Consider the following 111,523-nt stretch of genomic DNA (forward strand, 5'->3'; position numbering starts at 1 on the left):
TATTAGGGGATTTTTGTACCATGTACCAAGCAAGAAACATTACACCTTAATTTTTTCACACGAAGTCTTAGTACAGTTCGGGAAAGGGGAGACAACATAATGTAATTGCGATACATTTGAAATAGTGGTTCGATGTGGATTTTACAAAGATTATGGGTATGGGTTTATTCGTATACTATGGATAACACTAACAGAAGAAATAGGGAGTGATGTTTATACCGGACAATTGGAATAAGTTAAACCATGTAGAGTACCACTGTAATGATTACAGTATCTTAGCGTAGACGCTTTCACGTTACTAATCACTTGAAATGGAATAATCCGGCAACTATATCTGATACATATCCTAATAGAACAATGACCATCGCGCTGTTACATGGCTAGACACTATATGGTAATCTTTTACATCCGTCTTTATTACGTGTGTATTATGTTTCACATATTGGGTGCCCTTTAATTATGCGTTAGAAAAATTTGGAACTAAGAAAACATTACAGGTAAGAGAGATGTCTTACCCTTTTCACAATGGAAATTCTATCTAGTAACGAAAAAAATATAACGATTTATCCACTCCAACTTATTACACGAATACCTTGAATTCAGCGTATAAAATCTATTCTAAATTCGCCGGATTTTCCGAAAGATTCCTTGTAAAACCGGAAAGATTTTTAGATTCCAGAATTTTTTTTTGGATTATGGCATATTAGATTTCCGGGAAATTTATTAGTACCGGAGTATATTCAGTGAATATCCTTTTTTAAGCAAATCCGGAATTTTCAATTTATTTCGGATTTTTTCCGGTATTTTCTTAGAAATTTTTTACACGCTGCCTTGAAAATCTCGACACAGAGTGTGAAAAACTAGGTATAGGACTTTCATCACAGTCTTGTTTACCAACGGATTAAATTGGTCTTTATGAATAGTTTATAGCTCTATTTGTATAACGATATTTACAAATAAAAAAGAAATTATATAACCGGCTGATATTTAAAATATTCGATATCTGCAAATTCTGCATAAGTTATGTGTGATCAACTTGATAATGTATTAATACTGCACGTTATCAGTAATTTCTCACAGTATTGTGATCATCATAACAGATTTACTTGTTTTTTGTTTGTATATTTTTTTTTTTATACTTTCTATTTCCCCCTAACACGAGCTATATTTATTTATTTACTTATTTATATATATATATACATATTTTTTTTTGTTTACATAATTTTTTATAAAAAAAAAAATTACGTTGTCTTCAACTACTTTTACTTTTGGTTCGAAAGTTTTTTTTCATGTCTGTACATTCACAAACAACCAAGAAACGTCATTCTTCTAAAAAAAAAGTAGAAGATTCATCATTTAACACGTCAAATAGTTCTAATTATAGTTATATTTCACAACGTTCAAACGAATATGAATTTCAAGATACTACCGAGAAATTATCAATACATTCATCAGGAAAAGAAGGTTTAGAAGATTATGTTTTAAATAAATTTAAAACTTTAAATACACATTATAATGATAATCCTGAAATACTAAATATGGTCACGTTGTTAAAGAGAGGTAGACGTAAAGAGAGATTAAATCAACTTGATAATTTAACAAGAGAACGACGTGTAAAACAAAAACAACAACAACAGCAACAACAGCAACAATCATCTCACGATCCACATCATTTAGGAAATATTGATGATTTATTGTTTAAATCTCAAGAAAGATCAAGAGTTAAACATAATGATCATGGTTCAAAGAATGTTAGAATACAAAGTTATCAGGAAAGTGATGATGATCAAAGAAATGATATAATTCAGGAGAATTTTACTCAGATGAATGATTTTACGGTAAATCAAAAGGATATTAATAACAATAAACAACCTTTAGCAAAATCTTTATCACAACCATTATTACCAACAGAACCACCTCCTCCTAATACTGTTAATACTGGTATTCGTAATTTAGTGCGCCCACAAGCTAATAAAGGGTTCGCACCAAAATCAAAAAAATACGATTCAGAAAATATTCATTCGTATATGAATTACAAAGCAAAACTTCAAGAAAAAGCTAAGCGTAAGAAAGAATATGACCTAATGAGGAAACAAGTAATTAAAGAGGAGACGAATAAAAGATTAAAACAATTAGAGGAATTTAGACGAAAACAAAGGAAAGAAAAATTGGCTCAGCTACAGGAAGCTAAGAATCGAGAATTAAAACTTAATGAAAATATTATAGATGATGAATATCAAGAGATCAGGAAACAACAAAGAAGAGAAAGAATGGCAGAGATTGCAAGAGAATCAAGGGATTCTTCAATTAATTATTCTCTAGATGAGGATAATGAAAATATAGAATATTGGGAAAATTTAACTCCTAGTAATATTGGATGGAAAGAATTTCTTTCAGTATCACAAAAAAAAGAAAATGATAATTCACAATTTTATAACTGGACTTTAAATACCGACCAACCTGATAAATATGAAGAGAATATTTTAAAGGCTTTAGCACCAGATCAATCGTTTAAACAGATCCTTAAAGAAAGATATGTATTACAACCTGTGATCGGTAAAGGTGAACAACAAATCATAGAGGAAAAAGACGAAATGACAAGCTTATCACATCCTAGAGAGAATCAATTTGAGCCAACTAAACCTGTTGGCGTGCAGATCCAAAAATCTTTGGATAATAAAAAATTAAAGAAAGGTTCCCAATTAGCACCACAAATATCTAATCAACCCCAATCAAAGCAAAAAATACAGAAAGAAACCCCAATTTCAAAGCCTCCACTAAAATCAATTCAGCGTTCACATTCAGAGGGGAGACCAAAAGAAAATATTCGAACGATTGCAAAAGTTCAGGGCTGGCTGAATCATTTTGAAAAGTTTGATGAACCCGAAAAAATCGAAAATAACTCAAAAGTTCCATCACCAAGTAATATTGTAGAGGATTGTTTAAGCTCGGATTCCTCGACTGATAATGAAACGTCAACAATGGGAGATTCAAAGCCATTACTAGATCTATTATCAAAAATTAGATCGACAAAAACGAAATTAAATGCTCGGGATAAGGCTGCTTTAGAACTTCATCAAAAGACTTTGGAAACTATGCAAAAAATAGTTACAGATTTGATTGAAAAACACGATGAAATCGCAGAGCGTGATCAGAAAATAAAGGATGGTAAAAAACATGTTAGAGAACTTTTAAATACTATAACAGGAAAAGATACGAGAGATATTATTGATGCTTTAAGGTTTTTATTAATTAATAATATATATATGTATATTTTTTCCTTAGATTTATTCATTACTAAAATTTAACTTATCTTGATTAGTATATCTCTCGATCAACCGCCCGAAAACTTTGGTTCAACAAGTAATTCTCTAGACGCTCTTCTGAAACAACTTCAAAAAGCTACTGATGGACTAAAAAATGTTGAAGGGCAGTTAAATAGGAAAGAAAAGAGATTAAAAACTGCGCTAGAAATTGCTCAAGATTTAGTTGACAAGAGATTAAATTTAATTAACTGGGAACGTAAATTACAGAAGCATGAACAACGTGTTAATAAGATTTCAAGTCATATTGGTGAATCAAAGGATTCAAGTATAATTAATCAACGAAATGATGGATCAAGATATATTGGAAGTGTTCTAGGATCGTTTATCGAAAAAAAGGAGAGCGAAAACAATAAGAATTTGGAACAGGATCAAGAAAATAACGCGATTAGGCCTAGTACTAATTCGGGTCCTTCTAGATCACAAAAAGAAGTTTGTACAGAAGATGGTTGGGAGAAAATAGTATTTCGTTCAGTACCAGAAAATGATCTCGCCAGTAACAATTCTTTATCTACGAATAACGATAGATTTTGTGGACAAATCGACAAAAATAATGGAAAACCCCCATCTGCAGAAATAAATGAACAAAAATATGATGAAAATTTGAATGGTTGGTTTATTATTTATACGTATGTGTTTTTTCATGATATGCTTTTTTATATTTATTTAACATTAAAATAATATACAATTCCAGATATGAGTCACTCGACAATTAAATCATCTGAAACAAATCAAATGACGGTCATTTCTCAAATGGATGAATATTTGTTATTATTAGAAAAACATAAAATAATGAAAGAATATTTAGGAAAGATTGGTGATAATCAACAAAGTATTAAAGACTACTTATCAAAAGCTGATAATAACCGTGATGTTAATTGTTCTGCTATTAATAGTGAATACTTTAGACCAAATGTAACTTTTGAAGAAACAGCGATAACAGAAGTCATAGGTGATACCCCTATAGAAAAAAAGGTTGATAAAGGAAATGGAAAACAAATTAATAATTTTACACCAACATTACCAGCATTGCCGACATTTGATCAACTTACAAATGAAAATTTATTAGAAACCGAACCAAATATTGAAGATTCAGATTCAGATTGGCAAGAATTAACATCAAGATTTAATGGACTCAGCTCTGCAAGGAATAAAATAGGTTCACATTCTTAAAATATTGTATTTGCGATATGAAAAATTTCGACCTATGTTATATAATCTTATTATTCTACTAATTAATAGCGAAGCAAAAATCCTCTAAACGTGTTAGCAAGCCTACTCCTCTGAATAAATTTTCGAAGAAAGTTCTCACCACAGGTAGCTTAGCTCGTAATGGTGATTGGGAAAATGTAGTGTTGAAAATACAAAATAAAAGTCACCTCCAAAAAACTCCAAACTTCCTCAGTAGTAAGAAAGGTATGGTATTTTTCAATTAATTCGTCGTTCATTTAATTAATTAATGGTTTAAAACTTATTTAATATTTTTTTTTTATTTAAGATGATCATAATAACAATAACAATATATCTAACAGCAATTTCTTCGTTAATACTGAAGGAAAACTTGGAGGAATTTTTGCAAATGCATCTCAAACTAGTTCAACGGGAACCGTAAAGAATTTCAACAAGGGTGTGATCGACGCCAAAAATAATGCTGGACCTCTAACAACAAATCAAAAAGGTACTTTAACATCAGAAAGATCTATTTCACTTAATTTAGGAGATTATGTTAGTAGATCGTTTCCAGCTTCACAAAAAATTCTCGAAAAAGAAAAAAAGGAAGACATTTGTGAACAAACAAATTCTATGATATCTCAAGAAATTCCAAAATATAATTTTGAAGGAAAACAAGAACATAATACTAATATCAATATTAAAGACAATAATGATGCAATAGAAAATAGCGATGATAATAATAACAATGATAGCGAAAATATGCAGTCGGAGAGTGGATTGGATTTTTCAGAGGTTGTTAATAGCTTGCCGGGATGGAAATCTTTTGTTCGTTGGTTACAAGAAGCGTAGATAAGGCAAAGTAAAAACTTTAAATTTAGATGTAAACAAATTAAAGTTAATATAAAAAGGTTGAGGGCGTTGAAGTGCGGCCATTTATATAATAAATAAATCATGTCGTATAACGACAAACTTTGCGCATATGCATATATTAAAATTATAGATGATAATTAATTAATTAAATATGAGATCAACAAAGAATTTTCTCGTTTTTATACATATTAAAAAAAAAAATTTGATAGATTATCAAACCTTTATTATATACGGCTTTATTATAAACTTTATTACAAAAATGCGAAAATAAAGATGATGAGATGATTCTATATTCTATTAAAAAAAACTTTATACTGTATCACTACTGAATGATTATTTAATCTATCTTGTATTAAAACAAAATTAATTATTCATTTAAATAAATAAATAAAATAAAATAAAAAAAATAAATTACAATACTATCCCACCAAATTACTCCATCAAACTACTGCACTGTAACATTTAATCTGAAACAAACAAGCAAAAAAATCATTAAACAAAAATATTTACCTATAAGACTCCAAACCCTATCACAACTTGATTGGAATTTGTCGCATCAATAGCATTTTCTTTTAAACTTTTTGTTTCCTCTGGACTTAATTGTAATATTGTTGATATTACGGGAACCAAAGGCTCACGGCCGGATGGTTCTGTCTCAAAAAACTTGAGAACAACATTTTTTAAATATTCTACACTCAAATTTTGCCGTTTCTCTAATCTATCTAATTTACGAATCTCTTCTTTCAATATCTAGATTATAAGGTTTTAGATATGTTAATAGAGATAATAATCTAGTTAAAAATAACTATATAATCATTACCTTCTCTTGATCTAATAACTTTTGAACTTGTGCCTCACTTTCATTCAACATTTCAGCCATATGTTGTAATTTAAATGTATTATCCTTATCTTTATCAGACACATTAGATGTACGTTCTTCCATATCTGCTAGAAGGTCGGATAATGTATCTTGAAAAAAAAAATATATTTTTAATTTATATCAAATAGTTGTAATAATAAAATAATATAGAAGAAAATAAAATAAAAATTGATTTAAATTACTTACTACTATTACGACTTGTAAAAGATAATGGGGACGAAGAACGACTACTATCATTTTTAATAACGTTCTTTACAGCTGATATTGATGCTACTTGCGTTTTACCAGAAATTTGTTTTTTAAGTTCCTCTATTTGTTCATTACGTTGTGATAATTCTAATCTTACTTGTGATAATTCCTCACCAAGTTGCTATAGAGATAATAAATTATTCAATAAATCAATATTTACTTGAATCAAATAATTATTTAACGTTCTTTAATATATCACCTCTGAAATTTTTTGTAAAGCTTCATTCTCCTCTTGCTTTTGCTTAAGATTTTTCTCTTTTGCTTCTATTGCATTCTTAAGTCTATCTTCAAAATCTTCAACATTAGCTAAGTAACGAGCTTCAGTTTCTTTGAGTGCTAAAATTTCATATTAAATTAGAATAAAACACATTACTAAATTAATAATAAGATAAGAATAATAACCTGCTTTTAAATGTTCATTATCTTCTGTTAAATTATCTAATTGTTTTTGAATTGATTTTACGGTATCGGAGTTTTCCTTTGCTGCTCTTTGTGCTTTTTCAAAATCATTTTCAAGTTGTGTATTGAGTTCATATGCACGCTTAAGATCTCTTTCAGCAACTTTAAGTTTGTCCTGAGCATACTTTAATTCAGAAGACTTGAAACTAATTAAAGAAAAAAAATTGTGAGTGATTCTTATAATAGTTGTAAAGTATATATGTTATTTAATTCTAACGAACATTAGCTCAGATTCTAATTTTTTATTTGCAGCTACTAATTCTAAAATTTCTGTATCGTTTTCTCCCCTTGAATTTTTTTGTTCTAGTAATGCGTGAGCTCTTGTCTTGTATTGTTGGAACTCTTCTTTTACTTGGACAATTTGTTGATTTGACTGCCTAAGTTTTGATTCCTAATAAAAAAATTCAAAAAAAAATTTTAGTATACGTATAATAATATATTAAATATTAAATTTTAACATATTTTGAAATTCAACTAATTACCAACTGTTCTATTTGTGCATTATATGTAGCTGACTGACTATGCATTTCCGTTGTCAATTTTTCTGTTGACTCTAGAAGAAACAAAAATTATGTAAATTTCTAGGTAAAAAATTATACGATCAAATATTCACTAAAAAATAATTTACAAACTTTTGCTTTCGTCTACAATATTCTTTGCTTCCTCATATTTCTCTTTCATACTTTCTATAGTTGCTTTAAGCTCTTCAATCTCTGAATCTTTTGACGCAACAGTTTGTCTTAATTCCATCAAAGTTTTATTAGCACCATTAAAGATCCCTATAAATGTATAAATGATTTATTTTTTTTTTTTAAAAAAAAAATAAATAAATAAAATAAAATAAAATAATTAATTAATTAAATTAAATTAAATTTTAAACGAACTAAAGAGTAGTTTAATTAAATCTTATTTGCCTCTCATTTTTTTCATTTTTTCATCAAATTCATTTTTTGTCTTATCTAACTCAGCTAAAAAAATTTTAAAGAAAAAAAAAATATTCGTTAAAATCAAATAAATAAATAAATAAAAAAGAAAAGCTATAAAAATAAATATATATAATATAAAATTTACCAGTTCTCTTGTTAAGCAATTCCTGAATTTTATTAATATCATTTTGTTTTCCACCTAATTGAATTCTTAAATCTTTAACCTAATAAAAAAGAATATATATGTATATTATATGCATTTAACTAATAAACCTAATAAAAATTTAAAATAATATCCTTAATAAATCCAAATAATAATATAATAAATTATTTATTATTTATTATTTATTACCTCTTCTTGAAGTGTAAAATTTCTACTTTCAAGATCATCATTCTTTCCACGCGAGTTTGGTGTTGGACTCTATTTAGAAATAAAAGGAAATAATTTAACATTATTTACCATTATTCGGAACTTTTAATAGATCAAAGATAAACACATGAAATCATACATACTCCAGTCCTTATATTTCTCGCTATATTTGCAAACTTTCGATCATGTTGTTCCCCGACTTGTTCATCCATATTTTTAAAAAAAAGAATTTCGTTACTATAAAGAAAGAATAATAAAGGATTATAAAATCATTGTGAAAGTCTGTTGTGATGTACCTTTATTTAGAAAGATGAGCAAAGTCAAATATATTTGTCTTACCAAAAAATTTATAATTAATGTAAATCCTCTCTGAACTTAAAAATAACTTAGATCCTAGATAAATAAAAAATAACAATGTATAATAATTTAAACGTATAATATTATTTTTACACAATGAACAAATTATTGTGTCAATTTTTTTATTACTGCATGAAAATAATAATAATAAAAAAAAAAAAAAATTTAAAAAATAAAATAATAGAACGAATTTAATAAAAAAGAAACTAAATCACTGAAAACATATTAACCATAAAGAGACTCTGAGACCTGTCAAACAAATCAAAATGACTTGGTTAACCTCCAAAAATCGAATAGTTTACCCAAAGATCTTTGAAAAACAAAGAAAATATGTCAAATCTACGCAATAACAATACTAGATCTAACAGAAAGACTTTTAATAAATCTAACTCACTTTAGTAAATAAAAAAGTAAACTGCGATAACGCCCAACAACTCGGGCTGTGCAGCATGCAGAGATCTTTTTTATGCGTATTCTTTGAACCTTTTCGAGAATGAATATCAAAAATCAATAAAACAAAGTCTTCCACTTGAATTTATAGAAATTCGATCGTTGTGTTACAAATCTGCGCATAGAAAATTCGGAAAAATCTGTTATTTTATGTGTGATACCCGTGGTGATACCATAATTTTTTTTTATCTACGGTAACGAGTCGAAATTTAATACTAAATATCTATTTTTGACATTTTGAGGGACATTTTGACAGCTGACAGTTTCTTTGAATTATAGAGGTTATTCGGTCTGAACTTTGTTTTACATCATTAATACTTTATAGTAAAATATCTACGTTATACAGTTTTAAGGAAAGTAATATTTAACACAGAATAAAAACATTTGTGGAAGTTATACATAAAGTTAGCAATTTACATTAAAAAGTCAATTAATTGAATGCAAAAGGCAATGAAAAAACATCTGAAAATGGATCAAATTATGCAGTTGTTGTACATAAATTTCCGGGGGGAGTAAAAAGTTGAAGTTTTGGAGGCGGGTTTACAATAAAATTGGAAGCGATTTAAGCCAATTTAGCCATTTATCAAACTTAAATGCATTTTTAAGAAAGTGTAGATGGTAAATCAATACATGGGCTCCACTATGATGAAAAGTAGATATGTCAAATGAAGAAACTAATTAAAGTTTTCACTTATTGTGATAATATGTGGGCGTGAGAATAGAAATGATTGTGTCATATACATGTTGCAGGTTTCACTCTTTTTCATATTTAGTTCATTATTAAAACAAAGGTGTCAAATTATTTTACTGTGCCACGTGCATTTTATTCTTTACCTTTGTTCAGCTTTCGATTGTTGTTGGTTTGTGTATCCAAACTAATTGTCCTACCCAAATGTCAATACATTCACCAATCAATCTATTCCGATATTTGGGGCTGAGGGTTAATAAAAATTCACCGATGACACCAATTGGTGGTCGATCATCTCATATACCCCCCTTGTTTCTCCAACTTTTTGCTAAATTGTTCAATTTTCATTATTCTTCCCTACTAAAACAATTCCTTACAATTTTTTTATCATTTTTTTCATTTATTCCCCCTTCCAACTAAAAAGCTTTCTTATTTTGAAACTTTTTTGAAACCAAAATAATTGTTTTAATAGCATTATAACCATTAACAATAGATAATTTTTTTTTTCCACCTATAAATTCGCTTGTAAATTTGATATTCGTCTGTGTTCAAAAAAAAAATGACGGCGAAAGTTGAAGATTTTTTTGTTTCAAGTCAACCCAAATCTTTTGACGACCAAGAAGACGAAGATATAAGTGTTGATGTTGACTTGACGGATGATGATTGGCAATGGGAAGAAAGACTTCGTCTTATCAACGAATTTGAAAATTGGACGAGTGAAAATGAAGTCTTAGACAAATTTATACAACAAACCCAGTTGGAGACACCGTACGTTCAAATATATCCATTCTTTTAAAAATTTTACATAATTTTCCTAAACGAAATGCTTTTCTGAGTAATTTGCTCGGAGGAATTTTTTCTTCAGCCTACTAATCGTTTTTAATGGCTAATTTTAAAATATTTTTTTTTTTTAAAAAAAAACAGAGATCCTCGCCACCATATGCAATGGATACCTTTTGAAAATTTCAGCGACGTTAAATTCGTATTAAAAGGAGGCTACAGTTCAGTTTTTTCTGCTACCTGGGCAAATAAGAAGGAAAAAGTATGGGATGGAGCAAAACAAACTTTTGTAGAAAAACCGCTTATGGTTGCACTAAAATCACTTAAGAATTCGCAGAACGTTAGTGACGAATTCTTGGACGAGGTTAGTAATTTAACCGATTATAGAATTGATCTACTCATATGACTATCTGATCTTTTTAGATTTTTTTTTAATTATTTTTAAAAAAACCCTTTTTTTTCTTTTATAGATTAAGCGTCACGGTAGTCTCAAATTGGATGGATGTGGATATATTGTACATTGTCATGGTGTTACAAAACATCCAGAAACGGGTGAATTTATGATGGTTATGAATTACGCGGAAGATGGGGATTTGCGTCATTATGTACAACGAAATATGGGTACATTACGTTGGAAAGATGCTGTAGAAATGTTATGTAACATAGCGATGGGGCTCCTAAACATACACAAGAATGGCACATACCATAAAAATCTTCATAGTGGAAATGTATTAAAATTTTATAGTTGTAATATTGCTGATTTTGGTTTATGTGGACCTTCAAATCCATCAGAACCACGAGGAGTTTATGGATCTTTACCCTTTGTGGCACCTGAAGTTTTAGCCGGTGGATCATTTACTGCTAAAGCTGACATATATAGTTTTGCGTTTATTATGTGGGAAATTACATCAGGGAAACCTCCATTTTCTGATAGACCTCATGATCATTCATTAGCTTTAGAAATTTGTCACGGTTTTCGAGAATCAATTGTACCTGGTACTCCACTATTTTATGAAGAATTAATGAAGAAATGCTGGGATGCAGATCCTTCAAAAAGACCTGATGCAGAAGAAATAATAGATATTTTATTATCTCCTTACGCATATCAACGACGACTTCTCCGTCTAGACGAATACTCATTTAACACAGCAGATGAAATTGATGATCTTGATGCATTTGAGCAAATACTTTCATCACGAATCTCAGATACGCGATATCCAGTTGCTCCAGATGTTCATCCATTCGCTTTTTATACTAGTCGTTTCTTATTATACCCGAATTTACCCACACCCACAAATTGTACATATGTAGCGGAACCTTCGCAAACATCATATTTCGATTGTAAGTACTGCAAAAAAAAATATTAATTGTGTGATTTATCATAAATGAGACTTTTTATACTTACAATTCCCATTTTTCTGTTTAATGATAGTAAATAAATCTGTGGATCTAGGCGAAGAAATAACATTCGAAGAGTACGATACTCATTGTCCACCAGAAGAAGACCTTTCCGAAACGGAAAGTGATTACGAAATCGAAGAGGAGCAATACATTCCTCCACCACCACCAAGCATGATGCATCGAAGAAGATCTATTGCACCCCCACCAATGATTCCAACTTCATGATATACATATATATTTTAATTTCATTTCATTTCTTTCTTCTTTCTTAATTACATTTTGGGTGGGCGTGAGATAGATTACATTATTATAAAAAAACGTATTTATTTATTTTTCATCTCCCTCTCTATTTTCCTTGTTATATACATTAGAACACACACATACTCTATAGATTAAAACACATTAAAAAATATGCAAAAAAAATAAGTATAATTTTCACATTTTATTAAGAATCATTATTTGAAATAATTCCTTCCGTTATTTCATAAATGATTTCGTAAGAATGGCGAATACTGTATAGATAAAGATTATTTCTCATCATTATTATTTTAACTCTGTACAATTATTTATTTCATAATCCCTTACATAATAATATTTTTTTTTTTTGCTTATCCTCCCTTTTATTATAATTATATATACTTATAAGTTTTAAGAAAAAAAAACCTATTTATTAACTCTAAAAAGAAAAAAAAACCATGTATAAACTCTTAAATTTTTTTTAAAAAAAAAAATATGGAAAAAAAAGAAAAAAAGACAAACAAAAAAGTTAAAAAAAGTTAAAATAAAAATTATAATAAAAAAAACTTCAATACTTAATAATATAATATAATCGAGTATATTTTCAATGAAAGAAAGAAATGATATTAACCCCCATAAAAATGAATTTGAACACTGAAAGTTTCCGCATTGTATTTAACTTTACCTGATTATCAACCTTCCGTATATAATTACGCGAAGGAACGTTTTAAAGATCTTATATTGCCAAATTCAAAAAAACTGCTTGCATGTTCCTTGATTTCCTTCTTCATTGTATCTATTGTTATTCCTTTTTCATTCTCTCTTGATTTTTCTTTGTTTTACTCAAAATTTACAAACAAAAAAATTTTTGGGCTAAACCATAAATTCATAGAAGAGAATCATGGATTTTCCGAAGCATTGTACGAGAAAAATAATTGGAAAAGATCTACAATTTTTTTACATAAAAAGGAATTCTTTTTGTTGAATCCTCTTTATATGGATCACAAGATTTTTAAATTATGGAAATTATATTCCGGATCTGAAACGTTCTTTTTTAATAAATGGCAATCTTCTATATCTTCTATGGCTATGCCGAGTCGGAGTATTAATTTTATTTGTAAATTGTGTAAATTGACGATCTTAAACAAGAATTATTATAAAGTTTTACCTGTTGTGACCATTGAAAATTATTTATAAAAAAAAAAATACAAATTCTTATTATTTGTCTTTTTTTAACCTTCTGAAATTTATTATTATTTATTATTATTTATTATTTATCATTATTTTATTTTTGTTTTTTTTTTTAAAAAAAAAAGAAAGAAAATCATGTTCGAATTAGTCTTGGGAAAGTGTAATATTTGTGAAGAACAATTATTTAATAAATATTGGTGTAAAGGATGTAGAACAAAATATTTTTTAGAAAGATTTTCAACATGGACGAGTGAAAATGATGAATTGGATAATTTTATACAAGAGAGTCAATTAAATGCGAGGGAAGAACATGGATATTTTCGTTGGTTTAATTATGATATTTTTGAAAATTTACAATTAATTGGTAGTAATAAAGGATATAGTGAAGTTTATTATGCTATGATAAAACAAGATGAATTGATTATGATGAGTTATGATAGGTTTGTTGTTTCAAATTACTTGGATGCTCCCAATTCTCATATTCCGAGGGCTGTTGCATTGAAAAGAATCATTAATTCCGGTCGTACGGTTAAGGAATTTATAAATTCGGTAGGTTTCTAATCATAATTATCATAATTTTATCTTAAAATTTATTTATTTATTTATTTATTTTGGCGTAGATTAAGAATTATTTTGTTTGTATGGATGAGACAATAACAAAATGTTATGGAATCACAAAAGATCCTTCAACACAAGATTATATGTTAATCCTACAGTACGCCAACGTGAAATCTTTAAATGATTCAACAACACTTAAAAACTTTTCATCATCATTATCTTGGACGGAAAAGAAGGAATTATTTAAAACAATTGTACAAGCCATCAAATTACTTCACGAATCAAATTTAATTCATAAAAATTTACATCTTGGCAACATCCTTTTGAATAGGACATCTGGACCACATTCAATTCAAAATGTTTGTGTAAGTGATATTGAAATGTGTAATTCAATTAATGAACAAAAACATCAATCAAAATTATTTGGTGTAATGCCATTTACCGCCCCGGAAGTTCTTAAAGGAGAGCGTCAATCAAAATCTTCAAATATTTATAGTCTTGGAATGATCTTTTGGTGTATTATATCAGGTCAATTACCTTATTCAAAATTTTCTCATGATTCTTTTCTTGCTTATGAATTATGTAAAGGAAAAAGACCTATGATTCCTAATGGTACACCACAAGATCTTGTTGAAATTTTAAATCAATGTTGGGAATCTGATCCTTCTAAAAGACCATCAATTCATTCTATCGCATTTTCTTTAAATTGGAGTGTTGTTTCTGATGGGGGATCTATTGATTATAATTCTAATGATCTTTATAAGAATCCTAATGCTTTTTATTCTAGAAGATTGATTGATTTTAATTTTAAATCATTTGATAAAGTCGAATCTTATTTATAAAAAAAAACATTATTACTACTATGGTTATTATTATTAAGTGACATTTGAACAATTTCATTTACAACACTTATTATTATTATTATATGACATTTTGAACAATTTACATTTAGTATTATTAGTATATGAACATTTGGACAATTGACATTTAGTAACACGTATGTCAAAATTTTATTATTATATCATTTAAACAACGAACAATTTTCAGTTGTAACACATATATCAAACATAATAAAATTAAATTCACATGTATTTTGATTTTTTTTTTTTAATAACCAAGAAATTAATGTTTATTACTTTGATCCTGACCCGATTATAGTATTAGTCGAATAATAATTCGCGGATAATTCTCGTTATTATAAATACAGTCAAATGATATGTCAAAAATATTATTATATCAAAATTATACCGTTCTCTCATATAGTAGGAAAGTAAATTTTTTAATATAGATCGGTATATCGAATATCGGCATATCGAAATCGGAATATCAGCATATCGAAATCGGTATATCGAGGTCTGCGTTTGTGCAATTTAACACTTTTTAGCATTTAAAACCAAATAATCACTCATAGGATGTTAAATCAATAAATAACGATTAGCACTAATTATTAAAAATTAGTTATTAAATTAACCCTATTTTTATTATTTTTTTTTCTTTTCTAATTTTTTTTTAAAAAAAAATTGTCCGTGAAATTCTATAGAAATTTATGATCGTACATCTGATATGCCGAATATGTAATTAATATATACAATTATTTTAATTATTTTATTTTTTCTAAATTAATTTTTTACAAAAATAATGTTCATCCACCATTTTATAATATCTAAGTAATGTCTTTTAAAAAATCGTAAAAATCTAATGTAGGATTATATTGTTGTAAATAAGTTTTAATTGTTTCAACATGTCTTTCACGAATTCGTCTCGACCAACCAGAAATATAAAAAGTAAAAAGTCGAGTATTTAAATTTGTTAAAAATTGTTGTAAATTATTCATTATAACCCAATTCAAATCTAAGCTAAGATGATGTAAAGAACTTGGTAATAATTTTGCTAATACAGGTAAAAATTCTACAAAAGCTCTTTCATGACCGTAAGGTCCAATTAATTTAAGACTTTGAAGTTGATTGGAAAAGGATAAAAGGGTTATTAATTGAGGTGTTTGACAATTTCTAAAGGGAATTGTGAGAGAGATTAAAGATGTCGTTGAATAAGTTACAATTGTTTCTAATATTAAATGATTAAATTGTCGAGATACTTCATCAGAATAATGAAGTTCCCTTAATGAAATAGAATTTTTTTTAATTAATTCGACAAAAATTTCTGACGCATTACTTTGTAAACTTTTAAATCTAATTTTACGTAAATGTGGAAATTGAGTTTGAATTAAAGGTCGAAGAATATCTTGATTTTCAAAATAACAATATTCTATAATTAAAGTTTTTAAATTATGACAATTTGATAATGATATAAAAGCATTATTGTCAGATGGAAATTTTGCATATATTAATTCAAAATGAATTAATGAATTTGTTTGAAAATCTAAAGCTTTCATTGGTATCACAGGACAAATACCATATGCAAATAATTTACAATTTTGTAAATTTTTTTGATTTTTTATGAGCATATATATGGATTTGTGTCTATGCTCTGGAAGATTGTCAAAACAATAATCCAATATTTCTAATTTTACGAGATTTTTGGAATGTTTTTCCATGTCTAAGAATATATCACGTGTATTGACTTTATAAATTGAAAGTTCACTCAATTCATTCAAAAATTTCGATGCACTTCGTTGATAAGGGAAGATCGGATATCTTTTCCATCCTCCGACATAATTCCAATTTAAGTGTAGCGTTTGAATATTTTCACACTTTGTCGTAAAAAGTCTGCATAAAGCACGACATATTAAATCTGTGTGCCGACTATTAAAAAGTGAAGAAATTATGATTAGTACTTACTACTTTTAAACCATTTAATCTAAAAGTCTACATATTTTGTATACTTTACTTTTCGACGATCTTATTAACTCTGTTTCGAGCCTCAACGGCTGCATAGAAATTTTTCATGTCTAAGTGACGTAAAAAGTTAGCATAATGAAAAGTTGCAGGTTTCGTAATGTTTGTAAGATCCACTCCATTTTTAATAAGATTTTTTTTTTCATGTAATGTGAGACATGATAAATATACATCTATGATAATTGGTGAACTTTTATTTAAAAATGGTTGTTTCCAAATTAATCGAACTGTACTAATACACCAATTTTTGTCAACTAAAAGACAAGAATGTAATGTTCTTAAATCATCCTGAAAATATTTAAATATTTCAAGTAAACAATCGGTTGGTAATATTAGATTTTTCTCTTTCTCATCTTGTACAATTTTTTGATTTTTCGAATCGTTTTTTTTTCTTCTCCCCAATAAAAATAATCGTTTCCATTTTGGTTTTGTTTTATTTTGCGGTATTGTATTTTGTGCTCTTTGTGTACTTTGATTTTTTTTCTTTAATCCGACACAAAAAATTTTTTTGATATTGTGTGCCATTTTTTTTTTTTTCTTTAAATTATCTCAGAAAATTTTTTTCAATAAAATAAATCAGGTAATCATATATTATATATATAAATATCACAAAAAAAAAAAAATTTATTTCAAACCTGGTGTTACTTTTTATTAATTTATACATACATTCATACATATATAAATAAATAAATATATATATATATATACCATTTATTCATTTATTTATTTATTATTTATGTGAAATAATGTAAAAAAAAAAAAATTATCCGATTCTTGTAATGTGACGGAGCTACAACTCCTATAAATAAGCCACCTAAAATTATAATTATAATAACGAATAATTTGATGGATTATTATGTTGCCGACTCGATTCGGAATTAATGTAATATAAAACGGGTGAAAATTTATAATATTAAAATAGATTTTATTTATATAGCATATGTAATGCAATATGTAATCTATAATATTGAATGACGAAAATTAGACCATATGAGTTCGAAAGGAAATCGGCGGAATCTTATAGAAAATTCCGAAATAATTTATATGCACGACATATATATAAATATATACATATATATATATATAATGTAATTTTTTTTATCATTTTTTTTTTGTTGAAAATCTATCTTATTGTTCTTTCTGGGAAATAAGAGTGATCGTCATCTCAATCGGGAAAGTGAAGTTTTAGCACTTTTTCATACTAAATCATTTAAAAAAATAAATTCGGAATTCGTTTACCATATTTTTTTCGAGTGAGGAATTCCCCCTTCCCAAAAAAAAAATATCCCCTGACAACAATAAAATATATAAGAATGCATAAAAAAAAAAGCCAAGCAATTATTAGGGAGCACCGAACGCACCGTGTTTTAAAAAAAAAATTAACTCGTTTCAATTTTTTATTTTGTTTTTTCTTTTTTTTTTCAATGCATGTTTTAAAAAAGAATACTTTGTATGAAATTCTTATATATTTATATATTGTACCTATATAATTATCACAAATTTGTAAGTACTGGTATAATTAATTGTGTTTCAAAATAACAATGAATAAAGATTATTTACTAAAAAGAAATATTATTTTGAGCTCAGGAATATACATGTAAACAATTGGAAATAAATTATAAATAATGAACCCGTTTATAGTATATTGTGTAATTTATGACGATGGTCACAAGGCTCATGTAATTTCGGCCTAACTTTTGATCATCGGCCGAGATTAAAAATAAATTAGTCATTTTAATTTTGCCGTAAGATTGCAAAAAATATCAAAAATTTCTTTTTTATTATCGATTCCCGATTAATAAAGTTTGTAGATCGACTCAAAGTCATCTATATAATTAGGAAGGCCGAGATTATCAGTTATACAGCAACTACGTCATGACGCAGCAATATTTGATAACCTTAAACTTTTAATACTTTTAATATTAAACTAAATGTAATGATTGGTGATTCGTCCATCGTAAATAATGCAGGCAGAATTGTGGCACGGATTCAAAAAAAAGAACAACTAATCTCTTTTGAATAATAACGCATGCATACATACAAAGAAAATCCAAACATTATTCAAAAGAAAAAATTTGAAAGTGGAGGCGAAATGCCTGGACATATAGTGCAAAAGTTTTTCCTTTGAACGAGTAAAATCAAGTTTATAATAATACTGTGTAGCGCTACACCGTCCTGTACCGAACTACTAATTTAGAAATCAGGAGTACTTGGCTTTACTGGTTGAATAACCGGTTAAACTTTTATCTTTTGCGGTACATGATTGCGATTAATATTATAAATTGTGATTGTTGAGAATTTAACGAAAATTTAGTGTATTACAATTATTTCATAGTGTTTCATAAATAATGCGATTTTCTTACTAAAAATAGGCTCAATATGGTAAGAACTTTCCAATTTGCATTCATTCAATGAATTATTTTAAAAGGTAACGTCTAAATTATCTCATTCTGATCATTTAAAATTGAAGATATTGGTAAAAAGTGTAATTTTTATAGTCCTGTATAGTGTCTGGTAACATGTTACCGAGCACCGTAACCAGCCCTAGATAGTATTGTTCTAATTGAATACAATTTTGACTAAGTTGAAAATGCTCGCTCTCGTGTGACTCTAGCCTGAGACTCTCGAGTGCACGTGATATGTAATGTTGGCCAAAATTATAGTAATGCGGTCTGCTCTAAATCGGGAAAAATTAGGAACAATTTTACTGTGTTCGATAATATCATGTGATTAAGCAGTGAAATCATTCCAATTTGTTGTATCGAAAAATTTTATAAATATTTTATGTGAATTGATCATTCAAGATTGATGTAATAATTTATTATTGGAAACTTTCTATTTCGCAAAGGTTGAAAAACTCGCATGTATGATTTACAAAGGTAATAGGTGTTATCCAAGTATTATATATTTATTAGATTATATATATTACATAATAACACAGTTATTAGGTAGGGGGGTTAAAATATCATCCGAACTGCTTCGCAGTTCGGTGATATTTCAACCCCCCCTACCCAATAACTATTATATATGACGTAATGCGTCAAAAATATCAAAGATATTTACGCAATAATAAAAAATATCAGTAATTCAGTATGTTAAAAACATCATGATCCTATTTGGCTGCATAATAATAATTGGATATTGAGCAATTAGACAATCGAGAATTTAATCAAACATTATCCAATCAAGTTAATTGTGGCTAATGTTTAATTAATTAAAAAAAAAATTTTTTTATTGATTGATAATTTATTTTTCAGGGGCCTGTATCATCTTTTGGCCGGAATTAAATATAATTCTATAATGCGGGCCAAAAATGTCTACGCATATATTTTTTATTATAATGATAACAAATTTTGACTTTTTATACGATAATTACTTTAGCTAATAAATTTTCAGGGTTTTTATTCAATGCAAAAATAAAATCATTTTACTTTTTAATCAAAAATTTTCAAATTTTACAATAAAGATTATTTTAGTATTTAGTTAAGATCCACCTAAAATTTTGTGCCGCCGGGATCATCGAAAGCGTTGCATCACGAAAATGTTTAAAAATATTTTTTTGTAAAATTACTGAGAAACGATTAATCGATTCCTAAATTGATTCTTGGGTTTCGATTTACGATTTAATCGATTCCAATCCCTAGTATCGCGTATTTGTCTATGAATTCTATATCTCTTCGTAGATTTGTCAAATTGAGTGATATTAAACATCTTCACTTTGTATTGCTTGATTCTAACTTTCTTGTTCATATTACCGCGCATCTCATGTTCATCCTAATTTCAAGAACATGGGAGATACTATAAAATAAAAAAGATCTTAGTATTGATTTAATAAAAAAAATACTAATTATTCTATGATAGGAGCCAGGTGCATAGGCTAACCCTCCTCCAGGAAAGCCAGTTTCTCCTTAATGACTCCATAATTCCTCCGTTCGTTCCCTTGGTAAGCTAATCTATTCTATTCTTAGATTTTTGTTCATAAAATAGTAAAAAGTAACAAAAATATATCAAAATATCTATATATATATATACATATATCGAAAAAAAATAAAAATAAGCAATGAAGATGAATAAAAGAAACAAAAATGAGAAAATTAACAAAAAAAAAAAAACAACAAATAAAAAAATAATGAAAATAAGAATGAAATAAGAAAAGAAAAAAAAAATGAAAATTAATAAAAAATTAGGAAAATTATGAGAAATTAATGAAATTATAAAAAGATAGTAAATATTTTTCGAATTTATATATGTTCAACTACCTATCCGGGCAACCACAGTACGCAGGCGGACCGACGTATCTGGGCTTACATGGACAAGCCGGACAAAAAGGAAACTCCATCCGTTATTTCCTCCTACGTACGGCATGATGGAACTATAGAAAGACAATTATCATAGATATGTAAGCTGTTAGGAACAACTTACCAAAAGAAATTCTTTCGCAGTTTGTAACATTCAAATAAAATATATCCTAAAGGGCCACTCCCGAATCAAAAATTGTTGCGTACGATCCAATCTCTTTGCTGCTACTCGTTTGCCAAAAGAGGAAGGAGGAATCTCCTAGAGGAGACATGAAAAGAAAACAAAAAAAAGGAATTGATGTAATACTACACGCAACATAATATCCAAATTTGTAATTCGCAACTTTTTTTGTATAAGTATTTTGTTGTTTATGAGTAATTTAATATACAACATTACACATTGGAATAATCACTGCCTAACACGTGATTTGCAGAGTATCCTTGTTTTTAAATTTTATTTAATCAGAAGAACAAGATGGATTAGCGAACGCGGGATCATATATCAAAGATCCTATTCATAATTAACCACCGTTTCTTTCATCATATTAGTCTAGGACTCATCAAATGGAACAACATATACGTTATTGATCGTAACGTTAGAAAATGGTCAAACAACGTCATTAACCCTCAAATCTTTAATTCTTTGATTAATAATTCCTCTTTGTCACCTATCAAAGAACAAATCATCAACGGAGACATTGATTGGACCTTCATTCATGAATGGATCAACTCTAATCCCTTAGACTCTCCAGACGCTAAATTGTCCAGGATACAAGGCTCTAAATCAAGAAATGTAACTTTATATATCCCACTGCGGATATCCAACAAAGAAATTATCCGCGCTTATATCCCTCAGGAAATATTCCATGCATTAATTGCAACATCGAAAAAGATACTAATGAACACGTCGGCCTATGTATAACTCATAAAGAAAACATCATAGATATACTGACACACCACGAGATCACTTTAATTAATATCATTGAAGACGCGGTAGGCGTCAATATTAAGGATTAGTGGATACTATCCGCAGTTCAAGATTTTTTAACAAAGATTTTGGAGAAATTTTACCAAAAAATCATCCTTTTTACCTTATAATTCACCATTTGATCCCTGCTGATCTCACAATCATTTTTGATAATTATATTCCTAAGAAGAAACAACGCTAAGAATTCATGAATCATGGACGATGTTAATTCTAGTATTTGGAATCAACGTAGTAAACTCTTTAAAGAATGGGAAAATCTTTAAACATTACAAAGGTTAAAAAGAAGTTTTACAAACGACGACAAACCACTCATTGCGCTTTGAATGAAGTTACTCGTCAAAAACACACGTGTGCTACACAGAGTCATACTCCTTTAATCCCCTATGGCCGCATTGGTGGTTTATACGACGATACGGCTCATATTAAGTGGACATCAAACAATTTTTTACATTCGGGTTCTTGGGAATCTCATAGAGATAATATTTGGTTTGATAATATAGATGTTTGTCATACTTTACATTATAATTTTATAGGAAATAGTTACTTTATTGGATAATATTTTATGTAACAGTGTGAATAATTTATCCCCTTGGCGGGTGAGTCCCGGGAGTGATCTTGGATCCCTCTCGTTTCTCGCTCTTCTTTAAGGTCAGGGATCATCGTCTCCTTAGGGTCGCAATTTGGTTGTTAGTGTTAGAATTATTCTCGGCTTAATGTATATTTTGTCCTTATAATTTGTACTGCAACTTTGTATCTTCTGCGTCATAAAAATAAAAATTATTTAATCAGAGGAATTCCTTGAAATTTCTGGGCGAAGATTTTTGGGCCAAGATTCTTCAATGGCAATAAATCAATGCTTCTATAATCAATATACTAACGAAATATTGATCAGTTGAAAATAATGTGAAATTTCTCAAAGTATTAGAATTATTTCAACATGAGTAATTATGAAAATGAAACGACAATTTTTCAAAATACGAAGTACTGTTTGTAATAAACAATAAATTATAGCACAATGGTTGTACTAATTAATACAGTAATTCATATTTAAAAGGTATGAAACATAATTAATAATATAATTAATTAAATTAATTCTAAAGATATAGTAATCCATCTTTAAAGGTATTAAACATAATTAATTAAATTATATTCTAAAGAAACCAAGGAAATATTATAAAAGGTGATGAAAAAAAAGTTTATGTTCGCCGCCTAATGAGAATCTAGGCACCCACATGTGATTGTGACGTTAGCTGATTTCTATTGAAAAAATTTTTTCATAATTGTAACTCACAGCTCGTAGTTAATTATTCAACAACCATTTATGAAATATATATATACATTACATATAATCAAATTCCCTACCCGCTAGGTTTAATGTTGTATCCAAAATGTTTTATCTGCATTATTACTTTTTTTGAACTTTGTTTCTAACTTTCGATTTTCACGTTCATGATCGGCTGTTTTATTTTTTAGGTAGCGGTTGCGTCTATATCGTACAGTATATATTTAATGTATACCTATTACACTAAACATTTCTGAAAACATTTATCCAATCAACATTAATCTGTAATCACGCATCTGAGTCATAGTTTCAAATTTTCTTAACGATGTCTAGGTTTTTCTTTGATAAGGTTACTAAAAGCCCATATAAAAAATATTTATCCTGTATAAAAGATAACTATTTAAATTTAAATAAATTGTATATGTTTAATACACATTTCATAGCATCCGTTAACCATTTATATATAATCGCACATGAAATTCCTTAAAATGTTACGCGACCGATGACAAGAGATAAATTGATCGGTAACTATGATATCAAAGGCGCAGTGCTGTAGTGCTGTAATGAGTCATTGTATATACAAAATATACTATCGCATAAATAAATATATACCAGATTTTGTTGGACGAATTTAGATAAATGTTGATAAGCCGATAAGCCACAATTAGAGATCTAAATTTTTACCGATCTCATGATTATAAGTAGATAGAATCATAAAAACTGATATTTTATCAGTTGTTTTTGAATTGGTCTCTATGAATACGCCGAGAGAGGCAGTACTTTTAAAACCTTTTAATTTACCAAGATAAGAAACATGTAATGACTAATTGCGTTTTCCATATTATTCCAAATACTATAATCAAAAAGAATTTTTTTATTTTAAATTAATCATCTTCAGAAATCACTACTGGTTTGATAAGTGTTATAGTACAGTAAATTCCAATAAGGGAATAAATCATATTGACTATGCATTATAATCCACAATTATACATTATTAGTCATCATTAAGCTTAGTTTAGGTTAAATAACTATAAATTAATTGATATAATAGATGTGACTCATATATGATCTAAATTTTTTTTTTAATAAGTTACTATTAGTCACTATGTATTCAAAAGATTTTTAAAAATATATATATACCCTTAAATTTTTCCTTGAGAAAATTCAAAATCTTTTTCAAATTTTATCTTTTTCAAATATTATCAAATTTTCTTTTCAAATTATTACAAAATCAAATTTTCAAATTTTTCAAATTAAATTTTTTATAATTCAAAATGTCATACCAAATGTGCCCAAATTTCAATACTCCCTTTAACAATATTCCAATTGACAAATGCTATCATTATTATCTCCAATCTGGGTCATCTAACTTCCAATACTTGTCATTATTCATAACTTACCTATACATTCTTTTTGCTATTTTATTGATATCTACAAATCTACTTAACTATACACTCATTTTAATCCTTGTTTTGATAAAATCTGTCATTAAAATATTCTTTTTCCTTTCCTTGAATCTCTCTCTCTCAAATCTCTCTCTTCTCCTCCAACCATTTCATCCATCAAATCTACTATCAAATCTCTCTCTTTTTAAACATTTTCTTATTTCAAAACTTTCATTATTATTACAATATTCTCCTGTTATATCAATTCTTCTTTTATTTCTTGATTCTCTTATTTATTTTCTTGATTTTCTTTATGAGTTGACTCATTCTATAGTATTATTTCTTTTATCTTCACTTTCTTTTTACAAACGTAAAATTGATTTGATAGTTGATTTAAAAAATACCCTTAATAATTCCCAATAATTTAGACATTATTTAATTAAATAATTTTATATTACGTAGCTAGGTCCATTGCTTACCAAATATAGCATGGAGACGTAATCTTTACCCTTTGGTCAACTCGGGAATACTTGGCCATTCTTAGATAGATAATTTTTACAAGGGGATCGTTTGCATCGCCCATGAAGCATTGCACTGTGCTGATTGGTGTCAGAGAGATCCTTTGTCTTGTAAAAATTTACCCTTTTTTGATCATTTGATTATTCTTAGATAGATAAATTTTACAAGGGGATCGTTTGCATCGCCCTTGAAGCATTGCACTATGCTAATTGGTGTCAGAGAGATCCTTTGTCTTGTAAAATTTACCTTTCTTGATCATTTGATCTATCTCATGTGATTTCCTTCTTCACATGTGATATCCTTTATTTCATTCCTTTGTTGAGTTCTTTCCTTAATAACTTATCAACTCAACAATAATCCATCACCGTTGGTTCCACAATATCTGTGTCCAAGTTCAATTCTTGGAGGTGATTTTCTTACTAATTAGTTTTGTATCTTCTTTTTTTCAGTTTTCCATAGTGTCTTCCTGTTTGTACCATTGTAGTGATCATCTGTTTTGTAATAATCAGGAGAAATAAATTACTAGAATTTTTCACATATAGTCTATTTTTTATTCAATAGGGATAATGTACTCCGGTGTCTCCAATGTGTTCTGGACCTGAAATCTAAAAGAAAGTATATAGAAACATTAGCAAACGTTTATAATAAAAATTTTTTTTGTTTCTTAACGGCATATTAACGTTTATAATAAAATTTTTTTTTGTTTCTTAACGGCATATTACAGAATTTACGTTTCCAGTGTAATCTAAAAAAAAATGGGAAACGTTTAATAGTGAACATTTCTAATTAATAAAAATAAAGAAAGTTTCACATAGATATTGTGAAACTTACCGTCTCCTAATTCACTCAAAGTCCAAAACTACAAAAAGATACAAAAGGAAAGAAACATTAGTTTATGTTTCTTTAAATAAAAGTTAGAAAAAAAGTTTCAAAGTTACAAAACTTACCAGCACTTACAATTCCGTATGAAATTGGAAGAAACCTACAAAAAAAATAAAGAAATGTTGGTCAGTCAACGCTTCCTTTAAAAAAAAATAAAAATAAAAAGTTTCGAGATTTTACTCGCTTTTTTTAACTTTTTTTCCCGCATTTTGTAGTAAAGTTAATAACGTATACGACATAGCAATGAATTTACAAGGTAGAAATTTCACAAGACAACAGTTTCCCATTACAGCAACATTGACATTTTCGATTCGAAACTTCATGCATAAAAAAGTTTCAAAAAATCGAAACTTTATATATATAAAAAATTTAAAAAAATAAGTTGAATTTTTGAACTAAAATATTCCCCTGTAATATACAGTGAGCTCTACAGAAATTTCACGCAATAGATGAGCATGAATATTTATCTTGCTTTCAATCGAAAAATACTCTTAAGGAAATTAAACCACCTTTATTAGAATTTATGGTGTAGCAAATAATAGGTATTATTTAATAGGTTACGTTATGTTCTTGTTTATTTCTTACAGTATTGTGCCTTATTGTTTTTTAGATATGAAACTTTAACTGGTATGCTTTCTCCATTTGTACTTGTTTCTCTGGATGTATATATTATATAATACAACTAAACTTACAGGTACTGTACGGTACGAAGTCACCTAATAAAATATAATACCTATAATATTTTTTTTTTTTAATTTAATTTTTAAGACTTACCATTAAAAAGTTAAGGGAAATTATTCATTTTGTCAGCATTTTCATTGGTAAGTACTATAGTGGACATGATTAATTATACCCAAAGGTTATTCATGTGATTTTGGTACGCTTGGTATCGTACCCATCGTACCTGTACATAATTAATAATACCTTACTTATTATATCATATCGTACCATATACTTTATATATTACTCGCAAACAATGTGATAATCAACGTAGTAAAATCAAGCAGTCTAATTTCTATAGCAGGAATGGAGTACCGAGTTAAGTGATAGTGCTTATATATGAAATGAATTGAAGATATTAAAGCTATAGAGATAGAGGCAATTATTTATTATTTTAGTTAAAGTGATGAGGCTTGCTCATGCAACATATAATTTATACATTTATTTTTATTTTTAAAATGTAGACAATGATGGGAGCATACAAGTTTGTGGGCTGAGTCCTTACAAAAGGAAACTACTACCCTAACACTGTACCTATATAAACCCAACCCCCTCTAAGAAGGGATCGTACTGCCTATTATTGAAACCTACAACACTAGGCATTACTAGCATTGTACGCGAACTGAAGAGAAAAAGAAAAAGAGTAAAGAAAAAAAAGAACTATTATTGTCTATAAAATCTAAATAGAGGTCCATCCTCCAGAATGTAAATAGTTAGACGTTATCAAAATCAATCACATAGGAATAGGCATATCAGTATTTGGACTAGTAGTGTGTGGATCCGGGTAGAATGGGTGAAAGTGTTGACATGGAGTAGACAAGAAGCGAGGGCGATCAGTAACGTGGCCTAGCGTGGAGTCCATTGGATCGCGAGCGTCACGATTAGTTCTGATTTGATTCGTATGTTTGTAATTACGTTTCTTTTTTTTTGGTGATATGGTGAGATTTCTCACATTTGTGCAAACATTCGTTGTGTTTTTGCCAGATGGTTGATATAAATTTTGTTGAAGTGACGTGAAAAAGTCAAAAATGACATGTCGCGTAAGCGAGTTTTGTTAGTGTAGGATTGAACAAGGTCCACTAAAGTTTGAGGAACTAGTAACTAGTTAATGTAGTATTAAATGAGTGTCATGAGCTTCGTCCAACACAGGTGTGAAAAGCTGTAGTCGTTTAACACTGTCAGGTATGAATTTGTGACCTTGGAAAATAATAGGCGGCGCGTTATCTGTATAACAATCTGATATTTCCGCCCACGCGAATCCCATTTGAGTATTGGTGTCTTTACTAAATTTTCTGACGAAAAAACCATCTGTATAAAAAGAAAAGGATCCTTTGTTAATAAAAGTATTTTTTGCTATACGTAAAAGTGAATTGATAAGATCAGTGTTGCCTATAAAAATATTACAAATATAAAAATGTGAAGAAGATAATTAATGTTAACTATAGGATCAAAATCAGACATGTTATATTATTATCATCTATATCTATATCTAAGGAAAGTGTTGAGGGATTATTAAAAGGAATAAAAAGGTTGTGTTTAAAGCATTAAAAGCTAAAGTTCGTAACGTGATTAAAGGTTGTGTAGGATAAATTATTTTATGGATCACGTGTTTCGGTAAGAATTTCTATGAGTGAACCAAAAATTTAATAAGATCATGGGTTGGTGACACAATAACACATTTGGGTCGGAGGTCCCTATAATATGATGTATGCTTTAAGCACCCTGAACATTGGTTATTTCTTCTTTGGAGTAAGGTGTGTCCGTGAATCTGCTGATTGCATAAGGTACATAATGCGATCGGTAAGTTAAACTGATCGAATTCGGTTCATTAAGCTGTTCAATAGTTTCCCATATATTTTGACATTATTAATCGGGTCCCATCATTCATTGATAGGACGGTGAATTTCTGATTGCTGTATTCGTGGAGTAATAAAAGAAAAGCGCATAATCGGTTGTTTTTCTAATGAATAAAGTAGGCTTCTGATAATATACCCTTATTTTCAAGTTTAGTAAACCGTCCAGGAGATTTTCCTTTGAAGTTGTTCCCAGGAGTGGATTTAATTTCGTTCCAAGATTTTAAGAAATTGCCGTCAATGGAGCAAATCTGGTCCATGAAGATAATTCGTTTCTTTCTCAAAGATGTCATGTCCGCGTTTGTAAGGTCATTTCCTACAATAGGGTTGGATCCTCCTCTAATTTGAGTATCAGTATGTAGTATGAACGATAATTTATACATTTAGCTACTGAATCAAATAATTTTAATCTAAATGTACACCAAAAAATGTAATGTGCACTAACATTGTCTAACGCATTATCAATATTACATCAGAAGTTTTAATATATCTTAATAAAAATTTTCGTATGTTAGACGATTAAATATTACATATGTAAAATGTTAAACTTTAAATACCAATCAGGTTTTCAATATTATGTTTATTAATTTATTCATATTTTTAATTTAAAAATAGGGAAACCATATTAAAATTATTAGATCAATTTAGCCAAAGATTGATCTCACAGTCCGATGAGATATGAATCTGGAAAAAAAATTCCAAGTTAATAGAATAAATATTCTTAATATATATAATTTGATTTTGCATTCTTCATATACGTTATACGATACTAAAGTTTATTAAGAGATTGGATAATAATAAATTGAGTCCATATACCAAAACATAGTTATTAGGTAGCACGTATAATTACAAATATCTGTTGTTCAATATTATAGTAAAAAATGTCATGAAATGGCTGGCATTACGTACGTAATTTGACTGAAATTAAGTATGACGCACATGTGCGTGACTTTGCATATAAAACGGATGGGAGTGATGAAATAAGACACGTGATTATACCTTTTGAAGAATTAATGGATGTACATTTGGAAATAAAGATCTTAATTGTCTACTTGTAAAAATAGCATTTGGATGCGAGGTTTCACTAAACTCGGGACCAAGTTTCTTTTTATTTCGGCTTTTTTAAATTCTTATTTCCATAATACCATTTATAGAAAATCTTACGAATTTCTGTTATAGGAAGTCTTTTTTCTGGATCAACATTCCAACATCTTTTCATTTCATTAAATTAGCGTAACATTCTGATGTATCTTCCGTAATTTCAAGTCGCTCTCGTATCATATTCAACATTAGCAAAAGGTTTACAACCTGTCGTAACTTTCCACATAATCATGCCTGCACAATATAAACATCAGATTCTTTGGAAAATGTAGATCCTTTATATATTTCTGGTGCAATATAAGAAATCACTCTATGTATTTCATTATTTACAGGCTGAAGATAATCCTAAGTTTCCAATTTGCTATTGATGTGCTTTATCACATGACAAATTAATTAACAATGAAAATCTCGATGTATAAATTTTGTATTATGTATAGTTTCGAGCCTAATAAACATAATAATATACATATAATTATAAAATACTTTTTTTTTTGTTTACTCTACCCTATGAAAAAAAATCATCCAATTTTTGTACAATATTTGTTCAAGTCCGTGTGGAAATTGTACAATTATTGCAGATTTTTGGATAAAAATAGTTATGAAGTTTTTCAAAGCATATTAAAAGTATGCAATTTTTGTACAACTTAAATTTAGAATATAGAAAATGTTCAATTTTTGTGTGATTTTTATACAACTTAAATTTAGGATACAGAAAACATTCAATTTTTGTACAATAAAAATTGTGATTATTGTACACTTGAAAATAGACTTAAATTTAGGATACAGAAAGCAATTTTTGGGTAATCTTATTATACTACTTTCCATTTTACCTGTATGGTTACATTTGACCACTTTTAGGGTCGAATAGACCACTTTTAACCATTATAAATAGATTTTCCTAAGTAAAGTGATTTATGCAGTAAAGTTACACAAAATTCAACCGCATATTTGCTTATAAACGGGCATCTTCCGGACCCATTGGTGAAATTTTTGTATCATCTTGTAACTAAAAAAAAGTCAAAAACTTTTTATTAGGTTACACAATTAGTTCTGACCGGAATTATAATTTGGCCAGAATTATGCGGTAAAAATCAAATCTTAAAATTATATATGTTGGTCACGTGATCTGATCGTCAAAATAAATATGATGACGCGCAATGTTTTTGTTTATGTTTTTTTAACCTTTTAACTTTTCTTCAACTTTCTTTTAAAATATCAGGTAAGAAAAACTTGTGTTCTTTATCTTTTTATTTTCCTAACTTTTTACATTTTAATGTTACTAACTTGCTTTCTTCACTAACTTCATACTTTTTTTTATTACTAATACTAATAATTTACTTTTTAACACTACTAATTTGCTTTCTTCACTAACTTCATACTTTTTTATTTAATACTAATAATTTACTTACACTAATAATTTACTTTTTTCTTTGATGATACTACTAGCTAATTTACTTTCATGTTATTAACATACTTTATTTTATTTTATTTTCTTACAAATTTTTATATTTATAATTATATCAAATTTAGTATTTTATTTATGAAATATTGTGTATATTTTTTATATTTTAAGTCAATAAAAAAAATTCATAATTTCACTTTATAAATTGCCTGTTATTACTGTAAAATTTAACCTATAATTCCTAAAATATGGCCTAAAATTTGGCTCAAAAATCACACAATAATTGTATAAATTCATGTCAAAAATAGGATAATTATTGAATAAATTACCATGCAATAATTGTGTGATTTATTGCAATTTTTAGCACAATTATTGTATGGTCAAATATACAGAAATCGTAGTGAATTTAATTGAATGATTTTTCAACAAAAATCACACAGACTTTTTTCATAGGGCTATGTAATTTCTGTAAATTTCTCTCGTAAAAAATTATGTAAATTTCCTCCTGATGCATATCAAAAAATCTTGAGAATCGTTTAAAATTTTTTAATATGATAATTTCATTATTTCTTCTCTCTTAATTTTGTATAATGGGTTTATTAATATTTATTGAACCATCAGACCAAGTCGCTTTGATATATGATACCAAATCCTCCCTTTGCTATTCCAGAATATGGTATCCATTCCATCAAAATTTCTGCTCTATTATTATTAAACATACTATAAATAGAATTAAATAATGTATTTGGGCAAAACTATTTGTCAATATTTTTTATCTTGTCAGTAAATCAATTTCAAGTAGGCGTATCAGTATATGTATCACCACAACGAAAACATTCTTATCGTACTCGTTAAATGAAACAAACGAAATTGGCACGGGACTAAATCTTAACTTTGGTGTCGGATCAAAAGGATCAAGCTTCATTTATTATTTTATGTAAAAATACTAAAAATAATTGTAAAATTTAAAGCATATTGTATTCCTAAGATTTTTTTACTTCATATTCATTTATTTACTAAATGTAATAACTCTAATAATCTTGTGCATAATTTGTTTTGGTGCAACTATTTAAATAACTAATTAAATAAAAATTACTTATATTTGTACAATTCCGTTTTATTAAAAGACAGGAACATGTATTAACGTCATGCCAAATCAGTAACATGCATTTTTTTCGTTTATTATTAAATTTAATTTATATTTTATATTATAATCTTATATATATTCAAATTTTATAAAATTCCACTTGTCTAATTTTAACTATCTTTTTGTATGGATTGATTACTAAATTAGGTTTATTAATAATAATTTTTTTTTTACTCCATAATAAAACATTACGTTTAAGATAATGTGAATAATTGAATTAGTAATAAATAATTAGAAATAAGAAATACAGTATGTACTGCATGATTAAATAATATTATCGTACGGCCCTATAGCCTATAGGATGCCATCGATAGTTAATCATCGTACAATATTGAATATCAATATTTTATTTGTGTACAATATTGAAATGATAATAGATGCAAAATTCGTTGTAAAGAATCAAATCAACTAAATCAATTAAATTACTAGTATTCTTAGTAATTCTAGGGCAGTAATTTTGAAATTAATTTTATTAAAAGAAAGAAAAAGTCTATTAATAAATAAATACAATAGCTCTAATGTAAAGCATGATCTGCATTAGCTGTACGAACGTTACTTCGTGACGTTATAACACCGTAAAAAATGATGTCATATTGAAATACAAAAGGATATTTATTGTATTAAAGAGCGATATAATTCATAATTTTGTTCAGTTTATATACTTATTTAATTAGTTTATTAAAAATAATTCATCAAGATAAAAAATAATAATAATTTTACGTAAGAATACCAGTATACTACTTAATTGTTGGCAAATTATATAATAATTTCTCTTGGATTATCTAAGGATACGATCAGAATACATCGATCACGTTCTTGCTATACAAGCACAATTAATAACATTTGTAAATTTTATTAATTTAATATATAAACCTTTACAAACTGAGTTTAAGTTTCTCAGTTTGCATGAAAAAACTGAGCAGTGTGATTCCTAGTTGTAATGTCTTGTCTTAATAATTTATTAAAAAAATAGAGAATATTTTTGCAGATTTTAAAATTTAAATAATATTAAAAATAAAAGTCAACAATATAAATTAAATACAATCAGCCATTGAAATGAGTATACTTATATTATTATTTTGATAATTTATATTTAATAATTGGAAAAGTTAATTAAAAAGATTTATTTAAATTACAAACTAAGAAATTTGTAAAATATTTACTACTCTAGCCTTAGTGTTTAAATAATTCTGAAAAAAAGAGAATACATACACATATATGGATAAAATATAATAAGGAATTATTTAAATTACAAACTAAGAATCTTGTAAAATATTTTACTATACTCTAGCCTTAGTGTTTAAATAAATCTAACAACAATTTCTGTTAAATGTATGACATCAAATACCACTTAAAAAAACTATAAATTCTTATAAAAACACAAATAATTAGTTATTTTTTATCTGTTTTAATATCTAAATAATTAAATAAATAAAATTAATTTCGTATAAATCTAAATAATTAAATAAATAAAATTAATTTCATATAAATCTAAATAATTAGATAAATGAAATTAATTTCATATAAATCTAAATAATTAAATAAATAAAATTAATTTCATATAAATAATTTACAAAATTAATTCTTTTTATATACTGTATTACATACCTAATGATTTTATATCTTCAATTATACAATCATTCAAATCTTCACTTACTAGTGTTTCATTCACTTTTACACTAGCTTGTGAATCTTCATTTTTAAGAATTTCATTCACTTTTCCACTAGTAGATTGACTTTGTAAATCTCTACTTTCAAGAATTTTATTCAATTGTTTACTAGTAAAATCAAATAAGCGACTTGTATAATATGCCTGTGAATGAGATCTGGCAGCAAGATTATTGTTATGCCCAATTGGTGCATTTATAAATTCCATAATATTGTATTTTAATTCTTTATTAATTTTACATGGAGTATCAATCCATTTATCAATAATATTTAACACTTCTTTAGAAGATGGCCTTTTTAATGGGTTTTCATCCCAACACTTTTTCATCAATTCTACATAACATTGTGGAGTATTTTCAATAATTTCAGGACGTTCACCTTCACAAATACTTAAACAAAGTTGAATATCATGTGATCTATTATTAAATGGTGGTATCCCAGATGTAAATTCCCACATAATCATAGAAAAACTATATATATCGCTAGCTGGAGTATAAGAATTGCCCCTTAAAACTTCAGGGGCCATAAATGGCATAACACCATGCATAAATATCATATTTTTTCAAAAATGATTTTGCAGGTTTACATAATCCTAAATCATTAATATATATTTTACTCATATTACCACATAAAATATTACCATCATGAAAATCACAATGAATAAGCTCTTGTTTATGCATATCTTTAAGTCCAGAAATAATTTCAAATAACATATACAGTCAGCCCCCTTTATAGTCACACCCCTTGGGACCGAAAAAAAAGGGTGTGATTATAAAAAAAGTCATATGTTGTGACTATAGAGGAGGTTTTTCTAATATATTTATTAGTACATTGGGCCAAAATATGGTGTGCTTATAAAGGGGAATTTTATATGTTGTGATTATACAGGGGGTGACTATATAGGGGGTCGACTGTATAATTTTTGTTTCCAATCACTTTTGATTATTCTTATTAAGTTTTCTCTTAAATTACCATTGTTTGCATAATTCATTACCACCATATATTTCAAAGTATCTGGATCTTTTGTAAACCCATAAAAATGAATAATATCATATGAATTTCTTGGACAACTTTCATGATATTTCCACTATAAAATAATAATAATATATTAATGTAAATAAATTATAATTTAAATTAAAAAAATAAATAACATTTTATCATACTTCATTTAGAAATTCATTTAAATTTTCATTTAAATTATTATGAAGTTTAAGAATTACTTCATCATCTTTATTATTATAAAACCAAATAGCCTTGTATATATAGTACCAAATCCTCCTTTATCAAGATATTCAACATTTTTAAATTTATTATAAGGAAACCATTTTAATTTTTTTTCAAAAATAAAATTATCCATAATTGTATTTCCACTTTTTCCAAATCTATAATTTAAATAATTAAAATTATTAAAAAATTTTATAATAAAAATTACACTATAATTTAAGATTGAAATCAACACTTACTCTAAAATTTAAATAGAAATTTAATATAATATATATCTTAGTTTTTGTATAAATATACAATAATAATTTATAATTTACAACTTACCAACTAAATTAAAAGAAATTTTATATGATGAATTCAATTAACAAATAAATATTTATAAAAATATATAACAATAGAACAAGAGGGAGAATTCTTGAATTATCTCCGCCAACAGATACATGGATTGTATATAGCTGACAAAATATCACTGGAACCATTTCAAACATCCTATCCATCATCCAAAATGGAGCTTAAGACAAATGTTGAATACTTCCCTGTGTAGTAAATAGCAAAATTCGATCTTCACTAACTACAAAATCTCTCACTAAAATTGAATCTCCATTATTTTGAAGTAAACTGAAGAAAATCTGGAATATTAATTTTTTCAAGAGTTTGGGCATCTCTGATCTTCTAACACATTTAATCTTTGAACGAAGAAAATTAAGAGATGGGATAGTATATCCTAATTATAATATCTTGAATAATTCATGCAGGTTTATCTCTCGTTGTATGAGCCTTCTGCTTGATTTGGATAATAATTTTTGCAACTTTTGCGTTACTAGCCTGAAGTGAGTGATGATGTTAAGTAGTATTATTACTTAACCTCTACAATTTTCTAGATCTCTTTTCTCACAACACCGATAAATAACCACGAAAGTTTATCTTATTATTTTCTTTTTGTGATGGTACAATTTCACATATTTCGTTCATTTTAAATTGTTTTAGTAGCTAATAGAGAAATGATCTTTCGTGATTAAAAGTGAGTAAACATTTGTATCAAAGGTGTAGTTAAAAGCGTAATATTTAAAGCATCATTTATTAATTGTAATTTATACAAAGATATAACTTTCAAACAAATAAATATACAAACAGATATGGGTAATATTCATTTTTGTGCTTCAACCCTATAAAAAAAGAAAATTCGGAATTTGTCCTGAAAAGTATGGAAAATGTCCGGAAATTTTCCGTGCGTCCGGAAAACATTCGGAAACGGTCATGTTTTGGAACATTTTCCGGACGCTCGATTCTGGACAAATTCTGGACAAATTCTGGAGTGTCAAGAAAATGTCTGGAATTTGTGTGTCCGGAAAGTGTTCCAAAACATGACCGTTTCCGAATGTTTTCCGGACGCACGGAAAATTTCCGGACATTTTCCATACTTTTCAGGACAAATTCCGAATTTTCTTTTTTTATAGGGCAAACGTTTCACTTTAATAAGTATTAAATAAATATAATTAATAGTGACTTTTTCCATCATAAGATACTCGTTATTGGTCTTGTAGGACATCTTACAATAGCCAGTATAACATTAATTGTAATATTAATTTATTAACATGTATATTTAATATTAATTATAACAAATTATTGTAAAATATATTGTAAGTTTAATTGTAAAATTTATTTGTGAAGTGGGAAATTTAGATTGCATTGCTATGTAATAATGAAGTTAGTCTATAATAAATGGAAATTTAGATTGCATTGTTATGTAATAATGAAGTTAGTCTATAATAAATGGGAAATTTAGATTGCAATGCTATGTAATAATGAAGTTAGTCTATAATAAATGGGAAATTTCTTTGTTGTATATTTATATAAAATAAATATTATATTTATAATAATTAATAAACAAATAAAATAAAATAATTTAATTAAACGAATTAATTGATTTCATTATCCATACCATCATTGATTGGCAGCTATTCCCATAATAGCGGATTCCCTTTGCTTCTTCTTAGTATCCCACCAATAATAAAAGAAATACCAAGATATTAATGCGATAAATAAGAAACCATAACTAAGAAATATTGGTGATAATTGCAAAGCATCGTCGACAATAAAAGAGAATGTTAATATAAGCACTCCTCCTAGAATAAAAATTCCTACTACTGGTAATGGCACTTTAAAAAATTTTTTTTCGTTATTTTCACTTCTCCTTCGAATCAACTAAAAAAAGAATATACATATATATAAATTATTCGGTTTAATAAAAATAAATAAATAATTATTTATACGCACCAACAAACCTATACCAGTAGCAAGATAAAATATCCAATAACTGTAACTGGCAAGATTTGAAAATAATTTAAAATTTGAAATTGAAAAACTACCACCAACGAATATCATAAGAAATGAACACCAAACGAATTGTGCTAATAAAGCATTGATAGGTGTATTAAAACGTTCATTCCAGTTTTTTAATTTTTGTGAATATTTTGGGAAAAAATCTGAATTTGCCGCTGCGACAATAACTCTCGATCCACTCCATACTTCTACTGCAGCGGTACCCATTATAGAAAGTAAAACCAGGAAAGTAAAAATTCTAGTAAATTGATTTCCGAATAATTGATTAAAAAATTCTGCAGCTATGGTTTCATGATTATCTATCTTATCTTTGCTTGCTAATTTTTCTTTTGGTACGACCGAGATAAATGCAACATTTACAAGGAAATCTATATATATATAAAAAAACATACACATAATTTAGGTTGCCGATATTGATATTATCCCTTAGATGGTCTAGCAACGCCATTTAAGGGATAGTTGGTAAGCTTTTCATAAAAGCAAATATTTTATGTCAAAAGTTCATCAAAATTCACATTTTACGTACACATTACTGTAACAATTGCGACACTAATACTATTGCTGAGAATCAGTTTCTTTTCCGGGTTCCTGAACTCATCCAAAGAATCTATAAAGCAGAAAAAATCAGATTAAATTATCTGTTAATATATATATATATATAATAATACTATTAATCTTTAAATGAAAAAAAAAGTTTTATATTTATAAACATGACATACAATTCAAGTTATTCCATCCATTATATGTGAACATAATCTGTTAAAAAAATTGATAGCAATGAGGAAAAGATTTTTTAAAAATTGCTTTTTTGAGAACGTAGCGAAGACATGTAGAAAATAATAATAATCGTGTAGCACTGTTTACAATATTCCTTTTATAATATTTTCACATCATAAGACACGGATATGTTGAAAGTATTATATAAGACACAATTCTCTAATATTCGACATTTAATGAATATTCAAAGTATCTTACAAATACTTCGTTAGTGTATTATAAGCAGCGTTATACGGTTTATCTTATAATAATTACCAATAAAATAGTTGATGAATATTCTGCAATGTCTGTATTTCCATTTAACTGCGTTTTCCAATTATCACTACTAATTTCTTTATTTTTGCATAATCCATAAAATCCAGCTATAGCGATTATTGAATACGTAGTCAATTTTATAATAGCAAGACCCTGATTTATAATTGCTGCCCATTTGTTACTAAGCATATGATAAACTGTTATGACAAATAACAGTAGGATTGCCAAAAATGTTACGAGCCTAGAAAAATAAATTTTTAAATTTTAATTGCTGTCATCATTTAAGATGAATAATTATTATACGTGTCCTTATCCTTAATTAATCAAGCAACACGTTAATAATAAAAATTTTTCTTACCAAAATGGAGAAAAAGGAAGATTCCATCCAATTGAATGTAGTTCAGGTATATCATCATCAGATAATGTTTTATTTGATTCACGTACATATGTTTGTATATATGTTTCTCCTGTTATAGTATACCAAAAATACTGCGCACCAATTTGTAAAATGGCGCATAAAAGCCCTGGTTTAATTACACTAAAAAAAAGAGAAGAATTTAATTTATGAAAGATTCTTAACCAGACTTTGAGAAAGGAATTTTCATATTTACAGGACAAACATAAAACTGAAAAGATAACTCATTAAAAGTTTTGGGTTTGGATAAGCTGTTTGTAAATATTTCGTTTCACCTCCGCTTATTTTATGAATGGCTCCAAGTTCAACATATGTTAGTGAACCTGCCATACTTATTATTCCACCGATTAACCATAATGATAATACTATTCCAGGGGATTTTACCGCATTCCAAACAGTTCCTGGTGTAGAAACGATACCCGCTCCAATCATATTATTTACATTCATTCCAATACCATAAAATACACCTAATAACGAATTATTTCGTGGTGTTATGGAAGGTTCTGAACTTATTGACGAAATCGATCTTATAACTTCTTGACTATCGCCACTGTTTTCATAAATACTAATATTATCATTTATGTCGGCCATCTTAATCAGTAAAAATGAACGATACTTTTTTTTTAAAAGAAAAAATAATTTACAAAAATGAAAAAATTCGAGATTTTAAACCTTTTTTCAATCACGTGGATTTTAACGTTACACTTGAATGTCAGGTGTTTATATTAAAACCAAAATGGACATAATTTATTTGTCTACCTATATAAACTATAGTCAATTTGATAAAGATCGTAGGATTCAAATCATATCATTCCTAAAAAGGAATATTTTTGTTTGTGCATACAAGTGTTTCAAATTAAAAGGTCGATTAATATTATTTTTTATTCTTTTTGTCGATTCAAAAAAGAAAAAATGATTTCTTTTTTGTCAATTAAGAAAAAAAAAATTCTTTTTTGTTGATTAAAAAAAGAAGCTTGTATATAAATAGAATTCATCTAAACTTATTATTACTTCCGCGTATGTTCCTACAAAATGAATTCTGTTTTCCGAAATTAGCGGAATTTTGTCTCCGAAAAACGTCCAATGCCCAAGAATCATCCCTTTTCAATACCTTAAAAAAAAGGAAAAATAATTAGTAGTAATATTCCAGTAATGTTTCATCTTCGGAAACGCTTAATTAAGACCTTTTCCCATCTGTATATGTTTTACTAAATTTTTTTCAAATGTAATAAAATAATTAAATAAGGGTAGTGGCATATATTAGCTAGTATTATTTTATTATAAGCGATATGTATACATATTATAAAATCTTAGTACGATTTTGTAATCGTGTGCAACCAATCATTTCTTTACAATTGTGTAATCGAAGATTTTTGCGTATTTCCACCCTAAAATATTAGCTAATTTATGTCACTGTCCTAGCAAGGATGGATTGTTTATAATATGCCTTAATGTATGTCAAGTAATTTTCTGTAACACGACGTGAATTATAAAAGTTATTAAACATTCACCGGGATAAAGGTTATGGATGGACCATATTAAGGTAATCATTAAAAGAAAAATTCTTGCTTATGTACTATATTCATAAATCCACCGTTTTCCACTTTTCTCTTTTAGATGCGGTCGATAAAATAATACAAAAGTAACATTCCAACAATTAAAGCTATGAAAGTGATAAGTGTGAAGAATATATAATGAAAACATGAAACGATTGGTCGTGGGATAAAGAAAAATACTAAAACGATCCATTCCAAATCCCGAAAATATAAATGAATCGTAAGCGATAATTTAGGGTTATAACCTTATCTTTTTCGAAAAACCTAAAAATAGTTATACCAATAATCCAATACCCTGTAACAATGTAAAATTTTCAAGAACTAAACATCGCTATAGAAGCCCTATAAGAAATATGTATACGGAAAGGATACGTTTTGTATACATTTTATGTACGTTTCTATAGATTCCGTATATAAATTCCGTATATTTAATAAGCAATTCATTTTTGAACATTTTTTAAAAAAACTAATGTATACGAAATGTATACGAAAAAAATTAATCATGCGGAATGTTTAAATTATACAGAAATATTGTAAATAAGTAATAATAGAATTAAATAAATAACTTATAACATACAATCTATTTAAAAATAAAGAATTTAGTTAGTTTAAATTATGTGTAAATATCATATAAATAAGTAATAATAGAATTAAATAAATAACTTACTCTCTATATTATTAAATAATTTTTAAGTGAAAATTTAGTTAGTTTAAATTATATGTAAATATATTATTATAACAATAAGTAATAATAAAATAATTAAATAAGTAACTTACTCCCTATATTATTAAATAATTTATATTACTATATCTGATATGAAAAGAAAATTAAAAGCTAAAAAAAATATTAAAAAAAAAATCGTGTCAAAAAAAAAACTGAAATAAAAATAAATTTGAAAAAATATTTCAGTTCTAAAAAAACAAGCCAAAATAAAAAAAAAAGATTAAAATCAACATTCTTCCAAATGAAATATGATTAAGAAACTAAATTTTTTTTGTCAGTATTATTAAAAAAATCCGATTTAGGAATTATTTTAACTATAATAAACATGGAATAAATCAGGCGCAGACATATCAAGCATTTCCATGTTACACAATTCAAATTATTTGTAAAGAGTATTAAGCTCGATATAATAAATGTACTTTATTTTATCTGAAAAGTCTTAATTTAGAAAATATTAGAAAATATTATTAGACGATTATAGACCCTTATCATGACCTATTTTAAGCCTATATTTGTAATTTATATAACAGCTTTTTTTATTATGCTTTTTAATAGACTATTATATTATTAGTTTTTAATAAATCTAGAATATTAAAATGCTAATACAAAAATTAGGAATTTTTGCAAAGCATACTCTATTAATGACTCTAATAATAATGGAATTCTCAGGATATACGGGATATCCCAAAATCCAGATTTATTGTACTTGAATATGCAAATAGTGGAAATATTAATAATTACAATAATAATATTATTATGAATTATCATTGGATTGAAAAATTGGAATTACTAAGTGAAATTGTTAATGGTCTTAGAGAATTCATGAAATAAAGTAGTTCATTGTGATTCTCATACAGGAAATATATTGATATCAATTAATGGTGTTTATTATTATAGTGACTCTGGAAATTCTACAAGTAATGTATATATTCAGATATCGTGGTTCAAAATTTGTGTTCTCACAAATCTCCTTCAGTTATTTGGGTTTTTCTTGTATAATGCTTATAATGCTTCTTCAATAAATCTCCATTTATGGATTTCTTCAATATCCTTCCATATACTGTAATTATATACCCTTCTATATTCTTTTTCTGATTAATAAGTCTTATAATACAATTTTATATTGAAAAGGAAAAATTTCAAAATTTTGTACTTATAATTTTATAAAGACAGCATAAAAAGTAGTAGGAAATATGTGAGCATTTTTATTTCATTCTTTGTGCTCAATCATTGACTCAAACCCGATCAATGATCAAACATGATAAATCTATTATTTTTTTTTTATATTATTGTAGGGAAATCGGCTCCGAAGTTGGATGCCGAATCCCACAGATAAGTTATAGCAACAGGATTAATGAGTTTAATTATATTTAGAAAATTAGTTATTACATAATATTAATTTAGTGTAGATTATAATGAGTGAAAAATAAAAACTATTAATTATACTAATTATATGAAAAAATTATTAATTCTATTAAAAAGAAAATATTACTAAAAAAATAACTAAGAAAAGAATTATTAAAAAAATCGAGTTATAAAGGGAAAAAAATTAAAACCCGAAAAAAAAAATAAAAAAAAATCTGGATAAAGAAAAGAAAATCAGTTTTTTTAGTTTTTTTTTTAAAAAAATCGGTTTAAAGGAAAAAAAATCAGTTTAAAAAAAAAATTTCGGGTTTTAAAAAAAAAATATATTAAAAAAAATATTGTTTAAAATGAAATCTTTTTAAAATTTTCATCCCAAGAGGAGGATAGGCATTAATATTATCCGAATATGGATCATAAGGATCATTTGAATGAATTTATTATTTTTTTTTTTTTAAAAAAAAAATACACTGGGAAAATATTAAGTATTGTATGGGCTTTCTGCGTAAATTGCTGCGTCAAGTCATATAAAATCCACGTGATTTTCTTATCTAATAATGCCTTAAGATTGTACTGATCTCCTAATTTAGGCCGATGGTAAGGTTTGGGACATGGTTTGATTTGGTCGCTAACAGATTTATATATTATATAATAAATAAATTTAATAACGCAACAATTGTTAAAAAAATATTATTTTTCTTTTTGAACTTCGGGACAATATATTTTTTTTAGCAAATTTATTTATAATTCAATCTTGTATGACTTTAAAAATTGTACACAAATTTGAAGTTTGTAATCAGTTCTTTGTTACGCTATAACTTGTAATTTAATAAAAAAAAACGAATAAAACTTTGGTTAAATTTCATTAATACCATTGCAATTTTCAAATTTTAAGGCGAAATTCATCCATGATTGACTTGCAAAATCTTGAACATCATGTGTAGTTAATCTAAATAAAGACAGAATGTGAGTACTGTACCACTGTGTCATCATATTCATCAAGCTCAGATTTGAGTACAATGCCGCAATTACTTTTTTAACATTTGTTATCCATCATTGACTACTAATATCCAAATGATGAAGAAAATTAGGAATTTGGATGATAAGAAACAAGTAATTCACGAGTTATTATGATTAAAGTATATAATAAATTAAACTTTTTAAAGAACAACATTAAAAGAAAAAAAGAGAGAGAACCCTTTCCCATAAATTTTTGGAACAAAATTTTTCGTGGTCGTTGGACGTTTATTTAACAATAAAAACATATCGTACCATTTGAAAGAGTTTTCTAACATAGACAACAGTTTACTATTAAAATTTAACACCTTCGATTATAGTATATTTTTATTCTGTCTTTAGTTTGGAATAACTAACTTGCGGCCTATACATCCTAGTACCTACCGGAGAAATATTTAGGCTACATCACGAACCACCATGATGGATGGAATCACGATCGTAAAACTTTAAAGAATTGGGCGCGTTGTTAAAAGAAAAACAGAAAGAAATTATCTCGCTACCATTACCGCCTTGGTACCAAAGGTAACCTTAGTTACTATTATCACGATTTTCACAATATAGATCTCTGGTACTCTAATATGTCAATGCTACGATTGTAGCCAAATACCCAATTTTTACGTTGGTATCATCATTTAATGTGAAATGTAATTTTGAAGGAAAGTAAAATCAAGAGGAGTAAATGAAGAATAGCTTTCTCTAAAAAATTAGTTTTTTTTTTAGAAAACAATTTAAAGGTGGAATATTACTGGATTGTAAGTATTAAAGGGGATTACAGCATTTCTTTAAGAAATATTTTTAACGGAATTTTTTATTTTTATTGTACATTAATGGAATATAAGTATTATGAGGTATGATGTATTGATAAGCAGTCAATGTAAAATTCTAACAAAAACAATAATTTTTAAGCCAATATATTAAGTAGAACAAATAAAAAAAAATGTGTAATTTCATTTTTATTTACTAAAGAATATCTAATAAATTAAAAATTATATTTATGCATTATTTATAAATAAGTTCAAATATATTATATTGACAAATTTTGATATTAGAGGAGAGTATTTTATATAGAGAGCAAATACTCAATTACAATTACAAGAAATTTTCTAAGTTTATTGAGAAAATTTTAAATAAAAATAAAAATATACTCAGATGTAAAACTTTTAATTAAGTATATGAGAAATAGATGGTTAAACTTAATTTTTTTGATCAGAGTTACTGAGTTAGTTATACTTAGATAGAATTTTTTTTTTTCTGATTAATAGAATTAAATATTAATAAATACAACATAATAACTAATTTTATTTTGAAAATCACAAAAGTTAAATTAAAATTCATTTATCTTGATATTTGTTTCATATATTATATTTTGTGTATTTGTCCATGTTTCCAAATTATTATTGGAATGACGATTAATGAGTTCCATAAATTATATTTAATTTAAGACCTGACATTTTAAAATAATGTGAAGCCATGAATTTTGCCAGCATTATGACAATAAAAATATAAATGTAGCATTAGATAACAAACTATATTATAATTGACCATATTTTTTTTCGATCACATTATGAATAATGCTTTATGGATATTGTACGGTGTCGTATTTATATTGGTTAACGTCACTTCGTGACGTTAACCAGTATAAATACCACCGTACAATATTTTAAGATACTGTACAGTATGGATCCAATTTGATGATCATCTGTTTTTGTATATCTCCTGATGAAATTTATACTGTTTCGAAACTAAATTTAAAATTTTAGTAAAATTATATGAAATAGTATTATTCATGTTTCAATATGAGAAATCTGTATTAGCTACTTCATCAAATTATTAATTAATACTAATAATGATTTCAAAATACAAGTCTTTTCATATGTTTCAATAGTAAATTTTAATATAAAGTAACGGATACATTTGATCAGGTGCTGCACGTTCTAGAATATCACATGGACTAATTACTATGGTCAAGATTTTATCAATAAAATTATTAGATAGAATTTAATAGCCTTAAAGAAAATAAATCAACGAAGTGAGATTAGTGGCAATTATATGAAGACTAACCATAATAAAGCAGTAACTAGTAGAATTGATGAAACTTAGAGTAAAAAAGCACCAAAATAAAATTATACGTATGAAAATATTGAAGATAGTGAGCATAAATTTTATATATTGCCATATAACATAATGTCTTGTTATTATATCATAATATCAATATGCATAAAGAAAAATTGGAGGTGTCAGATTTATATACAAAGTGAATACATTAACGTAAATTAAATCATTTATTGTAGTAATGGGAAATTTATGATGTTTGAAACATGTATAAGCTTTAAAATATTCTAAACCTTGTAATAATTATTTGCGATCATAACTTGCATGTCAAAGCACGTCATATATACTTATGAGAAACTTATAAAATTAAGACTTAATAGTGAGTCATAATTGGTCACATCATGTAATTGGCAATTATATATATATACACGAGTATGGATAAAAAAGAAAAAAATATTCACAAAATATACCAATAAGATGTCTTTAACTTCTTTTATTACTATCCATGAAGAAATTTCCCGCCTCCACTCATTGAAATTAATAACAACTAATGAATATGTTAGATTAACGGCTTATTCTATCCATTTCTCCGACCAGATACCTAACATAGAAGAATCATTAAAATATGGCCCTGATAGTGTTAAAATTGAACATCTTAAAAGATTTTTAGACGATGGTATATTTCACATAATTGAATATATTAATTCTATGTTCTGTCATGATTCATCAATAATATGAAATACTCACTAATCATATTTTTTTTCTTTTTTACATTCACATTTTTGTAGAAGAACAAATATGTCTTGGTAGGTAGATCAGTTACATTCATTCTCTTTTTTAAATTTATCAATACAATAAGTACTGCTATTTAGCTAATTATTTTTATTATATGCAGGAAAACGTTCACATTCATTCTCATTTCCTGAGCCAGGTAATTTTTTTCAATATTCCTGTTATTACTAAACAATTTCCTAATTTCTAATATCTTTTGTCTTTAGAAACACAAAATTCAAAGAGAAATAAAATTTCTTTTGATTCCTTGCTGAAGCTTAGAAAACACATTTCAGCTGACAAACCACCTGTTTTATTCATTTCCTTTGTCCCTCATCCTGACATACAAAAGCAAATTTGTGATCAGATTTGCTCAAATATCTTCCTTGTATATGGAACAAACCGAACTCAAGATTATCAGGGTATTAATCTTTCTGGTGGTAGTGGTGTTGGAAAGACTCGTATAGGATTTGAAATCAAGAACTTTATTACTAAAGATGAACGGATTCAAACATATGTGAAAAAGTTGAAAGTAACCTTCAAACATATTTTTATTAGCATGAAAGAGATTTTAAATTTTCTTGGAGAAGAACGAGAACGGGATCCTGAAACTAAAATATATCCTCAAATTCCTGAAGATTTCAACAAAGCAGAAAATGTTCTTATCATGTTAATTGCAATATATTTTTTTGCAAAAGTGTGGACTAGATCAAGTATTGAGAAGTGTAAAGAATTAATATCTGAAACTATGAACTATAAGGAAATTATTAAATTAATTCGTAAAGAAATGAAACTGGATGAAGATGCCCATTTAGTCTTAATTTTGCAAATTGATGATTTTCAGTTCTCACCTTATTGGACAGTCGTATTACTTCGCATCATATCTTACATTGTGGAAACTAATAAGACATTAATATTTTCAGTATGTACTGGCACTGAACCATCTAAAATTTCAAATTTGTATGGGTTCTTTGCATCACAATATAGAACTAACAATATTAATTTACCACCTATAAACTTCACTCAGTTCATTAAGTATTATGAAGAGAATTATAATGTTTATCAATTGGAAAAATATTCTCCTCCTGATGGACCTTTGACGAAAAGTCATCATTTTGTCTTAGAAAAAAAAATAGAATAAAACTATTTTATTAATTACTTTTACAATAAACTAATATTAGTAAAACTATTTTTATTATTTCTTAAATAATATAGATTAAAACTACTATTTTATTACTTTTATAATGAAACTATAATTCATTTACATTTTATTAAATTTAATAAACAAATAATAACAAGACCAATTACTTAATAAAATTTAATAAACAAATAACAAGACATTCAATTACTTAGAAGCGAAATAATTAATAAGAGCCTGTTTAAAAATTTTTTATTGTTTAAAAATTGTGAAATTGTCTTTTTTTTTGTTAACAACCAGTTCAAATAATTGTCACGTGACACATGATTATCAAATTTTTTTCTAATTAAAAATAATTATAATTTATATTTATAGAATACTGAATATTCAAAATGACCTATTTTTTCACAAACTTCATAATCCACGTAAGTAATGATTTATCATTTGATTTTTGAAGTTTTTATTAAATCTGATTTATTGGGCGAAATTTCAGTTAACCATTAAAAATATGTGTAAAGTTCTTAACTCATTAAGCCAAATGAGCAGTTCAAAGCTAAGCATTTGTTCAACCCCTATCTCATTAATAAAACATACCTTCCAATTAATACCAGAAATAGTTTACAAAAGAATTAATATTTGGAAATTAGTATAAAAATAACTAAATTTATAATTACCGAATACAGCATTATCATAAAAAATTTAAAAATATTTAATTCTATTAAAAATGGAAAAATGGATTAAATCCATCCAAAACGTGGTTTTGCAATGGGTAATGATGGTTGGACTGGTTGTATAAAAATTAACTCATGAATTTTTCTTATATTATTACTCATTATCTATTTTCTCCATCTTTGTCTAACATTATCTGGTGATTATATTCACTTTTTAGCTGCAAATCTCTTATTTTTTTTTTATATTTTATAAATCTGTATTATTTTCTCTATAACTATGTTGATGAATAATTATTGAAGCTTAAGACATTACACAATTATAGTATGAATAATATGAATGATCTTTTGTTTTGCAATGGGTAATGATGGTTGGACTGGTTGTATAAAAATTAACTCATGAATTTTTCTTATATTATTACTCATTATCTATTTTCTCCATCTTTGTCTAACATTATCTGGTGATTATATTCACTTTTGAGCTGCAAATCTCTTATTTTTTTTTTATATTTTATAAATCTGTATTATTTTCTCTATAACTATGTTGATGAATAATTATTGAAGCTTAAGACATTACACAATTATAGTATGAATAATATGAATGATCTTTTTGAGAAAATAAAAAAATGATTTCAGAGCCTAAAAAAACTAATGTTCAATTTGACATTCAGGATTCTTGTAGCATTAAAGTACAAGATAAATTTTTGCAGGATTTTACAATGGTTAGTGTTGATTTATTTCCTGACACTATATATCTTGTATTAATATATCAGATGACAGTTTTGTTTTTATTCCATCCAGTATATTGATATTTAATCACAAGAATGACTCACTTAAAAAAAATCCATAAAAAGACACCCTGATTATTAATTGAGAAACTTATTATAAATTGCAACTTATACAATGTTGCAATTTATAATAAGTACAGTTAACTCTCCACACATATTATCACCACTGTTAAAAGAGCTACTCTCAGAGATAATGGTGTAGTTAGCCGAAAAATTCAGCCAAAGGCGCAGTAAATTTCATCTAACAGCCAAAATATCCAAATAGCAGTCATTGCTCATGTAACCTCCTAATTCACTTTTATTATGGTCAATAGTACCCTCTTCAAATATATAAACATTTGTAAAGTTTAAAATCAATCTAAACTTGTTTAATTGGCTAAATTAATGATTTTTGAATCCATAATTCTGGCCAAAATTTTCTTAATTCTGGCCTAAAATTGATTAAGTTGAAAATTTCAGGTAAAATTATTTATACAAAATAATCTCAGTCTCTAAGTGTTTATTGAAATATTTTTTCAAATGCTTTTTGTTTTTTGAGTTGGATCTTAGCTAAAAATTAGTATATTTAAAATAAATATAATGCAAAAACTTGAAATTTGTCAAAGATAGTGAATAATATAAGACTTTAAATTAAAACAAAAAATATTTTTCGCCATTGTATAATAAAAAGAAATGTATGTATATTTTCAAATAATTAAAAAAAATTCTCTTTTTTATTTCATTTGTATAATTGTATTATTATAGTTTTAATGGTAAAATAAAACTATTCATTAATTTAAAGAACAATTAAATATTAAAAAAATTTCTTTTTTACAATTAAATTACTAAAAATCTAATATTGAAGTATGATTGGACAGAAATAAATAAGTTAAAAATAACAAATATTTTGTAGTTTTATTTAATTAAAAATAATGCACTATTCAAAAATAAGATAGTAAATAGTAATGTTATGTACTTCTTGTTTTCTATAATAAATGAAATTTTGTCATTATTTCATATTGACTGCTATTTGGATATTTCGGCTAACTACACTATTATTTAAAAAAAGTGTATTTAGCCGAAAATATTCAGCCAAAAATAGTTAGATGTTGAACCAATAAAATATTCAAAGATTAATATGAATTTTTTTCGGCTGGGTGTTGTTAGCCGAAAATTTACTGCGCCTTCAGCTGAATTTTTCAGCTAACTACACCATTATCTAATTTCAAGCCAATGAGCCTGTTTGGTATAAATTTATACAAAAACTATTTACTGGGATATTGGAAATATAATTATTTGTAACATATATCACCTAAAAATAATTGCTGTATCAAGAATTTTTTTATAATTACTTTAGATTACATAAATAAAAACTTTTTATACAACTAGATTAAAGTTAACTGAAATTTTATTTAAAGTTGTTTTTTGAAATTTATTTTATTTAATTATAGCAGAAGTTAAACTAAAGCTTTTTTTTTTGAATTTAATAAATTGTCAACTGTAATATAATAATTTCAAAAAATAAAATAACAATTATATAATATGATATATATTTTTAATAAAAGGAGAACAAAAAAAGGGAGATGAAAGAAAAAAAGTTATAAAAATTGTACATTGGTTGCAATGTTTCCAGTGAGAATTGCATAAGGACTAATAAAGTCAAGTAAATCCTCCCCAGCTACAACAGCACAATTCTCTGGGATCTCTGTTCTGTTACCTATGAAAGTTTTTGGAGAAATAAGGATAAATCGTTCACATCCTCTTAAAGTTTTTTTTGCTTCATTCTTAAGAATATTTATGTCAATTTCTCCTGTTGAATTTGTATGGATTGGATGCCCAGACTCTAAAGCTAAACTATACTTATATTGCTCATCACCATGTGGTGTTAATGCATCAACTGAATGAGTTCTTCGTGCAATCAGAACTAGATACTTACCTAAAGTAATGTCAATTTCTTTATACCCTAGAGGACCTGAACATACTACTGGAATATTTTTTCTATCTTTTAGTCCAGGTTTAAAAAATTCATCATATTTACCTTCTTCCTTAGGTATCAATCCTGAATGTTCATAGTACTCAATTTCTTTAACTTGAATCTCTTTATTTCTGAAATTATTTGAGCAAATACCATTCCCACCATAAATTTCTGTAAAAGTAATTGTGGAAATACCAAGAAGATTTGCTAAGCCATATGTGGCTTGATGCATACGAAGCATAAATTTTGGAAATGATTCTTCATTTAATAAAGTAAAAGGACTTAAAAGTAATTTATCAAAAATGTTATTTAAATTTAAGTAATCCACTAATATGGATATTATAATCAATGGAGCTCTTGGAATGTAATTATCATAATCAAACTCTTCAAGATAAATAAGACCACCTATCTCAAATTCTTCGATTGTATATTTAGAGCCAAAGATTTTGTCTTTCTTGGTAATGATAGATTGAGTATGTATAAAATATAATAATAAAATAACATTATTTTCATCACCTAAGCACTCCAACCATAGTCCTTTGGAATATTTAATCTTTACATGATTACACAATAAATCCCAAAATTGTTTTGCCACATCATAACTTTCAAATACATTTGATTTTTTATCTAAAATTACTCTTGTTGCGATTTCAAGTATCATTGGTATTCCCCTTATGGCATTCACTATACTAATATAAATATTATTTTCTACAAGTGAATCTGCATCATAGTTATTATCAAAATACCTAATAAACTTATTAAAAGTTTGTGAAGATTCACTTAAATTCATTGGTGGTAAATTTAATTTTGCAGTACGATACTGTGATGCACAAATTATATCCAAAGAAGATATTTGGGATGGTGCAGTACCAGTACATACAGTAATTATTAGCGTATTATCGGTCTCTACAATATCAGCTATAATACGAAGAAATGTAGTTGTCCAATATGATGAGAATTGAAATTCATCAATTTGCAAAATTACGACTAAAAGGGCATCTTCATCCAGTTTCATTTCTTTACGAATTAATTTAATAATTTCCTCATAGTTCATAATTTCAGATATCAATTCTTTACACTTCTCAATACTTGATCTAGTCCACACTTTTGCAAAAAAATATATTGCAATACACATATTAAGAATATTTACTGCCTTTTCAATGTCCTTGGGAATTCGAGGATATGTATTTGTTTCAGGATTCTGTTTTTGTTGTTCTCCTAATAAATTTAAAATCTCTTTCATATTAATAAATATATGTTTGAAGTTTACTTTGAAAGTTTTTACACATCTTTGAATCCGGTCATCTTCAGCAATAAAGTTCTCAATTTCAAATCCTATACGAGTCTTTCCAACACCATTTCCACCATAAATTATAATACCCTGATAATCTTGCTTACGATTTGTACCATATACAAGAAAAATGTTAGTATATATATGGTTACAAATGCTTTCTTGTATATTAAGGCGTGGGATAAAGGGAACAAATATGACAGGTTCTTCATCAGCTGAAAAATGGTCTCCAAGCTCCAATAATGATTCAAAAGAGATTTTATTTATCTTGTTAGATTCTAAGGATAACATCACAAATTAGAAATGAAGAAATTGTTTTGTAATAACAGTAATATTAGGAAAAATATAACCTGTTGGCTCATAAAGAGAAAGTGGACGTAAACGTTTTCCTGCATAAAATGAAAATGTTTAAGAAAATGAAGTAAAGCAATGGGAAAGCCAAGTCACATTCATTGTGTTGACTAATTTTTTATGACTTACTTACCAGTTACAGTTTGTTCTATGAAATGGAAGTGTGATGGTAAGGAGCAGGAAAAAAATGAGATTATTATTGGTAAATATGACAGTGTACAGAAAATAAAATAAAACAATAGATAAGTCAAGCCACATTTACTGCATTGACTAATTTACTTACCAGTAGCAATTTGTTGTCCTATAAAAATGTGAATGTGATGATAAGAAACAGGAAAGAAAAAAAAATGAGATTGGCAAGTACTCAGTATTATTAGTAAATATAACAGTACATAGAAAATGAAATGAAACAATGGTTAAGTCAAGCCACTTTTACTGTGTTGACTAATTTATTATGACTCACTTACCAGTAGCAAGTTGTTGTTCTATAAAAATGTGAATGTAATGAAAGAAGCAGGAAAGAAAAAAATGAGATTAGTGAGTATTTAGTATTATTGGTGAATATTTCAAAGCACAGAAATAATGAAGCCAAACATAATATCAATTATGTAAAATATACCATATGCTAATAATTTTTTGAGACATTTGACTTTTGCTTCATCATCTACTGCATTTTGCAGAACACTCTCTGATCTAAACACCTCATCTGGGCACTTGATATAATAAGCTTGTAATCTAATATATTCATCTCTTGTTATTAAATTTGACTTTAACAAGTGGTTAAGTTCTTGAAAGAATATATTTGGAGGTGTAAAAGCTGAAGTTGAAGCTGAAGAAGAAGACATATTTTCTTTTTGTGTAATATAGAGTTTTACAACTTGAAAGATTTTTTTGAAATTTTTTATGGACTAATATATTTATATTTGTTAAAAATATTTTACTGTTCTATTATTGTATTAAATCATAATTTAAATGATGATGTTCCATTGTTTGATCAATAATGGTGAACAACGTGATCACAAAATTATTTATTATATATTATCCCCTGATCGGCACCATTTACACGATTAGTCATACCTACTGGGTAGCAAATTTTATATGTTTTATTTATCCGTTTCTAGGAAATTTTGCGGTAAAAATTAACTATTGATTATACTATAATGGACTGATTTGAAAATTTGAGTAATTCGGAAAGATTTGCATTTTCAAAATGAGAAAAACTTTCTTTTAATTTATTTGTAATCTCAATATTATTTTAAGTGTAATAGTAATAGTTCCGAAGCTTTTAAAATTTACTCACGATATACTATAAAACACTTACTATTGTGTAAATGGCAGGGGATAAATAATACTTATTTTGAAACTTTTTAATGTGAGAGAATTCTATTTCAGTTATTAAATTCTTGACTAGCAACTGCAAAATAAAATAATAGAATCTTGCAAGAAAATATATAATTTTTATCATTATTTTTATTATCTTAATGTACTGTTCTTATATTAACATTATTTTTCAAATTAAAAAGTTCGTAATCGAATCATAATTTAAATAATACTATATTAAGACAATTATGGCGCTAAAAATCTCTTTGAGAAAGCAAAGACATTAATGGTACATATGGTACATTTACAAAAATCAGATCATATTATTCGTACACCAAAATAGATGAAAGTACTGAAATATCATGACCAGTCTCTCATCGTCAATATTTTTGATTGAAATTTATTTATTCTATAACAAAATGAGAGTTGCTGATGGCTAAATATATTTTATGATACATAAAATTTGTGTAGCCAATTGCCACAGTAAACTAAATAAAAAATTAACTGTCATCAGAAAAAATTATTAAAATTTAAATTATTCACTGATTTAATTCGGTATCCAGTAAAGAAATTGTTCAAACACGTACGGAACCGGTTTGTATCACTATAATAGATAATAAATTATTTAATTTGTATTACTTATTTTATTTTTATTTTTTAATATTTAGAATGAACACAGAATGTACTACATAGAAACTATGCAAGAATCGAAAGTAATACAAATAAGAAAACTAAAAACTATGCCGCCCTCAGATGACTTCACTGGTCATTGGAAATAAAAAAGAAAAAGATAGTTAAAGAAATCCTTTGGAAATCAATAGCTAACACCAAAAATAAAATCTATCCTGCAAGAAAAAAAACACATTTTTTGCGTATTTGTTTTCGTTAAAAATTAGTGCTACTATCAATACTGTAAGAGGTAGAATAACGTGGTGCAAATTTTAAAAAAGGAAATATGTAAAGAATTCCAAACAAAAATAAAAATATAACAAACTAAAAATAAAATAATATATATAGGAAAAATCTATTCAAACGAAACAGGCGTAACTTTTGCCTTCTTGCTTTGAATTCAGATGTTGAGTTCATTGGAAAGAACATCATTAATTTGATAAAAAACGTTGGGAGGATGCGATGAGGAATATCGCGTTGCCAACAACCTAGAACCCTTATGTTTGCAACGATCTTTCGGAAAGTTTCTCGTTGGTCGAGGTCAAGTACTCAAGTTGTTTGATACGTGAACGATATTCAACGTCACGTGAATTTTCTTCAAGTTGTCTGACAAACTCCCCTATAAAAAAAGAATTCCAGACATACTTGAGTCCTCCTAGGCATTTTCCGGAAATTTTCCGGAAATTCAAAACGTCTTGGCATCTGGAATATTGTAATTTTTCAGACATTTTCCGGACACCTGAACATTTTCCAGACACTTTCAGTTAAGGATGGTCATCGGTCCTACCGGTCCTACTCGGTCCTGGACCGGTCGGTCCCAGGACTTGTAGGACCGGACCGCGGTCTTGCATTTTTTTGTGGCGCAGTAGGACCGGTCCTGAGGACCGACCAGTCCTCATACCGGTCTTCATATAATAAATGAGTTTTATATTGAATAAACCTATTAATCTGACAAAGGTCTTCATAAAATAATATAAAGACCGGCCATTTCCAAACCAATAAATAATGACAATCACTCTTCCCACTTGTAGAGTTGCTTGTCAAAACGCTGAAACTCCGAAACTCCAAAAAAAGCGTTTAAGCGGAATATCTCATCATCCAGTGATCATAAAAGGATGAAACCACCACCATTCGAATCATCTCAGCGAGACGCGTCGAATGGTGACTAAATCATGTTTCTAGGATCGATAGATAGTCGGTAATTATTGAATTTATTATCAAATAGTTTTGCTGACGTAATTTTTTTTTATCAATTCTAAAATCATGATTTTTATACCATTCGACGCGCCGCAGCGAGACGATTCGAATGGTGGTAAAATCATCCTTTTATAATCACTGGATAGCGAGATATTGCGTTTTGAAGTATTTTTTCTCAAAGCTTTAAATTTTGCATGACGTTGTGATTAAGGTTGCTTGCCGAAACCTGTTTGGCCTAATGCCGAAAGGTGAAACCTCTTATATAGTGCTGAAACGCCGAAACGCCGAAACTGCGAAACCTGTCAAAATTGCGAAACTGCCGAAACATGCCGAAACCTCTATAATAGGTTTCTCCGTAGTTTCGGCATAGTTGATCATAAGATTTGCATATAGTTACGCCAAGTTACACCAATTAATAATATAATTTAGATGATCAAATAATCTACAGATAAAAGATTAAACTTCAATATTTTACCGTCGTCTTAGTTCTTTTAAGCTTTATCTAGTGTTAGAATTTTCATTTCTAACTCCCATATTAATATTATGATATTACACGTTTTTACAGTTTTTTTTTAAGGGGCTTATATTCATTAAAGGAAAATGCGTAACATGCATTTAATAAACCCAATTCCGTCATCTCCTTTAACACTGAACTAAAGTTTCTTTTACTTTCTTCCGTTTTCTTAATAATAATATTAATAATAAACTGTTTCAAATGACTGATCACATAGAAGATTCACCCATTAAAATGAAAAATAGAGGAGGTCGGCCACCTAATAGCATTTGGGAAGATATTAATAAAGGAGAAGCTGTTGGTTCTGGCAAATTTGCCGCCTCCTGCAAGTACTGTAAGAATACATGGTCACGCGGTGAAGTTTCAAAGCTCGAAGAGCATCTTTCAAACCATTGTCCAGATGCGCCAGCAGCAGTTGTTAGAAGGTATATGACTAAAGTAATGGAACGGCAAGATAAGTCCAAGTCATCCAAAAAAAGAAAATACTCTGAAGGTCAAAGTAACATGGATGATTACCATGATTCAACAGAGCTTAACGAACAAAGATGTACACGAATTAATCGTGCATTAGTTAAATTTTTTATTGCGTGCAGAATTGCGTTTAGAGTAGTGGAACATCCCTTTTTCATCAATTTTATAAAAGAGCTTAATGCCGGGTACAATACACCAACAAGGGAAGTATTAGTAAATCAACTACTTGAACGTGAATTAGCTCAAGTGAACTTCAAAGTTAATTCTGAGCTTGAAAAGAAAACGAATTTAACGTTAGGTTTGTTAAATTAAATAGGCTATCATACGTCATTTTTATTTAATCTTACTTACTATATAATATTAATTTATAATTTAGCCTTTGATGGTTGGATGTCTGGTACACATCGTTCAATTTGGAACTTCATTGTAATGACTCCGTCGCGTAAAGAATATCTTTATCAACTTTCTGATTTGTCTGAAAATTCGCACACTGCAGAATATCTAGTTACGGTAATTGAAAAGGTTATAGAAGGTATTGGAGAAGATCGAATATGTGCTGTAGTTTCCGATAATGTGGCCAATGTTCGTAATGCACGAAAAATTATACATGAGAATCATCCAAAGATTGAGAATGTGCGATGCGTTGCACATTCTATCAATTTAATTGCATGCGACATCGTCAAGGAGAAGTTTGGGGAACGTTTATTAAAACGTGTTAATATTTTGACAACCTTTTTTAGAAGTTCTCATCAGGCTAATGCAAAACTTGCTCAAATAATTAAAGAAAAAGGAATTAGTGGAGGAGGATTAAAATTATATTGCAAGACACGCTGGACTACTGCTAGTGAATCCGTAAATTCAGTAATAAATTTGGAATCAGCACTAGAAGAAATGGCCAGCGATCACGATAAAGTGCTAACAAATAATAAAATAAAACCGATTATTCAATCGAGAAATTTTTTTTCAAATTTACGAGTTCTTGGGTTTGTTCTGGATCCTCTAAGAAAAGCGGTACTTTCATTAGAATCGAGAAGAGCTACACTTGCAGATTGTTTCCTGAGCTTGGCAAGACTTGCAGCTACATTAAAAAAGTTACCCAAATCATTAAATTCTGCATTCCAAAGTCATTGTATCAAAGTAATAAATGAAAGATTTGATGAATTCGATGATAATAAGTATATTACTTGTTTTTTTATGGATCCCAGATTTAGAAACGCGCCACTTAAAAAATGCGCCCTCATGAGAATTATCAAATGTGCAGCTTCAATCGGGAAAAATTTAGGTTTCGACTGTTACGAAGCTGAAACTTTATGTGATCAAATACAGAAATATATTAATGAGCAAGAGCCATTTGACCTAGATATCGGTTTTGCTAAAGATAATCCCGTGAATTGGTGGAAATATATTAATACCGAACCAGAACCAGATGTCCTGCCAAGAATTGCAAGTTATCTATTTGCAATATGTCCTAACTCAGCAACTTGCGAACGTGGATTTTCGACTTTAGGATGGCTATTTCATAAACGTCGCTTAAATCTTAATGTGGATAAACTAGAATCCATGTGCAAATTAATTTTGTATTGGAAATCCAATTCAAAAACTGAACTTGGATTTTATGGAATTGATCAAAAAAAGAATACTCGTCTTAGTGATGATGAGATCAATATACGTATTGCAGAAGCTTTTGCAGAAGATGACGATGAGGAATATAATGAGGAGCAAGCTTCTACTCAGAGATTAACTACAAGTGGCGAAACAATACCTGAAGACAATTGCCGTGTAGTAATCGAAAGTCTATGGATTGATCAATTTGTTAATTTATCGCATGATTCAATTACTAGTGAAATCGGCGATATTCCAAGAGATATATTGGATGATTCAGATGAAAATAATGCGGAAGATGATGAAGTTGATGATAGTGGTAATAACAAGAGACCCGGAGAAGGTGACTATGATTATGATATAGATGATGTATTAGGTATGGATGACGGTGATAATAATGATGATAATTATGATAATAATGAGGAATAATAATAATGAGAAATAATTACAATAGTTAATCCAATGAGAATTAATTCTAATATCATGTGATTTAAATAATGATACTATTTAGGAAATAAATGATGTAATTATGCAGGGCAAAATATTCGCGATCAAAGTCCAGTTAACATATAATTATGCAGGCAATGCAGGCAATTGTAATTTTATATTATATTTTAAAACATTGCAATTTAATTAAGGAATAAGGATAAGCATATTATATTTTAAAAATAGTGCAATTTAATTAAGGAATAAGGATAAGCATATTATATTTTAAAAATAGTGCAATTTAATTAAGGAATAAGAATAAGCATATTATATTAGAATCAATAAGTTTTAAGGACTTCGTTAATTAAATTTATTACATTAGATCAATAAATTTTAAGAACTGCGTTACAAAAAAAAATTTAGAACTGCGTTAATTAAATTTATTACATTAGAATCAAAACTGTGTTTATTTTGTTACAAATACTTTAATTATGTAGAATGTTATTATGTTCATCAGTTCATGTTTTAAACATTATAACGAATTTTAAAATTATTATAAATATTATGAAATTTGAATTTTTTTTTCGCAATTCAAAACCAAATTGTATTTTAATTTTCAAATTGTATTTAATTTTCAAATTTCAAGTTACGAAAAAATCATAAAAATAAAAAATGGCAGCATTAGTACCTTTTGTCCCACCGCCACCACCAGTATTCCAATAGACGATTAACGCAGCTAGGCAATTAATCGCGGAGCGGAGAAACTTACATCAGCAATTCGAAAGAATTGCAAACCGTCATCATGTAAATGCATGGACAATAATAGCAAATAGGGTGTTCGTTGCAACGGGATTTGCAGCGACACCCAGGCAATGCCAAACAAAATGGAATGCCCTCAAACGAGGTTATGAAAACCTCAGTAGGATAATAAATAATAATGATGACGACATTCCTATTATAAGCCCAAATAGTTTCGATAGAGCGTGTTTTGCTGATATGAACGATGAATTCTGGTTACAAACTGGTAATTATTATTAATTATTATTTTAAATTAATTTTATTTAGGCAATTCATTCAATTCATTAATATTTTTATTGGATTTTAGATCTGTTTAGACGAGAGTATCGACGGCAGCATGCTGCGCATGATCGACGTCGATATGAATATAGATTGCGAAGGGAAAGAAGAAGGTCACGATCTAGGTCTCGATCAAGAAGTAGATCAAGAAGTAGAGATAGAAGACGAGATAGAAGTAGAGATAGAAGACAAGATAGAAGTAGAGATAGAAGACGGGACAGAAGTAGAGATAGAAGAAGAGGTAGAAGCAGGTCCCCACATAGAAGATAAAGATATTATTAAATTTTAATTTTTATTATATTTTTAATCGTGTATTTTATTAGTTTAATATTAAATATTATAAAATAAATATTTACATATAAAAAATTATATTGTCTTTAATCTTTATTCTTATAAATTGTTTAAATGCCGAAACTCTAATTAAATCATATAGAAAGTATTGCCGAAACGCCGAAACAGTTTCGGCAAGTTACGGCAGTTTCGCGATTTTGATAGGTTTCGCAGTTTCGGCATTTCTTGATGATTTCGTGAAACTAGTTTCGGCAGTTTCGCATACGCCATTCTGCCGAAACCCTCTAGTTTCGGCAAGCAACCTTAGTTGTGATGATATCCAGGTGATTTGTAAAAAAAAAAATTTATATTAAAAATCATCCCAATTAGTGTTCATTTATAAAACAAGGCTATTTCTAATAAAGTTAGGGAAGAAAATCTTTTTTTATTTGTAAAAAAAGAAAAAAGACTGATCGGTCTTAAAAAGACTGCGGTTCTTAAAAAGACCGACGGTCTTATTATATGTGATACAGGACCGAAAGACCGCGGTCCTATACTAAGACGGACCGGTCTGTCTTTTTATGGTGTAGGACCGTAGGACCGCGGTCTTCTAGGACCGATGACCATCTTTACTTTCGGTGACAATTTCCGGACATTCTCTTTTTATATTCTTTTGTTCCAAACGCTTTTCTTTGCTTTCTTCTTAGTAGCTTTATTTTGTTTGCGAATTTCTTCTTCAAAAAGTCATGTCGTTCTAAGCCACGTTTAAGATTACGGCAACACCTATTTTTACGGCGTTTTTTTCTTTCGATAAAGGCGGATAAAGTGGGCAAAGCTTCCTATACGGAATATGGTAATTTTAATAATAATTCGTTTGCTGACTAAACAGTCGGTAGACGTTGAGCATGAGGGAATCGCAGGATCAAGTGTGGTATAAAATTCACTATTGGACATTTAGTCATATGAACCCGAGATATCGCGCAGTTTGTTGTTGAGAGCGAACTACATCGAAGCTAATGTTTTTGTATTCTTTGAAAAAACAAGACCAAACCTAGAAAATGATCATTTATCAGAGTTTTTTCCAGAATTTTTTTTATAGGGTTTCGGTTTAATCTTCTGGGTGTTGGTATAGGCATATTCAGCGGTTTTACTCAGCTCATAGCGTCGTATAATAATCGTACATGTCAAGCCCAAACGGTTACTGCGAACTTCTTTTGGTCGATCAAGTTGTTGTAAAACTTGATTGTAGTAGGCTGTGGCGATAGGATTGACCCTTGCTGGGTTTCGATACATCGTTAAGACGTCTTAAAATGATGGTTACAACGCCATCGGTATTTTGATAACACTGCTTGACCGCTGCTATGTTTATAATCACATGGAATAAAAATCCTAAATAAATGACGTAATTTTTGTGAAAAAACTTGATGAAACATTTGGTGAAACGATTTCTGTCATCCTTTTTTTTCCTTAGTGCGACAATTTTGTCCAATACAAGTTTACGAAATCGGTTGAAATACTTGTGTATACGCTTTTCTAGAATTGAGAGAAAACGTAGATGAGGAAATTTCTAAGTGCGAATTTAATTTAAAGTTCGGACGTTTGGAGCTTGAGTAATACTCTTTAAGTGTGGTGAGACCTTCGTTATTTGTGATCACCAAAAAATGAGAATTATTCGAATCAAAAATCTTGGGTTAAACTGTAAAAGGTAATAACGAGCAATTTTTTTTGTACATAGTGAAGTCCACGTGTGTCACAAGTACATGACGTGGACGTCGTAGAGCCAGGATTATAGAGGAGGAGACGGGCCTTACTCGGCTGAGTATCTTGCGTGTTAGAGTTCATAGTTCGTACATATATATATTAAGGTTGAAAAAGACCAGGATAAAGCAAATTTCACATGATGGTTATAGAGGTTGGAACCGGTTAAGCTTAACCGGTTAATTAACCGGTTAAAACGGTTAACCGGTTAAAACATTTGTTAACCGGTTAAAAAACAATTTTTAACCGGTTAAATTAACCGGTCAAAATGCTGAAAATATTTGTAATTCTGGCCAAATTCACAGTGCCGGCCAGAATTATAAATCACGGGACTTCGGATAAAAGTTTGGCCACCAGTTAAAATACCAACGGACCAGGTGGTGGAATTTTTTGTTATATAAAATTCATATGCGGGCCGAAATTCATAGTGCCGGCCAGACAATTTTGGCCTGAATTTCGTCTTTCAGCTAGAGTTTCGTTTCGATAGTTAGAGTTTTGGTCTGGCCTAATTTTGGCCGGGATTAAAAATATATTTGATGCTAATCCTGGCCGAATTTTAATGCTGACTAGGATTGAGTTTTAACCGGTTAATTAACCGGTTAAAGGTTTGGTTAACCGGTTATTAACCGGTTAAGACTTTTTGGACCGGTTCCAACCTCTAGATGGTTATAGGTATCTTGTTGCAATTGAGTCAAATTTATCAAGAGAAAAAGCAATATCTGAACAAAAAACCTTAATTAACAAATCAATGGAACAAGATATTAGAATTGGTATTGTTGATTACAAAAACTGTAATGGTAGATCTTGATAAGATACTACATATTATAGATGAAGATGTTGTAGAAACAGTAATTAATTCAGTTGGTGAAGCAGGAATTTGAAGTATTAAAGAAATTTTATTATTTCTTAATCAAATTTAATTTTAAAAACTATTTTAGACCCAACATAACCTCCTATTTCAATAAGAATTCTTGGGATAGTAGAGATGTTGGCACAAAGTTAGTTAACATATGCAATTCTCAACTGTAAAGAATTCCTTTTTTTTCCTGAATACCATTATACTCTTAGTTATTCTTTACCCAGTTTTATGAATATAATACTTTAGATATAACAACTAGATCATTAAGAAATGAATTGTGACAACTTAAACATTAAGGACTTATGATTAATATAATACATTGGAGGTTTGAATTTTTTTTTTTCCTCTGGCTGGAAATTTTAGTTATTTGTTTAGGATTTAATTCTCCAATAAGTAATTATTTTTGCTCTTGGTGTTTAATCAAATAAAAAAGATCAGCATAATGATTAAACGTTAATTGGACAATTTCAAAAAATATGAATAATTTAAAAAATAATTCTACTTGTTATCCAGGTCATAAAAAAACCATTATTTGATATGATTGATATGGAAAATTATCTAATTGATGAATTGCATGTTATACTAAGAATTACTGATAGATTATGGAGTTTATTAATACATGAAATAATTGCATCTGGATATTTTGACATAGCACGTGAAATTATTATTGAAGAGATGCATCGAATTGGTATCCACTTTCAATTTTGGCAAGAGAGATTCTAATAAATGGTTATATACTTTACTTATAGGCCAAGACAAGCTTAAAGTATTATGTTATTTTAATTTGGAAACAATTTTAGAACCTACTTGAGTAAAAATGATATGAAAGTTATGGATAATCTTTATACTGCATTGAAGAATGAATATACTGATCCTACAGAATTTCATGCTGCTAGCTAAAGCTGTAATGCATGGCTTAAATATTTTCTTATTCCTTCAATTGGAAATCCTAAAGATGCTGGTTTTATTAGAGGCCTTTACTAACATGCTAACATTACACTATACATGCATGTATTAGTATGGCTATGTAAAAGAATTTATGAAAAAAACATCATAAATGGGGTAGAGCTCCGCACAGGTCAGGTCAGGTCGGGTTACCTGGTTAACCCTAACCAAAATTTTTTTTCAGGTCAGGTCGGGTCAGGTAAACCATTCTGACCTGACCCGACCCATTTGACCCAAAAGTATTCATGTCACTTTGGGTAACTCAGGTTACCCAAAGTTTTATTATTAAATATTGTAAAAAAACGTTTTGTAACATTTTTTACTTTTTGTTTTATATAAAATGCTGAAACTGATAGTTTCGGCATTTTTTTTTTCGATTTTACATGTAAAAACGCCGGAATCATTAGTTCTGGCATTTTTCCTTTTGAATTTACATGTAAAAACGCTGAAACTGATAGTTTTGGCATTTTTTTCGATTTTACATGTAAAAGCGCCAGAATAATTAGTTCTGGCATTTTTCTTTTTGATTTTACATGTAAAAACACTGAAACTATCAGTTTCGGCATTTTTTTTCCGATTTTACATGTAAAAATGCCGGAATCATTAGTTCCAGCGTTTTTCTTTTTGATTTTACATGTAAAAACGCCAAAACTGATAGTTTTGGCGTTTTTTAATTTATTTGACCCAAATATATGTCAGGTCAATGGGTCTGGTCGGGTACTGACCAGCACGAATTTGATGACCTGACCTGAATATTTTGGGTCAACCCGTCTGGTCACCTGATCTGTTGGGTCAGGTTGCAGAGCTCTAAAATGGGGCATTAAATCTTTTTCCTGCTCTCCAGTTGAAAAGAAAAATCATATGCATGTGTCATTTTTTTTCATAAAACTATGAAAGATGAAGGTAAAGTTATTAATCCTAAAGCTGCAATAGTTGAATTATCTTACAATATTCCTTCTACTTATGATAAACCTAAAAAAATTTGAATTATTAATAAAGAAAATTAGATTTAATAGAGTTTAATTGTAATTTTTGTGACATGATCAAATTGGTATATAATCAATATAATTTTTCTAATAAAACTAAACTTCATTTTATTATTCTAATAAAACAATATTTACATTTTCTAAATCTCTAAATAAATTTGTGATATATAGAAGTGTATAGCTATTTGGCCAGCATAACAAAATTATTGTTAATTTCATGTTCTTTTTTTTCCTTCCATTCTATTATAACTTCACCCTTTTTGTATTGAGAACATTGTTTTTTAATATTTTCCTTGCATGTTATTCTTTTGTTAGCAAATGCAGTTGCTAAAGGAATTAATCTCATTCTTTTTTACTTCTTATTTGACAATAAATCCTTTGGTTAATCTAATAAAACTATATATGTTTTTTGTCCTTGATCATAATGTTTAGTTGACCATTGCTCATCATTCAATATATAGTTTAATTCTTTTTTACCTCAACTTTCTTGAATAAAACATTTATAAATACCTATTTTAGCCTGAAAATGATGAATAAACCCATGAAAAATTGAAAATATTGACTTTTGGTACAAAGAAGAGAAACAATTTTACATCCAGCCTGAGTATAATTTTTACCTAAGATGATATATGAGAATCTGCTTATTTTTGTTATTTAATGTTTGTATATTTGAAGGAATTCTCTGCTTTGATTAGGCTCAGTTCTTCAGTTCCAGATGATATGCTTTTTTAATGATCCTGGTATTCTGTATTTTTGCACATATCGAGTTTTTTTTTGATGATCGAGTTACATACCAGATCTTTTCTGCCGGAGATCCTGGTGTTTCACTGATGTGCAATGCAATGATTGAATAATATAAATAACTTCAAATGTATAAGAGAATCTGTATTTGAAAAACTCTCTAAATAGATATAATTAAAAGTGAATTACTATAGAAAAAATTTTCCTTATTTTAAATTTATGTTAAAGAGAATTATAATGCTAGCTAGCACTATAAATTTGACCCAAATTACTTAGGATAGAAATTTAATTCAAGTATATTATATAACAAATTCACTATACTTTATCATTTTTAACAATTAATATATCAAAATGAAGGATATAATCAATCAATGTCCAACTGCAAAATGACTATCCAGTTTTGGACATCTGTCATCCATAAAATCTATAAAGATAGCATGGTTTAATCTATTTATTTATCAGAGCTAACCAATTTTTTAGATAATAGAATAAATATCCTTTGATGTATGAATATCTGATAATGATGGATAAAGACAACAATTTACTTCTTCTTGAGATCTTATACAAATAGGTTTGACAAAATTCATGTCAAGTATAGTAATTTAAACTCTGATAATATCATAATAGTGATAAATCAGTTATTCACCAAAGTCAGACTTACAAAGATTATAGAGATGACAGAAATGACTAAATCATCACATCTTCTTTCTATTACTTTTTCTATATTTTTATTATCTATTTTTTTTTCAACTTAGCTTCTTGTAAAAGTAATAATGTGTATAATTGATTATAATTTAAATCTGAAACATTGGTTATATTGCATAACAAGATAATATTCTGTCATTTAAAAATAGTTTTCTTTGACAATAATAAGAGTTATTCCTATTTTTTCCTAAAAATATTAAAATTTTTAACCTATACTAAAGGAATATATACTAGAAAAGCATATGCTGAAGAGAATATATTATGTTAAAGGAGAATATCAAATGTTGAAGGAAAATATGCTGAAGGAGCATGCCAACAAAAGAATATATGCTGAAGAAGCTACAGTAGTCTACACAGTCATAGTATTTTAGTCTTTTAAAAGTATTTTCTCAAAGGTAATAAATAAATCAACCAAATTTACAAAATGAACCAAATTTTGTGTGAATTAAATGGGAATCAATGGAATAATATACTATCCCCAATTTTGCTTGATTATATAGGAAGTTGTCATGTATAGACATCTACCTATGTATGTAGTGTATAATAATATACCAAATCATCTTTTTTTTTATCTATTTGAACTTCAGGTGGTGGTTTTAGACATATTAATGCAATATGTGCAATCATATCTGAACTTTTTCCACAAGCCTACTGTTGTTTACACTAATTGCATTTAGCACCAGGTTTTTTTTTCATTTAATAATAAATCATTAAATTTCAATTTATACCAGTATTATTTAATGATTTCCTTACATTATCTGATCAGAATAATGTTGTTTTATAATGTTGCAGGATATTATCACAAAATGTTTGGATTGAATAATTTCTTTTTACTTTTCAATACCCTCATTCCTTGAAAAATATCCCACGTCTCCAACTTATCTAGTTATTCAATCATTCTCTTTCTGCAACTAAAGGAGCTAATATTAAAGATACCAATATTGATAATAATGGCAACTATATTGTTATTAACTTATCTAAACCTAAACTGTATTGTCCTCTAAATATATGAAGATAGTTCTATAAACTTTGATTGCACCTTTTACTAAATCTACCCATAATCTTTCTATTCTTTGATTATGTACTGATTTTCCTGCAATAAAGCTATTTCTTTCTTCTCCTCAATATTCATTCATATACTGTTTGAACAATATATTCTGATATTTATTGCGGATGTATTAATCAAAAACATTAAAATAAACGGGTTAATTCCTTCTAATCATATATCTAATCATATATTAAAATATTATGATAATTACAATTGCCACATAAATAAAATTATAAAATTAAATTTTAATGTAATATCAAATAATAAATAAATAATTTTTACCAGTCACCATTACCATCTGCTTTGACATGGTAAACAAACTCATTTTTGCCTTCAATAAAATATCATAGAACCATTTGTGATTTATTATTATTACTACAATGTACTGAAAATATTTACTTGATTCAATTTTTTTTCCAAGATTATTAAGTTTAAACTAATATAAAGACAGTCAAACCAGTCTCTCTGAAATGATTTTTTTTGGAGTATAGAAAACTTGTGCCAGAAACTTTATTTATCATCGAGGTGTAATACTTGAAATTTTGTCAATGGAGAAATATAACCATTCTTGAAAATTTATCTATACCTCCATGTATTACATTTGATTAACTTACAACACCATAGATGGTGATAGAGATTAATGTAATTTATAATCACTACTTTCCATTGTATTTTTACTAATATCCTTTTTATAAAGGATGAATCCTTATCAGTCTATTAATATTAATGTAAGATTATATTTATTTCTTATATACTATATAAGCAATGGTATAAAAATAAAAATTAAAAAAAAAAAATTTATTTACCTTGAATTGTTGATCGCTTTAATGCTAATTTCTCTTCATGATCTTGATGAGGAGATGACTGTTGATGATGTTGATGATGAGGACGATGAGACTATTAATTTTATTAATTTTTGATTTTTTCATGTCAATTCTGTTGAGTGATATCAATTGAAAATAATTAATGGTGCTTGATCTATTTAATATTTCTTTTAGAAAATGAACAAATTTTAAAGTGTATTTGTCTTAGAAAATTTTTTTTTCTTTATTGCCAAATTGATTTTATTTTTATAAAAAAGCTGGCAATAGCTCTCTAATAACTTAAGCTTTTCCATGCCTCTCTTTGAGCTTGTGCCCATGATGAAAGATATTCTACATCTTTTTTTTTGAAGAAGCTCCTCTTGCATATTTGGTTGTTGTTCAACAGTTGGTGTTGTTTCTGAAACTGGCCATACTGAAGGATGCCAAATTCAGTCAATGCTGCAACTTCTTGTCAAATTACGATATTCTCCCGGTGAAGTAAGATGTTTAAATAGCTCAATTCAACTTTTTTTGTAATAAATTGTCAAATTGTCTCAAAAAATAAAAGGACATTATTTTTTAACTAAAAATGAGAAACTTATAAAAAAAAGTATTATATTTATAATAATTTGAATTATATATACTAATTAAAGTTTACTAACAATAATGTTGACATTGTTTTTTGTAATTGAGATGTATTTTTCTTAATACACTATAATCATAATCCTGGGTATGTTTTTTATTTCAGTTTATTATAAAAAAACGTAAATGACTATTTTTTTTGGCCTTTCTGGCGTTCTTTTTATTGTTCTTATGAATCTATTATAAAGAATCTTGAATAATATATTATATTTAAAAAATTATACTTAAAAATATTTAGTGAGCAATACTTTCATCATAAGGGATGATTGGACAATTAGGATATGTATCTTTAAGCTGATAACCTAAATCATGCAGCCTGAGGATAGAACATTTTCCAACTATCTTATATAAAGATATAATAATATAAATATAAAATTGTAATTTGACTTTGACAATTCAATTTTTCTAATAAAATTAACGTTTCAAGAAAGATAATGAATTGATATAAAATTATTTGATATAAAAATTCGTCTATAATGAAGAGAAAATTTTATATCAAGATTAAGATTTAAACTGAATGATATCAAGATCTCTTTTAGCATTTGACTTGAATGAGAAGTTCAGAAATATTGAGTATGATTGTAATAAACATTAAGACAGCCTGAGGATAGAACGTCGGACTCGCTTCCAGTTAAAAAACAAAATAACCGGTGGGGGAAATTACCGAGATTACCTAATCTTTCATTTTGTGAAACCATCCTTAACTACTAAAAAATTAACCCTGCTAAAATCCGCGTCTTATATAAAGATATAAAGATTTAAATATTAAAATCTTCTTCAGCATTTGACTGAAAAATATTGAGTATAAGAAAATTCTTGTTAAAAGAATTTAATGATTTGTAGTGGAAGTTTTTGAATATATTTGGTGAAATCATATAATTTGCCAAACCATTGACAAATCCCCATCTGGTCCTTTTGATTTGATTTGACATAACACAGTGACTGCTGATGGCATTTTTATTTCTTTTACTTTCATGATTTTTATAATGAATAGAATGCTTTCCTTCAACTCTAAATTTCTAAATTATTTTCAGATAATCTCTCTTCTTTGATATTAATGTGTTTTCTACCAAGACTATAAAACTCTAGTGTATTAAAACTTTGGAAGATGTTCAACGGGAAGAGCTTATAAAATAGATCGTATTATTCTATTTAAAAAAAAAAAGACGATGTAAAATCTATTTTATACTAGGAAATAATGATAAACGGAAACAAAGAAGTAATGATTAATTATATATCTGTTAACACAGTGTGCAATACATCGTACATTAATTAAAAGAATACTTCTGGTAAGATAATTTCCTATACAATGTATACTATAATTATAAACTAATTCATTGAAAAAGCAATATCGTTTAATTGCTTTGGATTTTCAGATCATCACGTGTTGTGATAAACAGGTTTTATGAAAGTGAATGTCATTGTTTATGAAGTCATCTGATTTTTTTACTTTTTTTATTTATTTTTATTTTTATTTCAGTTGAAAGTATTGACTTATCACTTGAAGATTCACTCTTTAAAGTTTGGAATCAAAGACATCTTGAAAAACTATGAAAACTTTGACGATAAACGTGTAAATACCCAGGATATGATGGTAAATCTTGAATTTCCCATTTATTATTCTTATTATAATGCTATTATAAAGCAAATTACATTCTCAATTTTTAATCTATTTGATATTTTTAGTTCTTATCTCCTATTTAAATGAACATGAAGAGGAAAAAGATCGAACAAATAAAACATTTAAAATATTTATCAAATCAATAAATTAATATTTGTACGGAAAGAAAAAAAAATGGAAAGAAAAAAAAAGAAAGGGAAATAAATCGTTGGTCTCAATAAAATATACTAAAGATATTTATACTTAAAATATTTGGGCTGTGCTTTAATCACATGTTAAGATATCTTTATTTTTTGAAAGTTATTCACATTTAGCCACCACCACAACCACCACAGCCATAAAATTTGAATTCGGCTGGGTAGTAAATTCAATCATCAAGACCAATCATCAAGTTCGTTATAATTAAAGATTTTTGATAAGTATACAAGTATATCATTTTTATTTTCCAAGCCAAAAAATTTTTAATAAATACCAATTTTATACTATAAAGAAATAGAAGATAACCAATTATTTAATTTGGTATTATTTATTTATGACAAAGTAAACGAACGAACCTTTTTGTTTATCAACTAATAAATCATCTAAGCAAAATATTCAAAACTATCAAAAGAAAACGGGTAATAATAACAAGAGGTTTATTAAACTGTTATTACCGTATATCAATTCTCTAAAATCCGCTTCTTGTTTGTAACACATTTCTTTATTTGGTACGATTTGAAGTCACGGGTTTTCTGGCCTCACGTGATTTTCACCTCCGATTTATTGATCTATATCAAATAAACTTCCAATTTACTAAATAAAGCTCAGGATTTACAATGGTTCTCATTTCCTAGTTTGTAATGTACAACCATATATATTAAAAGCGCTTCTTTTCGGAGAATTCTTCGTTAACGCTTCTAAATAATCAACAAATGTCGATATGAAGATCAAAAATTTTGGTTACGTAATGATTTGTACTTATTAGTAAATCTGATTACGTAATTCTTAAATGTTATGCTGAACTAATCTTTATATTTTTTTTAACTGATCATCACTAATCTATTACATACTTCAAACTTTATTATAATAAAGTACGGACCGATCTTTTATAAATTTTATAAATACTTGCTTATACAATCTTTTTTTTTATTTATTTTTTTTTTCACAAAGAAAAAATAAATACTGTAATGTTTTATTAGATTTACAGGAATCAAGGTAGATCCGACGAAAATCTGTGAAATTTTTGGTAACAAAATTACGGATAATACTTTTTCCGGTTTCAAATTTCTGTACATCAAAATTCTTTATTAATTTTAGGCTAGATTTTAACAAATAAATATTTATAATTCTGGCAATAATGCCGATCTCAAGTAATGTCGGCCAGAGGCAGAAATGAACGAATAACGAATCCGATTTTTAAAAACTTTTCTTTTACAAGTCATACTTCTGATACTTCTGATCAAAGATTTCAATATAATAAAAATTTTTTGTGATCATTATTTAGAAAAAAAAATAATTATTATTTTATTAAAACATTTGATTAAAGTTTCAAGAATATTTATTATCTTGTAAAAGAAAAAGGAGGTAACGTTACATTATTGTATGGCTGAAATGTTTTTTTTTTTACGCGTGAAATTTTAAATGTGTTTCATTTCTTTTTTTTTCTATAAGATAAATATTTATTTGTAATATATTTTAAAGACGCAGTATTCTTTTTTGTAATGTTATCGTTAGATTTCCTAATTACAATTAGTCATATCGAAACTTTTTTAGCAAAATATTGACGGAGATTTATTTGATTAACTGAAAAAAAAAAATAGGGGAACTTTTTATTTACAATAAGATGCAAATTATTAAATAAAATTTGATCATGTTCTTTCACAAAAAATAAATACTTCGTTTTTGTGAAACCAAACAATTCCTTTTTTATAACGACAGTAAAAACCAATCAATGCTTAATACGAAGAAATGAAACCTAAAACTACGATCTTCTTAACCTAGAAATTATAAACTAAAACAATAAATTTTATTTACAATTTTTTTAAAAAGATATTCTTTTAAAAAATAAGGTTATTAAAATATATATATATATATGTATATATGCATAAGAACAATTATTAAAATAAGCGCCCAAAAGGTTTGACCGGAAATGTCCGTTGAATGAAAATGCGACAAACCATACGGCCGAATAACTGTAATTACCGAAATGTTCTGTAGCTATACGGAAAATTATCGGGAATTTTTTTTTCACCAGGTAATACGTCGGTAATACACCAGTAATACACCAGTAATACACCGTAATACACCGGTAATACTCCGGTAATACTCCGGTATACGCCCATAGGCCAGGCCATAGGTCATAGGTAATACACACCCATAGAACATAGAGGTCGCGTGTTTAAGACATTTTTTTTTTAAATTTAATTAATTTAATTTAAATTTTTGATTCAAAGAAGAACCACCTGTCAAAATTCTTATTTGTTAATATTAATGTAAAAAATAATTTAGTGATGCATTGACACGTTTCTTTATTTGTACCTAATTTTTTAGTAATGATAATCCTATTTATTAATTTGAAACTTGAAAGAAATTAAAAGATCATCCAACAATTATTCATTTTTTCTTATTAAAGTAATTTTAATTTCAGAAATGAAACAAATTTTGTAATATTACAGGTTAAAAATTAATGCATTTTTTTATTATTCGAAATTATTTTTTCATGAAATAAATTTATTAAAATTTTTTTTTCTTTTTTAAAAAAAAAAAATATATACAGTATATGATGACGATGCTCCTCATTTTTTGTACCATTATTTGTGTGTCGCGTGGAATTATTACGTAATTTTATTAGTTTCATATATGTATACTGTATAAGATATTTGGCAATCATTAACCAAATTCGTTTAATTCATTGGTATCCTTAAAATAGGTACACAACTTTTTTCATTATTCCTTTTCATCGTAAAAGAAAAAAAAGGTCAAAGCCTCCCGAATTACATATTTCTTTTTTTAAATAATATATTATTTTTCTCACTATTCATCCCATATTCGGAAAAAGTGATAATATTAATAATATTAATAGTAAAAACAGTGTTCCAAGGGTTAAATTAGTTGTCAACCCATTTCCGGATTATTATTTTATTTATTTTTTAAAGTAATAAATTACTAAAATTAATCCACAATTAAAAAATCCTAACCCTTTAAAATAATATTCACCTTAAAGATTCCATATATCGGCAATGATGTCCCGGTTAATTTTAGTACTTCCACTAAAGTACGTGATAATCCATTGAACTTTGTATTTTTGGTAAAAAAAGATGTTCAGTACCTTTTCCTATTAAGGGTACCCTATGTTTCATCTTTTTTTTTTTTTTTGAATGAATGTTTTTTTTTTACTGTGTGACGATCATTTTAGGGATCGGTGATTTTTATATAAACACTTTTTTTTTCTTTAAAAAAAAAATTTTTTTTTATAATAAATAGCTGGACTTCTTCCCCTTTTTCCCTTTTTCCATAAAAAAAAATAAAAATAAAAATAAAATAATATAAAATAAAAAAAAATATACATTTTTCTTTAAAAAAAAATATGGGTACTTGTGCTTCTAAAGCGGTAAAATGTAATGACCATTGGATGGACGGGATTCCTATTGATGAAGAATTAACCCCATCACATAGAATTATTAATGGTAGAAGATTTCATACTGATGAAACTGTAAAATATATTTTTCCTAATGATGATGAAGAGATTGAAAAGTTAGAATTACAATATTATTTGTTTAAAGAATATTGGAGAACATGTTATACTTCTCCCATAACTCCGATGTTAACCGCAGGTGGTGGTCGTGTCCTTGATATTGGGTAAGTTTTTTAAAAAATTTTTAAAAATATATTAATTAATACAATTTATGTATTTTATATATATATATATACTGTATATATATATAATTATTATATACATATTTTTTCTTTATTTTTTTACTGCGCAATTTATTGACGTTCTTTTTTTTATTGTTCAATAAGATGTGGTCCAGGAACGTGGATAATGGATTTGGCATCTAAATATAAATCAACAACATTTATTGGTATTGATATATCCCCCATGTTTCCACAACATGTCAAACCAAGAAATGCATCATTTGTTCAATATAATATTCTAAATAAAATACCATTTCCTAATGATACATTTGATTATGTACATCAATCACTCTTATCTTCAGCATTCACGACTTCACAATGGAAAGAAGTGATAAAAGAAATAGTTCGAGTGACGAAACCAGGAGGATGGATAGAATTTCTTGAATATGATTATTTTGTACATAATGAAGGACCGATCTCACAACGAATAAATGCCAGTACGATTTCATTTTTCTTATCACAAGGATTGATTCCTAATATTAGTAAACATCTTCCGGAAATTTTACAATCAACCGAACAATTAATGGATATTCATTGTGAAATAAAATCGGTACCAATTGGAAATTGGGGTGGAACCTTAGGTTCTGTGGTATGTTATGATTTACTTTGTTGAATATTTTACGTTTAATTTTATATTACTTGAAATTTAATTTACTAAAAATATTTTACATTTAACCAAAAATATTTTACATTTAACCAAAAATATTTTACATTTAACTAAAAATATTTTACATTTATTTAATTATAGGCTCTTGAAGTTATTGGTATAGAAATATCAGCACTTCGAAATAATTTACAACCTTTGATGGGATTAAGCGATCAACATTACGAAGCATTAATTGAAGGTTTTGTTTCCGAGGTTAATAAATATAAATCATATATTAACACTTTTAGGTTTTATGCCCAAAAAGTGATGTAAAATATTTTTTATGAGTATATAATTTTAGACATAATTTTCATTATTTTTTTCGTAGTCATAAAAGAAAAAGTGCATAACATGTGTAAATCATCATTTTATTTGTATATTTTTTTCCCTTTTTCTTTCCCTTCCCTTCCTCTCTTTACTCATTTTATTCTATTATTATTTTATTTCTTAATCAAGAATTTGTACAAGATTACAAAAAAAAAATTGTATTTTTTTTTATACGAATCAGATAGCAGATAACAAATAGCATTGACGTTACAATTATTCAAAAACCCCATTCCCCCAACCCCCAATATTATAAAAACAGTAAATACACCAATGTAATAATAATAAATAGATCTAATGTAAAATAATAATAAAATACTGCGTAAATAATCAAGTTGCACAAAAATATTAAAAATATTTAAATCTAAGAAACCTTCTTATTAGAAAAAAAAACCTGTTTGAAAAAAAACCTGTTTAGAAAAAAACCAGTTTTTTTTTTTAAAAAAAAAAAGAAAAAAAAAAATAATAAATAAATAAATAAATAAATAAATAAATAAGCAAATAAATAAATATAGAATATGTACTGCTACGTCTTTTTAGAAGTAAAAAAAATTTGTAATTATTTTATTAATATTTAAATCACATGGTCAAAGTAATGCAAAATATGTACGGTAACTACGGTATGTACGGTTATTGACTTATTGATGTAATTTATTACAAAGAATTAAGTTTTTTTTTTTTGAATCGGAGTAGTAAAGGAGTAGTAAAGGAGTAGTAAAGGAGTAGTAAATGAGTAGTAAATGAGTAGTAAATGAGTAGTAACTGAGTAGTAACTGAGTAGTAAATGAGTAGTAAATGAGTAGTAAATATTCCATTAAAAAACCACGAATCAGCATGAATCATAATAAAAACCTTTTTAGTACAATTAATTATCATATAAAAATTGTTCTCCTTACATTTTTTTTCCCTGATTTGAATATCTGATCCATTTTTATTTTTTTTTATAATTCCGAAATTAGTTAATTTAAAATTAATTATAGGAAAGAAAAAATCGTGGTGAAACAATTAATTACATGTAAACTGTATATATATTATATATATATATATATATATAAAAGGTAAATGAAACTTGAAATGTTTCATGTTAAGGGATTTTTTTATGGATCTACAGTATATCATAAGTACCGTGCTTGTAATTTTATTATTATCGTGCTGTAAATTATTATCGTGTTTGTTTAAATTATAAATTATTACAAATTTTTTTTTTTTTCAAGAAATTCAATAAATTTCAATTAAACCACGTTGTTTATTTGAAATTTTAAAGTTTTTTGGTTTAATCCATTAATAATTATCTTTTTGTTTTTTTTCCTTTTTATTGTATAAGAAAATAAATTTAGGTTAGAAGAATTTTTTTTTTTTCACATACACAAATTATTGAATCTAACGTATTATTATAGAGTATTGAATCTAACGCATTATAATAAAGTATTGAATCTAACGCTTATTATAAAAGTATTGAATCTAACGCTTATTATAAAAGTATTGAATCTAACGCATTATTATAAAAGTATTGAATCTAACGTATTATTTAAAAATACACAATCTATCGCAAATTATTGAATCTAACGCTTATTATAAAGTATTGAATCTAACGTATTATTAAAAATACACAAATTATTGAATCTATCGCAAATTATTGAATCTATCGCAAATTATTGAATCTATCGCAAATTATTGAATCTAACGCATTAAAAATACACAATTATTGAATCTAACACATTATTATTAAAAATTAAGGTTAGGTTTATTATAATGATTTTTTACGCACGTATAATACGTACAATAGTTTTGTAGGTTTTAATATGATACATTTGTTACATTATTATACAATGTAAAGGAACAATAAAAAAATACAATGAAAAAAAAATAAAATCGTCCAAAAAAAAAAAGAAAAAAAAATATACAAAAGAAATATTTAAAGAAAATTTTGAAATATAAACTATGACTAACGCCCATCGTTAAAATTTCACGTCTATATTACCACGATTTGATTTAATATTTATCTTACCAATTAATATCAAATCATTAAAATTACCTATATTATCACTTTTTTGATTAAGAATATCAAGACCTTTTTCAATTTTAACATTTCCATTCGAAGAATTTATATCGTATTGTCCATTAAATGTACCATTCTAAAAAATGAAAAAAAACTATATATCAGATATGTAACACGTTATATGTAATTATTAATATATAAAAATAACTTACAAATTTGATCGAGACGTTAGAACTATCAGAATTTATATCAATATTGGGACTTTTGATTCCTTCTTGAATATTTATACCAAGATTAATAATTTCTCCTTTTGGTGCTTTAATTTTAATATTATTATTAGATTGTCTATTAATATCATTCAATAAATTATTATCATTTAAAGTTAAATTTAATTTAACGGAACCAGTATCGGTAATAATATTTAATCCATTTCTCGTATTTAAATTTCCATCAATATTTCCATTATTAGTCGTTATTGATAATTGATTCGTAAATAAAGTATTATTAAAAATAATATCACCTTTAGAAGTTATTAATTGAATTGGAGAATTTAAATCTTGATTTAATTTTATGTTAAATGTTTTTGAATCAATTTTTAAAATTGAATTTGTATTTGGTGTATTTTGTGTATTTGGTAATGATAATTCTAATCGAGCTGATATACATTTTGGTGGTATCGTCAAATACCCCAGCCATGATAATGTATTTGAATTTGGAAATGATTTTCGTAACTGTATGCAGGATTTGAATTAATAATGTTTCGAAAAGAAAGAAAAGAAAGAAAGAAAAAAAAAAGGAACTTACTATTTGTAAATTAAAATTAGAATCTCGGAATTCTGATTTTGTAAAAGAATCAGAATTTTTTATTGTCGCAAGTCGAACGGTTAATGTAGCATTACCGTTATTACTATTATTATTATTATTATTGTTATTGTTATTGGACACGTTATTTTGTGAAACTATAATTTCCCCTTCCTGCAAAAATAATAAATTTAATTTACCTTTTAATTATTATTATTATTATTTTATTTTATTTTATTTTATTTTATTTTTTTATTTTTTTTTTGTCTTATTTATTATTTCTTTACCTGAACGTTATTAAAATCTTCAATTATAAAATTGTTATAAATATTTGGATCAAAAGAAATTGTTTCCGATGGCATTAAATCAAATTTTTCGGTTAAATGATAACAATTTTGGTAAGTAACTATAACGGCAACCTAAAAAAAAAATTCATTCAGAAATTTGAATTGTTTTAAATAAGGAAAAAAATATTTTTATATAAAAATTAGTTTTAACTTACTGCATAAATCAATCCTAATATTAATAAAGTGGCTGTAACCCATATCCATATTAATAACCCTCTTGTATTACAATAAGAACAACAAAATTTCTTACGCCTTTCTATATTCGAAAAAGAAGAAAAACAAAATCTTGTTTTAAAATAAATCAAAAAAAGTTAAAACAAACCAAAAAAATAAAATCATATATTGAAAAAAAAAAAATTAATTAATTTAATACTTTTGTTTATACTTTTGTTTGATTTACTTGAAATTGTATCATCATCATCATTCAACCAATAATCTCCATCCAAATTACGTTCATGCGTTCTATTATTATTAATATTACTATTACTTAAAGAACTCATATTACTAAAATTTAGACTAACTTCACTTATATTACTAATATTACTAATGATACTTGTATTATTAACATGACTAATTTTACTTAATCTACTGAATTCTTCTTCTCTCATCATTGCACTCGCTTCCACAAATTCTAATGTTCTTCGTTGTTGAAATTTTTTATTACTTTTATTTTCTTCTATTGCTTCTAATGTGTTTGTATTTGACATTTTTAATAAAATTTGTTTAAAATTTGGGAAGGATTATTTTTGACGGATTTTTTGAATGATTGCAAATCTTTTTTTTTATGTAAAAAAAAAAAAAAGTATTATGTCAAGGTAAAAAAAAAAAAGAAAGAAAAAAAGAAAGAAATTGATTTTTGTTACGTTTTTATATAAACTTTTTTTTTTTTTTTTTTTTTACAGTTTTTTTTACAGTTTATATATTATTTATTATTTCTTATATACACAAAAACTCTTTTTTATCCTTGAAAAAAAAAAAAAGAAAAAAAGAAAAAAAAGAAATTTCTATTTAAAAAATTTCTATTAAAAAATTTTTTAATATTATGCAATCAATGCAATATGGAAAAATATAGAAAAAAATTATTTTAAATAATAATTCTATATTTGAAAAATATTTTTAATAAATTTTTTTTTTTTTTTTTTTTTTGTTCTTTTTTTTATTGTACAAAATTTAATTTTATTTGACTTATTTAAATAATATTTGTGGAAAATCTATACTACTAAAGTAATTTATTTTAAACCGGAATCAATTTTTTAAAACGTTACAGAACATTTTAATTCAAGTAATAACAAATAACAAATATGCAAGAGATCATCTATTGCACATGTAACGTAACGTAACCATTAATGTAATTATTTTGAAAATTGTTTCGAGTTGTTTGAAAAGTGAAAACTAAGTTCATACATTCATTGACTGAAAGTACGAAGTATGAAATAATAGATAAGGAGAATAAGATTTGTTTCTTAATCACAAGGGAAAACTTTACCACAAGGGAAAAAACTTAATCACAAGGAAAAAATGTAAGCAAAAAGTAACATTTAATAATTTTAATAATAAAGACAATAAAACCCAAAAAAAAAATATATTATAATTTCAAACTTTAATGATTAAAATAAAAATGGAAATAATTCATTTGATTATTTGTTTTTTTATAATCTAATTATATATCTTTTTTTATCTTACGCAGTTTCTGTAATTCACTAACAATGGTAATTCATTTGGTGATTGATCTTTTTTTATCAAAACAAAGGGAAAATCCGACGATTACACAAACGACTGAAAAAATTAGTCAGGGGAACTTGGGCTTAAATACATCCTATTAAAGCCCAATGTTTTTTATCATGGTACCATTATTCATGTTAAAAAAAAAAACGGATAAAATTTAAATAATTTAAGAATATTTTTGTTTTCTTGAATGCCTTCTAAAAAAAATAAAAAAATAATTTAATAATAATAATAACAACAATAATAAAGCTAAAAAGCCAATTCTACAAATCAAGAATGTAAATCTTTCAACTTGAATTTGATTCGTTCCTTTTTCATGATGATGGTAAATTGTAATTTTCAATTTTGGGAAAAAAAAAATATTTTTTTTTTGGCGATCATTCTTATGTCGGTTTAATGTATGATGTCATAACGGAGTGCGTTTTTATGGTATTGTTTGCTGTGACATTATTCACAATTTATTTATTAAATAAATAACTAAAACGTGTGTGTTCCCGCGTTCTTTTTGATTGCATCTTTATAATATCATTGTTTATTTTATTTACTATAATCCAAATCCGTATTCTTATTTATCATATACATATTTATAATAATAATAATAAAAATAAAATAAAAAAAATTCACCAATAGTACATAAAAAAAATTGTACATATTATACATATTATATATATATATATATTATATAACAATTAACTAAATTCAACGTTAACATCACCGCTCGTAGCTCCAATGTTGAGGAAACCTTGCGAGTTTATTGAACCAATTCTACCTTGTCGGTTATGATTTTTATCATTTCCAATTCCAATATTAACATCACCAGAAGTAGTCGTAATTTGATATTGTCCTTCGAATGTATTATGCTACATAAATATAAATAAATGGAATTTTTTTTTAGGAAAAATTGAATTATAAAAAAAAATTATAAAAAAAACTATAAAAAAAACTATAAAAAAAACTATAAAAAAAACTATAAAAAACTTTACCAATTTTAAATCAATATCTCCGCTAGTTGCTTTAATTGTAATTTGACTATCGGTAATCCCATCAGCAAGCTTTATATCCGTATTAATATCCCCACTTGTGGCTGAAACATCAACAATGGGTTTAACAACAGGATTTGAAACATTTAATTCCAAATCAATATCCCCACTAGTACTTTTCAACCCAACTTTTGGGCTTAATCCTAATATGGTGGTTGCATTAACTTTAACGTTTATATCACCGCTTGTTGATCCAATATTTATTTCATCCCGTAATGACGAGATTGAACCTTTTATATCCCCACTAGTAGCTTGGATTGTCGTTTTCGTAAATAAAATATTTTCGATATAAATATCAGAACTCGTGGTCTTTAGATTTATTGGGTAAGGGTACTGAACGGAGTTTTGTTTGAATTTAACGTCAAATCTTTTTGAATTTATGTTTACGGGTGATAATGTTGTGGTTGCAACTTGTTGTGGTAAAATTACTTCAACCCTGCTCACAATACATTTTGTTGTCCATAACGCCAAGAAGCGGTCAATAGCATCACCTTTTGGCTAATTATAATAATTATGATAATAATAATAGTAATTTAATAATTAATTAATAAATAATATTTATATAAAATATATTATAATACTTACGATATTTATATTATAGGTAAAAGGCGCAATTGTTGATACATATTGACTATCGGTATTCCTTGTTGCAATACGAATTTGAATAGTTGTATTGGTGACTGAAGTATCATTTGTTTGAGAGATCCAAAGTTCATCATATCTCTTTTTTTTTTTATTTTAAAAATAAATTTTTCGTTATTTTACTTATTTACATTATTTTTTTATAAAGTTAATTTACTTACATTAAAATATTTGGAAGTTTCAACATTCAATGTTGGAATTATAGTTTGATCATAAGATAATGTTGAAGGAGTTACTGAATCCATGTTTACATAAAGGTCACGACATCCAAAAAACATCAATAATTGAGAAACCTAAAAAAAAAAAAGAAAGTTGCATTAATTTATATATTATTGTTTTTTTATTATTTTATTATTTTATTATTTTTTAAATTTTTACCGCGTGAATAATTCCCACTACAAGATAAATTATAGAAATAATCATTAGCACTTTTGGCGTGCAACAAAACAAACACCGGTTTCGATCACGTCGTCCTAAAATAAATTATATTTATTCATGTTAGCATGTATAATAAAATGAAATATATATATATATATATATATATATTTTTACAATTTTTTAAATAAGGTTATCTTATCGTACCTTCATTTTTTACAACTCTATTACCATAATTAGGAGTTATTTGATTAGTTTCTTGTTGATTATATGGAAAATTTCCATCCGTATATAATGATTGCTTAGTAGAAGATTTCATATTTTTAGGGGATGTTGAACCCATTTTTTTTTTCCTCTTAAAATAAATAAAGAAATAAACGAATTTAACGTACAAAAAAAATTTTTTTTAGTAAATATTCCGGTTTATATTATATATTTTTTAAATTTTTTTTTTTAAAAAAAAAAGGGGCCCACTTTTTTTTTGAAATATTTCCTGTTCTTTTTTATATTTTCATGTTACCGCCAAGTTATTCATTATTTGAACACTATTATTAATTATTTATTATGAATATTATGAAAGAACATAGCCAAGATAAGAAGCATAAATTCTGTGATACTTTGGCCAAGAGTTTATCATAACCATATAAAGAATTTTGTAATACATCAATTTTTGATTCTAAATTGATTTTGGATGAATTAAAATTTAAATTTAAACAAATGTTTTCTAGACATTTCTGTATCGAAAATTCTTTTTATTTTTTTCTCATTGACTAAATCGCGTTATGGCGCAGTAATTATCATATTATTATCATATTATTTATATTATTTATAGTTTCATAGTTTCATAAAGCATATGAACGTTTCAGAATTTATTTATTTTTTCATTGTTTAATGAACAAAGTTGCGACATGAAATGCATGTATATTAATGTATTATATCGTTTAAAGTCGTTAGCCGTTTTTACGACTATATATTCTATATATTTCAGGTCCAATGATTTTTTACATGCAAAATTCGCTTCTGCATGTCCATAAACGCAAAATCTTTTTTTTTTTTTGGTATTTAGAAGTAAAGAATATATTTCGATGCGTGAGAATCTAAGGTACAGTAAGTATCTATTATCTATATCGGTCACAAGACCCAATAACTGGGTCACGTAATGACCATTTTCACCAATCAATGAAAGTCCCTGTGACTGATATAGCTGTCATTCTAACGCTTTTGATCATGCTATTTCTTAATTACTCCACTTTTCCACTTTATAAACCTTATATGAACTTTTCCTATAAATTTTACACTTTCTTTTTTTTCTTATATATTCTACTAAAAATAGTACATTTTCCTTTTTTTTATATACTATACTAAAAATAGTTATATCAACTATGTCAAAACTGAAATTTAATATAACTATCGAAGAAGTGCATCCAAGGAGAAAACAATAAGAAAAAATTATTCAAACATTACAATAGGAGTAATTCCATTACGCTCAAATTAATTCTCATCTAGATTTCTATTACTTACAGGCAGTGATGTGCTCTTGGAAGATTGGAAGCACTATTGAAAGCACCTTTGGAAAGATTGGAAGCATAATTTTCTAATAAAACCATTTGGTTTGGAAACTTCTAACCAAATTTTTATACTATTGGAAGTACAAATGAACATCACTGCTTACAGGAAATGAATGTATAATCTTTTTTTAAGTTTGAAAAAATAATATCGCGACCTTATTCCTTAATTACCGTTACGGCGTAAAGCCGTAAACAGTCATATTATATTTGACTCTACAGGAAAATCGTAGATGACAGTTTAAAATTAGTAATTGAAGAAATAGATATGGCGCTTATTCACTGCACATTATGAGGATGATTCTTTTGTGATGCACTTCTGCAATTTGGTAGTATTTTGGTGGTATTTATTTCTTGAAATTTCATGTAATAAAATTGTTCATATAATAAATAAATAAAGATTTTACTTGTTCTTATACCAATTATGGTTTACCGAATTTTTCGTCGAGTCCCGCCGCAATTGTTCGTTTTCATTTGCTAGAAGGAAGCTGTTCTGCCGTGATAGTTTTGGATATCGAGAGTAGACACGTTCAAATTCTTAATGTTTCGGGAGAAACTGTTTTGCGGCTAGCGAGATGTTTCGCTCATTTAGGCTTTGGTTTCGGCCATTCCGAAACTGGCGAAACTAGCAAAACTAAAATGTCACGTGCACACTCTTTAATCGGTAATTAAAATTATGAAATTCTGTGGATACTTTCGTTTTTTGGTTGTTTGTTCAAAACTAATTATATTTCTTTAGCTTTTACAGCAAGATGTTTAAGTGTATTAATTGAAACTTTTGGAGGACAATTATTAGCAAAATGTGCCTAATCTTGTAAGCCTTTTTCCAAAAAGCAATCATAATTAATATACACAGGTGGCTTCATAATGACCGTTTGATAATTTTGCTTCTTGTGTATGAGTTCTCCACACCAATGACTTAGGTCACCACCATTCTTTCTTTTCTTTTTCCACCTGTGGGTTACATGAATGGAACTGTATCAATTGGTAAAGGATTTAGAAAAGGTAAGTTCTGGACATTCAGGTGTTAGTCATAATACTCTTCAGGTTTACTCTGCAAAATGATGAATGGACGATGGTTTCAGGAATCTTGAAACTTTTTCTGCGAATTTTACGTATATTATATTTACTATTATTTTACTCGTATTTATAATGAAAAATGTTATTTACAATAAAAAAAATTTCGGTAAAAAGTTGCAAACCGCGTTATATTATTACGTTATATTATTAATATGTCTGCGAAATCATAACAATCACTGCGCATGTAATAAAATTTAAGGGCAAATTTTTCTTATTATGATAGCCATATTAAAAATTATGGTGCCGTATAGTTATTAATTATATAATTTATGTATGTAGATCAAAATCGGCTAAAATAAATTTTATTGGTTAAAATTGATGATTTTCGAATCCATAATTCTGGCCAAATTTTGCTTAATTCCGGCCAATTTTATAATGCCGGCCTAAATTTTATAAAAATTGAAAAATGCAGTTCAAATGTAACATCACATTTATATAAAATAACTTTCAAACTAAATATAGAAAATAATACTTCTTGACAACATCTAAGAGTGTGTTGAAAATTTTTTTCAAATACTTTTTGTTTTTTAAGGTGGATCTTAACTAGAAGTTGGTACATTTTATTTGCTAAAAATAAGGAATAATGAGAAAAACTTGAAATTTGTCAAATATAGTAAATAATTTAAAACTCCAAATTAAGACAGAAAGTATTTTATATAATTTTATAACAAAAAAAAAGCTTAAAAAAATATTAACTCTAATAAATTTTCAAATAAACCCAGAATCTATAAAGAAAAATTTCCCTTTTTTTCATTATATTTGTATAATAGTATTATAAATTCTTTATTATTTCAATGGTTTTAATTACAAAACAAACTATTTTCTAATTTAAAAAACAATTTGAATATTAAAATAAAAAAATTTCGTGATGAAATAAATAGGAATCTAATATTAAAACATGATTGGACAAAAGTGGATTTACTAAAAATAATGAAAATTTTGTAGTTTTTTTTTAATTTAAAAAAAAATATATTATTCAAAAATAAATCTAATAATACTCTTCCCTTCCTTTTTCCTATAATAAATAAAATTTTATCATTATTTCATATTAAAAAATAGAGAAAATTTGATAAATTCAATAATAAACAAAAATCTTATTGGGTGACCGACCTTATTAACTTAATAAAAGCTGTTTCTTTTGAAAAGTTACACCTAAAAATAAAATATTTATTATTAGTTAAAGGATTCTCATTAAAATTTATTGAAGTAAAAATTCTTTTTTTTATTAAAAAATCAATTTTTTTGTGTTTATACAAAAACTACCCGAATAACTACCATTAAACCCTTAGAAAATCTTTTTTTCTCTTGCAAAATTACATATATTTTTGCTATTAAAACTATATATTTATCCAAACTTTTAAAAGGATCTCAAAAAAAGTTCATTTTTTAACGTAAACTTCTTGTATATGCGAAGAGAAAAAAAAATTTCAAAAATGGAAAATTAACTTCAGAGACTAGTAAAGCACATGATGTTCTATCAAATTACTTAATTTGTATGGGAGTTACATATTAAAATTGACGGTTTATCATAAAATGAAGTGACTCAAATATGGTTACACGAATTTTTTTTAATATGAAAATGATTTGCATATTACATGCACGGTGATTGATAAGTAGATGCAAAAATTGTGACCAATCAAAAATATCGCAGATTTCCGAAGTATCAATTTGATATCATGGCGAAACTATTAGTTTTCACCAGGTTTTGGAATTTTTTTCGAAAAATTATCCGAAAATTTAGTTTCGACTTCGCCCGAAACACTGCAAGCTACTGTATATTAAACTAAAGAATTTTCTTTTGTGTGTATAGGTATAAATAATGACCTTGTTCTTTTTTTCATATACCGATTTATTAATAAATTATTATATATACCTCAAAGCAAGTTTGTATGATTTTAGCCTGAACTCAGTTCAACGATTTTTACATGAATATTTGACATTCCTATCATTCATATTTAAATGTATGATTTAGTTACCAATTTGATAATTTTAAAACATAACATTTATAAAAAAAAACTAATTAAATATCAATATACTAGTGATATAGTTTATCCGTCACATTAGATGTTTCTGTAATTTACAATAAATGGTTGAAACAAAAAACTTTAGATAGATATATACATATATATATAAGCATTCTTTAAAAATTAATAGTTTATCTTCGCTATACACAAATTATACTTCGGATACTTGCATACTACTTTGGATTCTAAATCCATTACTACAACATTACGAAAATAAATAATGATCATTGGCTCCCGCAGAAGCACGTTCGTTCCCGCGTGATTTTACACACGTGATCAGATGATGTACTTTTAAATCTTTAAATTCTTATAAAATAAAGCTAATTATTAATAAATAAATATAACCTCTTTAGGCCATTGTCATTTTAAGACTTTAACATATTAAAAAATGCAAGAGAAGAAAGACGATTAATTTCAATGATTTTTTTAATGCAAATTTATTTTATTTTAAACAATTTAAAATTACTATTTAATTTCAGTGATTCGATTTATAATTATTTAAATTATACTATTTATCTTATTCATCAAACATTAAATATTATTTCTAGCAAAACTATCACAATTGTTAATTAACACGATCGTTAAATGTAATTATGTAACACTACTAAAATAAATTGAAATTCTCTTCGGAAAAATTAGAGCCGTGACGCTTCAGACCTTCTACCGGTCTCCATCACTTCTCCATCACTAATAAAAAATGATTTTATGGGTTACAATACCATTTAGTAGACAAGTAAATATTCTGTCCTTTGCGATGAGTGCAAAATCCCATGCTGTATAAATCTTCGTTTTATCAAATGTAATTCTCTTAAAGAACGAGAATCTTCATTTGAATAAAAAAAATATATGCTGTATATACAGTATCACATTATATTTTATTGGTAAAATGATATTTCGGTAAAATATCCCTTTGGTAAAATGGATTTCGACAAAATACCCTTCGGTAAAATGGATTTGGCAAGTGACTTTCGGTAATACAAAAAATTTCAGTCAAGTGATTTACAATACTGATGGACTTCGCAGCGAAGACTTTAGACTAGTATTAAGACAGATTTTTTTCCTTTAATTTGTAGGCCTATTACTTTTCCCCCAGACTTTTGGTTATCTTAGGGATTTTTTTGGGTTGGCTTCATTAAGTTTGTGACGGTAATAATATGATAACTGGGGTTTTACATTATGTGGCCCCGAAGTTTTACGAGGAAAAAATTATACAGACAAATTGACGTCTACTCGTTCGGAATAATTTGTTATGAAATTATCATGTCCTTAGGCCGGGCAAAAAAAATTTTTAGATTCTCGTGACATAAAATTTTAAAAATGACCCGGCCGGCCGGCATTTATTTTTATATTTGTAAAATTTTTTCATATGTAAAATTTTTTTACGCCACATTGGCCAATAACTTAAAACACGTGATAAAAATTTTTTGCTATAAAAAAAAAATTTCCATTTTTCGAAAAACTGACCCGGCCGGGTCACGAGAATCTAAATTTTTTTTTTGCCCGGCCTTATCACGGTATAACACCACAATGTAATAATTATAACGTGATCTTAACTAGGATTTAATTACATGCATTTAATTGGCAAGTAATATATTTCAGTCTCTTATTTCTCTTGCAACAAAGAAATTGATAAAAATTATGGATGGAAGTTCAAATCAAGTATTATTATAATTACGAGTATCACAATCATCAAGTCATCAACTGAAATATTTTTAATTCAGCTATTTACGACATTATTTATATAATTTATAGAACGGAAGTTTATTCAACAATATTGCTTCTAGTAATTAATAACTTTGTTTCATATAAAGCGGTTTTGCACGAAAATATGTTTAACAATTGCACCTTTCTCAATTAGAAAAGGATGAATTTATTACACCAGATGAAAAAAGCAGAACTTATTAGCAGATGTATTAAAAAAATACTTTTGTGAATTAGAAGAAATCCCAACTAAAGAATTTTTAGATGATGGCGATATTATAAAATTAGTTCAATATGAAGAAGAGCAAATAAAAATGTCTTTTGGTGATGCATTTATATAAATCTATGTAAAACTTGGGTAAATTTTTTTTTTTGAACAAAAAACAGATGAATTTAATAAGGAAGATATGTGTATCTTTAAAAAGTATCTTAAAATTATACAGCTACTTGAAATCGCAAGCTAAAAAGCAAGTTCCAATAACTCAATATTTCTAAAATAATTAAATTGTTTGGTCTAAAAATATAATTTACTAGGAAAAGGAATTGCTAAATTTTAATTTATTTGATCAGCAGTAATCGGTGTTATATCATGGTCAAAACATTTAAAACCCACAAAACTGTGCGTAACTATTATAAAATTTTTCTGGAATGTCTGAGACCCAAGACCCCAATCTTAAGATTTTTTTAATTTTAAATTTTTAATTTTTTTTTATTTTATTTTTATAATGTGTAATAAAATACCTAAAATACCGTAGTGATTAAGTAGAGGTTTACTCTGTATAGTCACCGCTTAGATGTAACATGGTGAATATATAGAGGTCTGACTGTACATCGTCCTTGTAGAATTGATTTTAACGAAAAAATCAAAAAATATTCAAAATTACCTTTGTTACTCAAAGTAAACTTACAAAGTAGCGCAATAAACCTACTTTAAGTATTCCATGCACCTCTATTCTCCGACAGCATCATTTGGTGTATGATACAGTACCGCAATAATTACTACACCAATTTTTTGCGCAAAGATAATGATTTTTATATTATGTATTAAGAATATTTTCCGTTTTGTGATTTTACTGCGAAACAATGATTGACACATTCTAGATGGCAACTCTCTTTTTGTGTGCCATTCTACCGTCTGTGTCGATAGTTTCCAAAAATGGATTTCGTGAAAGAAAAATTTTGTTAAATGAGTCAATAATAATATTTAAATCGCCTCTGTAGCTCTAAGTAAGACTTGAGAGCAGCCAAAATTACATCTATCTAGTAATTTTTTAAGTTATATGTTGTTAAAATAAAATTTCTCTTTATGATTTTCGTTGCACCATAATTTGCTGGCTGCGCCACGAACCTGGCACACATGCTTCTACAGATAATTAGTAGTACAGACACGATGATGTGGTTACTGTAACCAATTAAATGTGATACACATAATGAATTTTGCATAAATATTATTACCGTAAATACCATACTAAAAGGAACTTAACATAGTAAAATACATTAATTTTTCCAGGTAGGGAGAATTTTTGGTATAATTATACAGTAATGGGCTAATGGTTCTCAGTAATGATAAAGGTAAAAATCATACATATAGCATGGAAAAAGTTTCAAGTGACACCAAGGAACTTGAAGGTAAATATAATATATTAAACAAGCTGAAATGTTAAAATTAATAAATACTATCTATTATTATACCTTATATACATATAATTTAAACTAACTAACTATATTATATAAATTATATTAAATAACTTAGCTCGTAAGTTAATAGGTTATCTTATAATTGAATAATAATAAAGTTACTTATTTTTTGTTATATACCATATAACTAAAGATTCATTTAATAATCAATAATATTATAGTTCGTAAGTTATCAGTATTTAAATATTTAGTTCTTTATTTTAAAATATCTAAATTTTTTGTTTAAATAACTATTTAATAATTATTACAGATGGTAAGTTACAACATTTAATAATTATATTTATTTGTTTAATATTTTATATAACTCAACTAATTAGATTCTTTACTTAAATAACAAGACTGTGAGTAATATATTTAGTTTACATACTTTGGTATTATATTTACATCTAACTAATTAACAATTAAATAATACTACAGGGTGTAAGTTATATGTTATGTTTCTATTATTTATATAATTTAAGCTAACAAAACTCTATTTACAAAATTATTTTGTAATTTCTTTTAGTTAGTAAGTTATAAGTTATTTATTTAATTCTAATGTTATATTTATATTATAATATTTAATTTAATTTAAACTAACTAAATTCTTTATTTAAAAAATTATTTGTAATTTCTTTTAGAGCGTAAGTTACCTATTATTACACATTTATATAATATTTACGCATAATCCAAACTAATAATTCTTTATTTAAAAAATTATTTATTATATAGCGTGTAAGATATTTATTTAATTTTATCATTACATATTTATATAATACTTACATATAATTTAGAATAACTAAATTTTTTATTTAAAAAATTATTTAATAATATAGCGCGTAAGTTATTTATTTAATTCTATTATTGCATATTTATATAATATTTACATATAATTTAAACTAACTAAATTTTTTATTTAAAAAATTATTTATATTAGGGAGTAAGTTATTTATTTAATTCTATTATTACATATTTATATAAATATTTACATATAATTTAATTTTTTATTTAAAAAATTATTTATATTAGAGAGTAAGTTATTTATTTAATTCTATTATTACATATTTATTTAATATTTATATATAATTTAAACTAACTAAATTCTTTATTATTTTATTATTTGTAGAGTGTAAGTTATAAGTTATTTATTTAATTCTATTATTATATATTTATATATTTAAACTAACTAAATTCTTTCTTTAATATAGGGAGTAAGTTATTTTTTAATATAAAATTTACATATAACTTAAACTAACTAAATTCTTTATTTAATATAGGGAGTAAGTTATTTATTCAATTCTACTATTACATATTTATATAATATTTACATATAATTTAAACTAATTAAATTCTTTATTTAATATAGGGAGTAAGTTATTTTTTAATTTTATTATTACATATTTATATAATATTTACATATAATTTAAACTAATTAAGTTCTTTACTTAAAAAATTATTTTGTAATTTCTTTTAGTTGGTAAATTCTAAGTTATTTATTTAATCTATTATTACACATTTATAATATTTTAAACTAAGTAAATTTTTTATTTAAAAAATTATTTATTAGGGAGTAAGTTATTTATTTAATTCTATTATTACATATTTATTATTAACTAAAATCTTTATTTAAAAAATTGTTTAATATAGCATGTAAGTTATTTATTTAATTCTATTATTATATATTTAAATAATATTTACGTTAACTAAATTCTTTATTTAAAAAATTATTAAAATTATTTAATAATATAGCATGTAAGCTATTTATTTAATTCTGTTATTACATATTTATATAGTAATTACATATAATTTAAACTAACTAAATTTTTTATTTAAAAAAATATTTGTAATTTCTTTTAGATTGTAAGTTATAAGTTATCTATTATTACATATTTATATAATATTTATACATAATTTAAACTAACTAAATTCTTTATTTAAAAATTATTTTATAATTTCTTTTAGATGGTAAGTTATAAGTTATTTATTTAACATATAATTAAAACTAAATTAATTCTTTCTATTAGAGAGTAAATTACTTAATTTAAACTAACTAAATTCTTTATTTAATCATTTTGTAACTTCTTTTAGAGTGTAAGTTATAAGTTATTTATTTGATTCTATTATCACATTTTTATATAATATTTGCATGTAATTTAAACTAACTTTAATAAAAAAATTATTTAATAATATAGTGGGTAAGTTATTTGTTTAATTCTATTATTTACATATTTATATAATATTTACATGTAATTTAAATTATCCAAGCATTTTAACAACAACATTGACTAAAGGACCACTTTCATAGAATGCGGTCGCACATAAGTCAATATTGATCATCATTTTACCTAATTAATGAAAATAATCTAAATTTTTTATTAAAAAAATTATTTTGTAATTTCTTTTAGATGGTAAGTTATAAATTAATTTATTAGATTCTATTATACATATTTAAATAATATTTATATGATTTAAACTAACTAAATTTTTTATTTAATTAGAACGTAAGTTATAAGTTATTTGTTTAATTCTATTACTACATATTTAAATAATATTTACATATAATTTAAACTAACTAAATTCTTTATTTAATATAGGGAGTAAATTATTTGTTTAATTCTATTATCACATATTTATATAATATTTACATATAATTTAAACTAACTAAATTCTTTTATTTGACTAGAATGTAAGTTATAAGTTATACATATTTGTATAATATTTACATATAATTTAAACTAACTAAATTTTTTATTTAAAAATTATTTGTAATTTCTTTTAGACGGTAAGTTATAAGTTATTTATTAGATTCTATTATTACATATTTATATAATATTTATAATTTAAACTAACTAAATTCTTTATTTAATTAGGACGTAAGTGATAAGTTATTTATAATTCTATTATTACATATTTATATAATATTTTTAATATTTACATATATTCTTTTAGATGGTAAATTATATGTTATATTTATTTAATTCTATTATCGTATATTTATATAATATTTACGTATAAATTAAACTAACTAAATTCTTTATCTAAAAAATTATTTATTAGGGGGTAAGTTATTTATTTAATTCTATTATTACATATTTATATATAATTTAAATTAACTAAATTCTTTGATTAAAAATTATTTAATAATATACTAGTTTGTAAGTTATCTATTATTGCATATTTATATAATATTACATACATAATTTAACTAACTAAATTTTTTATTTAAAAACTATTTAATATTATAGGGAGTAAGTTATTTATTAAATTCTATAATTACAATAATATTTACATATAATCTAAACTAACTAAATTCTTTATTTAATTAGAACGTAAGTTATAATTTATTTATTTAATTCTATTATTACACTATTTATATAACAATATTTATATAATATTTACATATAATTTAAACTAACTAAATTTCTTATTTAATTAGAGCGTAAGTTATAAGTTATTTATTTAATTCTAATATTACAATATTTATATAACAATATCTATATAATATTTACATAAAATTTAAACTAACTAAATTCTTTATTTAAAAATTATTTTGTAATCCTTTAGGGCGTAAGTTATCTATTATTACATATTTGTATAATATTTACATATAATTTAAACTAACTAAATTCTTTATTTAAAAATTATTTTGTAATTTCTTTTAGGTGGTAAGTTATAAGTTTATTTAATTCTATTACATATAATTTAAATTAACTAAATTCTTTTATTTAAAAAATTGTTTTATAATTTCTTTTAGGGCGTAAGTTATTTACTATTACATATTTATATAATATTTACATATCAGATATAATTTAAACTAACTAAATTCTTTATTTAAAAATTATTTTGTAATTCCTTTTAGGGCGTAATTTATCTATTATTACATATTTGTATAATATTTACATATAATTTAGACTAACTAAATTCTTTATTTAAAAAATTATTTAATATTATAGCATGTAAGTTATTTATTTAATTTTATTATTACATATTTATAACATTTACATAAATTTAAACTAACTAAATTTTTTATTTAAAAAATTATTTACTAGGGGGTAAGTTATTTATTTAATTATATTATATATAATTTAAACTAACTAAATTCTTTATTTAAAAAATTATTTATTTATATAGGGAGTAAGTTATTTATTCAATTCTATTATTACATATTTATATAATATTTACATTTAATTTAAACTAACTAAATTCTTCATTTAAAAAATTATTTAATAATAGCATGTAAGTTATTATTATTTCTATTGTTTAATATATATTTTATATAATATTTATGAATTTCATTTATTTAAATAATATTTATTACTTTAGTTGGTAAGTTGTAAATTATAGGTTATTATTGTATATTTATACAAATATTAAGATTTATATTATATTAAATTCTTTATTCCTATTTAAATTTTATAGAGTAAGTGTTAATTTTAATTTTAAATTTTGGTGTAAATTTTAATATAAACTTTAATATAATTTAAACTTTAATTATTAGATTTGGAAAAAGTGGAAATGCAATTGTAGATAAATTTATTTTTGAAAAAAAATTTAAATGGATTCCTTATAATCAATTTGAAAATGTTGAATATCTTGATAAAGGAGGATTTGGTACTATATACAAAGCTATTTGGTTAAAAGATAATGAAAATAAAGAAGTAATTCTTAAATGTAATAATAATTTAAATGAAAATTTAAATGAATTTTTAAATGAAGTATGATAATATAATATTTACTTTTTAATTTGAATTATAATTTATTTATGCTAAAATATTTTTATTTTTTTTGTAGTGGAAATATCATGAAAGTTGTTTAAATTCACATTTTATTATTTATTTTTATGGATTTACAAAAGATCCAGATACATTAAAATATATGGTAGTAATGGATTATGCAAACAAAGGTAATTTAAGAGGAAATTTAACAAGAATAATCAAAAATAATTGGAAACAAAAATTATATATGTTACATGAAATTATTTCTGGACTTGATGAGATACATAAACAAAATCTCATTCATTGTGATTTTCATGATGGTAATATTTTAAATCATAATAACAAGATTAGAGATAAAATTTATATTAGTGATTTAGGATTATGTCAACCTGTAAAATTATTTTTGAAAAAGTATGATATTTATGGTGTTATACCATTTATGGCACCTGAAATTTTAAGAGGCAAATCTTATACTCCAGCTAGTGATATATATGGTTTTGCTATGATTATGTGGGAATTTACATCTGGGGTACCACCATTTAATAATATAGCACATGATATTCAACTTAGTTTAAGTATTTGTAAAGGTGAACGGCCTGAAATTATTGAAAATACTCCACAATGTTATGTAGATTTGATGAAAAAATGTTGGGATGAAGTTCCATCAAAAAGACCATCTTCTGAAAATGTATCAAATATTATTAGAGAATGGATTTTTCTTCCAAGTGAAGTAAAACTTGAAGATATTAATGAAAAATTAAAATGCGATATTATGGAACTTATAAATGCACCAATTGGACATACCAATCTTGCTACTGAATCTCACCCACAATCATGTTATATAAGTCGCTTGCTTGATTTTACTAGTAAAGAATTGAATGAAATTCTTGAAAGTGAATATTCACAAGCTAATGTAAAAGTGAATAATGAAATGCCAGTAAGTGAAGATTTGAATGATTGTATAATTGAAGATATAAAATCATTAGGTATGTAATATAGTATATAAAAAGAATAATTTTTGCAAATTATTTATATGAAATTAATTTTATCTATTTAATTATTTAGATATTAAAACGATGAATATTAAGTTATTAACTAATCATTTGTATTTTTAAAAGAAATTTTTGGTTTTTTTGAGTGATATTTGATATCATGCATTCAAGAGAAATTGTTCTTTGTTTTATTCGTTTTAGATTTATTTAAACACTAAATAGTAGATATATTACAATTTACAAGATTCTTAGTTTGTAATTTAAATAATTCCCTTTTTTTATATTTTATCCAAATATTAAATATATGTATTCTCCTTTTTTAGAATTATTTAAACACTAAGACTAGTGTAGTAAATATCTACTAATTTCTTGGTATGTAATTTAAATAAAAATAAATCATTTTTTTTTATCTTTTTCAATTATTAACTATAATTATCAAATAATATAAATGTATAAAATCATTCCCAATATGTAAAATTAAGTTAAATAATGTAAATTTTTATATTTATTTCAAGAGCTAATAATATTAATGTATCAAGGTTGGCACAAAGACTGACCCAATCGATTTCAATTTCCTGTTTATCCAATCTTGTCATAATCCCTTGATCCAATTTTGGTTCTAAATCCGGCTGAACATCTGGTTGAAGTAGAATTTTTAGAAAAAAGAATTAAATATTATAAAATTTTACGTATTAGTTTAAAGTAATTTAATAAGTTCATAAATAATACAGATATATGGGTTGATTTTTATAAATGCAGATCACTGTTTACTGCCAAAAAATTGGCTGAAATGTATTTCTACATATATTTTCTATATAGAATTTTCTAAAAAATTCATAAAATTTTTAATGACTCTAATGTCTCTAAAAATCAAGAGAATTTTATTTTATTATTATTATATTTTATAAATACAAATTGTATTACATTTAGGGATGGCAAAAAACATGTTTTAAAACAATCTTGGCATTTTAAAACATGTTTTAAACATGTTTTAAAACTTTACTACATAATACATATTTGCAATAAAAATTTAAGCACTTTATTATATAATATATATTTAGAGTATAGCCGGACCGACCTTGTTGGGAATTTATTTTGTAATAGCTTAGTGATACTGCTAGTGATCCTCTACTATTCGTTAAACAAAATGTGCATTAACTCTTAAAATATATATATATATATATTAATTTTAAAACTTCTAATCGATCAATTAAATCAATAACTAATGTCATTTCCACAATAATTACACACTTTTGACGAGGTGTTGTTTCGTAACTTTTCAAATGCTTACGGACGTCTTCTGATGATGGTCTTTCACGAGAATAATTTTAAAAAAAGATTGCTTAAAAATACAAAAAAGTCATTAAAATAATTACGCAATAATCATGCCAATGTTTTAAAACAAAAAAAAAGTTTTAAAACAATAAAAAACTGATTTAAATTGTTTTAAAACATCTTGTTTTAAATCACGTGCCATCCCTAATTACATTATTCAATAATACAACATTATGAACACAACTCACACAAGTAACATTAAGATTAAAATTTAGTCCTATACCTCCTATACCTGATTTATTTAGATATTGAACAAAATATTTCATAATTGTTTGTTTGATATAACTAGGGAGGCATTAGGGTTAGAAGTCCTTCATCACCACCCATAATAGTTTATTTTATAGGGACTAAAATTTGCGATTTTATTGGGTGTTGGTCACGTGGCGGACAGAGAAATTCACGTGATATTTTTTTTTCATAGTGCGTAGATATATATTGTCCTTCGCTTCGCTCCGGACAATCACCTGAGTTGTTTTTCTATGAATTTCAGCAAATTTTGGTAAAGAATTATAAATTCTATCACGAAGATCTTTACTTAGACTCACTTTTGTAAAACAAATCTATTCTAAAGCTGCAACATATGTATGTAAATGTAACTCCAGCCTAGCTACACTTTGTTCATCATAATAACCATACGACTATGGATCTACTAAAGCAACCAAAGAACCTTGAAGAACTTTAGGTCCAAATTTTATTAAGTGGATTTTTAAAAAGTAAGTGAAGTACATATAAATATTTTGATTCAGGTAAATGTTTTAAAAGTTCTCCTACTTTTTCATTTGATGTAGTAAATTCATCCTCCTCTAATTTGAGAAGATATGCATATTTTTCATATGATTTAAATTACCAGGAGCAGTAATGCTAGAACTTCCGCTTTATATTATGATAAAGTTAAAATAATTTTATATAGTACTGTATGATTATGCTGTTTATAATTATAATTTACCCAGTTTGAACTCCCATACCATATTTTATAATTAGTCTTATTTATTGCAAGAGAAATCCAAATACAATTAAAAGACGTGTAACATAAGTAATGTTGAAATATAATCATGTGATTAAAGAATTTGGAAAAAATGAACATGTGATTATATTAATTCCGGTAAGAATCACCGGCTTGAAGTTTTAATTCTGGCCAAAATTAAAATCAATCAAAATTTTTGGTTAAATCGGTTAAATCGAAAGAAATTTTTACTTTAAATCGAAAAAATTTTACGGGTCCCTGATTGTAAGATCTAAAGAGATCATGCGTACGATTAATACAAAACAAAAATGGTGGCAGTAATCAAACAATTGGAATAGACTTATAGTGTATATTAAAAAGGATATTAAGTAATTTCTATAAAAGGTGATTGAAATATATTTGGTATGTTACAATAGGAAACACGACAAGATATCAGTATGTAGTTCTTAATCGAATAAGAAAATAATCGCTTTATTATTGCTCATCACTTTACTTACTTCCCCGTTATCTTTTGTTATAAATCAAACAAAAGTTCAATTTTTATTTGCAATCTTGATTAACAAAGTAAGTAAAAAATAAAGTCACTCGTTACTCCTCTTAATATACAAAGTACGGAACGTAAAGCAAACTCACTTTCGGATCTAGTGTATAATGAATTTGATTCAAATCAAAACATTTTAAAAGGAAGGATTTGGATTTTGAACCATTATACCGTATACCCACCATCATGTGTGCGACAAAATAAGCGAATCACACAAGTTTTGTACGCACTTACGTGACTGCTGACATTAATTTTCTGACCATTCACATGATTTATGGGTAGATTATAGAGTTTCTGGTTATTTTTTTTCGGCAATTAAGAAAAAAGGATTCATTGAACATTAATCGATTCAGATACTAATGTGAATTTAGCTAGCCAAAACATTATTGAGTCAGGCTTCACATTAAAATCGCCTTCTCAATAAATGCACTCGAAGCCAGAGTATTATTCTCTAAACAATCTGAGGAAAAATGTGAACACATAATTAAAAAAAACTGTAATATAATACTAATAAAACAAAAAAAAAAGAAACGTATAAATGTTCTCTTAGAGCCGAGTACCATGGTTAACATTTTTTATCCAATAAAGATAGAGTGATTCATATTTATTATATAAATCTCGTAAGATAAATTATTTGGGTCATCTGATAAACCGATATTCATAATTATCATACTTTTTACATTTAGAAAAAATACGTAGCTCTGTACTTACTTCTCCTTGAAAGAATTGTAAATGACACAACATACATATTTGTCAGAAATCTTCTCGCATCGCGCAAGCGGATTTCTTAATAAAAGTCCAAGTGCAGGATTGTATTTATAATCAACTTTTGTGTTGTCTACTGTGGAGTATACACCCCTTCCATCCTTGCAAAGTATTTTATACAATCCAAATTTTCGTACCATTGGTGGATTATAGCTAAGAGCGGTGATCATCAGAGAAAATGCGTAATGATGCAATATCATGCGATAGCCTGTGCGACAGAGGGTTTCTCATATAACGTACTTTTCAGCATGTAAAAGTTCTTTTCATTATCCTCCCTTCAAACCATAGTTACGTAATTTTTCTTCGTCACATCGAGAAAGCGAGACCGGTAATTGCGAACAAGTTTATCCTTGAGCTGTAAGTTCTGCTCTTTCAAAAATCGATAGGAGCTTCTGTGACTCAGTTTCGAGTAAGTCAGCATGTTCGCCTGTGAACTGGACATAATTGTTGTTTGTGGAGGAGTTGGACCAGCAACACTTCTCGCAAAAGATGCTAAGACTCTCAAAGACTAACCGAAACGTTCATTTCTCCTCGTACCGCATTTTTAAAGAGGTGTTGACGAAACACGGAATCGACGGAAATGGTTAGGACAAATTCGTCAGTTTCTATCAGGTAAGGGCTTTTAACATTTACATACAGTCTTGTTTATTTCACTCGTTGTCATTAACTGTTTCCCGTCCCGCCTTTAAGAAACTCGAAGTTGATAAAGAGGAGTTACAACAATACATGAAAGAGATAAAAGCGAATGATGGTGAATATGGGAGTATTCTTTTACTCGTTCTATTATCTTACCTTGGATCTTCAGCTTGAAGAAGTTGGCGAGGAAAACACTGGACAATGTAGATAGACTACGCAATCAAGGCCCTCGGGGAACTTATTTGCATAACAGAAGGATAGTCGCTCAGCATAGTCATTGGTTTCAGATCTGATACAATTGCGAAATGCGTCACAAATAAACAAGAAAAAACGTAAGGCAGATACTGCACTTCGATTATATCTACAAAATCGCCACTATAAGTCTCGTCAACATTTAGAGTTATATGATTTTTGTTAAGTGAGGATCGTACTAAATACTGCTTTCTCAATTGTTATTGTGTGCCTCAAATAGAATTTCTTAAAAGTATATCCACTCAGATTTACTGAATCTGTTTTGAAAGAAGGTTAAGCGTTTGCGTAAAAATGTGAGGTGGGTAATAGAGGTAATGTCGTATTGAAGGATAGAGTTGATGTTGAGGAGAGCCGACGATGAAAACGACGGGTTCAAGGCTAACTCGAAAAACATAGACCACGAACGCTAGTATAGAAATTCATGTACCGCGGGCTATTCCCAACTTGTAATTTATTTATGCACAATAAAAATAAATGTCACTGTCCACTCATTATTTCCTGGCAAAATCAATTACCAGTGCCATAATTTTTCTCCTTTTCATGTGCATATGAAAAAAATGTGCATGTGAAGAAAAAGGTTTTGGATGTATCACCAGTCGCTTATAAGTTATAACAGGTTGGTCGTGAGAAAGAAATTTGAATATAAATACTTGGTGATTATTGATCAATGATCATGAGCAATTTTATAGATACATAAAGGGAAATTTATTAGCGGCTATTGGAATGGTAAGAAACTTTCGAAGATATGATATGATCATGTTGTTGTCGATTCGCTATTGGTGAGAACAACCCGACAAATGGCAGATTTGGCAACTAATCGAGGTAAATTTAGTTAATCTTAGAAATGTGTATTTTATCAAGACATATTATAATTTTAACACGGAATATTAATTAATTATGGACCTCCTTATGCACAAATAAATGACCAAAATCACTCTTTACGGCGTTGTCTGAAGTCTAGGTGCTTGTGAGCTTTTTTTCGAGATAGAAATAAACAAAAAACAAAAAAAATAGTCTCGCTCCTAATGTGATTACTCTGAAAAATAATAATAATAATAAAAGTCCTATTCGGATATTGATTTCTACGACATTAAGTTATAGAAGTGGTGTAAATCAAGCAACTTTTGATGATCTCATGAATAATAAAGAGCCTAGTGCCGTTAGGATATCGCTAAATGATGAGGAGATATATAGATCAGAAGATGTCGAGGTTACGTTTGGAAACTTACCTGAAAATTCTGTCATTTAAGGTATTCGTGATCATTAAAGCCATGGCTTTTATTGTATATAAAAGACAATATCACTATATCCATAATAGCATTTATTTATTTTTTTTGATCAATAACAATTTAGGTTGATGCTACAAATGTTACAAATGTAGGGGAAACTTTCATCATTTAAATCACATCAATTCTGATACTCATAAATACAATGAGAATGCAGATGAAATGAACCTGAATACGAAAACGAAGGCAAGAATATTCTCCACAAACTGAATCTGACTTTGTGTGGTTTAAGATATGTAGATATTGTATTAATAATGAGATTGGCAAATATTTAAACAAATAATTAAAATTATTTGCATTTGTATTTTATTTTGCGTGATAGCTCACGCTATGCCTTATATTATAATAAAAAAAACTTTTCATCGCTAAAAGAAGTTGGTCTAATAATTTTTCGTGTGGTGATAATTGATCTTTGGTGTGGGCGGGCGCATTTAGTTTAAAATCACATGATTTTATGGAATAAAAAATATTTGCGACGCAAGCCCAATAAAGAAGTTTTCTGCATATGTAACACCCGAAATATATGCATTACTAGTAATCACGTCACAATATCTATTTTTAAAAGCAGAGTCGTAATATGATGTGTGCTTTTTGCTTGAAAGTTTTGGCATATATTTTCGTTAAGCAACTTTGAATTATTGATAAAAACAAATCATCTTTGGTTTACATGTGAATACATCACAGATCGCAGCGTTGGAAATGGAAATTAGACGATTTAATCTGTTTAACAGATCGTCTAGGATTTATTACATCATTACATGTATACGTTAATGACATTATTCCGTTTTTGGGTATTTTGAAAAGAAATTTTTTCGTTGACCGATTTGTATAAATCATGAATAGGAATTAACGGCCAAGAATAAAAGCAATAAATAATCCGCGCAATTGATTTTCTACTGTTTGCAAATATTGACATTGACGATATTGATTCAAAGATCAGTCATCTTTTAGTAATTAGATGGATGGTCAGAGGCAACGTAATTTTATCAACATTTTTGCGCTAAATCGTTTTTATGCGTAGTACAATATTTTATCAACATTTTTGCGCTAAATCGTTTTTATGCGTAGTACAATCAAGCAAAGTTCAAAGCGTTGAATAACCGGTGAGACGAATACCAGTGGTGTAGGGTCGACCACATGTGTGGTGTATGGTGATATTGAGCAGTGTGTAACAGTTTGAATAACTATTACTATAAACGAAATATCTTTACATTCTTTACATTCACAGTATAATGATCCCAGGACCCCGGCTAAAGGTAATATGTAAAAAAAGTACAAATCTGCATGTAAAAAAGGAATGGTCACAAGTGAGTTTTATTATAAAAGTATATATTTTAGCTTCGGTAAATGTTCAAAATCTTAAAATGATTAATATGAATTTACAAGCTTCAAATATTTTATATTAGGTCATGTAATAAAAAGTGTATATTTTTAAAGGTTATATAATTAAAATATATAATAAAATTTTTTAGTTTTCACTGGTACAGTGGACGTGACCTCTATTATAATCACCGAATTCCTATAATCCTACAGAATAAGATAAAGTATGTTAGCATAATACTCGGCTAGTCATATCTGATATTCCAACTCGTATCTCATTAGCCGTAGCTTTTCTGTCACCCACTCTTTTTTGCTAGAGGCACACTGGCACATGCTCAACAAAATTTGGTGCAGTAGTATATCACGAAGTATTCAATAGCTAATTTATTGATTTGCTATGCAAACATTTGTACAGTACTGCCGAAAAATTGAAAAAATTGCGTAAAATATATATTTCCGCGATTCTCTTTATCAAATTTTATGATAAAACCATTTTATCGCGTAGATTTTTTACTAAAATACTACTACAATACTTCACGACAATATACACTGTCTTTGCTGGAAGATCAAGTTTTTGTAGTGTAAATAAGCAATTCTTAAAAGAATGAGGAAGTTTTATGTATAACTTCGTATCATCGTGTCGTAACATCTGTATCTTGAAAGTCTAGAGAAGAAAATCAGTTATAAATCTTCGAAGCGTACTTTACTATCTAAAAATTATAAACTTATAAACGGAAGCTCAGTAATTATAATAAGATAATCGAGAACAAAAATGAGTAGAAAACCCGAAAAATAAAAAATCTGGAGGCAGATATTGCAGAAAAGGACCAACAAATAAAAAATTTGAAAGAGGATATTGTAAAAAAGGACCTACAAATAACAAATTTGGAAGAGAAAATTCCCATCTAACACTGATCCGGTCTGATCCTGGCTTTAATAATTTTATACGCAGTACTAAATTTTCATTTTAGATTTAGATTAGTATCTTAACAAAGAATTTAAATATGTCTTATATGTAGCTATAAAATTATTTAAAAGACGCCGGAAATAAGTGAATAATTTATACAATGTCGAGGTATATATTTTTTCAAAAATCTAAAATTATGCTTAAAACAAAAAAGTGTGATTTGATGCGATTCTTAATTCTGGCCGGTTTTAGCGTAACTTCGGCTGGAATTAAATCACAATTTTACTTACACTAACTCATAATCAGCCAATCGATTCCAATTTACTGCGGATAGTGCGATTTTCCACCCATCCATCTACTGCTGAACATATAAATCTACGGTATACAAATATTTTCTCAATGAAGATGTTCCTTTTTTCCTAAATAAAGATGATAAAACTCTATTCATGCCCTTTAGTTATTAAATTTGATGATGATTCGATTTTATGGAAGAATCCTTGTTGGAATTCTGGAAATATATGCCATATGAAAAAGAGAGATCACACAATGAAAATAAAGATAATTTAAAAAGTAAAGTATTAAACTAATTAAAATACAATAAAAACCTTTATTTAATTAAATTAGTTTGTGTAGATAAGTGAATGTATTTTGTTCTGATAGAATAATTTCTACCATAAAAATATTGAAAAAATAACGTTTCTATTATAAATATTAAAATTATTTATTAATAAAATTCAAAAATTACTTTTCTGCATTTATCATAACAATGTAATTTATCATATTTCTAGAGTTGAAAAAAGCTTTTCAGAATTTAATTCTTAAATTTGACGCTAATATAGAACTACATATCTTAAAAGAATTGGCTAAAATTTAGGCTACAAATATCCTTTCACACCTTGTAAACTTAATTATTCATCTCATTATACGAATCGGAATAATTTAGAAAAGTATTTACCGTTTTAACAATTTTAAGAGCCCATCAAATGGTCTATTGAAATATTAAAAGCTTTATAATATACTGTACTTTCGAAAAGAAATTAATTTGCAAGTCACATGAAATGATTTATCTCCAGCTCACCAATTTCGCTATAATAAGTGTAGCCCACATATTATATTATTCATAAAAATTGCGAAGAAAATATTAAAAATTAAAATTATAATCCGTATGACTGTATCATAATAAAAGAATTGCAAGGAGAAACAAAAACAGAATTAATAGCTGCTAATTCAGCTCGCGATGAAAGGACAACTTCGACATATTACCGTTGGCCACTGCATATAGTATCCCCCCGAAAATAGTACCCCCATGATTAAGATCCGGGTATTATTCACCACCCATGCTACCTAGTTCTTGAATAATACCTGGGGTATAATCTCCACTTTTCATATAATTTATATCCAAATATAGTATCCGGTTCCTCACGAAGTACCCGCGGGTACTATTCAATTTAAAATATCAAGTTCTTGAATAAGACCCTGGGTACTATATGCAGTGGCCAACGGTATTGGGTTGAATTATTGAATGAAAGCGAATCCTCGTACTCATTTGTTATAAACGAGATTACAGTCAAATCTCGATATATCGAACCCACGGTTTGGGAGTAAAAGTTCGGTATATAGTAGAGTTCGGTAAAGAAAATATTTAGGGAAAGTTCGGTATATCAAGAAAATCACGTGATTAATATCCCAATTTCGGACAGAATTAGGCAAAAATTAAGTGAATTAATTTCAGGCGAAATTGGCAAATCATGTGACTAAGTTCGGTATATCAATAATTTTTTTTACGTTTTATAATAAGCGATAAATCAATAAAAGTTAGGTATACGATATATAAAGTTATACGATGTTCGGTATATCAAGATGTTTTTAAATACTATGAAACTGGTTTTTAAAAAAAAAGTTCGATAAGTCGAGAGTTCGTTACATCGTGGGTTAGTTACATCGAGATCAGACTGTATTACAATAGAAGTCTATAATTATCCTTTGATATGATTCAAATAAAGGAATATCTAGATAACAAATAATTTAACAGTTAGTTGTTTTACAACGAACGTTAAATTAACGTGTAAGTCTCCATAGTAAACGTGTATCATAATAAGTTCATCTTTTTTAGCAATTCTACTTATCTATATCTGTATATCAGCGTGTCTTTTAAAATTACAATGTTTATTCTCTCTTATTATTATTAAAAAGAAATGATTGTTCCTTTAAAATACGGTTGATTAATATGTTATATAAAAGTATATCCAGCTATGTCGAATGTTATTGTAACGTCAATTAATCTAAAAAAATATAAACAGTTGTTGAAATGCTTCTAGTTTTATGATTGAGAACAACACGAAATTCTAAGTACGCAATTAAAACGTGAAGTATTAATTTTTACATAAATAAATCATTGCTGCAATAAAAATTTCTTTCGAATACGGTTATAAAAACCAGCTAGCCATATGACGAGCCATTCATATGTTTGTAATTGCACAAGACAAAATAGATCATAGAGATAAAGTTGATTTTTTAATTATTTTTTGAACTTCATCTGTTACAAGATAGTAACCAAAATATTAGGCGGTCCAACTAGCAAAAATATCAAAATGTTGATATTGCTTTGCAGTGCGATTTTGTATTGTTTTCTTCAATGTAGTTATTATACAATCTCATTGAAAATTCGATTCAGTTATATAATATTTAGTCTCTTGTTCCGTATGACATGTAAATATGCCATTGATCAAATCATTTGGTAGTATTTTTCTAGAAGATATTTTCTCTAAAGTATATTTTTTTACCGATATATCACAAATTAGTTAAAAGACAATATTCCATAACATATTTTTCGTGAAGTTAATTCAATAATTTCAACATCATTTTTGATAATAAAATCATAAAGTTTTTTGATTATAAGTAATTTAAATGCTGAAGTTCAAGTTCATCTGATGTTAGTGATAAAATATACCACGATATCACGGATTGTAATTTCATTTATCTTTTTAAGCTTTAAATACTTTAGGTGAATAAATAAAATAACTATCCTTTTTTGAATATTTTAAGTAAAGGCAGTTTTAAAAGTTTAGTTTGTGTTTTTAATATGAAGGAATGAACACGAAATTCTTTATATTTGAATTCATAAAGTGAACAAGAGAGTGAAAATGTACATTTTACATCGTGCCTTTCCTTTGTTTCATAAAGTTTTTTATAACTATCAACTATTTTCTTGCAAACATGATGAAAAGTAATGGATTTGTTTTTGATTATATATTTATTATTATTATTAAGAATATTTATATGCTAACCGGACCCGGAACTTTACATGAAACCCTGACTGGTAAAAGTGTAAAATTTTCCATTTAAGTAGCCGCATGAATAAATTACATTCTTTGGTGATTTAAAATCTTTTAGATCATAATAATCTTAATCTACTTAGACTAATAATGGATTATGATCACGTGAACGAACATGACCTCCCTAAACGAGTAAATTGGAGAAACACTTGTTATGTTCTATAGACGCCCATAGGTTAGAATATGCAGATAAAAAACCCGTCCCTCGACTGACCTTCCTCATACAGATGACTACAGCCGAAGGAAACACTTTTAATTTTACAATTGTAACCGATTAATTTTAGAGTCATACTATTTTTTTTACACACGTAGTTATTAGAAATATCACTCCTATACTACATCATTAACATTTTAAAACAATTTAGAATGTGTGAATCATTCCACTTATTACAGTATTGACAAGTGGCGGCCTGGTGTCGAAAGCAAAATACGGATCTTAACTAAACTCTTCTTTTTTAGGTTTGTTTTTTTAGGGTTGATTTAATTTTATCAGTAGCGTAGTTTTACTGCTAAAATAGTATTAGACGATAATAACCACTCTTTAGAATAAAATAAATAAATAAACTTGTTATGTCCTAACACTGTTCCAACTAACCCATAATAAATACTGAAGCCTTCTTTTTTCATCGAAGAAAGTTGACTACTTCAGCCTGAACGAATAATTGTTAATTTGGACAATACATTTGTGTGTTATGAATCAAGAATATATATTTTAATACTTTTTTATTATTTATTACAATTATTTTTTTTTATTAAACACTTTCAAAAGGATAACGAAAACTCCGAGTTATCGAAGATACGGCACGTAAATTAGCCTCACAGAATTAAAAATGCCAAGCAAATTTGTTTTAAAAATAAACGAAGTTGTTAATAGCCACCATTATAATATTTATGCATAATCAGATGGATCCGATAATCATTGTCCATTCAGAATATTGACAACATTATACTATATTTAATTTCATATGTAAACTCTAAGCATGTGCAAAAGTAGTTACGATTTGTATGAATTTGGAGAACGAAAATATACTGTAGCATCAAATGTATATTGTATAATTTATAAAGATTATGTTTTAGGTTTTTACAACAGTGTTAGGGGAGGGATGGAAAGAAGATCAGCACACAATTTACTACTTCACGCATCTCTTCAGGACTTGCATGATGATTAGGAAACTGTGATATGATAGATATGAATAGAATGTAAAAAAATTAACATGAAAATCTCGAACATAAATCTTGGCGAAAATTCAGAACTTAATTTCTTAGCAACGATTTAGTAAAGTTTTATAATTGAATTGATCCGAAATAGATTTCGTAGCTTCCGTAATCCGTAGTTTCTTGGCAATGAATCATAAAAAATTAAACTATATTAGGGTTAGACAATGCAAAATATGAATCACTTAAACGCGCGATAGAGCGATAAAGCATTTATTATGTGATAGTAATACTTTTATATCATTAACTTTTTTTGATATTTAACATTTGACTAAAATTAAATTAAAAATAAAATTTTTTTTATAGAATTTTTTATTTATAGATTGACGTGGGCAAGTATCAATGATCACAATGATCACACCGATTGACATCATACATAGCGAATTAAAAAATAATAAAATGGTATAATCATTTGATGTTTTGGATGAACGCTAAGTGTCCATGTATCCTTGTATCCTTCACTACGTTTTGTACATATATTTGCTATGCTTTGTATTAAAAAATCATGACGTTTAATAAAAATAATCGATGTAATTATTATAAGTATAAATGAAAATGAATTTAACAAATTTCTTTATTTTTAAAATATTTGATTAAAACATTATTACGTATAAAAGTTTACAATATCAAAAACGATTCGGCTTTTTTATTTCGAAAGAATTGGAATTATTATAATGAAACTCCTAAAGCGACATTTAGGGCAAAACTAAATTATTTAGTCTAATACCAATTAGACAACTATTTACCAATTCAAAAAAATGTTCACCTCTTTTCTGGTTAAAATTTTTACTATCATTTTAATAATAATTACTTGCTCATAAAAATTTGGTAAGTTTAATTGAAAATACAAGAGAACAACTTATCGAAATTAGTATTCGTTATGAATATCTAATTCTAGAATTATCACGCAATGTGAGGTTCGCTTATCTCTGCTGAAATATTTGTTCCAGGTGTTCACACTTGGGTACTTGACTGAAGCTATTAATTCATATACAAATTTCTTGTTCGAGATGTAAAACATTTCGACACTTATCAACAGTGCGATTATCATATGCACGTGACCATCTTGTGGGTTTGTAAAATTATCTTGGTGACAAGAAGTTAGGACCCATGTCGAAGTTTAGAAACAAAGTTCGTCTCTTCAGTGGTAACGCTTTTGAGCTTGTCTATCTTCCAAAGAAGTAAGGTTCGACCTTTTCTTATTCCAAATCAATACTATTGGCCATCGTACCATTAATATTGTTTATTGTGGCAACATTAACCATAAAAACATTAAAAAAATAAGTATTTCCTATTTTATTTTGGAGATATTCAAAGTGATGAAATATTTTTTTTTGAAAAATTTTCTAAAAAAATTGAGTAGGCTCTCGATCAGTGGCAAAAGTAAAAAAAATTATGCGAAAAAAATAGTTATGGTTTGCATGAAAAATTTTTACAAGAACAGTTAACCCAAAGGGAGTTTATGCTTTTTGATCATATTAGTTGTATAAACTCAGTTATTGGATAGATGTTAGAATATCACCGAGCTGCAAGACAGTTCGGATGATATTTTAACAAGCTATTTAATTAACCGTAAAGTTTAATATTAACCTAAATATCAAAAATATCAAGCAAAGATATTTATGCAATAGTAATTCATTCTAAAAAATATCACGATTACTATATGTCAAAAACAGGATGATCTATTTGGCCGCATAATAAATTAGTTATTGGATGAATTCGAAAGGGCTTTTTTTAATTATTTTTTTTTAAAAAAAAATTTCAAAAGCAGTTAATACTGTAAAATTTATTTAAAACAAATATAAAGTTGAACGTTACATAAATTTTTATAATAATGGTTGCAGAAAATAGGTATCTGACTAACGGATAATGTTTGAGACCTACTCCCTCTAAAAAAACCTACTCTAGGGTAAAAAGTCATAGACTTTTTCCTTTAGGACTATGGTAGCATGGTTAACCAAAATCACAAAACCCAACGTATTTGTCCCAAAATATATATTCATTCTTATTCTAATTCAAAATATAAATTAGTATCGTCTGTTTTTCTATGTATATTATTATAATGTTTCTTTTTTTGTCTTTTATTTCTTTAATTTTTCTTGTAATTTTATTCCTTTTTTCTATCTTATGTCTCTCTGTTTTTTGACACCCATTCAGCCATATCTTTTTGTCCATATCTCTTCAAATACATAATCCCTAGCACTCTTTTCTTTGTTCGATTGTTGGTATTTCCTCAATTAATAAATTAACTTTATGTCGTTTATATTTAGCTCTTGAAATTAGTTATGAAAATTAAGTTCGCTAGTACCTCATTCCTTTACGTAAATCGGTAACGAATTATAATTGTCATTTTTGGGAAAAAAATGTTATTTCGGTGTGTGGGATCATGTTTGTATAATATCCTTATTATCCTATTAGCTTAAATCAAAAAGTTTGTAGATTATTACACATCTTATTTAACCATCCTTATAATTTTATTGCCTATACTTCGCTTTTATGACAGGTTCACACTTTACGTAATATTTTCGTTTCATAGTATCTTCTTAACGTGGATGGTTGTTGGGTAAGTAGTTTTAAATTTCTGAATGACAATATAAAAATCCTTTTTGTAAATGACGTAAACTCAATCTTTTACGTGTATCATTTGCAACTTGTGGTATTTAAAACCAGTCAAGTTTATAATGGATCAAGGTGCACTCGAACGTCCAATGGCAGTTAATCCATCAAGCAGAGAAAGTCTAATCAATCCTGTAACTTAGTTGTGAACAAAATGGATTACCAACATTAGTAATTTTGGATTCTTTGTACTCAGATTTTGTCGAAATTTTGTCAAAATATAAAATTTGTCTTCAATAAAAAAAATTTCAAGAATTAAACACAAAAACGGGTAAAGTTGAAAATTGAAAAGTATTGTTGACAAAAGAAAATAAAAAAAACCTTTTTGATTGACTGCGAAATTTATATAAAAGCATGTTTTAAGTGCAGATGATTGTCATACAATCAATAAGCCTAAATACTTTAAAGCAAAAAAGATCTGCAATATTTCACGTTATCGTACCCGAAATTAC

General features: G+C 26.7%; 17 protein-coding genes across 17 annotated transcripts; 8 read left to right on the forward strand and 9 right to left on the reverse strand.

Annotated features, from left to right (window-relative positions):
- The first annotated feature begins 1,152 nt into the window (after positions 1 to 1,152).
- Positions 1,153 to 5,738, forward strand: OCT59_006346 (uncharacterized protein). Its single transcript, XM_066141214.1, has 5 exons — positions 1,153 to 3,241; positions 3,323 to 3,933; positions 4,018 to 4,482; positions 4,566 to 4,739; positions 4,822 to 5,738. Exons 1-5 carry the CDS (start codon positions 1,290 to 1,292, stop codon positions 5,343 to 5,345), a joined length of 3,726 nt encoding a protein of 1,241 aa, XP_065998027.1. The 5' UTR covers positions 1,153 to 1,289; the 3' UTR covers positions 5,346 to 5,738.
- Positions 5,709 to 9,108, reverse strand: OCT59_006347 (uncharacterized protein; the record flags this gene model as incomplete). Its single annotated transcript, XM_066141215.1, has 17 exons — positions 9,002 to 9,108; positions 8,838 to 8,917; positions 8,590 to 8,735; positions 8,394 to 8,487; positions 8,233 to 8,301; positions 8,026 to 8,104; positions 7,869 to 7,922; positions 7,587 to 7,733; positions 7,437 to 7,507; positions 7,176 to 7,345; positions 6,898 to 7,100; positions 6,695 to 6,831; positions 6,433 to 6,616; positions 6,187 to 6,335; positions 5,988 to 6,116; positions 5,877 to 5,893; positions 5,709 to 5,712 (listed from the first exon to the last, which is right to left on the reverse strand). Exons 4-17 carry the CDS (start codon positions 8,460 to 8,462, stop codon positions 5,709 to 5,711), a joined length of 1,482 nt encoding a protein of 493 aa, XP_065998028.1. The 5' UTR covers positions 8,463 to 8,487; positions 8,590 to 8,735; positions 8,838 to 8,917; positions 9,002 to 9,108.
- A 973-nt stretch (positions 9,109 to 10,081) lies between these two features.
- On the forward strand, positions 10,082 to 12,850 carry OCT59_006348 (uncharacterized protein). The gene is made up of 4 exons (XM_025313879.2): positions 10,082 to 10,513; positions 10,670 to 10,889; positions 10,996 to 11,866; positions 11,958 to 12,850. Exons 1-4 carry the CDS (start codon positions 10,305 to 10,307, stop codon positions 12,149 to 12,151), a joined length of 1,494 nt encoding a protein of 497 aa, XP_025186372.1. The 5' UTR covers positions 10,082 to 10,304; the 3' UTR covers positions 12,152 to 12,850.
- Positions 12,851 to 13,468: 618 nt separating this feature from the next.
- On the forward strand, positions 13,469 to 15,033 carry OCT59_006349 (uncharacterized protein). The gene is made up of 2 exons (XM_025330029.2): positions 13,469 to 13,903; positions 13,975 to 15,033. Exons 1-2 carry the CDS (start codon positions 13,490 to 13,492, stop codon positions 14,752 to 14,754), a joined length of 1,194 nt encoding a protein of 397 aa, XP_025186373.1. The 5' UTR covers positions 13,469 to 13,489; the 3' UTR covers positions 14,755 to 15,033.
- A 457-nt stretch (positions 15,034 to 15,490) lies between these two features.
- Positions 15,491 to 17,332, reverse strand: OCT59_006350 (uncharacterized protein). The gene is made up of 2 exons (XM_025331606.2): positions 16,760 to 17,332; positions 15,491 to 16,674 (listed from the first exon to the last, which is right to left on the reverse strand). Exons 1-2 carry the CDS (start codon positions 17,290 to 17,292, stop codon positions 15,576 to 15,578), a joined length of 1,632 nt encoding a protein of 543 aa, XP_025185011.1. The 5' UTR covers positions 17,293 to 17,332; the 3' UTR covers positions 15,491 to 15,575.
- Positions 17,333 to 22,300: 4,968 nt separating this feature from the next.
- Positions 22,301 to 22,609, forward strand: OCT59_006351 (uncharacterized protein; the record flags this gene model as incomplete). The annotated part of the gene is made up of 1 exon (XM_025324383.1): positions 22,301 to 22,609. The coding sequence occupies one exon, from the start codon at positions 22,301 to 22,303 to the stop codon at positions 22,607 to 22,609; it is 309 nt and encodes a 102-aa protein (XP_025186376.1).
- Positions 22,610 to 28,801: 6,192 nt separating this feature from the next.
- OCT59_006352 (uncharacterized protein) lies at positions 28,802 to 29,077 on the reverse strand (the record flags this gene model as incomplete). The annotated part of the gene is made up of 1 exon (XM_066141216.1): positions 28,802 to 29,077. One exon carries the CDS (start codon positions 29,075 to 29,077, stop codon positions 28,802 to 28,804), a length of 276 nt encoding a protein of 91 aa, XP_065998029.1.
- A 4,867-nt stretch (positions 29,078 to 33,944) lies between these two features.
- OCT59_006353 (uncharacterized protein) lies at positions 33,945 to 34,220 on the reverse strand (the record flags this gene model as incomplete). The annotated part of the gene is made up of 1 exon (XM_066141217.1): positions 33,945 to 34,220. One exon carries the CDS (start codon positions 34,218 to 34,220, stop codon positions 33,945 to 33,947), a length of 276 nt encoding a protein of 91 aa, XP_065998030.1.
- Positions 34,221 to 37,180: 2,960 nt separating this feature from the next.
- On the reverse strand, positions 37,181 to 39,617 carry OCT59_006354 (uncharacterized protein; the record flags this gene model as incomplete). Its single annotated transcript, XM_025324384.1, has 7 exons — positions 37,181 to 37,441; positions 37,514 to 37,947; positions 38,106 to 38,186; positions 38,299 to 38,335; positions 38,612 to 38,852; positions 38,970 to 39,149; positions 39,223 to 39,617. The coding sequence occupies 7 exons, from the start codon at positions 39,615 to 39,617 to the stop codon at positions 37,181 to 37,183; spliced, it is 1,629 nt and encodes a 542-aa protein (XP_025186378.1).
- A 6,597-nt stretch (positions 39,618 to 46,214) lies between these two features.
- On the forward strand, positions 46,215 to 47,649 carry OCT59_006355 (uncharacterized protein; the record flags this gene model as incomplete). Its single annotated transcript, XM_025324385.1, has 4 exons — positions 46,215 to 46,413; positions 46,526 to 46,543; positions 46,633 to 46,668; positions 46,736 to 47,649. 4 exons carry the CDS (start codon positions 46,215 to 46,217, stop codon positions 47,647 to 47,649), a joined length of 1,167 nt encoding a protein of 388 aa, XP_025186379.1.
- Positions 47,650 to 50,679: 3,030 nt separating this feature from the next.
- Positions 50,680 to 53,543, reverse strand: OCT59_006356 (uncharacterized protein; the record flags this gene model as incomplete). The annotated part of the gene is made up of 6 exons (XM_025313882.2): positions 50,680 to 52,625; positions 52,698 to 52,736; positions 52,832 to 52,846; positions 52,982 to 52,999; positions 53,166 to 53,183; positions 53,318 to 53,543. 6 exons carry the CDS (start codon positions 53,541 to 53,543, stop codon positions 50,680 to 50,682), a joined length of 2,262 nt encoding a protein of 753 aa, XP_025186380.2.
- A 7,763-nt stretch (positions 53,544 to 61,306) lies between these two features.
- OCT59_006357 (uncharacterized protein) lies at positions 61,307 to 61,537 on the reverse strand (the record flags this gene model as incomplete). Its single annotated transcript, XM_066141219.1, has 1 exon — positions 61,307 to 61,537. The coding sequence occupies one exon, from the start codon at positions 61,535 to 61,537 to the stop codon at positions 61,307 to 61,309; it is 231 nt and encodes a 76-aa protein (XP_065998031.1).
- Positions 61,538 to 73,843: 12,306 nt separating this feature from the next.
- On the forward strand, positions 73,844 to 75,470 carry OCT59_006358 (uncharacterized protein). Its single transcript, XM_025313883.2, has 3 exons — positions 73,844 to 74,189; positions 74,352 to 74,835; positions 74,995 to 75,470. The coding sequence occupies exons 1-3, from the start codon at positions 73,918 to 73,920 to the stop codon at positions 75,163 to 75,165; spliced, it is 927 nt and encodes a 308-aa protein (XP_025186382.1). The 5' UTR covers positions 73,844 to 73,917; the 3' UTR covers positions 75,166 to 75,470.
- A 1,704-nt stretch (positions 75,471 to 77,174) lies between these two features.
- Positions 77,175 to 79,070, reverse strand: OCT59_006359 (uncharacterized protein; the record flags this gene model as incomplete). Its single annotated transcript, XM_025333556.2, has 6 exons — positions 77,175 to 77,351; positions 77,428 to 77,946; positions 78,020 to 78,190; positions 78,304 to 78,435; positions 78,519 to 78,619; positions 78,764 to 79,070. 6 exons carry the CDS (start codon positions 79,068 to 79,070, stop codon positions 77,175 to 77,177), a joined length of 1,407 nt encoding a protein of 468 aa, XP_025186383.2.
- Positions 79,071 to 80,777: 1,707 nt separating this feature from the next.
- On the reverse strand, positions 80,778 to 82,488 carry OCT59_006360 (uncharacterized protein; the record flags this gene model as incomplete). The annotated part of the gene is made up of 6 exons (XM_066141220.1): positions 80,778 to 80,948; positions 81,072 to 81,626; positions 81,714 to 81,851; positions 81,932 to 82,063; positions 82,149 to 82,165; positions 82,353 to 82,488. The coding sequence occupies 6 exons, from the start codon at positions 82,486 to 82,488 to the stop codon at positions 80,778 to 80,780; spliced, it is 1,149 nt and encodes a 382-aa protein (XP_065998032.1).
- A 13,191-nt stretch (positions 82,489 to 95,679) lies between these two features.
- OCT59_006361 (uncharacterized protein) lies at positions 95,680 to 96,048 on the forward strand (the record flags this gene model as incomplete). The annotated part of the gene is made up of 2 exons (XM_066141221.1): positions 95,680 to 95,893; positions 96,026 to 96,048. The coding sequence occupies 2 exons, from the start codon at positions 95,680 to 95,682 to the stop codon at positions 96,046 to 96,048; spliced, it is 237 nt and encodes a 78-aa protein (XP_065998033.1).
- A 4,928-nt stretch (positions 96,049 to 100,976) lies between these two features.
- Positions 100,977 to 101,641, forward strand: OCT59_006362 (uncharacterized protein; the record flags this gene model as incomplete). Its single annotated transcript, XM_066141222.1, has 5 exons — positions 100,977 to 101,008; positions 101,082 to 101,118; positions 101,197 to 101,214; positions 101,349 to 101,359; positions 101,455 to 101,641. 5 exons carry the CDS (start codon positions 100,977 to 100,979, stop codon positions 101,639 to 101,641), a joined length of 285 nt encoding a protein of 94 aa, XP_065998034.1.
- Between the last annotated feature and the right edge of the window lie 9,882 nt (positions 101,642 to 111,523).

Source organism: Rhizophagus irregularis, chromosome 14 (assembly GCF_026210795.1).
Source record: "Rhizophagus irregularis chromosome 14, complete sequence".
Classification (NCBI taxonomy): domain Eukaryota; kingdom Fungi; phylum Glomeromycota; class Glomeromycetes; order Glomerales; family Glomeraceae; genus Rhizophagus; species Rhizophagus irregularis.

What these genes read in the sequence shown, in the direction of transcription:
- OCT59_006346 (XM_066141214.1), top strand. Translation starts at nt 1,290, where the DNA reads ATGTCTGTACATTCACAAACAACCAAGAAACGTCATTCTTCTAAAAAA. An exon ending in CTCTGCAAGGAATAAAATAG is followed by an intron (nt 4,483 to 4,565) that starts GTTCACATTCTT and finishes ACTAATTAATAG; the next exon opens with CGAAGCAAAAATCCTCTAAA. An exon ending in CTTCCTCAGTAGTAAGAAAG is followed by an intron (nt 4,740 to 4,821) that starts GTATGGTATTTT and finishes TTTTTATTTAAG; the next exon opens with ATGATCATAATAACAATAAC.
- OCT59_006348 (XM_025313879.2), top strand. Translation starts at nt 10,305, where the DNA reads ATGACGGCGAAAGTTGAAGATTTTTTTGTTTCAAGTCAACCCAAATCT. An exon ending in CAAACCCAGTTGGAGACACC is followed by an intron (nt 10,514 to 10,669) that starts GTACGTTCAAAT and finishes AAAAAAAAACAG; the next exon opens with AGATCCTCGCCACCATATGC. An exon ending in GCAAACATCATATTTCGATT is followed by an intron (nt 11,867 to 11,957) that starts GTAAGTACTGCA and finishes GTTTAATGATAG; the next exon opens with TAAATAAATCTGTGGATCTA.
- OCT59_006349 (XM_025330029.2), top strand. Translation starts at nt 13,490, where the DNA reads ATGTTCGAATTAGTCTTGGGAAAGTGTAATATTTGTGAAGAACAATTA. An exon ending in TTAAGGAATTTATAAATTCG is followed by an intron (nt 13,904 to 13,974) that starts GTAGGTTTCTAA and finishes ATTTTGGCGTAG; the next exon opens with ATTAAGAATTATTTTGTTTG.
- OCT59_006350 (XM_025331606.2), bottom strand. Translation starts at nt 17,292, where the DNA reads ATGGCACACAATATCAAAAAAATTTTTTGTGTCGGATTAAAGAAAAAA. An exon ending in GTTAATAAGATCGTCGAAAA is followed by an intron (nt 16,675 to 16,759) that starts GTAAAGTATACA and finishes ACTTTTTAATAG; the next exon opens with TCGGCACACAGATTTAATAT.
- OCT59_006358 (XM_025313883.2), top strand. Translation starts at nt 73,918, where the DNA reads ATGGGTACTTGTGCTTCTAAAGCGGTAAAATGTAATGACCATTGGATG. An exon ending in GGTCGTGTCCTTGATATTGG is followed by an intron (nt 74,190 to 74,351) that starts GTAAGTTTTTTA and finishes TTGTTCAATAAG; the next exon opens with ATGTGGTCCAGGAACGTGGA. An exon ending in GTGGAACCTTAGGTTCTGTG is followed by an intron (nt 74,836 to 74,994) that starts GTATGTTATGAT and finishes ATTTAATTATAG; the next exon opens with GCTCTTGAAGTTATTGGTAT.